This window comes from Bos mutus, chromosome 28 (genome assembly GCF_027580195.1).
Source record: "Bos mutus isolate GX-2022 chromosome 28, NWIPB_WYAK_1.1, whole genome shotgun sequence".
NCBI classification, from domain to species: Eukaryota; Metazoa; Chordata; class Mammalia; order Artiodactyla; family Bovidae; genus Bos; species Bos mutus.
Window position 1 is genome coordinate 28348312 of NC_091644.1, and position 144179 is coordinate 28492490.

A 144179-nucleotide genomic window follows, 5' to 3' on the forward strand; every position below is an offset into this window, starting at 1 on the left:
GTGATTTTTGAGCCCAGAAAAATAAAGTCTGACACTGTTTCCACTGTTTCCCCATCAATTTGCCATGAAGTGATAGGACCGGATGCCATGATCTTCGTTTTCTGAACGTTGAGCTTTAAGCCAACTTTTTCACTCTCCTTTTTCACTTGCATCAAAAGGCTCTTTAGTTCTTCTTCACTTTCTGCCATAAGGGTGGTGTCATCTTCATATCTGAGGTTATTGATATTTCTCCCAGAAATCTTGATTCCAGCCTGTGCTTCCTCCAGCCCAGTGTTTCTCATGATGTACTCTGCATATAAGTTAAATAAGCAGGGTGACAATATACAGCCTTGCCCTACTTCTTTCCCTATTTGGAACCAGTCTGTTGTTCCATGTCCAGCTCTAAGTGTTACTTCCTGACCTGCATACAGGTTTCTCAAGAGGCAGGTCAGGTGCCTCCCATCTCTTTCAGAATTTTCCACAGTTTATTGTGATCCACACAATCAAAGGCTTTGGCATAGTCAATAAAGCAGAAACAGATGGTTTTCTGGAACTCTCTTGCTTTTTTCCATGATCCAGCAGATGCTGGCAATTTTATCTCTGGTTCCTCTGTCATTTCTAAATCCAGCTTGAACATCTGGAAGTTCACAGTTCACGTATTGCTGAAGCCTGGCTTGGAGAATTTTGAGCATTACTTTACTAGGGTGTGAGATGAGTGCAATTGTGTGGTAGTTTGAGCATTCTTTAGCATTTCCTTTCTTTGGGATTGGAATGAAAGCTGACCTTTTCCAGTCCTGTGGCCACTGCTGAGTTTGCTAAATTTGCTGACATATTTAGTGCAGCACTTTCACAGCGTCATCTTTGAGGAATTGAAAGAGCTCCACTGGAATTCCATCATCTCCACTAGCTTTGCTCATAGTGATGCTCACTAAGGCCCACTTGACTTCACATTCCAGGATGTCTGGCTCTAGATGAGTGATCACACCATCATCATTAACTGGGTCATGAAGATCTTTTTCGTACAGTTCTTCTGTGTATTCTTGCACCTATTCTTAATATCTCTGCTTCTGTCAGGTCCATATCATTAAACAACTGAATTAACCAACCCTTGAACTTTTCTCTGTAATATACAGAATAGAAAACTAAGACAGTGTTGTGATAGCTATCATTATTGGAGAAATAGCACTGGATAGTTGATTAAATTTAATTCTGATGGACCAGGAGATATAGCTAGAATGAGTGTGGAATTTATATATATGTAAAGGTGTGTGTGTGTATATATATATATATATATCTTTTCATATATTGAACAGTCATTTCCCTTTATCAATTAGAACTAGTCATAATAATATGATAAAACAGTAATACCATCACCAATAAAAAATCAGTCAAACCTGAGTGATATTAATAATTTACATTCCAATAGTGCTTTATGTTTCAAAGCATAATTTTACTTGACTACTCTTAAAACCCTTTAAGGTGTCACTGTGTAGATACTATTACATCTGTTTTTCTATGGAAAGAATGAGGCTCAGCAAGCATAATGACTGCTCACATCATGGAGTTTAGTAAATGGTAGAGATGTAACTCACTCTCAGATTTCCTCAGTCAAAAAGTGGCAATTTCTAAAACTTTACAAATGTGCCATGTGCTCAGTCATGCCCAATTCTTTGCAACCCCATGGTCTGTATCCCGCCAGGCTCCTCTTTCCATGGGATTCTCCAGGGAAGAATTCTGGAGTGGAGGGGGATTCTCCACCAGGGGGATCTTCCCAACCCAGGGATCAAACTCATGCCCCCTGCATTGCATGCAGATTCTTTACCTACTGAGCCACTGGGGAAGCCCCAAAACTCTGTAAGTGTGAGGCTATTTTAAAAGTCTTATGTAATTAAATATAATTTTGTAATAGACCTGTTGACTGTGGTTCTGTTTCTTATTACTAGGAATCTTGTTCCTAGGGATGCCCATCATTAGCCACCCTCTTTCTCTCTTCCCCTGATAAATTAAAACTAGATTTCTTATAGCCTCTGCTGCTATATTTTTATGTCTGACACATGCTGTCTGTCCCCCCCTACAGCTGAAGATGCTTTACTTGCTATTAACTACCAAGATTATTACCCTGGCCCAGTATTCTATGGGGTCGACCTCTCAAATAAACAAAAACACAGCTAGAGATGGTTTCTCTTTCTTGATTAATGTGAATTTTCTTCACATTGTTTCTCTCCTTGATCAATGTGAATTTTCTTTTTTTCACTGAATGATCTGGTTTACTTCATGACTGAGCTGACAACTGTCTGGGAGCCTCCAGTTTTCTCCCGGTTAGTTGGAACATAATGAACTCTTACCTTTCTTTCCTTTGTATCAGATATGAAGGATTAGAACTGCTGCTCCAGTTACCCACTTGTCCTTAACTTCCTTCCTGGGTGGAGGTAAGTACTTCTGTAAGTACTTCTGCTAGTACTGAGCTAGCACTCAGTGAGTTCTCTTCAATCAATTAGGCAAGGCTAATCTGAGTTGTGGGATCTTTTGATCTAGTTCTGGTTGGTGCTTTATGTTTTTCATTTTAGTGCAAACATACTATTTCTCTAGTTCTTAAGTTGGAATTTTTAAGTCATCAGAACTTCAAACTTTGCAGGATTTGAAGTAGCTCACTATCTTGGGGTAGGAAAAAAAAAAAAAGGCTTCCCATCTCAAATATGCTTGATGCAGAGGTTCCTTTACCTCCTTACAGAGGTTACTTTTGAGCTAAGAAATTATACTCTACTGGTGATTTTGATATGTGTTATTTGGAGGTGACTCTAAATACCTAAAATTTTTAACTCCAGAAATGAAGGAAGAAAAAAAAAAGATACAGATTAAGTAAATGACTTTACAATTACTGCACTGTGGCTTGTGTGTTTCTTAATGTTCACTCTGATCTGCTGTTTTTTACTAACTGGTGCTTTATTTTACAGTAGCAATAACAAAAATAATAGTAAACCACTCTAATAGTTAATGAGAGTTTACTATAAATAAGGCATTATTTCTAAGCATTTCACATGTATTAACACCAGAACTTTGTCAACAGAGTACTACTGGTGTCCTCATTTTATATATTTGAAAACTGAGGCATAGAAAGGTTAAGTGATTGTCCAAAGTCACAGAGCTATACATGGTGAAGCCAAGATTGCCCCTCTGCCATTCTAGCTCCAGAAAAACACATGCTTAATCATTATGCTTTCATACATTTTTATTATTACTATTAATAATACCTGCATATTACCTTGGAATACGGAATGAAGCAGGGCAAAGACTAATAGAGTTTTGCCAAGAAAATGCACTGGTCATAACAAACACCCTCTTCCAACAACACAAGAGAAGACTCTATACATGGACATCACCAGATGGTCAACACCGAAATCAGATTGATTATATTCTTTGCAGCCAAAGATGGAGAAGCTCTATACAGTCAGCAAAAACAAGACCAGAAGCTGACTATGGCTCAGACCATGAACTCCTTATTGCCAAATTCAGACTTAAATTGAAGAAAGTAGGGAAAACCACTAGACCATTCAGGTATGACCTAAATCAAATCCCTTATGATTATACAGTGGAAGTGAGAAATAGATTTAAGGGCCTAGATCTGATAGATAGAGTGCCTGATGAACTATGGAATGAGGTTTGTGACATTGTACAGGAGACAGGGATCAAGACCATCCCCATGGAAAAGAAATGCAAAAAAGCAAAATGGCTGTCTGGGGAGGCCTTACAAATAGCTGTGAAAAGAAGAGAAGCGAAAAGCAAAGGAGAAAAGGAAAGATATAAACATCTGAATGCAGAGTTCCAAAGAATAGCAAGAAGAGATAAGAAAGCCTTCTTCAGCAATCAATGCAACGAAATAGAGGAAAACAACAGAATGGGAAAGACTAGGGATCTCTTCACGAAAATCAGAGATACCAAAGGAACATTTCATGCAAAGATGGGCTCGATAAAGGACAGAAGTGGTATGGACCTAACAGTACCAGAAGATATTAAGAAGAAATGGCAAGAATACACAGAAGAACTGTACAAAAAGATCTTCACGACCCAGATGATCACGATGGTGTGATCACTGACCTACAGCCAGACATCCTGGAATGTGAAGTCAAGTGGGCCTTAGAAAGCATCACTATGAACAAAGCTAGTGGAGGTGAAGGAATTCCACTGGAGCTCTTTCAACTCCTCAAAGATGATACTGTGAAAGTGCTGCACTCAATACGCCAGCAAGTTTGGAAAACTCAGCAGTGGCCACAGGACTGTAAAAGGTCAATTTTCATTCCAATCCCAAAGAAAGGCAATGCCAAAGAATGCTCAAACTACCGCACAATTGCACTCATCTCACACGCTAGTAAAGTAATGCTCAAAATTCTCCAAGCCAGGCTTCAGCAGTATGTGAACTGTGAACTTCCTGATGTTCAAGCTGGTTTTAGAGAAGGCAGAGGAACCAGAGATCAAATTGCCAACATCTGCTGGATCATGGAAAAAGCAAGAGAGTTCCAGAAAAACATCTATTTCTGCTTTACTGACTATGCCAAAGCCTTTGACTGTGTGGATCACAATAAACTGTGGAAAATTCTTCAAGAGATGGGAATACCAGACCACCTGATCTGCCTCTTGAGAAATCTGTATGCAGGTCAGGAAGCAACACTTAGAACTGGACATGGAAAAACAGACTGGTTCCAAATAGGAAAAGGAGTTCATCAAGGCTGTATATTGTCACCCTGTTTATTTAACTTATATGCAGAGTACATCATGAGAAACGTTGGACTGGAAGAAACACAAGCTGGAATCAAGATTGCCGGGAGAAATATCAATAACCTCAGATATGCAGATGACACCACCCTTATGGCAGAAAGTGAAGAGGAACTGAAAAGCCTCTTGATGAAAGTGAAAGTGGAGAGTGAAAAAGTTGGCTTAAAGCTCAACATTCAGAAAACGAAGATCATGGCATCCGGTCCCACTACTTCATGGGAAATAGATGGGGAAACGGTGGAAACAGTGTCAGACTTTATTTTTCTGGGCTCCAAAATCACTACAAATGGTGACTGCAGCCATGAAATTAAAAGACGCTTACTCCTTGGAAACCAACCTAGATAGCATGTTCAAAAGCAGAGACATTACTTTGCCAACAAAGGTCCGTCTAGTCAAGGCTATGGTTTTTCCTGTGGTCATGTATGGATGTGAGAGTTGGACTGTGAAGAAGGCTAAGCGCCGAAGAATTGATGCTTTTGAATTGTGGTGTTGGAGAAGACTCTTGAGAGTCCCTTGGACTGCAAGGAGATCCAACCAGTCCATTCTGAAGGAGATCAGCTCTGGGATTTCTTTGGAAGGAATGATGCTAAAGCTGAAACTCCAGTACTTTGGCCACCTCATGGGAAGAGTTGACTCATTGGAAAAGACTCTGATGCTGGGAGTGATTGGGGGCAAGAGGAGAAGGGGACGACAGAGGATGAGATGGCTGGATGGCATCACTGACTGGATGGACATGAGTCTCAGTGAACTCCGGGAGTTGGTGATGGATAGGGAGGCCTGGCGTGCTGCAATTTCTTTGGTTTCAAAGAGTCGGACACGATTGACCGACTGATCTGATCTGATCTGATGTTGGAATTTTAAGAGGTCTGGCAGGAAAACACAAAAGAAACTCGTTTCTTAGAATATATTAATGCATTTTTCATTCCTTTCCAACAAACTCCTGTTGTTTCAGCTTGCATGCTTATGCATTAGCCTACTTCAAATATTTCATTTTTATTAATTTCTACACTTTGCTTCCTACCTAAAGGGTGTGTGTGTGTGTGTGTCAGCTGGTAAAGAATCCTCCTATAATGTGTTAGAACTGGGTTTGATTCCTAGGTTCAGAAGATCCCCTGGAGAAGGGAAAGGCTACCTACTCCAGTATTCTGGCCTGGAGAATTCCATGGAATGTATAGTCCATGAGGTCATAAAGACTTGGAAACGACTGAGCGACTTTCACTTTCACTTGAAGTAGATATTCTTGCATAAGTCCTCTGTTTAGACCTATAAAATCTTTGAATCTAGAGACTGTACCTTGTGAATTTTCAGAAAGGCTGATCTGACCTGTCTTTGAAGGAAGCACAAACCAGAAAGTAAAAGCAAGGGAGAAGAACAAAACTAACCAGTGTAGTGATGGGCAGGGGTCTCAGTAGTTGTAAGGACTTTGAAAGCATGTGAATACAAGAGATAAGAGGTTACACAAGGACAAAAGGAAAAAGATAGTTCATTTAATACAAATATTCTTATCTAGGGAGAAAATATGGAGAAGGAAATGGCAATCTACTCCAGTATTCTTGCCTGGAGAAGTCCATGGACAGAGGAGCCTGGTGGGCTACAGTCCATGGGGTCACAAAGAGTCAGACATGACTGAGCGACTAACACACAGGGAGAAAACAATGGGAATGTTAGGAAATAAAAACTAGCCTGGGATTAGAAATTTAGGACTCATTTTTGTAAACTGGAGAAGAAAGAAAAGTTAAATTCTGATAAAGAGCTATAGGTATATTCAGCAAAGACATTGGAATCATTAGTACAAAGCTTCAGAAAAAATGAAGGAAAAAAGGAAGAAAAAGTCAAGGAGATGGATGGGGGGAAATGCAGCAAAGCAGTGAAAGAAAAATACTTAGGGTCCAGTATTTCCAAAGACATCCCTGTGGTTTTTAATGACTAAGAGTCACAGATACATAAAATGTAAGAGAAAGGCAGAGCTGACTCATTCCCACAGCTGGCTTCTGAAGGAAAGGCTGTTATGTTTCTTTATTATGACAATTGACTGGCCAGATAAATTATGATTCAGTAAGTTACAGGTGTGGGAAATGGAGTGGAAAAGTACAAGGACTGAGCAAACTGTAAAACTGCATTGGCCTTATCAGTGGCCTCAAGTTGAGTCCATCTACTTGATGAACATCCTTATCAGCCAGCAAATATAAATGACTTATGGGAATAATATTTCAAGGCATAATGACATGGCTATATCTAGTATTCTTCTAAGATCTGGGTTATTAAATATTAAATATCAAAGCTGTAAATTATAGTAGCAGCTTTATATAACTAAATTAAATTCAAACAAAACCTAATTTCCTTAATCATTGGCTCTAATCCTCTAGGAACATATGCTATTAACTCAACTACAAATGGCACAGAAATTGTATGACTTTAGTTAAGTTATTTGATATCAAATTCTAATCCAGGGCAGACTTCCTCTGTAAATCTCCTACAGGGATTTTAATACTTCTACAATCATATTGGCTTTTTTACAGAGTAACTAATCCTTTCATAGTCTTATTTCTCACTCCTTTATCCAATTTCTTTTTACCTTTTATCTCAGAGCATATTATAGGTCAATGTTGCAAAGCTAACTTCTGTGGAATTAAAAAAAAAAAATTATCCCAAATTATCACCATAGTTAACATAACCTAAGATTCTCCACCAAGAACTAATTAAACTTAACTGGGAGTATTTATAGATCCAATTAACTGTCTATGGCCATGCATGTCAGTGCAAACCCAAAATAGCAAAAAAAAAAAAAAAAAAAAAATCTGTATAATTTGGCTCATTGTCTTTATGGCCAAATGTTTATCTTGGAGTTCGCTCAGTGATGCAGTGCATTGTATCCATATGATTATGAACAGATAGCTTAAGTCAATTTAGTTTGTGCAGTTCTTGGACAAATCTTAGGACATTTTTTTGAATAGTCCATTATGTCATAGACTAAATCATATGTGATTAAGAATCTACAATTGCTTAAAGGAAGAGATTTTTGAGAGGGACAGAAGAATTAGTTCCTGTTACTGGGAGGTACAAAGCAGTAGAGATGAGAATTCTGGTAAAAGTAGATGCCTGGGAAGTTTAGGCCTCTGTTCGTAAGCAGTGATGGGAGGCATGGGGAGCCTGACACTTAGAAGAAGGAGAGTAATAAGCTCAGATTTTAACCCTAGATGTCAGGCTTTCTCATTGTGAGGATAGGGCAGTCCGGGACTGCGAATCCAACAAGATGGTAATTCAAGATTGTGGGCAGGTTAGCAAGAGGAGATGCTTGCTTTCCTGGAGAGCAAAAGGTCATAACTATTCCCTTCTGCATCTAAAGGCTGAAGACTAAATGTGATTTTCTCCAGCCCAGACTTTTCCAGCCTTAAGGTGTTTCCAGACTCACTTTTACTTGCCTATCTCTATCTTCACTTGGATGCCTAATAGGAAGATCAACATGAACTCAGCTCCTGTCACAATCCAGAGTTCATTATGGGTTATCTGGCATTCTCAAAGATTAACTTTTGTTTAAAGAGACATGTTTCATGAGAAATAGTTTATAGAGGTGTGGGTAGAATTAGTGGAGCCAATACGATGCTGAAACAGCCAGGGATCGGTAACATTGGGAAGCTGTCCTACATGTAGGGACAAGGGTAGAGAGATCAGAGAAAGCTTTGAGCCATGGAACAGGGTCCATCTGACTGAAGCAGTAATTCCAAGGCAGTAACTGGAAGAAAAATGATTAGATAGGAAGGAGTCAGAATAAATACATTCTGTTTTCCTTTTCTCTTATCTCCTGCTGTTACTGCAAATATAATCTATGAAATATACACATCTATCTATTTGGAGATACAGATCTTTTATCCATATAAATATAAAGAGAAATTCCTCATTCATATGTATTTATGTAAGTATGGGTTTCCCTGGTGGCTCAGATGATAAAGAATCTGCCTGTTAATGCAGGAGACTCGGGTTCCATCCCTGGGTCAGGAAGATCTCCTGGAGAATGGAATGGCTACCCACCCCAGTGTTCTTGCCTGGAGAAGTTCATGGATAGAGGAACTTGGCAGGCTACAGTCCATGGAGTCACAAAGAGTCAGACATGACTGAGTGGCTAACACTACACTATACGTATGTATAAGTCAACTTTGTCCTATATTTAAAGACCATAAGACTCAATGTCTGTACTAGGTACTATGGATATCTGGGCTGGTTGATCTTTACTTGGGGCAACTGACTTTGAACTCTTGCTTCTCCTAGGGTCCCTCCAATGCTTAACAGTGAAAATTCCCAAAGGCTGAGTCCTCAACCCTCAACGCCTTCTCCTGATGTTCTACTCTCAGAATTCAACTATTACCTTTATGCTATTGTGGGTTCAGACCGCAAGGCAAGTTATAATTCATAGGAACAGTATTTGATTAGGAGTGCAGAATTTAAAATGAAGACTCCCTTTTGCTATGAAAAGGTGTAGAATTAAAAATTAAATAGACCTGGGCTTCCATGGTGGCTCACTGATAAAGAATCTGCCTGCCAATGGAGGGGACACAGATTCAATCTCTGATCTGGGAAGATCCCATATGCTGCGGAGCAGCTAAGCCCATGTGCCACAACCACTGAGCCTGTGGTCTAGAGCCCAGGAGCTGCAATTACTGAAGCCTGTGTGAGCTGTGTAACAAGAGATGCCACCTCAATGAGATGCCCATGCAACACAACTATAGAGTCTTCCCCACTTATGGAAGTAGAGAAAAAGCTGTGTAGCAGTGAAGATCCAGTGCAGCCTAAAATAATAAATAAAAATTAAAAAAAAAAAAAACAGTAGAGGATGAGATGGTTGGATGGCATCACTGACTCAATGGACACGAGTTTGGGTAGACTCCGGGAGTTGGTAATGGATAGGGAGGCCTGGCATGCTGCAGTCCATGGGGTCGCAAAGAGTTGGACATGACTGAGTGACTAAAATGAACTGAACTGAGAGTGAGCAAAGATATTAAAATAATTAATAAAAAATTAAATAGACTCACTTTTGCCCTTTCTTGATTGAAAATGAAGCAATCCAAACAAAATGAACACACAAAAATAAAGGGAGCAGGTGGTCCATCAAGCTAGCAGCGAACGTCTAAATTACACGATTAACATTAGCTTTGGTTTGCTTTGTAATCATGAATTAGTCTTGACCAAATGTGGTTTTAAGTCATAGGTAACTCAAATGTTCCCAGGTCTGTCCAGCTTACAACAAAGTCACCAAAAGAGTCTTTTCTCAAGTCTGTGAGGGCGGATGTTTGGCATGCATGACTAATACTACCTCCATCCTGTTTGAAGATCACTGCCTTTGAGACAGAGGATCATCTCCAGAGGTGCCAGGGCTGCACATGGAGGTTTGGTGTTAATTGCCTTGGACTCTTTGGTTCTATTCTTTAAGATAGTAGGCAAACACCTTTCTTTTCTCACCCCAGTGCTCATAGGGGACATGCATGGTAGAGTGGCCTGGTTCCCTGGTTATAGTTGGTTGTAACTCTCACCCAAAGCATACAGGTGACTCAGGGCTGGAGGAGTTACAGAGCAGCCTCACTCAGCACACAGGACCTTTCCTTCCTCCCTTATTGGGTTGCTCACCTCAGACTGACTCACAAAGCCAGAATCCTTCATCCAGCTTGATAAGTAATTTCTCTCAGGGGCCCTCCTGTACTTTGTCTCCATTTTACATTCACTACCCCAACCCTGCATCAGGCCAGTTCCCTGCTCCAGATGAAATTCAAGTTCTTGGAGACTTATGGGTCCTACAGACACCTGGAGCATGGCTAGGTCTACAAGTCTGAAATGGTCACAGTTGGGGGTGATGGTAGAAAGGGACGAATAAACAGCTTCTTTCTCTCTCAAGTTCAGTCATTTCAGTCGCTTAGTCGTGTCCGACTCTTTGTGACCCCATGAATTGCAGCATGCCAGGCCTCCCTGTCCATCACCAACTCCCGGAGTGCACTCAAACTCACGTCCATCGAGTCGGTGATGCCATCCAGCCATCTCATCCTCTGTTGTCCCCTTCTCCTCCTGCCCTCAATCCCTCCTAGCGTCAGGGTCTTTTCCAATGAGTCAACTCTTCACATGAGGTGGCCAAAGTACTGGAGTTTCAGCTTTAGCATCATTCCTTCCAAAGAACACCCAGCACTGATCTCCTTTAGAATGGACTGGTTGGATCTCCTTGCAGTCCAAGGGACTCTCAAGAGTCTTCTCCAATACCACACTTCAAAAGCATCAATTCTTTGGTGCTCAGCTTTCTTCACAGTCCAACTCTCACATCCATACATGACTAGTAGAAAAACCATAGCCTTGACTAGATGGACTTTTGTTGGCAAAGTAATGTCTCTGCTCTTGAATATGCTGTCTAGGTTGGTCATAACTTTCCTTTCAAGGAGTAAGCGTCTTTTAATTTCATGGCTGCAATCACCGTCTGCAGTGATTTTTAAGCCCCCAAAAATAAATTCTGACACTGTTTCCACTGTTTCCCCATCTATTTCCCATGAAGTAATGGGACCAGATGCTATGATCTTCGTTTTCTGAACATTGAGCTTTAAGCCATCTTTTTCACTCTCCTCTTTCACTTGCATCAAGAGGCTTTTTAGTTCCTCTTCACTTTCTGCCATAAGGGTGGTGTCATCTGCATATCTGAGGTGATTGATATTTCTCCCGGCAATCATGTTTCCAGCTTGTGTTCTTCCAGCCCAGCGTTTCTCATGATGTACTCTGCATAGAAGTTAAATAAGCAGGGTGACAATATACAGCCTTGACGTACTCCTTTTCCTATTTGGAACCAGTCTGTTGTTCCATGTCCAGTTCTAACTGTTGCTTCCTAACCTGCATACAGGTTTCTCAAGAGGCAGATCAGGTGGTCTGGTATTCCCATCTCTTTAAGAATTTTCCACAGTTTACTGTGATCCACACAATCAAAGACTTTGGTATAGTCAATAAAGCAGAAATTGATGTTTTTCTGAAACTCTCTTGCTTTTTCGATGATTTAGCAGATGTTGGCAATTTGATCTCTGGTTCCTCTGCCTTTTCTAAAACCAGCTTGAACATCTGGAAGTTCACGGTTCACGTATTGCTGAAGCCTGGCTTGGAGAATTTTGAGCATTACTTTACTAGCGTGTGAGATGAGTGCAATTGTGCAGTAGTTTGAGCATTCTTTGGCATTGCCTTTATTTGGGATTGGAATGAAAACTGACCTTTTACAGTCCTGAGGCCACTGCTGAGTTTTCCAAGTTTGCTGGCATATTGAGTGTAGCACTTTCACAGCATCATCTTTCAGGATTTGAAATAGCTCAACTGGAATTCCATCACCTCCACTAGCTTTGTTCGTAGTGATGCTTTCTAAGGCCCACTTGACTTCACATTCCAGGATGTCTGGCTGTAGGTCAGTGATCACACCATCGTGATTATCTGGGTCATGAAGATCTTTTTTGTACAGTTCTTCTGTGTATTCTTGCCACCTCTTCTTAATATCTTCTGCTTCTGTTAGGTCCATACCATTTGTGTCCTTTATCGAGCCCATCTTTGCATGAAATGTTCCTTTGGTATCTCTGATTTTTGTGAAGAGATCCCTAGTCTTTCCCATTCTGTTGTTTTCCTCTATTTTTTGCATTGATCGCTGAGGAAGGCTATCTCAAGTTAGGAGAGCAAATTTCAATAGTTGCATGCAAGTGGGGCTGGGGTGTGAGGAGGAGAGGCAGTGGGGTGACGAGGCAGTTTGAGGTCATCTTTCTTCCATGCTAGCAAGTCTAAGGCTCAATATTCCTCTGCCCTCAATATTCCTTGATAGGTTTCTATGGTCAGGCACACCAGGGTTTCATTCCTTGTAATCAATTGTTAGCTTATTTGATTAAGAATATTTTCATCTGTGACTAAATTTTCAGCTCTTAATAGTTTCAGAAAATGGTAAAAATTGTCTTGAATGCCCTTGACTCAAAATTGAATTGGACTGATTCATAAGAGGCTATTTTTGAAGTTTCTTGAGTTTTGTAAGAAGTGCCACTGTCTATTAACCTACCCCCTACTGTTTCCTTTCATTATTCATCATGCAGCATACCATCACATCTTGGGGAATTTGTTGTTGTTGTTAGAAGCATACATTTGATAGAGGTTAGTGACTTAGCAGAAGCTGTGCTGAGAAGTGATTTTTCTTAAGGTTCTATGGGAAACAAAGAAAACATTGGTATAATCTTTGAATCATGGGCTTGTTAAAAAATTCTATTTTTTTTTATTACATCAATGTGAATGTACTTAGTGCCACTGACCTGTTCAGTTAAATATGGTTAAAATAGTATGTTTTATATTATGGGACTTTAACCACAATAAAAAAAATTAAAAATTTCATTTTTTTCCTACATTGGGGACTTAAAAAAAATACAACAGTAAGAACTACAGTCAATTTCATGCTCAAAACAAAACCTTATGAACCAAAAAGCTCTGGAGGCTTCAAAAAAATGTACATATGGCCCATTTTAAAGGCATAAAGCTTACCTATTCCATTAGGTAATTTGGAGAGTCCACATAGCTTCAGCCATTGCCGTGAAGTCTTTAAAACTTTCCGAAGACAGTTACTTTTCAAACCACAACTGCTGTCCAATAAAAAGAAAAGATGCTGTAGTCATGGTATTTGTGTAATATTTCTGCATTATCAACTTTTGACTCAGAGAGGTAAAAGTAAATAAATAAAACCCTTTAGTTTCCCCTAAGGAAAGTCTGTACCAATCTATTAAGTGAATCTATCATTGTGCCTAGCAGAGAATTTAGAAATAGTTTGAGAGAAAAATTGTACTGCTTTTATTTACAGCTTCAGTAGGTCATCTCCAAAATCTGTGAATGCAGTACAGTGAGAGACTGAAACAGCGTGTGCTGCTGGGGACCACGCTCTGCTTGGCTTTTCTTTAGAACTTACAGCATAAATGTGTTATATCAACACTGAAATTGTCTTTTCAAGAGCTCTCTTCAACTTCGTGAAAAAATCGTTTTGCACAAAGACTGAAAACCAACTCCTTACAGACATAGGGATCTTCATAAAAAGGAATGCATTTGAGTCAGTTCTAATGAGGTGGATGAACCTAGAGCCCATTAGACAGAGTGAAGTAAGTCAGAGAGAGAAAAACAAATATTGGACACAAACAATGTATATGGAATCTAGAAAGATGGTACAGATGGAGTCATTTGCAGAGCAGCAATGGGGACAGACATAGAGGACAAACCTAGGGACTCGGGGCAGGGGAGGAGGGTGAGGGTGGGACGTATGGAGAGAGCAACATGGAAACGTACATCACCATATGTAAAATAGCCGGTGGAAATTTGCTGTGTGACTCAGGAAACCCAAACCAGGGCTCTGTAACCATCTAGACAGGTGGGATGGGAGACAGGTGGGAGGAAGTTTTAAGAGGGAGGGGACCTAGGTATAGCTATGGCTGCCTCATGGTGATGTTTGGCAGAAACCAACAGACTACTGAAAAGCAATTATCCTTTAATTAAAAATAAATAAACTTAATTTAAAAGATAGAGGCCTTGCAACAAATTAGGACCCTAAAAGTTATGTGATTAAACACACACACAGCGCACACTATGATTAAGTTTAGTTTTTCATCTTGGCATGTGCTGATTGCAAACTCCTTAGACGTAAATCAAGTCTTCTATAATCCAGAGGCAGCACAATGTTAAGACATCAGTATAACCAGGTCACAGCATCAGCAGCCTAGCCAACAGCCAAAGACGATAAGAGAAAAAGTGTACACTCTCCCCAGTCATGGAAGAGTAACTTTCAGGTAAGCCTATATGAATAGTCGGGTTTCTGCTACAACCTCCAAATAAAGTTTATAAAATCAATTTTTGGGGTCATTTTTTGGTCAAATTTTTTACAACCCTAAATATTCAGAGGGAAAAATACTCTGCCCCCACCCTAGAACCCAGGTCACTCTCCAGAATACTGCCTGCATCTTTCCCCACTGTGTCACAAAGTCTCAGCATATGGTAAGCTTTCCATGAAACTGATTGACGACTTTTCTCTTCCCAGTCATCTTCCTACTCTTAGCAATTTTGCCATGCTGCCTTTGAAACAACATGGGAAGATTCAGCAGTTTATAATTTATAATCCAGACCTTGAAATACCAGGAAGGGTATTTTGGGTCTATGCCCAGCCTGGTACTTTAACAGAATGAATTGTTCATTTGTATCATTTGGGCTGATGCACTTTAAAGTCCCTCTTCTGTGATAGCAATAAATGTTCTCAGGTAAGGCTGTGGTCATTAGTCAGCTCAGGACAAGACATCACATACTGGTGGCTTAAACAACAGCCACTGATTTCCCCATAGTTTTAAAGGCTGAAAGTCTAAGATCCAGGTGTCTGCAGGATTGGTTTCTAGTGACACCTCTCTTTCTGGTTTGTGGATGCACACCCTCTCACTATGTCCTTACACGGGCTTTCCTCTGTGTGTGCACAGAGTGAGAGAGAGAGAGAGACCTCTGGTGTCTCTTCCTCTTCTTGTAAGGACACCTGTTCTATACAGTTAGGGCCCTACCCTTATGACCTTGTTTCACCCTAATTACCTCCTTAAAACCCTTATTTGCAAACATGGTTACATCTGACTTTAGGGCTTCAATATATGAATTTTGAGGCAACACAGTTCAGTCTGTAACATTCTACCCGCATAGTACTTAAGCTATGACATATAAACAAGAAGAGTAAATATTGATCAAGGGTTTTTCATCCTCTTCTGGAAGAAAGCTTAGCGTATTTTGGTTTTACACAGGATGGTTGTATCATGTTAGGTATAAGGATAACCTGTCATTTTCTTTATCTGGAGACTAAATATGGCTTAAGAAGAAGTATATGGATGACAAATTGACAAGGAGTGAACTTGAGATGATTCATTTTATGTGTCAACTTGACTGGGCCATGAGGTATTCAGATATTTGGTCAAACATTATTCTGGATTTTTCTGTGAGGGTGTTTGGGGATTGGGTTAACATTTAAATTGGCAGACTGAGTAGAGCAGATTGCCCTCCATAATGTGGATGAACCTCAAGTAATCAGTTGAAGACCTGCATAGAACAAAACTCTGAGATTTCTACAAACAAGTGAGAATTCTCTCTCCTGCCTTCAAAAGGGGACATCTGTTCTTTCTGGTTCTATGAGAAGCTGCCATTCTTCAGACTCCAACTGGGACACGGGCTCTGTAGATTTTGGACTTGCCAACCTCCATAAGCACATGACTCAGCCTTTATAATAAACAATCACATACATAAATACATTCTCTTTTCCTGGACAACTCAGACTAATAGTCATGCATTTCAAAGGCCAGCTGTCTCCCACTAGTTGTCACTTAATCATGTGTATACACATTTATTGTAAACATTTCATGTTTAGTTCTTGCTGCTGCAAAATTTAGGAAACAGAAAATCACAGTCAGAATTCTCAGTTCTATGACTCCTAATTTGAGTCAGAAATTGGAGTGATTACAAAATATTCAAAAGACTACAAAGTATTTCCTAAATTCTCTACTTACTGGTAGCATGACCTCGGATGAGTTATCTGCTGTGAAATCTAGTTCCTCATTCAGAAAGGGGGATAGAAACACATCTGCATTCTGTATTATAAGATCACTTTAGAATCTCATGAGATGACTTAAAAAAGCTCTTCTACAGATATAGAGTGTCATCAAATGATCTAATGTATTACTATTACTGCATGACATGCATGTGCATGTGTGACTGTGGGTTTAATTTGAATTAAAAATGCCCAAACCTTATGAAACAGATCTTATCATGACAAACACCATAGGTTAAAGCAAGGATGGTTACTAAGTGGCTCATGGGCTGCTACCCTTCCTGCCCACTGCCCTGGCCAACATCCAAAGTCTACCAGGAATGCACTTTCCCACTGAGCTTGGGAAGAGCCTGGAAAATCCCATGGACGGAGGAGCCTGGAAGGCTGCAGTCCATGGGGTCGCTGAGGGTCAGACACGACTGAGCGACTTCACTTTCACTTTCCACTTTCATGCATTGGAGAAGGAAATGGCAACCCACTCCAGTGTTCTTGCCTGGAGAATCCCAGGGACGGGGCAGCCTGGTGGGCTGCCGTCTATTGGTCGCACAGAGTCGGACACGACTGCAGCGACTTAGCAGCAGCAGCATTCTTCGAATGCTTTGTATTCCTGGCAGCTACTATCACAGGACCTGAGTAGGCATACAAGTTGATACCTTGTTGTTTTCTCTGAATCAGTTATTAATTAATCAATTTTGTGGGCTTGACTCATCTGCCAAAGGGATGTCTAGACTTCTAATTTATATAATACAAGGTAGATCTATGGACTAGTGAGGAACATACGTCCAACCTTCCTTGCTGCATTTAGCAGCCACCAACTTTGCAGTTGCGTCCCTCAGCCTCTGTAACCTTTGTGGCTGGAAATACAGACATGTCTGCCCTCCTCTGTAAATTACTTGACAAATTCTCCAGTTTGTGGGAGCGGTCTTCGTAGAAGGGAGTTGCGTGAAAGGGAACAAGAAATCAGAGAGACTGTGCCAAGAAAACAAGATGGGCTAATTTATCCACCTTCCTCAACAATCCTTTCTTGCCTTCCTCCCTTGCTATAGGCACAGCTTGTCCTTCAGGGACTATTTTCTCATTTTTTCTTCAGGTTACACAGAAAAAAAAAAAATCCAGAGTTCTTTGATTAAAGTCAGCATAAGGTTTTATGTTTCTTTTTTCACTGAGTCATACAAAAGAAACAAGACAACACACATTCAGCCCCATCGAAATCTAACCAATCATATAGCGTTATTAAACATAGCATCGACAGAAAGAAAATACGAAGTGCTTGCCCAGGAAGGATGAATGCCAAGAACAGGGTAATTTTCTGGCTTTGTCTTTCGTATCTATAAATTTTATTTAATTTTTTGTGCAAGTCACTACGTTCCTGAATAGCTGTTGATATTAAACATTGGGGGAAACTTACAAATGGACAGTGAAAGGCATTAGGGATTACCAGATGTTAGCGAGCCATTCTCCGTGAGAACTTTATTCACATCTGTTTTTGACCTCCCGAGTACATAAAACACTTTCTTTTCTCTTCTATTATTCAATCTCCTCATTTTTGTGGCCAAGTCTATATTGGATGCAAAACTTTTTCAGACTAAAACTTGGCATGTGAACTCTTGATTTGGCTGCAGTTGGGTTACCACCAATTTGCAAAATAAAGTATGAATAATAATCCAAGCTGTGAGAGTGCAAAGTAAAATAAATCTTTACTTTACCATCTTATCAGGGAATATAAATCATTCTGGCATATATGTCAACCTTAATTTCTATGTAAAAGTTCCAGATGTAGTTATGATTCTATTTTATAAACATAACCAACTTGTTAGAAATAATGAGTGCAAAAGACCCTCTGGATCTCATGAATGGCTCTTCCTCATGAACACACAGAACCTGAGCCCAGAGCCACGGAATTCAGAATTTGGTTGAGTTCACTCGACAGTGTTGCCTCCATAAAGATTTTCCTTTGTCTCTGTGTTTGTGTTCCTTATTCAATTCAACACGCTTTCCCCCTACTTTCTGCCATGGGTAAGCCTCCTCTTCATCTACAAGCAAATAAGCCTTCTGGGGTGCTATCAGATCCAAAGAGAGAACTGATTTTAAAACACATAAAGGCAGTAATGATTTAGGATATCAATCTCCACCATTTTTTTCTTTTTAATTTCAAAGTAGGCTTCAATATTAAACTCTTGCTACGGGTTTTCAACCTGGAGGAGGGCAAGGCAACCCATTCTGGTGTTCTTGCCTGGAGAACCCCATGGACAGAGGAGCCTGGTGGGCTATAGTCCATAGGGTCACAAAGAGTCAGACATGACTGAGCAACTTAGCATGCATGCATGCATAAGTTTTCAAATCTAAGCTCTCGGTCATATTAGACCCCCAACTGCTGCTCTACCTGCCTGGTGCCTAGGCATCACCACCTCTCCGTATGCAGGTCTTACATAGACTAGCCAGACCACCCAGGATTCTCAGCCATAGCGCCAAAGTTGGCTCTTCTTTAGTAGGTACCACTTACTGTGGTCCAAGTGCATTATTCTCTTCAGTGCCACAATAGCCTGTTAGAGCAGAACTCGTACAATGAGGGAAGAGCCGCTTACATGAATGCACTTGCCTGTCATTACATAGTTATGGTCACTTGGTACCGAAGCCCTTCACCATGAGCTGTTTCTTTCCCAGTTATATTAGGAGCATCTATTCTGATCATTCTTCCCATTTTCTCTAACCCTTGGTCCACTCCATCTCCTAGCACTCCATCTCCTTTCTTTGCTGTGTTTTTATCCCTTGTGTGTTCTAAGTCACTTTAGTCGTGTCTGACTCTGTGTGACCCCATGGACTGTGGCCCACTAGGCTCCACTGTCCATGGGATCTCCAGGTAAGAATGCTGGAGTGGGTTGCCACACCCTCCTCCAGGGGATCTTCCAGACCCAGGGATCAAACCCACATCTCTTTCTTTTCCTGCATTGACACGTGGGTTCTTCACCGCTAATGGCACCTTACTGTTCTTCAATTCTGTATCCCCAACAATCCCAACACCCCAGATGCATTCTCCTGACACCCCACAGAGCTTCACCCTCCTTATTGAAGGCAATGGCACCTGGGTTTAACATCTTCTGCTTCTCTTAAACCCCCATACCCTTCTTTTTATTTACTCAGAAGCTAGACACATGGATTAGCTTTCTTTTCTAACATATTTAGTTTTAAGAGACATGGATGGACCTAGATGGTGTCAAACAGAGTGAAATAAGTCTAAAAGAGAAAAACAAATATGGTATATTAATGCATACATGTGAAATCTAGAAAAGTGGTTAAGGTGATCTTATTTGCAAACAGAAATAGAGACAGATGTAGAGAATAAATATATGGATACCAAGCAGGGAAGGGGTGGGATGAATTGGGAGACTGGGATGAACATATATACACTATTGATACTACATACAAAACGGGTAACTAACAAGAATCTACTCTATAGCACGGGCTTCCCTTATAGCTCAGTTGGTAAAGATCCGCCTGCAGTGCAAGACTCTACCTGCAATGCAGGAGACCTGGGTTCGATTCTTGGGTTGGGAAGATCCCCTGGAGAAGGAAATGGCAACCCACTCCAGTATTCTTGCCTGGGAAATCCCATGGACAGAGGAGCTTGGCAGGCTACAGTCCATGGGGGTCACAAGAGTCAGACTCGACTTAGCGACTAAACCACCACCACCATTATATAGCACACGGAACTCTACTCTATACTCTTTGGTGACCTAAATAAGAAGGACATCCAAAAAAGAAGGGATATCTATATATATCTATATACACACAGACACACACACATACATACATACATACATACATACATACCAGGGGGCTGGCTTCCCTGGTGTCTCAGACAGTAAACAATATGCCTGCAATGCAGTGTGCATGTATCAGTAGCTCAGTCATGTCTGACTCTGCAACTCTATGGACTGTAACTCACCGGGGGGCCTCTGTCCAAGGGATTCTCCAAGCAAGAGTACTGGAATGGGTTGCCATTTCCTTCTCCGGGGGATCCTCCTGACCCAGGAGGTCAAACCCACATTTCCTGCATTGCAGGTGGATTCTTTACCAGCTGAGCCACCAGGGAAGTCCCCTCAATTTTTAGATATTATAAAAAGTCAGTGTTGTTGGGAAGGAAACTGAGGCACATTGACCCCCCACCCCAGGCCTCTATTTGCCAGTCCAAGGTGAAGTGCACACGCCCCCGCTCTCCACCCGCAGCGGAATGAGCTGCACACAGGCAGCCTTTTGCCAGGGGGAGGGTCTCAGGAGCCCATCTGGTGACCTGGTTAGGGGGAGGCTGGCCAGGGTCCAGGGCTGTGGATGAGAAAGCAGGAGGAGGGGTGTGGTTGGAGGATCAGCTCCTGTGTATGTGCGTGGGGGGTGGTCAGCACTGAATAGGGGATCCCAGCTGGGGTTCCATAATGATATCAATGGGGGACAGGCAGAGCCCTCTGCTGTCCAGATGGGGAAACTGAAGCAGAGACTCCTCCAGTCTTTGAGAGCAGAGGGGCCTGCATCAGCTATGGAGGTTCATGCATCTTCCCCAGGAAGGCACCATGGCCCAGGAGCTGCAGTGCTTTGTCAGCAGTCACTCAATGAGACACGAGGAGGGACAGCAGCTGGGTCGCCTGGCCGAACAGACCCCCTCCGCTCGAGACCAGAGTTTGATCCCTGGGCTGGGAAGATCCTCTGGAGAAGGGAATGGCTACCCCTTCCAGTATTCTTACCTGGACAATTCCACGGTCAGAGCAGCCTGGCAGGCTACATCCATGGAATTGCAAAGAGTCGGACACAGCTGAGCGACTAAGTTTATAGCTAATTCACTTTGCTATATAGTAGAAATTAACACAACATTGTAAAGCAACTATATGCCGATAAAAATTAATTAAAAAAAAAAAAAGAGAGAGACTTTGACTTCCCCTTATCTTTACAGGAACATCAGCTTTCATGCTGCCTTTGTTTTCTTCCGGTCAGTTGACCTCCCCACTTTCCCTTTCTGCCCCGCCATGACATTTACAACTGAGGTCTGAACAGCAAATATTCCCCAACCTCGGTTCTCTTAGGCTCCTACACTCTGTTCACCCTGTCTGGGAAAACTGAGCCCAAGATGAATGCTACATCCCACTTGCTCTATGCTCTCTCTATAGCTGGACTGTTGAAGGCTGCAGAGGAAACTTCATGTTCCTCTACATTGGTGCTAATACTCGCTCAGAATTGTTCATACACCCTTTGCTTGCCTCTGCTTAGTCTACTCTCTTTGCCCTCAGATATGGGCCCAAGGCTTTACCATGTTCATCCAGATCTCCAGCCAGCACCCACCCCCACTGTCAGCGCTTGGGCTCATACCCTACTTCACTGTGAAGGCTGAAGTCCTTGGGCCTGATCTCTGTTGACTTCCTGTCTCCTTTCTGCCTCTGCCTTATCTAAGTCCACATGCTTCCTTCCTTCTTTGCAACCTCAGAGGACACGAAGTCCCTTTTCCTGCCTGGAGTCCCTTCCTCCTTCCTCTCCATTTGGCCAACTCTTCACTCCTCTTTTAAAGCATTTCAGGTGGTCATTCATTCTAGGAGGGCTCCATCAGGCTGGGCCCCTCGTTGGGTCAGGTGACTCCGAAGAGCTTTCTTGGCATAGCCATCTAACCCTTTGCTTCCGACAGGCTAGTATCAACTGCTTAGGTGTTTGCTGCCTGGACCAGGCTGGGAGGGCCTCAAGGTCAGACGCCTGATACTGCTCACTTTTAAATCCTCAGTCTAGTGCAGGCCTTTCACATAAGAGTGACACAGTTTCATTTATTGCTTTTTGTTATTAATTTACTTCCTAAACTCAGCCGGATGTGTTTCCTTAAGTCTAGACAAAATAAAACAATAACACTCAAAAAAAAAAAAAAAAAGACTCACTATAGAGACCATCCTATGCTTTCACATCTCATTTCTATCAAAAAGAAATATTTTCTAGATAATGCAGTATATGACATACGTGTGCATGTATTTCTTTATATATTTATTCATAATTTTTTGTGCAATAAAAGTATCTTTTGCTTCCCATTATCAATACTATTATAAACTTTAAATAGGTCACCTGCCCATTCTGGGCCTCGTTTGCAAAATGAGGAGACAGGACTTAGTAAACTCAGTGGACTCTTCAGTAATGAGATGATTTTTTTGATGACGATAACAAACCAGAGACTCTACGCATGAGTAATAGAGAAAAATAATTAACTCTGTTATCCTAAAAGTATTTTCAAATTATCACATAATAATTCCCTTGTCTGAAATATCTAAAGTGAGTTTTTGAATTTATAAGCTGCTTTCAAATAAAATGAAATAAATAAAATCTTATATTAGTATATCAATTTCCTTTTTGAAAATTACTTTTAAATTTTATAATTATAGCTTTACATAAAGTTTCCAAAAATAGTTCAGAGCTCCTGTATACCTCTCATCCAGCTTCCCTTTTGTTAATATCTTACATTACTATGAACCAAACTTTAGCCCTCATTAGGACTTCACTGCTGCTGCTGCTGCTAAGTTGCTTCAGCCGTGTCCGACTCTGTGCAACCCCATAGACCGCAGCCCACCAGGCTCTGCCATCCCTGGGATTCTCCAGGCAAGAACACTGGAGTGGGTTGCCATTTCCTTCTCCAATGCGTGAAAGTGAAAAGTGAAAGTGAAGTTGCTCAGTCACGTCCGACTCAGCGACCCCATGGACTGCAGTCTTCCAGGCTCCTCCATCCATGGGATTTTCCAGGCAAGAGTACTGGAGTGGCTTGCCATTGCCTTCTCCTTTTTCTGTTCTAGGATCCCGTCCAGGATACCACATTGAGTCACCATGTCTCCTTAATTTCCTCTGGGCTGTGAGAGTTTCTTTGTCTTTGCTTGTTTTTTATGACTATGGTGGTTTTGAGAAGTACTGGGAGGGTATCCTGCAGAATGTCCCTTGATTTAAGTTTGTCTGATATTTTTCTCATGGATAGATGAGGGTTATAGGTTTGGGGGAGGAAAACCACAGAGAAGTGCTATTCTCATCACATCATATCAAGGGAATGTATACCAACTTGGCTGATAACTGTAAAGTTAACCTTGATCTCAGAGTCCTTTAATGGAATAATTTCATATTCATTATGTCATGTGACTCTTTTAAGGATCATGGTGTATACAAGCCTGGTGTTCTCAGCCCCATTTTACAAAGGAAGACCCTGAGGTGGGGGCTAGAACTAAGGCATTGTAACTGCACTCGATCAATCTCTCCCTAACCCTCAACCACTTCTTCTAAATCACACTCAAAAGAAGCATTTATAAGAAGCTATGGTTTAGAATGCTTTCAAGTATATGTTCATTTCAGTGCTCTTGTGGTTAAGAATTCTCATGATTAAATGATACATGTTATCTTCATGGCTACAGCTATCATCGTAGGCTTATCGGAACAAATGCAAAAGGGATCAACAGGTCCAATCAACCAATCAGGTAACCACAAACTACATGGTACTTCCCTGGCGGTCTAGTGGTAAAGAATCTGCCTGCCAGTGCGGGGGACATGGATTTGATCCCTGGTCCAGGAAGATTCTACCTGCCGCAGGGCGACTAAGCCCACGCGGCACGACTACTGAAGCCCGGGCACTCTAGACCCATGCTCCACAAGAGAAGCCACCGCAGTGACAAGTCCGTGCACCACAACTATAGAGAAGCCCCCCACTCGCTGCAACCAGAGAAAGGCCTGTGCGAGGCAACAAGACCCCGTGCAGGCAAAAATAAATACGTTAAAAAAAACCCCACATGAACCAATCATAATTTAAATTCATATTTGGAGTGAACTTTCCCTTTTCAAACCAATTATTTTGTGTTTGATAGTCGTATGTGATTTTCTTAAAGACTCAAGCCTTTTTATTAGACCTCAAAAATCCTTAAAAGGAAGTTGTTTCCTCACCTGTAAAACAGGCTTGTGGTTTACATTTGGATGTGTAACAATGTTGCTCATTTTTCAATCAGATAGGAAGGGGGCCTGATAACGGTCCCTCTGGGGACATTAATAACACCAATAATAATCATCGATATAATGATAGCGATAATAATAATAGCTAATATCCCCTGGTGACTTACAGGGTACAGAATCTGAATGCAATACTGGAGACCTGGGTTTGATCTCTGGGTCAGGAAGATTCCCTGGAGAAGGGATTCCTCACTCCAATATCCCTGCCTGGAGAATTTCATGGATAGAGGAGGCTGGCGGGCTTCAACCCATGGCGTCGCAAAGAGACAGACACAACTGAGCGACTAACATTTTATAAGGTAAGGCAGGGTCTCTGCTAAACAATAATCTCACTTTATCCTCAAAATCTGTGGTTTAGGTGCTACTTAATATTCTCATTTTTCAAATGAGAAAACTGAGGCTTAGAGAGATAAAGAAACACCCAAGTTTACCCAGATCATATTCTTGAAGCATTTAGTTTGCTAGGGCTGCCATAATAAAATACATAGAATGAGTGGCTTCAAGAACAGATACTTACTTTCTCACAGTCCTAATTCACAGAGGGATCAAGATGTTGGCAGGTCTGTTTCTGTCTGAGGTCTCTCTCCTTGGCTTGCAGACGGCCACCTCCTCACTGAATTCTCACATGGTCTTTCCTCTGTGCATACGCGTCCCAGGTGTCTCTGTGCACCTAAATTTCCTCTTTTTATAAGGACACCAGTTAAACTGAATTAGAACCTGTCTGAATGGATATATTTTAATTTAATCATTGCTTTAAAGACCTTGTCTTGAAATCCAGGTACATTTTGAGTTATACTACAAAGGGATTGTATGGATGTGAGAGTTGGAACATAAGGAAGGCTGAGCGCCGAAGAATTGATGCTTTTGAACTGTGGTGTTGGAGAGGACTCTTGAGAGTCCCTTGGACTGCAAAGAGATCTAACCAGTCAATCCTAAAGGAAATCAATCCTGAATATTCATTGGAAGGACAGATGTTGAAGCTAAAACTCCAATACTTTGGCCATCTGATGCAAAGAACTGACTCATTAGAAAAGACCCTGAAGTTGGGAAAGATTGAAGGCAGGAGAAGAAGGGGATGACAGAAAATGAGACGGCTGCATGGCATCACTGACTCAATGGACATGAGTTTGAGCAAACTCCAGGAGATGGTGAAGAACAGAGAAGACTGGCATGCTGTAGCCCATGGGGTTGCAAAGAGACAGACATGGCTGAGTGACTGAACAACAACTAGGGATTGGGACTTTAACATGGATATTGGGAGGACATAATTCAGCCCCTGACAGGAATGGTGACTCAAACCCAAGCTGCATGACTCCCAAGCCAAAATCTTAATTATTTAGCTATCCTAAAGGATGAGTCTCACACTATTCAGGGTAGTAAAACCACCAGCATTTTTAGACTTACTTATCATCAATCATGCCATGTTTCCATGGATCTGATCTCCTTTCATGTGACAGAATGAAGCATTGAGCTCATACCAGTGACACTGACTACTTTGGTGTTTACCCCAGCATTTACAACCAGCTGGCCTTAGGAGATGACTCAGCTATGATACCAGATGGGGAATAATATGTTTCTGTTTTGGGGTGTTGTTTATTCAGCCCTCATTCATATTTTAATTGATTTATTCAACAAATATTTACTGAGTGCCTGATATATTTGGGGCATTTTTCTTAGCACTTTAGAAATATCAATCAATTTAACCCTCTTAATAGATGAAGGTATTATCATTATTCTTATCTTATAAATGAAAAAACAAGGCTCAAAGAGAATAGATAACTTACCAACAATCACTTAAGAGATGGTGCCAAGGCTTGAAGACTGCAACTTGAAGGCAGCCTCATTCCAGACCCTTTTCCTACACTTCAGATTCTTCTTTCCTGCTAGCTTTTAAAGTGTCTGAAGATCGACAATTACCAGTGACTTTTACTTTTTTTAAGAAGAGTAATTATTATGGTTATTACTAACTTAGCAAAGCTCTGTGTTTCCTCTACTATTATACATAATGTGCAATAGCTGCAAAGTTCCCATTTAATCTATACGTTTCAGAAGAGCAAATAAATTGGTGAGTTTCCTAGTTAAAGTTCATGAAGTAAGAGCTAGGACTTCACCTCTGAAATAATAGAAAATATTTTTAAAGCCAGAAAGGATGCAATTAAAACACTGCTAGAAAGCATTATGGACTGGACATTTTGAGGAGTTTCAGGATAGAATACAGTTGGAGGGGGTCAATGGAGATACCAGAGCAAAAGAAAACAGTCTAAGAGAACAGAGGTGAGCACGGTTCTTTCTATGAGAACACGTAAGAAGTTTAAGTCACATCAGCAAGTACAAAGAACTGTTATGTGTGAGATATTTATTCAGTAACTATATTCAGACTTTCTATATTGGGGACCATCTCTACTCCTTACCTAGGGTCATCAATGATCCCCAGCTAAAATCTGAGAAATGTTCTTTAAAGAAAGATGGGGGTGGGCTGAGGGAGACTCCCAGTAAGGGTGTAAAGGAATCAGAGCATCCTTGGAAGTGGATGTGGATCTTTGCATTAACCAGGGCTGGGAGATGGGGTAAAGACAGCTCTATCAAGGCCTGAATGAGATACGTTAAGCACCAGTTCTCAGAGGCTCAGGGAAACCCTCCTTACTCTGACATCACTGCTACTGTGTGCATTAAAGTGCTGTCTGAATAGGATCAAAATGGGGCTAAGGGAGAAATGAATATTAAAAGGAGGTTGTGACTTGTGAGACCAGCCTGCAACTTTGGTGGCTCTGGGTGTAGACATGACTTTGGTATGCATCGCTATTGACAGGCCATAAGTGGGTCCATAATTGCATGATATTTGGATAGTATCAGGCAGGGACAACTCTACACTGCAGGTGTAGGGTTTTTATGGGTCATCCCCAGAGCTAGATGGTACTAGGTGTGCCAGTCAACATGCCTGCCATGCCTCCTTCATCTCCTGTTCAAACTGCCTTGCCCAGAAAGAAGCAAGAAGGATGCTTTTTTAAAGGATAAAAAAATAAGAACTAAACTGGTTCCAAATTGGGAAAGGATTATGTCAGGGCTGTATATTGTCACCCTGCTTATTTAACTTATATGCAAAGTGCTGCTGCTAAGTCATTTCAGTCGTGTCCGACTCTGTGCGACCCCATAGACGGCAGCCCACCAGGCTCCCCCGTCCCTAGGATTCTCCAGGCAAGAACACTGAAGTGGGTTGCCATTTCCTTCTCCAGTGCAGGAAAGTGAAAAGTAAAAGTGAAGTCACTCAGTCGTGTCCGACTCTTAGCGACCCCATGGACTGCAGCCTACCAGGCTCCTCCGTCCATGGGATTTTCCAGGCAAGAGTACTGGAGTGGGGTGCCATTGCCTTCTCCGTATATGCAAAGTACATCATGTGAAATTCTGGGCTGGATGAAGCACAGGCTGGAATCAAGATTGCTGGGAGAAAAAAAAAGATTTCTGGGAAAAATATCAATAACCTCAGATATGCAGATGATACCACCCTTATGGCGAAGAGGAGCTAAAGAGCCTCTTAATGAAGGTGAAAGAGGAGAGTGAAAAAGTTGGCTTAAAACTCAACATTCAAAAAACTAAGATCATAGCATCCAGTCCCATCATTTCATGGCAAATAGATGGGGAAACAATGGAAATAGTGCGAAACTTTATTTTGGGGGGCTCCAACATCACTGCGGATGGTGACTTGCAGCCATGAAATTAAAAGACACTTGCTCCTTGGAAGAAAAGTTATGACCAACCTAGATGGCATATTAAAAAGCCGAGACATTACTTTGCCAACAAAGGTCCCTCTAGTCAAAGCTATGGTTTTTCTGGTAGTCATGTATGCATGTGAGAGTTGTACTATAAAGAAAGCTGAGTGCCGAAGAAATGATGCTTTTGGACTGTCGTGTTGGAGAAGACTCTTGAGAGTCCCTTGGACTGCAAAGAGATTCAACCAGTCAATCCTGAAAGAAATCAGTCCTGAATATTCATTAGAAGGACTGATGCTAAAGCTGAAACTCTAATACTTTGGTCACCTGATGTGAAGAACTGACTCATTGGAAAAGACCCTGATACAAGGAAAGATTAAAAGCAGGAGAAGGGGATGACAGAAGATGAGATGGTCGGATGGCATCACCTAGGAGGCCTGAGAAAGAGAAAAGCAGCTTCCAAAAGGAGGCAACCAGTCTGTCACTGTAGTCAGGCCTTGGTGTCCTCCTGGTGAACAAACATTTCACAGAATATCAAGCGAGATCTCTGTGAGCATGATGGATGAGACAAAAAGTGGATCACTCTGCAATCGTGTCTGAACACAGACAAAACATTAACATTGTTCAAACCACACACACAAAAAAACCAAACATTCCCCACTGATGTAAATTAGCTTTATTAAGATACCCAACCTTAGAATTATTAATCAAACTTCCTGATAGCATCCGATTTAGAGTAAAGCCGTGCCTTTTTCAGCCCTCTTTAAAATCACCTAACACAAGACCAATCCTTTCTAGTAAGTCTTTTCCAACCTCTCTAACAACTTCTTAGTGAGATGCCCCACAGTTCTCCATGGAGTGTGTACTCCCTCCCTAAAATAGTAATAAAACCAATTTGTTCAGCAACAGATGTGTTCCTGGTGGTGTTGGACTAGAGGATTTTCACAGGTCTTAGGAATGTCACATTTTTCTCTCCACGTTTATTATTACTTGTCACAGATCTTCAAAGAGCAGTTCCCCTGGACTAACTATCCTGATCCAGGCAGTAACTCCCAAGGTTGACCAGGCTCTTACGATGTGCCAGGTGCTTTACGTGAATTAATTCCGTGGTCCCCAAACTTTTTAGCACCGGGGACTGGTTTCATGGAGACGATTTTTCCACAGACCAGGTGGGAGGGAGGGTGGTTTCAGGATGATTCAAGTGCACCGCATTTGTTGTGCACTTTATTTCTATTATTATGACATCAGCTCAACCTCAGATCAACAGGCATTAGATTCTGGAGTCTGGGGACCCCTGTATTAACTCATTGTATACCCACAATGGCCCCATGAGTCAAGAGGCTTCATACCCCATTTACAGGTGAGGAAACTGAGGCACAAAGATTACAGTGCAACTAAGTGGCTGAGCCAGGAGTCCAGCTGACTTTCTTTAGGGTTAGGGTTAGGGTTAGCTGACAGCCAGCTGACTCAGGGCTAGGGCTCCTGTGTCCTTACCCTGCTACCTCCCACTGTATGCTCTATGTGCTCTCATCATCACTCCTGTACAGTTGCTGGTCACAGTGCCATCAGCCTACACTGAAGGGCACATAAGAAACAGCTCCAGGATATCACTACTGGGTTTCCTCTAAGATTTGCGAGAGTGTAGACCCGCAGGAACAAAAGAAATCTCCCTAATCATATTACCAGAAATAAGTGAACTTCTTTTAAGCAGTTGGATCTTTTTCTCACCTAATGAAGACAGTAATCACATACTTCAGAAATTTCAACCTAATTTTAAGAAAGCTATGGGGTGACTTTCAGTTGAATAAACCTAACCAAGAAATATTCTCTTTGAGTTATACTTTTTAATTTTACTAATGTGGGCAAGAGAGTATTCCTGCTTGGTAGTAACAGGACTCAGTTCAGTTCAGTTGCTCAGTCATGTCCGACTCTTTGCGACCCCGTGAACTGCAGCACGCCAGGCCTCCCTGTCCATCGCCAACTTCTGGAATTTACTCAAACTCATGTCCATTGAGTCAGTGATGCCATCCAGCCATCTCATCCTCTGTCGTCCCCTTCTCCTCCTGCCTTCAATCTTTCTCGGCATTTAGCAGCAGCAGCAGCATGTCTTTATTTTCCCAGAAGGAGGGAAGCTGAGGCACAGAGCCTTGGAAGGTAATAGTTAATGTCTAGCAAGATCTCAGTAAGTTAGCTTCATTTTATCTTATTTATTTTTGCAATTACCTCCCATTTGTAGCCTACTACACTGATTTTCCATTTACAAGTGATAGAAACTTTCCTTTAAACATTATTTCAGTAAAAATTTGAGTTCATTTAAGGAAAAAATGTTAGTAAATAGTGGTACAGGTGGTAGGAGACCAAACAAGGAAACAAAAATCATGGAAGTGTTTTGGAAAACCCTGACTCCAGTTTCCTCTTTGCCTTGGATGCTGGAAAGGCAGTGTACCTCATTAGTCATTGATGTCAAGGGTACAGTTCCCCACTCCATGAATTTCTCCTTCCACTCTAAGCCTGGCTTTATCTTTTATCTCCTCTGCACTGTCCCCCTGCCTTCCTGTTTTGCCACTCTATTTCCTTTAGGAAATAAATAGGGTAGTGGGTGAGGGTTGGGGAGACATAATAAGGAATATCCCTTGGCTTTAATAATACCTGTCCCAAAAGTAGAGCTAACCCCAGCTACCTATCTTGCTAAGTGAGGTACTGAGAGCTCTGTGAAAAATCCTAGTCCACCTCATTTCCTCTAGCCCAGGGAAGTTTTAATTCTTCAAATTGGGCTGGATCTGTATGTCTGCCTGGACAGCAGATTCTCTGGCTCTCCTGCATCCCATCTTAGAATCATCAGGAGACCCGGTTCCTATACAACATGTGAGTGAATGAAAGTACTTCAGTGGAAAAGTAAGGGATATTCCCCGTGTGCGCCCCTTCCCCTTTCCTGGTGTGCAGCCCCACGCCCTTTTGTGCACCTCCCTCCTCTTTCCAATGGGGGAAGTTCTCGGTGACCCCACGGAAGCCTGAAGGGTGGAGGGTCAAGGCAGGGATGGAAAGAGGACCCTCAGGGATTGGGAGGGGAGATGGACAAAAGCAGAACAATGCGTGGGAGCCGGAGCAGGGCAGCCCCATACTCCCCAGAAAGCCTGGAAAGCTGGGGCTAGCGTCTCCTCTCTTTGGAGAGTTCTCAGGAAGTTTGGGGGAGGGGCGCGGCTCTCTCCTGTTCTGGGAGGGTGAGAGGACTGCAGCCGCCGCAGGTCTCGGAGCTGTCACGTTCCGCCCCCGGCTCCGGCTCCGGCTCCTCCGGGCCGGGTCGGCGGGGCGCGGGCAGAGCGCACGCAGCCGGGAGGCATGGAGGGACTGGTCCTGCTCAACGCTCTGGCCACCCGGCTCCTCTTCGTGCTGCACTCGCTGGTTGGAGTCTGGCGAGTGACCGTGGTGAAGAAGGGGCCGTGGTACTGGTTGCTGGCGCTGCTTAATCTCTTGCTCTTTCTGGAAACGGCGCTGACCCTCAAATTCAAGCGCGGCAGAGGCTACAAATGGTGAGCGCACCCCGGGAGAGGGAGGGCGCTCCGAGTCCCTGGGACGCTCCCCGGGGGCACTCTCGGCCGGCCCTGGGGCCCCTCTCCTTGCAGGCTGCCGATTCTTTACTGGGATGCGGACCCCCTTTGTCCTCTTTGGGAACGTCGAGGCAGCGCGGGTTGTTTGGGCTTCTCTTGGGCACGCGGGAGTGCCCCCAGGGTCCCAGGGCAACACGGGGAAGGCTCGAGTCGCACCCACGTGCCACCCAGTCCCAGGGTTGGCAACTTGGAAGACGGGAAAAAGAAGGGAAGCGCTTGCTTGCTCTGCGGAAAGCGCATCAGGGGTGTCAGACCCTCTGCGTTCTGATTTTGGGGTGTGAGTGTGCACAGTTTAGCCTGGGTGCGTGCAGCTATGGGAATGCCCTTCTCTGGGCAGACTTGTGTGAGAGCTTGTGCGCATCGGGCAGCGTCCAGGGGCGAGAAGTCACTCGCAGCACGTCTGTGGTTTTAGCCGCTTCGCTTGGCGCCCAGGGCGCCCTGGCTTGGCATCAGCTTCAGGTATCCTCCGGGCTTGCTTCACAGCCTTGGTTAATGGTCAGTCCATCTTGTCAAAGAGGGGTTGTGATGCTGGGGAAGGGACTAGCAGGCAGTGATTCAGCCTTAAACTCAACGTGCCATACTACGGGTTCTGTCTGATGCTTTATTTCCTCCCCAAAGACTTGGATGGCAATCAAAGAATTGAGAGAAAGATTTCCTGCCATTTACAAGACCATCTATCTCTATCGCTCTACTCCAAGATTTTCATCCCAAACTTATCTGAGTTAGTCCTCTTCCTGTATTATTTTTTTAAAAAAACAATGTCTGTGTTTTCATGTATGTCCATATTAAAAAAAAAAAAAAACCTACTGCTATGAGAAAGAGGAAAATACTATTACCCAATTCAAGAATTATATACATGGTGGCATATTAAGTAAAAAAAAAAATCCTTTTGACGATTTTACATATTAAACTATAACAGGCTGTGTATTTCACGACCATCCAAGGGAGAGAATGTGTTGTCTCTTAAAATAAAGAAACCCTTCCTTAAATTCTCCACTGGTGAAAAATTTCTAGAATTATCAGTGAAGAAGTTATTCAAGTAGAACCTTAATTTAATACAATAAGGACTAGAACCACATCACTAACCCTCCCCTCATTAACAGCTTATTAAATAGGAGAGATCTGAGGTACTTTTCAGTGTGTCTTTTGGAAGTCTCAAAGATAAATGGTATTAGTTTCCCAGATACGCCTTAGGGTTAAAGAAACAAAAGGGAGAAAAGTGTTCATCTAGCAAGCATTTCACATGAGACTGATTTAGTGTTTACTGAGTAGCTTTAACATGCTGGGGTAGAAAAGATCTTCAGTAACAGGAGGATGAAGACTGAGGCTGATATATGTTCCATGGAAAGTAGTCCTACCAGCAGCCATCATCTGGGAAAAATGTCAGCCTCAGAAGGATGAGCTTAACTGGCCCTGAAACATCCTCTTTCTTCTCCAAGAGTGGACAAGAGGGCTCAGTTCATTAAGTCAAAATTGCATGCCAGTTATGTAGAAATACTCTAGTCGATGGCACCTTCACCATTGACCACTGGCTGCTAAGATGGACGTGTAACTTAAAACTAAGAAAAGAAAAAAGGTTGGGACCGAAACAGGTGATGGTCAATGTGTCAAGTTAAACAGGAAACTAGGGGCATGTTTGTGTAAAGAGGATGGACTCAAAATCAGACAGATAATGGAGTAAAATCTGGGTTTTGCTACTTACTTGCTGTGAGGCATTGAACAAGTTACTTAACCTTTTCCAGTCTCAGTTCCCTTATCTATAAATACATATCTTATAGGTTATTATGAATTAGATGAAATGATACATGTTGATGATCAGTGAATACAAAAGAGATGGTCTTTTCGAGATCCTAGACTTTTTCTTATTAAAAATTATTCTATGTCAAGCGGACACATTTTCAAGTTAAAAAACTCTGAGAAGTTAGCCAATAAACCATTGGTTCAGAGCCAAAAAGTAGAAAACAATTCTCACCTTTATTTCAGAATAGGCCCACGATGTATATTTTATATTATAGCAAAAGTGCATAAAGTGAAAGTGTTTGTCACTCAGTCATGTTCAACTCTTTGCCACCCCATGGACTAGAGCCCACCAGGCTCCTCTGGCCATGGGATTCTCCAGGCAAGAATACTGGAGTGGGTTGCCATTTCCTTCTCCAGGGATCTTCCCAAACCAGGGATCAAACCCTGGTCTCCTGAATTACAGGAGGGTTCTTTACCATCTGAGCCACCTTGTATATAGCACTTAAAAAAAAAAAAAATGCGGACTCAATATCTAGACTATATTTGAGAATAAGCAAAAAAAAAAAAAAAAAAACACCTTGATAGACTTGGTTTATTATACAAATTCAGGAACAAAGGAATCTTTGTAAAATGATCTAAATACAAATGTGATTAGTAAAACTTTGTTCTACTGATGCTATCAACTACAACTGAGTCTATAAATATGATCATTTGCATGGTGGACAAAGCTCACACAATGTTCTTTCATGAATTTCAGGGAAAAAATCAGAAAATGGAATGTTAAAATGATATTTTAAAAGACAAAGTTATGGCAGTATCTCTACCTCTATGAAAATGTTACTATAGAGATCTATATAAATATATATGTTATCTTTTAATCCATTTGTCTTACATTTTTTATTCTACCCTATAGAACCAAAAGTACCTGAATATAAAGACATACATTAAAAAATACTAAATTTCATCTTGATAGTGGAAAATAAAGCTGAAAGCGACCTGACCATTCATCTAGAGATTGGTTGAAAAATTGTGCCTACCCATACTATAGAATATTTTGCTGGTATTGAAAATAATGTGGTAGGTTTTAGTATTGACTTTGAGGAATGTCCATGATACACTGTCAGGATAAAGTAACAGCGTTGTATATATTATTGCCTCAGTTTCTTTAAAAACAAACTTATCAAAGAATTATCCTTTGTATCAATTGAATACATTATCTATTTACTAGTCAAGAAGAGGGAGGTGGAGGGGAGGGAGGCTGGCAGGGAGAAGGAGGGAGAGAATGAGAGGAGAAAAAAAGGAGAAGAGAAAGGAGGAGGAGGAAGAGGGAAAACCCTCTCATATTAAAAATCAATCCATCAATCGAGGTCTGAATGGTTGACTAAACTCCGAGCATACATGAAATGAAAGTGTCTTTTCTGGAACATTAGATCTATAAGCCTCCTTTAGACTGCTCTGGGCTGGTCTGAACTTTTTTCTTTTTATTAAAATTTGCACCTGGCCCCAAATAAATCAAATCGATAGAAATAATGGGGCAATAAACAGAGCTATAGAGGAAAATGTGAACAAAATTTCTTGTAACGTAGCAAACATATTACACTTATCCAAAGAATGTTTCTTTAGCTATTCTTTGGAAAGGAAAAATGGAACTAGAGCTGCTGAGCTCAGCTGTCCAGGGACAGGCAACATTACATCAGCAGTAAGAACTTGCCAGTTGGAAAAGCTTAATTTGTTGGGATCATATAGGATAAAGAAGGGAAGCCAGTGACACATTCCTCATGAAGTCCAAGAAATGTGTGCTGGTGGAATTTGGTTCTTTTCCCCTAGTATTTATTAATTTCATCTGCTATTCACTTACATTCATTTAAGATAAAAATTAGTATCAATGCTTTATTTTTTAAAAACTTTTCATTTTATATTGTAGTATAACCAATTAACAATGTTGTGACAGCTTCAGGTGGACAGCAAAGGGACTCAGCCTTACATATACATGTATCCATTTTCCCCCAAACTCCCCTCCCATCCAGACTGCCACATAACTCTGAGCAGAGTTCCCTGTTTCGGTTATCCATTTTAAATATAGCAGTGTGTGCATGTCCATCCCAAACTCCTGAACTATTCCTTCCTCCTCATTCTTCCCCCATCTCCCCCACAACCATAAGTTCATTCTCTAAGTTTGATTATTGCTTAATTTTTTTCTTGATTTTATTTTCTATTGTTTGGACAACAATCAAAAGGATCTGTGAATTACCATTTGCATGCCTGTGTGCTAAGTCGCTTTAGTGGTGTCTGACTCTTTGCAACGCTATGGACAGTAGCCTGCCAGGCTCCTCTGTCCATGGGATTCTCCAGGCAAGAATACTGGAGTGACATGCCATGCCCTCCACCAGGGGATCTTCCTGACCCAGGGATCGAACTGCATCTCTCATATCGCCTGCATTGGCAGGCGGGTTCTTCACCATGAGTGCGACCTAGGAAGCCCCATGAATTATCATTTAGGATAGAGTCCAATAGAAGACAAGATTTCCAGTTCCTTTCCAGCTAATACTGATAAAACATTGCTCATGAGAGAAAAGAAGTGACCAAGACTTTGACAAATATGAAGCCTGTTCACTTTCAAGCAGACAGTATCTGAGAATATGTCAAAATCTAAGTTTAATTTCTTGCTGAAAGTACAGAATTTAAGCACCGATCTTTCTTCATCAAAATTTCAAGAATACAAGGTACATATCTTTGAGTGAACAAAATATCTTACTGACTTGGTTACTTCATTATTTCTGTTTCCCTTTATTAAGTTGAATCAGACAACCACTTTTGTTCACTTGCTTAATAAGTGGGCATGACACGCTAGATACTATGTGAAGAAACAGAAAGCAAACACATTTGAGGTTTTAGAATAAAAGGTAGCAGTTCAATGATGCATTCAAATATGTGGGGATAAGAATTATTATGAATATTTAGCATTTAGTGATGTTCAGGCTTTTTCGAGTGTTTTACAGAATTTCCCACGTGATCTTGACAGTGGCTATAGTTATTTTCTGTTTCTGTTTTCTCCCATTTTGAGATGAGGAAGCTGAGACACAAAGCTGTTAAATCATTTTACTTGAGATCACTGAGTTGGCGATTGGAAGAGCAAGGATATTAATACACTAACAAATTCGCAGAGATAGGATGTGAGGAGGCGTGATAGCAGGGGTGGCGGTTGGCGTGGGGGAAGGAGGCGGGGTGGGGGTTGTGGTGTGTAGGGAGGGGGAGGGGACTTCACAGCATTTGAACTGGAGCAGGAAAAACGGGTGAGAGAGAAGTGGCAAGGCTGGGTAGGTAATGAACATCCTGAGGGAAGTGAGGATGGGGAAAGAGCACTTTTCTCTGGAGGAAGCACAGAGCCTTCTTATTCTTCACTCAGCAAAAATGCCTGGTACATCTCAAACGTGTTAGATATTCTTTTTAGTGACACGAAAGTGGAGGTGAATAAAACAGGTAAAATCCTGCCCTAAAAGAACTCATGTTTTAGTCAGAGGACTCAGAAAATAAAGAAATAAATAATAAACAGGTGTGCTGAGGGGGAATTGGATGAAGATGGTCAAAAGGTGCAAACTTTCAGTTATGAGACAAATAAGTATGGGGGTGTGATGTACAACATGACTGAAACAGTTAACACTGCTGTATGTTACATATGAAACTGCACGCACGTGTGCTACTGTGCATGAGTGATAATTGTTTCTCTTGTGTCTGACTCTGTGTGCCCCTATGAATTATAGCCTGCCAGGCTCCCCTGTCCATGGCATTCTCCAGGCAAGAATACTGGAGTGGGTTGCCATGGCCTCCCCTCTGCCAAGGGATCTTCCTGACTCAGGGACTGAACTTGAACTCGTGTCTCTTACGGCCCCTGCATTGGCCAGCAGGTTCTTAGCCACTAGCACTACGTAGCAAGCCCCAGGTGGACGTGGCTGAGAGTAAATCTTAAAGAGTTCTCATCGTAAGGAAAAATATTTTTTTCCTGTTGCTTTTATTTTGTATCTATATGAGATGATGGATGTTCACTAAACTTACTGTGGTCATTATTTCATGATGTATATAAGTCAAATAATTAGGCTGTATACCTTAAACTCATACAGTGCTGTGTGTCAACTATACCTAGAGAAATGGGAAGAAAAAAAGCAGATGTGCTGGTAAATAGCAATAAGCAAGTAAACAGGTGAGTGAGCAGAACAGTGAAGGGCTAAATGGGCTGGGTTATAGATGGATGGAGGACTTGGGGAGGTTGTACTGAGTGGGAAGTGAGATGTCTTGCTGGGAGGCGATCTGGGAGCCGAGTCTGTTAGAGAGAGGAGTCAGGCGTGGGAAGAGCCAGGGAGGCAAAAAAAGGACTGAGAGAAGGAAGAGCTAAGCGTGTCCTGGGTCACTTCTGACACCCTCCCAGAAGACAGAGAAGTACTGACTTTCTCTTTAACTCTTCATTGTCTCTTCTCACCATGTCCCATTCATCTAGGTGAAAAATTCCTTCTAAATTTTATATTTTACCATATCTCATTTTATTAAAAAATGGAAGCATAGTTGATTTATAATGTTTTAGGTGTACAACACATAATTCAGTTATATATATGTATAACTGAATCACTACAGAAAGACTATATATATATATATATAGAAGGATCATATATATGTATATATATATATATGACTATATATAGTCTTTTCAGATTCTTTCCCAGTATAGGTTATTACAAGATATTGAATATAGTTCCCTGCGCTATATAATAGGCCCTTATAGTTTACCTATTTTATACACACTAGTGTGTAACTGTTACCATATCTCATTTGAAACATCATATGTTAGAAAATCTCTGGGTGGCCTCCAACTAAACACAGGAAAGATAAATTAGGAATCAAAAGAGATTCTGTCCTAATTTCATTGCAAATTCAATTCAATTCTGTAAAAAAAACCTCAATGAAATGTTTTGATTACTCAACTGTACAATATTTAGAGGGTTCAAAGGGAGAAATGAAAAACCTAGATGTGACAGATATCGTATGAAGTCTGATCATGAACAAGTTCTGAGTAGCAGAGAAGAGCTTTGTCAGATGTAATTCTGTAGTACTTGATAGTATGTATCTCCCTCTACCAAGAGCGCTTACAAAATGCCACAGAGAAAGCTGGGGAATACAAGTGCTCTTCCACCATCTCACGGGGTGTCAGAGACGATGAAATGCAGGTGTAAAGAAGGAGACCCTATGATTTCCATGTGGCCAACATGGGCACTAGAAATTCTCCCAGGAGATAAACTATTTCTTTGCTTACATTTGCTGCCCAAATAGCGAATTCATACGGACTGCCTAATAGGTCTCCTTAACTTTTTTAGTTAATGATACTAACAGTTTCCACTGTGCCCTGGATTTATCAGCATATGGAGTTTTACAGTACTCATTATCTTCGTGTTTATGTGGTTTGTGTGTAGGCATTTTCTATCCTGAGCCTTGCTGTTGTTGTTCAGTCACTCAGTCCTGTCTGACTCTTTGCAACCCCATGGACTGCAGAATGCCAGGCTTGCCTGTCCTTCACCATCTCCTGGAGTTTGCTCAAACTCACGTCCATTGAGTAGGTGATGCCAACCAAACAACTCATCATCTGTCACCCTCTTCTCCTCCTGCTCTCAACCTTTCCCAGCATCAGGGATTTTTCCAATGCAAAAGAGTGACTTAAAATTGCATCATTTTTGTAGGCATGTACTGAATGCTACCAGTAAATGACTTTGTTTTCAGGGATCTGAGTCATGGTTTAGGAAGAAGACTCTTATGCTCTCTTGACTTAGCACTATGCTATATTTTCAAGAAAAAGTCATATTTTCTTATTTAGTTTCACAAGGGACTTGTTCAGTTCAGTTCAGTCACTCAGTCATGTCCGACTCTTTGTGACTCCATGGACTGTAGCACACCAGGCCTCCCTGTCTATCACCAACTCCCAGAGTTTACTCAAACTCATGTCCATTGAGTTGGTGATGCCATTCAACCATCCCATCCTCTGTCATCCTCTTATCCTCCCTCCATCAATCTTTCCCAGCATCAGGGTCTTCTCAAATGAGTCAGTTCTTCTCATAAGGTGGCCAAAGTACTGGAGTTTCAGCTTCAGCATCAGTCCTTCCAATGAATATTCAGGACTGATTTCCTTTAGGATGGACTGGTTGGATCTCCTTGCAGTCCATGGGACTCTCAAGAGTCTTCTCCAACACCACAGTTCAAAAGCATCAATTCTTTGGTGCTCAGCTTTCTTCATAGTCCAACTCTCATATCCATACATGACTACTGGAAAAACCATAGCCTTGACTACATGGACCTTTGTCGGCAAAGTAATGTCTCTGCTTTTTAATATGCTGTCTTGGTTGGTCATAACTTTTCTTCCAAGGAGCAAGTGTCTTTTAATTTCATGGCTTCAGTCACCATCTGCAGTGATTTTGGAGCTCAGAAAAATAAAGTCTGACACTGTTTCCACTGTTTCCCCATCTATTTGCCATGAATGATGGGACGAGATGCCATTATCTTAGTTTTCTGAATGTTGAGCTTTAAGCCAACTTTTCACTCTCCTCTTTCACTTGCATCAAGAGGGTCTTTAGTTCTTCTTCACTTTCTGCCATAAGGGTGGTGTCATCTGCATATCTGAGATTATTGATATTTCTCCCGGCAATCTTGATTCCAGTTTGTGCTTCATCCAGCCCAGCGTTTCTCATGATGTACTCTGTATATAAGTTAAACAAGCAGGGTGACAATACACAGCCTTGATATACTCCTTTCCCTATTTGGAACCAATCTGTTGTTCCATGTCCAGTTCTAACTGTTGCTTCCTGAGCTGCATTTAGGTTTCTCAAGAGGCAGGTCAGGTGATCTTGTATTCCCACCTATTTCAGAATTTTCCACAGTTCACACAGCAAAAGCTTTGGTATAGTCAATAAGCAGAAGTAGATGTTTTCTGGAACTCTCTTGCTTTTTTGATGATCCAAAGGAAGTTGGCAATTTAATCTCTGGTTCCTCTACCATTTCTAAATCCAGCTTGAACATCTGGAAGTTCATGGTTCATGTACAGTTGAAGACTGGCTTGAAGAATTTTGAGTATTACTTTGCTAGCCTGTGAGATGAGTGCAATTGTGCGGTAGTTTGAGCATTCTTTGGCATTGCCTTTCTTTGGGATTGGAATGAAAACTGAAATTTTTCCATTCCTGTGGCCACTGCTGAGTATTCCAAATTTGCTGGCATATTGAGTGCAGCACTTTAACAGCATCATCTTTTAAGTTTTGAAATAGCTCAACTGAAATTCTATCACCTCCACTAGCTTTGTTCATAGTTATACTTCCTAAGGCCCAATTGACTTTGTAATCCAGGGTGTCTGACACTAGGTGAGTGATCATACCACCATGATTATCTGGGTACTGAAGATCTTTTTGGTACAGTTCTTCGTGTATTCTTGCCACCTTTTCTTAAAATTTTCTGCTTCTGTTAGGTCCATACCATTTCTGTCTTTTATTGTGCCCATCTTTGCATGAAATGTTCCCTTGGTATCTCTAATTTTCTTGAAGAGATCTCTAGTCTTTCCCATTCTGTTCTTTCCCTCTATTTCTTTGCATTGATTGCTGAGGAGGGCTTTCTTATCTCTTCTTGCTATGCTTTGGAACTCTGCATTCAGATGCTTATATCTTTCCTTTCCTCCTTTGCTTTTTGCTTCTCTTCTTTTCACAGCTATTTGTAAGGCCTCCTCAGACAACCATTTTGCCTTTTTGCATTTCTTTTTCTTGAGGATGGTCTTGATCCCTGCCTCCTGTACAATGTCACGAACTTCCGTCCATAGTTCTTCAGGCACTCTGTTTATTAGATCTAATCCCTTGAATCTATTTGTCACTTCCACTGTGTAATCATAAGAGTTATGTTTTAGGTCATACCTGAATGGTCTAATGGTTTTCCCTACTTTCTTCAATTTAAGTCTGAATTTGGCAATAAGGAGTTCATGATCTGAGCCATAGTCAGCTCCTGGTCTTGTTTTTGCTATAGAGCTTTTCCATCTTTGGCCGCACAGAATATAATCAGTCTGATTTGGGTGTTGACCATCTGGTGATGCCCATGTGTATAGTCTTCTCTTGTGTTGTTGGAAGATGGTGTTTGCTATGACCAGTGTGTTCCCTTGGCAAAACTCTATTAGCCTTTGCCCTGTTTCACTGTGCACTCCAAGGCCAAATTTGCCTGTTACTCCAGGTATTTCTTGACTTCCTACTTTTGCATTCCAGTCCCCTGTAATGAAAAGGTCATATTTTTGGGGTGTTAATTCCAGGTCTTGTAGGTTTTCATAAACTCATTCAACTTCAGCTTCTTCAGCATTACTGGTTGGGGCATAGTCTTGGCTTACTATGATATTGAATGGTTTGCCTTGGAAACAAACAGAGAACATTCTGTAATTTTTGAGATTTCATCCAAGTACTGCATTTCAGACTCTTTTGTTAACTATGATAGCTACTTCATTTCTTCATTTCTTCTAAGGGATTTTATTATTAGGAAAAGCCTGTTAATAAATTGGCTGTGCCATTTTCTGACAGTCTGTTAATAATGGGGATGAGGAGGATGATGAAAATAATGGTGATGCTGATCGTGGAGATGGTAACAGTTACTGAGATACGGAGAACTGATGCTGCTCCAAGCCTGCTTTCTATCCATTATCTCATGTAATCCTCACAATGACCTGATGAATTCATTTTCATCTTTATTACCATTTTAAGATGAAGATGCTGCTGCATAGCAAGGCTAGATCACTCATCAAAGGTCACAACTAGCAATGAATGAGTGAAGTCGTCAGTCGTGTCTGACTCTTTGCGACCCCATGGACTGTAGTCTATCAGGCTCCTCCATCCACGGGATTTTCCAGGCAACAGCACTGGAGTGGGTTGCCATTTCCTTCTCCAGGGGATCAAGCAACAATGAGTCATAAAGACAATCCTAGCATCTGTGAACCCTCACTTTTCTTGAGCCAGACTTTTGCATTGAATGGATTCCCTCATTCACTCCTCACAAAAGCCCTGGTGCTAGTTTCTGCTTGCAAATGAGGAAGCCAAACTCAGAGAAGTACTCCCATGCCAGAATTGAACTCCATCACCTAGTTGCTGTACTCTACATTCAGCAACCAAACTGGGTTTTGCTGTAGACAGTACAACTATAGACATTTTTGGGGTCAAGGATTCTCTTTGGTACAGAAAGGGTCAAAGTATTTTCTGTGTTCCAAAATTGGGTAAGTAAATCCCAGGTGATTTGGTAAATGAACACTAGAATGGTTTTGCTTAGAAGAGAATGTAGAAAATTTAAGCGACTTTTACTCTTCTGTGCTCCCAATGTAGGGGGCCTGTGTTTAATCACTGGTCAGGGAACTAGATTCCTAAGAAGAGTTTGCATGCTCTAACTAAAGATCCCACATGCTGCAACTAAAAAAGAAAGAAAGAAAAAAAAAAAGATCCTGCATGCCACAAGTAAGACCCATACATGTGGGTCTTACTTGTGGCATGCAGGATCTTTTTTTTTTTTTTTTTTAAGTATTTTTTAAAAAGAATAAAATTTTAGACTAGACATGGCCACAGCTCAGAGACACTCTTGCACAAGCAGACATCCCTCTAAAATCAAAGCATATGTAAAAGAAGATAGAAAAGGGGAAAAATTCTAGACTGTCTTCATGGGTCCTAAAGTGAACAACCAAACTCTTCCACAGAACAGAAATAAATACCACTGTCTTTTATAGAGTGAAATAAATTAAAGTTCACATAAATAACATCCATAATCCATTGAATCCCCTGAGAGACCATTAACATTCCTTTGGTCATTAGCACTTAAGTTCACTTGTTCATTAAACATTCATTTATTATACTAGGCTCTATGATGGTGTTCTTGAAGGAACATAAAACATATGCAGTTATATGAGGACAAGACAAAACAATACTCTGAGTACCAAATAATTTTCGACAAATTAAGTCCAAAAGAGCAGAAAGGCTGCAGAATAAAGATACAGTCTGTGCAATAGGCTTGTTAGACAAGGAAATTTTCTCAGGTATGTGCTTTAGGTCCTGGCCTTTGAAGTGGCTGGTGGTTTTACAAGAGTGAAGAGAAGAAAAGAGAGAAGGGCTTTTTAGGTTGAGGGAATGGTGGCGATAGTTAGGGTTTCAGCTGGAACCAGTTCATTTAGGAAGAGGTCATGATGTTCTCGGGATCAGAATTTTTATGAGAAAAAATAGTAATGTAGATCGTAAATGCATATGCATATTTTGTCCCTATAGCTCATTTAGTCAGAGAAGGCAATGGCACCCCACTCCAGTACTCTAACTTGGAAAATCCCATAGACAGGGAAGCCTGGTGGGCTGCCGTCTATGGGGTCGCACAGAGTCGGACACAACTGAAGTGACTTAGCAGCAGCAGCTCATTTAGTCATTGTGAGGCATTTTCCGAGCTTTGAATGTGAGCAACTTCAATTTTAATAGAGTTTGTTCTTGCCTTAGATATCCACTTGGAAATTTTTAAGTGAAGTATATAATATTAATTTTGCTGGTGGTTGATATTATAGTTTAAGAATATTCCCTTATGAAAGAAAACATTCATGGTCTTCCCTGGTGGTCCAGTGGCTAAGCCTCCTCACTTCCAACGCAGGGAGGCTGAGTTTGATCCCTGGGTAAGGAACTAGATCCCCCGCGGCTCAACTAAGAGTTCCCATGGCGCAACTAAAGATCCCGTGTGCCACAACTAAAGATTTCACATGCCTCAATGAAGATGGAAGACCTCACATGCCACAACTAAGACTCAGCACAGCCAAATAAACTTAAAAAAAAAATTAAAAAACAAAAGTCAGCAACAACAAATCACAAAAGCTCTAATTAAGAGTGCTAGTATTCACCTTCACAAGTATTCTCCTTTTTATAAAACCTAAATGTGGGCATTTTTCAAACGCTTAAAAATTCCATTACAATAGGTATTCCTGACTTATTTGAAATCCTGTCTTTTTTGTTCTCATTATTAGTCTGTTGTTTTCTTGCTCAGTTGCGTCTCTTTGCAACCCTATGGACTATAGCCTACCAGGTTCTTCTGTCCATGAGATTCTCCAGGCAAGAAAACTGGAGCGGGTTGTCATTCCCTTCTCCAAGGGGATGACCTGGGGATTGAACCCGCGTCTCCTGCATTCCAAGCAGATTTTTGACCGTTTGAGCCACCTCCCCGCTAAAGATCATGGACAAAACAAACCCATCACGTGGTCTTGGTACCTATTGAAACATACACATTTCGTATTCAGATCTCCATTTGTGGGGCATTCTCACCAGCTTATGGCCATTTGGTTGTGGCCTCTCCTCCTCCCCCCAACTCCTTCCTCTCATGGGCAGACACAGGCAAAGGGCTCTAGGTGGGAGGTGCAGATAAGAGGCTTCCTAGGCATCCGGGGGCTGTGTGTTCTGCAGGAGCACTCAGTGCATTCTGAGGGGTGGCAGAGAGACAGATGGTAGCTAGAGGCCATCCTATCGGTTGCCCTCTCCCTCTGTGCTAACAGGGAGGCCTCCTGAGCAGCCCAGATGCAAACCCTGGATGTTAAGGCCCACTTCAAGAAACCAGTTTACATGTAAGGAGGACAGTCCTTAAGTTGTTAGATAGGATTTAGGGGTGCATGAAAGGATATCTTGACCTAGTTTTTTAATTTCCTTGAAAATAAACGTTTTATTAAAAAGTGCTCCAGAAATTTTGAGGACCCTTGAGGCAGTTTAACATGAGATTTTGAAACTTGGGTCTAGTATATCCTGACAATTCCACTCTGCCTTTGTAGAGTAGGAAATACTGAGAACTGAAATACAAAATAAATCGCAGTTCACCTCAGAGTAATTTGGAACATTATTTTTGCTTCATTTAAATATTATCTATCTTCAGATTTATGCATATAATTTGAAGATTAGAATCCTTATTGTATGCAGAGAGAAAAGCTATTCAGGGTATTAGGTGATATTATGGTTAATTTTCTTCCATTTACTTATTTCTATTGTTATACATTTCTAAAATGAACAAATGTTACTTTTTCAATAAGAAAACAATAATACATATCATTTTGGGGAAGAGGAAAATGGAATCTTACTTTTAGACTAATGGTGAATTGAAATAAATATAATCCACTGCAGAGCTAAATTGCTAAATGTCATGACACAATCATTTTGTGAAAAACATTATGTCATGTTGAAATGACAACTTTGTAAGGTAAATAATATTTTATTTTTGGAAGAAGTGAACTGAAAATAAAACAATGAGTATAGTTCTTTAAGAGCTCAGAGTAGTGTCTAGCATGTAGCAAGACCTGCAAACATATTAGTCAACAAGTAAGTACATAACAAATAAAGGAAAATAAGGATGGTGTTCCTGCTGTATATTTAGGGAGAACTGGCATACTGGCTAAGGGCTGTGAATAAACAAACAAACGAAAATTTCTGTGGAGAAAAATTATCTTTAGGAAGGTAAATTTAGAAAAAATAGCTGACCAAAAGGAAAGCAATTTGGCATTAAAGTATTAATGTTGGGCATATTCTGTATTGTGATAAGGTAATGATAATTAGAATTGTAATAAATCTGAGTTTCCAAAGGCAGATGGCTCATTAGTAATAGGGTAATAGCAATTTTGTAAAAATATCCCACTTGGATGTATCTTAATCATTTACTCATATATTTATCAGTTTTTGTCAGTCTATGATTGGTGTAACTTATTTTTTATAAACAATCATCAAGAAACCTGATTTCATTTATTTCTGAGATGGCTAGACCCGTCTCTGATATTAGGGCTTATGGTTGGCTTCTACTTACTTTCAATACAATTAAGACATGAAAACTAGAGTAAAATGATCTGAAGCCCCTAAGAAAGGGTATGCAGTTTGGTTCATTATACAGAAAAAGGTAGGATCAGGCTTAGTTTTTAATTTTTAGGATTCACATTCTCCTTGGTTCCAGAAATGAACTGCTCTGATAATGCACTATCAGGAATATGGTAAACCTTCAAAATAATATGTCATGGCTAAATGTCACCTTGAAATACTAAATCCTGCACAGTAGAAAAAATATCAAATTCATCCAGGCACAGAATAATGTTTCCTTCAGGAAAACTTTTGATAAGAATCAATTTATGCTATTTCAAAAGGAGATTTCCAGTCAGACCAGCAACAGAGTGTCAAGAAAGTCAGAACTGTAAATCAACTGGACCTTATGAGATCACTCTTAATACTTGGGATGGACCATCACGCACCAGGTACTGTGGAAGGAGCTGAGGGCATGATGCGCAGATAGACACAGTCAGGTACAGGTCTTATGCTTATGTCACTTAGAATTGCTGGGAGACAACTGACCACAAGACACACACCGACACACACATGTATGCACACATATAATTATAAATGTTGAAACTCTTTTAACACCCATGGAGCACAAGTGAAGAGTGCTCTAGGATAAGCAGGAGACCCAATTGCACAAGGAGACCCAATTGAAGCTTGGAAGGACAAGGAAAGTTCTTCTGTGCAGTCCTATAGAGCTGATATGAACCTTGAAAAGGAGATGATACGGTGAAAAGTGAGGGAGAGAGGTATTTCAAGGGGGAGAAATACATATGTGAAGGTTTGAGTTAGAACCCACTTAGTTTTTTCTCTTTTTTTAAGTACAATATCAAGCCCATAACATTGTCTTCTCTACTTCTCATAACCACCCTATGAGGTTGATATAACCTATTTCATAGACAAGGATCTTGAGTTTCAGAAAAAGTAATGAATTTCCAAAGATGAATGAATGGGAGAGGCAAGATTCAAATTTGGGTCTCTCAAGTTTCTGAAATTGCTATGGCAGTGTAACAATTCCTCAAGTGACACAACTAAGAAACTGTACCTGTTACCAGGCCTGCTGAAATATGAATATAAAAGGTCCTTGTAGATGCCAGCAGCCATCACTTGTTTTGCTTTCTCAGTATTCCCTTTATTTATAAATTTAGTCATTCAAACATTTAAGCATTTGCTTAATAAGTATTACCTCTAAGCATTCATAAATAAGCATTAATTCTTAAAGAGATGGGAATATCTGTCTCCTGAGAAACCTGTATGCAAGTCAAGAAGCAACAGTTAGAACTTTACATGGAAAAAAATGACTGGTTCAAAATTGGGAAAGGAGTACAACAGGCTGTATATTGTCATTCTGCTTATTTAACTTATATGCAGAGTATATCATCCAAAATGCTGAGCTGCATGAGTTATAAGCTGGATTCAAGATTGTGGGGAGATTATTAACAACCACAGATATGCAGACGACACCACTCTAATGGCAGAAAACAAAGAGGAACTAAAGAGCCCCTTGATGAAGATGAAAGAGGAGAGTGAAAAAAGCTGGCTTAAAATTCAACATTGAAAAACTAAGGCCATGGCATCCGGTCCCATCACTTCACGGCAAATAGAAGGGGAAAAAGTTGAAGCAGTGACCTATTTTCTCTTCTGTGGGCTCGAAAATCACTGTGGAGGGTGACTGCAGCCATGAAATTATAAGACACTTGTTTCTTGGAAGGAAAGCTGTGACAAGCCTAGACAGCATATTAAAAAGCAAAGACATCACTTTGCTAACAAAGTGTGCATATAGTTAAAGCTATTGTCTTCCCAGTAGTAATGTACGGATGTGACAGTTAGACCATAAAGAAGTCTGAGTGTGAAAAATTGATGCTTTCGAACTGTGGTGCTGGAGAAGACTCTTGAGAGTCCCTTGGATAGTAAGGAGGTCAAACCAGTCAATCCTATAGAAAATCAACCCTGAATATTCACTGGAAGGACTGATGCTGAAGCTGAAGCTCCAATACTTTGGCTACCTGATGTTAAGAGCCACGTCATTACAAAAGACCCTGATGCTGGGAAAGATTAAAGGCAAAAGGAGAAGAGGGCAGCAGAGGATGAGATGGTTGGAAAGCATCATCGATTCAATGGACATGAACTTGGGCAAACTCTGGGAGACAGTGAGGGATAGGGAAGTATGGCGTGCTGCAGTCCATGGGTTCACAAAGAGTCAGACGTGACTTAGCGACTGAACAACAACAACAGAGATTTAAAAAGACAGCTGAGACTACTGAAGAGAGGAAAAGATGAAGGAGATGGAAGCGGGAAAGGACATAAATTAGAGACTCAGGATCTGCCGAATCGTATTATAAATACACACAACAGAAAACAGTGGAGAATGTGCTGGGTCACAAGAGAAGTACAAGTTAAAGTTAATTATTGCAGTGAATTCCTGTATTTCAAAATATAGGAAGGGTACTGATAGATAGAGATATAAGAGCAGGGCTTTCTGAAACAAGTAATCATAATTTGAAGGACATCTGCTCCAAAATCCACATCAGAACCTCTCTTCTCAGATGGACCAACCTTGAAGGGACGATAGAGTCCTTTGCTCTTAACAGGGACCCATGGTCCAATAAAACATAGAGCTGAAATGTACCCTTCATGTAAAAAATGCAATGTATCTATACCTTTCAATACTTTTCTATATAACAGACTTTTATTTTCTCTGTAATTAAAAAAAACCAGTTGAACAACTAGCATAGCCTGCTACTGAGAGAGAGAGAGAGAGAGAGAGAGAGAGGAGCTAGAGGAGGAAGTTCCTAATTCTGAATTGCTATTGATCACTTTGTGGACTAGGCATTTCCTTGGTAATTCTCCTGGAAGCCTTTGGGAATTCCAGCAAATCCTCTTAGGTATAGGGTTAAGAGGGTCAGGAACAGGGGTGGAGGAGGAGGAAGACAATGGACTCACATGCTCTTGACTTGAATATGATTAATTCTCAGGTGCTTAATGGGATTCCCACTCCCTTTCACAGATGTCAAATAGGTCTGACAAAGAGGGATGGAACAAGGGAAAGTTTCCAAAACATTTTGTTTTGTTTCATTTTAAATACACAGCAAGTTGAAACTCCTGAGTTGCTCAGCTTGATAGGATGTGGTAGAGGAAAGGGAAGTAGAGATAAGATGGGGAATGGAGGAGGCTTTGAATATGTATCTGATTGGGGAATTTATAGTCTTTGTAATAGGCAACAGAGAAAATCCTGGATTTTGAATGTTTTTTAAAATATATAACTAGATTCCTAATTAGAGGAAACATGTTGAAACAGGATAGTCTTTTTTCCAATTGTAGAAATAAATGTTATGCACAGAAGATATTAAGGGTGATTGATTGTTTATTTTATTCTTGAACTCTTCCAAGAACTATGATATGTTCAGTATATAGCTTCCCTAGATTATTATTTTAACAGTATTGCCAGGCCAGTTAATCCTAAAATTAATCCTGAGAGAGTCAACAAAATTGCAGTCCAGCCAACATTCGACATATAAAAAAAAGATTTACATATTCCAACTGTCCTTCCAACCAGAATTCATATCCTTCCCCAATTTCACAAAGGAAATATTCTCTCCTGATGTTTCCGTTGATATGGGAGGTCAAAGAATTAAGTGTTCCTTTTCTTTCTAAAAACATGTTTGACATGGGGGCCTTGGATATCTTTCTGCAGCCCAACCATTGTCTAAGTCAAATTCTAATAATATCATGACCCATAACCCTTTATTTCAAATTAATTTCTGCAGGAAATTGATGGTAGGGTAATATCTATTTAAATACTGATTTTCTTAAGAATTGCTTTCACTTGCCCTTTCTCTTTCTCTTCCCAGAAGTTGAAAGGAGATATTAGTGAAAAGGTTAACAGCCTTTAAACAGTCCATTCTAAATGTTTTCCTCCATTTAGGTTTATTCACTCCCTTTCTCCTCCCCCGGATTATAACCATACGATTTTAGTAGATTTTCATCTCAAATTCTGTTTTTGAACAATTAACATTTCTATTTTTCAGGTCATCTTAAACCATCGCATGAATGTACTAAAAGTATTTTAATAAAATTATACTGATTTACAGTTTTAAGATGATTTATAAAACAAGAGTCCAATCTAAAATAAAATGCAATTGGAAGAAATAAATTTGTAAAGTATGTAATTTTTATCTTAGTTCAAATTTTGAAGGATGTGTTTTCATTGCATGACATCCCATAATTATGTAACAGCTACTTGTTACAGAATGTACAACTCTGCCAGACACTGCTTTATAGAAAGTTCCAACATGGGTTGGAACTGTGCAAATCCACTTATATGCATCTTATTTTCAATAAATACATACTACAGTACCTCATGACCCACGGTTGGTTGAATCTGTGGATGTGGAACTGTGCATATAGAGGGTCGATCTCAGAGTTATATGTGGATTTTCAACTACACAGAGAGTCCTAATCTCCATGTTGTTCTAGGGTCAACTAAATAATAAAAATTCCTGAGAGATAAATGTGACTGCTGTGGACTGAACTGTGTTGCCTCAAAATTCATATGTTGAAGCCCTAAGTCCCAGAGTAAATATATTTAGAGACAGAGCTTTTAGGAAGTCGGTAGAGTTAATTGAGGTCATAAGGATGGGGTCCTAATTCACTAAGACTGGTGGCTTCATAAGAAGAGAAGAGAGAAAACTTTCTTTTCTTGTGAAGTGTATGCACTCAGGAAAGGCCATGTGAGTTCACAGTGGGAGGTGGCTGTCTAAAAACCAGGAAGAGAGCTCTTACTAAATCCCAACCATTCTGGAAGCCTGATTTTGAACTTCCAACCTCTAGAACTGTGAGAAAATACATTTCTGTTGTTTAATCCACCCAGTCTATGGTTTTTGTTATGGGGCTGTTCCCATTTTGTCGATTAGGAAGCAAACTGAGAGGTCAGTGGCAAAACTAACATTTAAATTTGATGTGTCCAAGTACAAATGAGAGTCCTCTCTATGGACTGCCCTCTGAATTTGAGTCTGAAAATAATTACTATAGATAGCCCTCAAAGAAATACCAAACCCTTCATCTGTGGTTTGTTTGTATACGCATACCTTGGAGATGGACGTTCATTTCCATACCACTGAAATACAGAGTCACGTGAATTTTCTGGTTTCCCAGTGCATTTAAAAGTATACTTACAATAGGCCATAGTCTATTAAGTGCACATTATGTCTTAAAAAACAATGAACAAAGCTTAATTAAACAATGCTTTATTGTTAAAAATAGCCAGCTATATCTGAGTCTTCAGTGAATCTTAGAAATAACATCCAAGATTAATGATCACAGAACAATAATAATAAGAAAATTTGAAATATGTGACACAAAGTGAGCAAATGCTGTTGGAGAAATGGTACTGGCAAACTTGCTTCACGCAAGGTTGCTACCAACCTTCAATTTGTAAAGAAAAACACAGTATCTATGAATCTCAGTAAAGCAAAGCACAATAAAATGAGGTGTGCCTGTATTTTTATTTTTCCTGGGTGTAGCAGAAACACACAAAGCCAGTTGATTTTGTTTAGTCCTGTTCCTTATCAACTGATTTTTGTCTTCTAGCAGAATGTTATTTTTTGAGCTCTCAGAATTTCCGGTTAATGTTAAAAAATGTAGGCAACCTTCCTGAAATTACAGTATTCAAAAATCAAGATTTACTGTTGCTGTATTTGCTTTCGTATTAAACACAAAATACCCCGTTTTGTGCCTGAGACTAATTGGCAGTGTCCCATTAAACCGTATTAAAATTAACATCTATTAATTGGATTAGAAATTCAGTGAGAATGACAGCTGCTAGTGCCTTTTACAGTTGCTCCATTTCTCTGTAATCCATATGGCAGGAATCACATAATGCATTTTCCCCTTTCAAATAAATACTGGAGATTAAAAGGTTTGACTCAGTGTGGTCAGGGTATGTGCACTTGTTTTCTTTCTTTTAAAAAAAATTATAAAAGCTGAACTATTTTTTCCCCTCATTCACAGGTTTTCACCAGCCATATTTTTATATCTGATTAGCATTGTTCCATCATTATGGCTTCTTGAAATGCACCATGAAACCCAGGTATGTACTTTTGGAAAGTTGAATACTCAGCAATAAACTACATTCCTATTATAATCCAATTTCTGTCAGAAATGCACTTTTCTAAGGAGCTGGAGGTATCAAGAATTGACTAAATAAGAGCCCTCAGCAAAAAGGAAATGAATCCATGATCTGTCTAAACTAATAAAAGTGTTGCTTTCATTTAAGATTTAAGAGTATTCATTAGTAATCTGGGTTAGAGGTCTTGTTCCTAACACTTCCCCTCCAATATGCTACAGTTTACATAAGGGTATACAATTCTGGTTTTATCCCTTGCAGCTTCAGTGAGTTACTGTACTAAAAATGGGCAGGGCTCTGTATGACAGACTGTGATTCTTAGTCGCTCAGTCATGTTGGACTCTTTGACCCCATGGATCCTAGCCTGCCAGGCTCCTCTGTCTATGGAATTTTTCAGGCAAGAATACTGCAGTGAGTTGCCATTTCCAACTCTAGGGAATCTTCTGGACCCAGGGATTGAACCCATGTCTCTTGCATCTCCTGCACTGACAGGTGGATTCTTTACCACCGAGCCACCTGGGAAGCCCCATGACAGTATCTTAGAGTGAAGTGAATCAGAAATAGAGGAAAAATATCATATATTAATGCATATATGTGGAATTTGAAAAAAAACATTAGTATAGATGATCTTATTTACAAAGCAGAAATAGAGACACAGACAGAGAGAACAAACATATGGATACCAAGGGAACGGAGGGTGGGTGGGATGAACTGGGGAATTGAGATTGTTGTATATATACTATTGATACTATGTACAAAATAGATAACTAATGGGTCACTAATGAGAACTTACTGTATAACTCAGGGAACCCTACTCGGTGCTCTATGGTAACCTACATGGGAAAGGAATTCAAAAGGGCTGTATATATATGTATACATATAGCTGATTCACTTTGCTGTACAGTAGTAGAAACTAATAAAATATTGTAAAGCAACTATACTCCAATAAAAATTTAAAAAAAAAGAATGGGCAAGGCCCAATCATCTAGCATCTTATAAAATGACGTTTTCCCCTTTGGCTCAGGGGTAAAGAATCCGTCTGCCATGCAGGAGCTGCAGGAGATATAGGTTCGATCCCTGGGTTGGGAAGACCCTTGGAGGAAGGTATGACAATCCACCGCAGTATTCTTGCCCGGAGAATCCCATGGACAGAGTAGCCAGGTGGGCAACAGTTCATAGGATCACAAAGAGTCAAACAGGACTGAAGCAACTTAGCATACATGTACAGGAACAACAAAAACAGAACTCCATCATCTGTACTCTGCTGTACAAATACTGTCAACCTTGGAAGGGATATTTGAAATAGTCTGTTTTAAAATACAGGCTTTGCAGGTTATAGCAGATTCACTTCTGAAGTCCTAAGAGCTGTCTTAGTAAAATATGAACTTCATTCAAGTGCCCCAAAATAAGTGTAAAGGAGAGGAACCAGGGAACCCACAATCAGGAAGGATAGGCTATATATATTAAGACCACACTGACCTAGAAAAGAAACAGTGGCTTCCAGTATGAGTCCCTAATTATAAATAGAGGCAGTGATTTAATTTTTTAAATTTCTTTAATTGGAGGATAATTGCTTTACAATGTTGTGCTAGTTTATGTTGTACAACAACATGAATAATCTCTAAGTAGACTTATATCCGGAGAAGGCAATGGCACCCCACTCCAGTACTCTTGCCTGGAAAATCCCATGGACGGAGGAGCCTGGAAGGCTGTAGTCCGTGGGGTCACTGAGGGTCAGACACGACTGAGCGACTTCACTTTCACTTTTCACTTTCCTGCATTGGAGAAGGAAATAGCAACCCACTCCAGTGTTCTTGCCTGGAGAATCCCAGGGACGGAGGAGCCTGGTGTGCTGCCATCTATGGGGTCGCACAGAGTCAGACACAACTGAAGCGATTTAGCAGCAGCAGCAGCAGCAGCAGCAGACTTATATCCCCTCCCTCCTGAACCTCCCTCCCATGCCTCGCCCCATCCCGCTCTAGAGACAGGTGCTGATTTTTCACTGAATTACTTCTTACGTGGGCAACCCCAGGTAGCAGGATCTAGGCTGGATTCAGCCGCTGATGGTCATCAATGCTCCTGTATGACACTGGAGGGGGGGCAGTTAGTCCAGTCCATTAAACTGCAGCCTGGACTTCACATCCTCAGGGCTCAGGTTACAGGATTATGTGTTATAGATGAACTGTAGTTATGATATAATAATAGTGTAGTATCTTTACTGGTAAAATCTGTGAGACTATCACAGATTACTTTGCTACAGAAGGTCACTTTATAGCAAAGTTAAGCCTCTGATACATGTTTCAGATATTCAAACCTTATCTGGAAAATGCTTGCTCAACATTTTAGGCACACAGAGGGGAGTTTAGTTCTGTGGACTAGTTTTGCGGAACTCCACATGCATGTACCAATAATGTAGGCATGAAGAAGACATCTGTCTGCCTAAATCTCCTGTCTAAAGAATATTAATGTAAAAAGCTGTCTCTATGTTTATACAAAAGAAGTTTTGTCACAGTAGATTGGTTCGTTCGAGTTACTATAGCTTTTAGGATATGAAGAGACTTTTAATTTCCTTACTACTTACTACTTTCAGGGGTATGGGTATAAACTCTGGTGACTTGAATCGCTTTTTTTTTTTCACATCCAATTCTATGACATGGTTATCATCCACAATAACAATTCACTTACCCAAATGCTTTTATAGTATAAAGGTTTGCACAGTTAATTGATATACAGGTCAAATCCCATTACAACAAATAGCACGCAACCAAAAACTCTCTTTTTAATAATAATAATAAAAAAAGAGATGTTTGGGCCCTGGGCAGTACCTCTCTAATTTTCACACTACAAAAGAAATTGGACCTTTAGCAGTAATGGATCTGACTCATTTTGACACTGAGAATTACAATGAATGCCCAGATTGTGAATTGGGCAGGGTGGGCAGAGTTGGAAGTAGAAAAAAGTGAGAGACAAAAAAGTATTGGAATTGCATTTAAAGAAATAAAAAATGGCAGAATAAAGGAAGGTACAGAAATTCTTAGTCTATTCATGTAGGAAATCTTGGTTATGATAATAATCATATCATACATTTTCATATAGTTCTTTATTTCAAACTATTTTCAGATACTTTTCTCATTTTCTCATTCGTATACCCAGCAACTCCTTAAGTTAGACATGGTATGTAGACTTCTATGTTAGAGAATAGGAACCTGAAATTCAGCAAGGTTAAGTAATCTTCCCAAGGCCACACAGCTAATCAACAGCAGTTCTGGGGTTCAGAACCTGGGTCTTAACCCCTAGTTCATTAAATCATACTGCCTTTTTCAATAATGTGTTTTATGTTTTACAGCAATTTACATCAAAATCATCTGAATGTTTCATGATGGAAAAGGATAATTTAATTTGCTTTCACATTTTCCATTTACTCTACACCCTAAACATTCTAACCTATGACTTGGCATTCAAAAAACATCCTGACCTATTTCATGACAACATTTCCCTTAGATGATCAATTCTGTACCTTCACTTCTGAATCTGACTGGGTCTACACGAATGGAAAGAAAATGTTTGTGACAACAATTATGACCTTAACTCTTCAGATCAGATCAGATCAGTCGCTCAGTCGTGTCTGACTCTTTGCGACCCCATGAATCGCAGCACGCCAGGCCTCCCTGTCCATCACCAACTCCCGGAGTTCACCCAGAGTCACGTCCATCGAGTCAGTGATGGCATCCAGCCATCTCATCCTCTGTCGTCCCTTTCTCCTCTTGCCCCCAATCCCTCCCAGCAAGTCTATTTATGAATTGGCACAATTAAAGCAATGGAAATATTCTGGTCTTGAAGATGTGTGGTTTGAACCAAAGGAATGCTTTTAAAGCTTTTCAGACATAGGCCATGAAAAAGTGACTTTTTGGCACCCCGATCATCCATGTAACTCACTTATATAATGCTGATTGTAAACAGTATTACCATAAAACCAATATAAGTCAGGTTAAATCTTAGGAGTTTGTTCTGTGCAATCCAACACAACTGCCACTTAAAATAAAGTTGCATCAATTTATAACAAACAGAATTCTAAGAATGAACAGGGACTCGGGTCTTTATACCATAATATGAGCTACAAAGCCATTTGCCATCATGTTATCTTATGCTGCAGTACAGATGACTATTTTTAAAAAATAACAAGATGTCTATGGATTTTTAGTGATAAGAATGTGAAAAACATATCAAGGTCACCACTTTTAATATACAATCTGCTTTCATGCCTGCCAAGAAGTGTTCAAATATGTTTCCTATTGAACATTAGGTTCTTAGAGTCACAGAACTCCTGCAATGAGGATTTGTTGCTTGGTTCAAAGATTTAATTTGTTATCTTCATTATCTTTTCTTGGAGCCTTAGCTATATAGAAACCAGTGTGCAAACAACTACAGTTTTGCTCTTAGAGATATGGCACATGGCCATTTTTCTTAATTATTCTTGTCATTTCACCCATAACACTAGTTTTTTTTTTTTTTTCCCATCCATAACACTAGTTGTCCTGATGGAAGGGAAAAAAAATAGCTTCTTGACAGACTTTCCTTTCTACTTTTCCAAGTAGCTCATAGAATGATCAATGAAATATCCAGAATTAATTAAGAAAAATATACTTCTCAGTGATAGCATTAAAAAAAAATTCTCTCTAAATCCAAGTGTGTGATCACGGATGTGCAGTGGTGGTTGTGTTTGTGTGTGTGTGGGTGTGTTTGTGTGCACTTCAAATGTATGTTAGCTCTGCAGTTTTTTTTTTTTTTAATCAGTTTGTTTTTTTCTTAATGAGTTTTTGAAATAATCATTGGCTACACTTACATTTTCAAGTACAACACCTTTCCTCTCTTATGTACTTTTCTCTTTTCTTTCTCTACCTCAGATTCTCAGCTTCTGGTTGGATTAAAAATCACACATAGTTCATATAAAGAAATTTACATGCAAAATGAAAGAATAAGGAGGGGGAAATGCCATTTATTTTAGGTCTATTGTTAACTTTTCTATAAATCTAAATTGGCTTCTAGAGTGATGTAAAATGTATATGTTGATGGGTAGATATGTTATTTTATTATTATCATTTTGGGGGGATTGTTACAGTGCCCAACAGACATGATTGAAAGTAACTGAATTACCTACACTAGCAAAATGGTATTTTAGATAAAGAGGCTCTGAACAAGTAATAAAATCATAGAATGAATGCTTTGACCAAGATCATACATGCTTTCATTGGTTGTTGGTTTGTTTTATAATTGTTTCATGATTTAAGAAAGGGACCCCAGAGATCAATTCATAAATTCTATAGCTCTCCACAATGAACTTAGAGCATCTACAGCCTCATAGACTTGTGGGAAAATGAGACATGTATAGTTGATTCTTTCCTCATATTAACTGAAAATGGTTTCTATCTCAAGGCTATATTCTGATTTTTGAAAATGTTTATGCTTTACTACAGAAACTTCACATCTTTGCTCATAATCTCTTAGATACACTGAAGCCATCTTAAATGTTGCCTACTGTGATATTTTCTGACACATTGCTTTTTTACAAATACTTCTTAGTATTGCAGTAGCCAATTTGGAGGATTGTCACAGAATACCAGCAGAAAAGAAAACTTCAATCAAACTCTGTTGTCAGCTGAACATACCAACAGAGCAGATGATCTCATTGCGACGGTGAGAGCTTTCTCATTGTATGTTAAGGGATCTAACAAATCACCTTTTCATTTGGTGAGAATACCACTTTCTATACTTTTCAGCTCATTCTTCCCTAGGGAAATTCACCAATTGTTTGGCTCAGAAAGTCACAAGAAAATTGTATTTTGCACTATTATTGAATATATTTAACAAGCCTAATGGGCATATATATCTTATATGCATTAATAAATATATTTAACTTGCAGTATTAAGGAACCTTTAACACTTGGATCAGACGACCTATGTACAAAGAGAGATACAGACAATTCTGAAGGAATGATATAATGAAAAGATTGGGATCTGCCCTATATATATTTTTAAAATTAATTTAGTTTTTAATGAAGGATAATTGCTTTACAGAATTTTGTTGTTTTCTGCCAAATCTCAACATGAATCAGCCAGAGGAATACATATATACCCTCCCTTCTGAAACTCCCTCCCATCTTCCTCCCCATCCCACCCCTCTAGATTGATACAGAGGCCCTGACTGAGTTTCCTGAGCCATTCAGTAAATTCTCCTTGGCCATCTATTTTACATATGATAATGTAAGTTTCTATGTTACTCTTTCCATACATCTCACTCTCACCTCCCCTCTCCCTATGTCCATAACTCTATTCTCTATATCTGTTTCTCCATTGCTATCCTGTAAATAAATTCTTTAGTACCATTTTTCTAGATTCCATATATATGCATTAGAATACTGTGGTGTTGGAGAAGACTCTTGAGAGTCCCTTGGACTGCAAGGAGATCCAGCCAGTCCATTCTGAAGGAGATCAGCCTTGGGATTTCTTTGGAAGGAATGATGCTAAAGCTGAAACTCCAGTACTTTGGCCACCTCATGCGAAGAGTTGACTCATTGGAAAAGACTCTGATGCTGGGAGGGATTGGGGGCAGGAGGAGAAGGGGACGACAGAGGATGAGATGGCTGGATGGCATCACTGACTCGATGGACGTGAGTCTGAGTGAACTCTGGGAGTTGGTGATGGACAAGGAGGCCTGGCGTGCTGTGATTCATGGGGTCGCAGAGTCGGACACGACTGAGCGACTGAACTGAACTGAACAATATTTATCTTTCTCTTTCTGACTTACTTTACTCCGTATAATAGGTTCCAGGTTCATCTGCCTCATAACTGACTCAAATGTGTTCCTTTTATGGCTGAGTAATATTCCACAGTGTATATGTACCACAACTTCTTTATCTGTCCGTGGACATCTTGGTTGCTTCCATGTTCTAGCTACTGTAAACAGTGCTGCAATGAACATGTGTCTTTTTCAGTTTTGGCCTCCTCAGGGTATATGCCTAGGAGTGAGATTGCTGGGTCATATGGTGGCTTTATTCTTAGTTTTTTAAAGAATCTCCATACCATCTTCCATAGTGGCTGTATCAATTTACATTCCCACCGACAGTGCAAGAGTGTTCCTTTTTCTCCACACCCTCTCCAGCATTTATTGTTTGTAGACTTTTTGATGATGGCCATTCTGACCGGTGTGAGGTGGTACTTCATAATAGTTTTGATTTGCATTTCTCTAATAATGAGGGATGCTGAGCATCTTTTCGTGTGTTTGTTAGCTATCTGTATGTCTTCTTTGGAGAAATGTCTGTTTAGGTCTTTTTCCCACTTTTTGCTTGGGTTGTTTGTTTTTCTGGGATTGAGTTGTATATTTTGGAAATTAATCCTTTCTCAGTTGTTTAATTTGCTATTATTTACTCCCATTCTGAGGGTTGTCTTTTCACCTTGCTTAGTTTCCTCTGCTGTGCAAAAGCTTTCAAGTTTAATCAGGTCCCACTTCTCTACTTTAGTTTTTATTTCCGTTACTCTAGGAGGTGGGTCATAGAGGATCTTCATTTGATTTATGTCATCGAGTGTTCTGTCTATGTTTTCCTCTAAGAGTTTTTATAGTTTTATAGTTTTTATAGTTTCTGGTCTCACGTTTAGATCTTTAATCCCTTTTAAGTTTATCTTTGTGGATGGTGTTAGAAAGTGTTCAAATTTCATTCTTTTATATGCAGCTGTCCAGTTTTCCCAGCACCATTTATTGTGCTAAAAAAAAGACCTAAACAGCACCGTTTATTGAAGAGGCTATCTTTGCCCCATTGTATATTCTTGCCTCCTTTGTCAAAAATAAGGTACCCATAGGTGCATGGGTTTATTTATGGGCTTTCTTTCTTATCCCATTGGTCTATATTTCTGTTTTTGTGCCAAGACCATACTGTCTTGATGACTGTAGCTTTGTAGTATAACCTGAAGTCAGGAAGGTTGATTCCTCCAGCTCCATTATTCTTTCTCAAGACTACTTTGGCTATTTGGGGTCTTTTATGTTTCCATATGAATTGTGAAATTTTTGTTCTAGTTCTGTGAAAAACACCATTGGTAATTTAGTAGGGATCACATTGAATCTGTAGATTGCATTTGGTAGTATAGTCATTTTCACAATATTGATTCTTCCTACCCAGGAACATGGAGTATCTCTCCATCTGTTTATGTCATCTTTGATATCTTTCATTAGTGTTTTATAATTTTCTGTGTACAGTTATTTTGTGTCCTTAGATAAGTTTATTCCTAGATATTTAATTCTTTTTGTTGCAATGGTGAATGGGATTGATTCCTTCATTTCTCTTTCTGATTTTTCATTGTTAGCATATAGAAATGCAAGTAATTTCTGTGTATTGATTTTGTATCCTGAAACTTTGCTAAATGCACTGATTAGCTCTAGTAATTTTCTGATACTATCTTTAGGGTTTTCTATGTACAGTATCATGTCATTTACAAACAGTGAGAGCTTTACTTCTTTTCCAATCTGGATTCCTTTTATTTCTTTTTTCTTCTCTGGTTGCTGTAGCTAGCTTCCCAGAACTATGTTGAATAATAGTGGCGAAAGTGGACACCCTTGTCTTGTTCCTGATCTTAGGGAGAATACTTTCAGGTTTTCACCATTGAGAATAATGTTTGCTATAGGCTTATCATATATGGTCTTTACTATGTTGAGGTAGGTTCCTTCTATGCCCATTTTTTGAAGAGTTTTAATCATAAATGGGTGCTGAATTTTGTCAAAGGCTTTTTCTGCATCTATTGAGATGATCATATGGTTTTTATCTTTCAATTTGTTAATATGGTATATCACATTGATTGACTTCTGTATATTGAAGAATCCTTGCATCCCTGGAATAAACCCAATTTGATCATAGTGTATGAGCCTTCTGATGTGTTGCTGAATTCTGTTTGCTAAAATTTTGTTAAGGATTTTTGCATCTATGTTCATCAGTGATATTGGCCTGTAGTTTTCTTTTTTTGTGCTGTCTTTATCTGGTTTTGGTATCAGGGTGATGGTGGCCTCATAGAATGAGTTTGGAAGTGTTCTTTCCTCTGCATTTTTTTGAACAAGTTTTAGAAGTATAGGCATTAGCTCTTTTCTAAATATTTGATAGAATTCTCCTGTGAAGCCCTCTGGTCCTGGGCTTTTGTTTTTTTTGGCAGATTTTTTATCAAAGCTTCCATTGCAGTGCTTGCAATTGGGTTGTTCATAATTTCTATTTCTTCCTGGTTCAGTCTTGGAAGATTGAACTTTTCTAACACTCTGTCCATTTCTTCCAGGTTATCCATTTTATTGCCATATAGTTGTTCATAAGTCTTTTATAATCCTTTGGATTTCTGCATTATCTGTTGTAACCTCTCCTTTTTCATTTCTAATTTTGTTGATTTGATTCTTCTCTCTTCTCTTCTTGATGAGTCTGGCTAAAGATTTGTCAATTGTGTTTATCTTCTCAAAGAACCATCTTTAAGTTTTATTAACCTTTAATAGTGTTTCATTCTTTATTTTTCATTTAGTTCTGCTCAGATCTTTATCATTTCTTTCCTTCTACTAATTTTGTGTTTTTGTTTTTTTTGTTGTTCTTCTTTTTCCAGTTGTTTTAGGTGTAAAGTTAGGTTGTCTATTCAATGTTTTTCTTGTTTATTGAGGTAGGATTATGTTGCTATAAACTTCGTCTTAGAACTGATTTTGCTGCATCCCATAGGTTTTGAGTTGTCATGTTTTATTGTAATTTGTTTCTAGAAATTTTTTGATTTCCCTTTTGATTTCTTCTGTAACCTGTTCATTATTTTTTAATGTGTTGTTTAATCTCCATGTGTTTGTGTTTCTTCCAGCTTTTTTCTTGTAATTGACATCTAGCTTCATAGCACTGTGGTTGGAGAAGATGCTTGATACGATTTCAATGTTTTTAAATAACTGAGGTTTAATTTGTGACTCAAGATGTGGTCTATCCTGGAGAATGTTCCATGTGCACTTGAGAAGGTATTCTGCATTTTGATGGAACGTCTTGAAGATATCAATGAGATCCATCTCATCTAATGTATCATTTAAGACTTTTGTTTCCTTATTAATTTTCTGTTTTGATGATCTGTCCATTGGTGTGAGTGGGATGTTAAAATCTCCTACTATTATTGTGTTACTGTCAATTTCTCCTTTTATGTCTGTTAGTGTTTGTCTTATGTATTAAGGTGCTCCTATGTTGAGTGTATAGATATTTACAAATGTTCTGTCTTCCTCTTGGATTGATCCTTTGATCACTATGTAGTGTCCTTCCTTGTAGCTTGTAATCTTTATTTTAAGGTCTATTTTGTCTGATATGAGGATTGCTACTCCAGCTTTCCTTTGCCTCCCGTTTGCATGGAATATATTTTTCCATCCTCTCACTTTCAGTCTATATGTGTCTTTAGGTCTGATGTGGGTTTCTTGTAGACAGAATATATATGGGTCTTGTTTTTGTATCCATTCAGCCAGTCTGTGTCTTTTGCTTGGAGCATTTAATCCATTTATATTTAAAGTAGTTATTGATATATATGTTCCTATTGCCATTTTCTTAATTCTTTGGGATTGATTTTGTAGATCTTTTTTCTTTTGTATTTCTTGACTATATAATTCCATTTAACATTTGTTGTAAAGCTGGTTTTCTGGTACTGAATTCTCTTAACTTTTGCTTATCTGAAAAGCTTTTTATTTCTCCATCAATTTTGAATGAGATCCTTGCTGGGTAGTTATCTTGGTTGGAGATTTTTCCCTTTCAGTGCTTTAAACATATCCTGCCATTCCCTTCTGGCTTGCAGAGTCTGCTGAAAGATTAGCTGTTAAGCATATGGGGTTTCCCTTGTATGTTACTGGTTGCTTCTCCCTTGCTGTTTTTAATATACTTTCTTTGTGTTTAGTCTTTGTTAGTTTGATTAGTATGTGTCTTGGCGTGTTTCTCCTTGGGTTTATCCTGTATGGGACTCTGTGCCTCTTGGCTATTTCCTTTTCCATGTTGGGGAAAATTTCAACTATAATCTCTTCAAAAAATTTCTCAAACCCTTTCTTTTTCTCTTCTTCTGCTGCTGCTGCTAAGTCACTTCAGTCGTGTCTGACTCTGTGCAACCCCATAGACGGCAGCCTACCAGGCTCCCCCATCCCTGGGATTCTCCAGGCAAGAACGCTGGAGTGGGTTGCCATTTCCTTCTCCAATGCAGGAAAGTGAAAAGTGAAAGTGAAGTCGCTCAGTCGTGTCCGACCCTCAGCGACCCCATGGACTGCAGTCTACCAGGCTCCTCCGTCCATGGGATTTTCCAGGCAAGAGTTCTTCTTCTGGGAACCCTATAATTCGAATGTTGGTGTGTTTGGTATTGTCCCAGAGGTCTGAGACTATCCTCAGTTCTTTCCATTCCTTTTACTTTGTTCTGCATTTCAGACGTTATTTCCACCATTTTATCTTCCAGCTTTTGTTTCAGATATTCTGCTAGTGATTCCTTCTAGAGTATTTTTAATTTCAGTTATTGTGTTGTTTGTCTCTTATGTTTTTTCTTTAATTCTTCTAGGTCTTTGTTAATTGGTACTTCCATTTTCTCCATTTCGTTTTAAGGGTTTTGATCATCTTTATTTTCATTATTCTTGATCATCTTTATTTGCATTATTCTGAATTCTTTTAAAGGTAGTTTTCCTGTTTCCTCTTCATTTATTTGGACTTTGTATTTGGACATTTATTGGACTTTTTCCTTCATTTGTGTAGTATTTCTCTGCCTTCTCATTATTTATTATTTTAACTTATTGTGTTTGAGGTCTCCTTTTCCCAGGCTTCCAGGAAAGTTGAATTCCTTCCTTGAAGAAAGTTGGATTCTATCTTCCTTTTGGTTTCTGCTCTCCTAACATTGGTCCAGTGGTTTGTGTAAGCTTCATATAGGGTGAGATTTGTGTTGAGTTTTTGTTTGTTTTTCTCTGATGGGCAAGGCTGAGTGAGGTGGTACTCCTGTCTGCTGATGATTGGGTTTGTATTTTTGGTTTTTTCATTATTTAGATGAGGCATTCTGCACAGGGTGCTACTGGTGGTTGGGTGATGCTGGGTCTGGTATTCAAGTGGTTTCATTTGTGTGAGTTCTCACTATCTGATACTCCCTAAGGTTAGTTCTCTGGTAGTCTAGGGTCTTGGAGTCAGTTCTCCCACTCCAAAGGCTCAGAGCTTGATCTCTGGTCAGGAATGAAGACTCCACAAGTGGTTTGTTATGGCATTAAGTAAGATTAAAACAAATATCCAAAGATAAGAAACCAGAGATGAACCCCAGACAAATGGTAGTTACAAAATCAGGCAAATAATAATTAAAATAATGGAATATACATATACACCCATGAGAAAAGTCAAAACAGTCCAACAAAAATAAACTACATTAGATTGACCCAACAAACAAAGAAAATCAAAAATTATATTTACTACTTAAGAAAAAAACTAACTAAAGCACAAACTGGAAAGCAAAACTAAAGCAAGGTACCAAGTGGGGAATAAAGCAATGAAAGCAAAACTAACAAATATGTTGAGAGGAAAGGAATGAAAGAAAAAAAAGAAAGAATAGATATGCAAATTTAAATAGACGTAGGTGCAGAAGATTTATATACATTAAAGATTAACTGCAAGGGGAAGAGAATAGTAGGAAAGGCAAACAAAGGAATATATAGAAAAAATTTAGTTTAAAAAAATTAAAAATTGCAATTATAAAAAAGAGAAAAGGAAAAAAAGAAGAGAGAAAATAGAGAAAATAAAAGGAAATGCCTCAAAACTGCAAAAGCCCCATGTAGAAGGAGAGGTTTATAACAACAATAAAAGGTGTGACTGAATATACATATATACATATATACCCATAAGCAAAATCAAAACAGCCCAGCAAAAATAAAGTACAATAGATTGACCTGGCAAACTAAGGAAACCAAAAATTATATCTACCAGAACAAAACTAACTAAAGCACAAACAGGAAAACAAAACTAAAGCAAGATGCAAACTGTGCAATAAAGCAATGAAAATAAAACTAACAAATATGTTGAGAGGAAAGGAGAGAAAGAAAAGAATAAAAGAATATATATGCAAAGTTAGACAGAGGTAGATAAGGAAGATTTATATTTGTTAAAGATTAACTGCAAGGGGAAAAGAACAGTAGGAAAAGCCAATAAAGGAATAAATGTAGAAATAATAATAAGTTTAAAAAACTAAAAATTAAAATTAAAAAAAAGAGAAACGAAAAATAAAAAAGGAAAACTCCACAAAACTGCAAAAGCCCTACAGAGAGGCAGAAGTTTATAACAACAATAAAAAATGTGACTGAGGAAAAAAAAAAGAAAAGCTCTAAAGCCTAATTGGATTTCATAGTGCCAATAATATTGACAACTACAACAGAGGGGGGAAAAGGGGGGAAAATCTAAAAGAATCTACAGAACAAGTCAAAAAATAAGAATAATAAATGTTTTTCCTGAGTCACTGCAGTCAGAGTCCTTTCCCTCACTGGGAGACACAGTCCACCTTACCTCCCTAGGATGCCCTCCAACACTGTGCTTGCGGATCTCTGGACCTGCTGTGGGGGCAGCTCAGATTCTAATCTGATCCTATTCCAGTGGGTTCTTGTCTCCAATGTCCACAGCTATCAGAACTAGTGCGTTTTCTTTTGTGGGAGCTCTCAATGGCCTTTTATATATTCCATAGACATACAGTCTACCTAGTTGATCATGGATTTAATCTGCAACTTGTACAGCTGGTGGGAAGGTTTTTGGGTCTTCTTCCTTAGCCACACTGCCCCTGGGTTTCGACTGTGGTTTTATTTCCACCTCTACATGTGGGCCATCCACTGGGGTTTGCTCCTGAGGCTGCCCTGGAGGACCCAGGTTTGCCCCTTTGAGGGCCAGGTGTGGAGGTGGCAGCTGCTTGAGTTAGAGGGGTTCTGGCAGCACCAGGTACTCAGGGGAGTTGGTGGCTATGGCAGCAGGAAATACAGTACTCTAGAAGAGTATGGCAACCAGTATTGGCCAATATGCTCCAGTATTCTTGCCTGGAGAGCCCCCCTCTCTGACAAAGAAGCCTGGCAGGCCACAGTCTACAGGGTTGCAAAGAGTCGGACACAACTAAAGTGAACCTGTGTGCATAGACACAAGACTTTTTTTGCCTGTGGCAGCTTTGCCCCAGTGAGAGTTGAGCATGAAGGTGGCACCACTGCTTGTCTTGTGGGGACCCTGGCAGTGCCAAGCGTGCAGGAACACGGACTGCCTCAGCCACAGGAGTTATGGCCCTATCAGAGTCTTTTTCAAGCCTCTTGTAGATGGCGATCAGGCCTCATTGGCCAGTCTTTCTCTGTAGCTCCACTTGTTGAGGTACTTAGAAAGCTCCCTTGCCTGGGGTCCTATTCTGTAGTTCAGTGCATCAGGCACATAGAGGGGGGCCCCCTGGCTGGAGTCCTACTCTGTAGACTGGTGCATCAGTCATTTAAAGGAGCACCCTCAGTGGGGTCCTACTCTGTAGTTCAGTGCATTAGGCTTTAGAATGGGCCAGCATCTCTATTGTTCAGCTGCGGATGCTGGCTTGTGGGGAGAGAGAGGCTACGATGATGGCTCCACCCACCATGCATGACTCGGCAGCATCCCCTTGCTTACATGGCTGCCTGGCTTTCCTCTACCGGCATTTCCCATCACAGTCTCCTACCTCACATCCCCTCACTCCATCTTTCTCAGTCAACAGCAGTCCTTGTCCTGGGATTGCTCCACAGTCCCTAAACTCCAGCTCCCAGCTGCTGCACATTTGGAGGGACCAGCATTCCTGTCTGGGGTATGTAGGCTGCAACAAGGACTGTCTGATTCTCTTTCCATTTAGGCTGCCACAGATCAGCTATTTCACTCTCAGCCTTAAATGTTTCTCCTCTGTCTCAGACGATTGCCCCAATGTGGGGATTGGGTGACCCCTGCTTCAGTTCCCCAACCCGCTGAGGGCAGGTCCTGTCCTATTAACACTCCTGTTTCTCCCCCTAGTTCCTTCATCCTACTGAGTTTTGCGTGGTTCTGTATATTCTTTTCCACTGGTCACATACTCCTGTCCGCTCTCAGCTGGTGTTCTGCATGCACTTCTGTGTCTGAAAGTGTATTCCTGATGTAGCCGTGGAGAAAGATGTACTGTCCACTTACTCCTCTGCCTTCTTGATGTCCTCTGCCCTTTATATTTTTAGGTGCTTATATTAACAATAGGGAAGGTTTTCAGCCAAAATAGAATCTGTTCTTTGTTCTTCCCATGTTTGATATTTGGCAAACTAACTATGGCCCATGAGACTCTCAAGACTAAGGCCCCTTTCACTGAACCATGTTTTCAATAGTAAGATAGGCTATTGATTCTATTGAGCTTAACAGAACTAGTTTTGGGTTCTAATTCAACCTTCAGTCACAGCTTACTCATGTCACTTTGAACAAATCAACCTCACTGTCTCTCAGTTTATCATCTGGTAATTGAAAACATTCATATTTACCCTGCTAGCATACATTCCTATATCCTAGGTGGCTCAGTGGTAGAGAGGAGTGCCAAGCAGGAGACACAGGTTCAATCCCTGGGTCAGGAAGATCCCCTGGAGAAGGAAATGGTAACCCACTCCAGTGTTCTTGCTTCGGAAATCCCATGGACAGACGAACCTGGTGGTCTACATTCCATGGGGTTGTAAGAGTCAGACATGATTTAGCAACTCAACAGCAACTACTACAACACGCATCCTGTAAGAATCAAATAAGATGTTTGGAAAGACTCATCAGTGTTTCCCTGGTGGCGCAGTGGTCAAGAGTCCTCCTGCCAATGCAGGAGCCATGGGTTTGATCTCTGGGTGGGGAAGATGCCCTGGAGGAGAAAATGGTAACCCACTCCGGTATTCTTGCCTGGAAAATCCCATGGATCAAGGAGGCTGGAGGACTAGAGCCCATGGAGTCGCAAGAGCGTCAGACATGACTTAGTGACTAACAACAGCCAATGGGAAGAGTCGTAGAAGACATATAATGCAATGTGCAAATGAAAGGTTATTGATCTTCTTGCATGGTTTCAATCAGGTTAGCATACTGATGTATCTTTCTCTCCCATCACCTTTACATTGACCTCAGCATGTGATCAAGAGGGGTAAATAAATTTGTAGAAATATAGTTAAGTCACTTGTATAAATCAGTTGGAATCACTGTCCATCCACTGGAGATCTACACCCCTGTATTCTTTAGAAGATCATAACCTATAAGGCCAATAAGATATTGAACACTAGATGTTAAGTGGGCAAGAGATAGTATTTGGAATACATTAATGGGATGGAAATTTTCTCCAGAGTCCAAGAATAAGGGCAGAAGAAATTTGGTTGCTTGCTTATAGATTTTTTAATAATAAATGTTCAGAATAAAAATAACCTTATAATTATTCTGTTTCTTTTAGGTAATAAACATTATACATGTTTTCTCCTTTGATAGTATTTTAAAGCAATAAAAATCAAAGGAGAAGATCTTTACCATGCTGAAAATATTACCAGATTAGTAAATTCAAATTTGAAATCTATAAAAATATAGGAATTAAAAAATTTTAATATGGAATTTAAAAAATGTTGCTATGTGTTATACTTATTACAGAGACTAATGAAATAATATGAGAAACTGTCTGTGAAAAGTTGCAAAATTAGCATTTAAAATATAAGTACAACCTCACTACTAAGTAAAACATTTAAATTACTTTCAGTTATAAGGCCGCCCCATTTTAAAGAGACATTAGCATTTTTTCTTTTTTATAAGATTATTCAGCTAAAAAGAGTTTGACTTTCCTTAATAAATGAAGAATCATTTTCTGGAAATGCTCTTCCACAAAAGCTGACTCTTCATTGAAAACCATGGTGAAAAAGGCCTTTATAAGGTTCTAGTTCATAATTCCTCTGTCTGTATAACATTTCTGTTAAACAGGCCAAAGTTTTTGTAAATAACTTATCTACAGTATGTGAGAAAGTCTGGACTTTGGGACTCCATCAGACATTCCTTCTAATGCTAATAATTGGAAGATGGCTTCTCCCCATTGGAAGTGGGATCACTCGGGATCAACTCTCTCAACTTCTCCTTATGTTTGTGGGGACAGCTGCTGACATATTGGAATTCACAAGTGAGACCCTGGAAGAAGAAAATGTGAGGTAAGTAGGCCCTGCGATGAAAAGACCTACTTTTCAAGGTCAGGCCCACACACCTGTTTTTTTGTTCTATTATTTATATTTTGCATTAATAAAGCTTTTTCCGTATATCATATGTCCAGTGGTAGAATAATAGAACTTGTTGCTGTTCAGGTATATATTAGGTACCAGTACCCCAACGTGCACACACACACACACACACACACACATATACATGTGCACATATCTGGGTTTCCTATATGGCTCCAGTGGTAAAGAAGCCACCTACCAATGCAGGAGACATAACAGATGTCCGTTTGATCCTTTGGTGGGGAAGATCCCCTGGAGAAGGACACAGCAATCCACTCCAGTCTTCTTGCCTGGAGAATCCCATGGACAGAGGAGCATGGCAGGCTGTAGTCCATCGGGTTGTAAAGAGTTGTACATGACTGAAGGGATCCAGCATGCACACATGCATATACATATACATATATATATGTGTATGTATGTGCCATATATATGTGCTATATATATATATAGTACTTGTATATGAATATGTAAAGAAAGTTGTGTGTGTGTGTGTTAGTCACTCAGTCATGTCTGACTGAATCTGTAAAGGACATTGTTGCTACAGAAAAAAGGCAGATAATATTTTCCATGGGTAAGAACAGAGATGCTTTGCCTATTTGCATGACCACAGGTTAGGTGAAGCCATGGTTACCTGAAAACTGTCCCTGGCTCCTCTTTCACATTCTCAAGTGTCCAGGAATGCAGGCAATCTTAAGTGTCTCTTGCAGAGCAGAGCTGCTATTCCAGGAAAGTACTTCGAGGAGGCATGGAGGACTCTCTCCCCTAGCTGACTGAGGAATTTATATTCCCTGGTGTGAATGGAGAAATGGGGCAGATTAGGTTTTATTTTCCTAAATTTTATTTTTAATCAGTTTTGTTCGAAGTGCCCAAAGGCTATCTGGTGTAGATGCCTATAAATTAAAACTTATTGAGTTGGTACTTTTATTTTTGCCACAAGCAAATAAACCCAGAATCCATGATCACATCTGTTTATGGAACTACTTACCTTTAGGGATTTAAGTCTCAGTGCCTGAATGTACTTTCAGCTCAGGTTGTTATGCAGTATGCTATAAAAATAAATTGCAATGAGTCTGGCTTTTAATGCTACCGTTTACTTTATGCTATGTTTCTCAAATAACGAAACATAAAGCTGAGCAAAATACACTAACCTACTGAGTAAACTTAATATCCCAATTATAGTACAAAGGGTATCATTATCATAGGTTACCTTTATACGATCATTTCCTGTTCCATTTATACTGCTTTCTCATATCTTAAGTAGATATAGAATTTTAAAAAGAATCCAGTCTAAGTTGATCCATTGTCCTCACAATGCCAACTTTATTTTTTAAAGAATATTTACTTAATTTGCTGTGCAGGGTGTTAGTTGCAGCATATGGGATCTAGTTCCCTGACTAGTGATTGAAGCAGGCCCCCTGCATTGTGAGCAAGGTGTCTTACCCACTGGACCACCAGAGAAGTCCCCAGAATGTTGATTTTAGCTTTGTGGCTTTAATACCTTACATGTGGCCAGTGCTTTACATTGTGTAACATATTTTCAGATACATTAGAATACTTATAATACAGTGAGGTTACAAGAAAAACATTTAAAAATCATGACCAAGCATATAAAAACAAATAACTACAGGCACCACACAGCTGACTATACCTATGGGGCTTCCCAGGTGGCACAGTGGGAAAGAATCCACCTGCCAGTGCAGGAGATGCAAGAGACACAGGTTCGATCTCTGGGTTGGGAAGATCCCCTGCAGGAAGAAGGGGCAACCCACTCCAGTATTCCTGCCTGGAAAATCCCATGGGCAGAGGAACCTGGCGGGCTACAGTCCATGAGGTTGCAAAGAGTCAAACACGACTGAGCATGCACGTACACACACACACACACACACACACCTATAACTATATAGAAATAAACACATAAATGGCCAAATATCTAGTGAGATCCAAGGGATATAAGGTAGAAGGCGGGGGTGGGGCTTTAGGGAGGAATACGTTCTGAGGGACTCATCTGATCTTTCTCACATCTTTATGGTTTTATGGCTATCTTAATGCTCAATGTTTTAGGCCCATCCACAAGTGATGGCAAGAGGCATTTTATAGATCAGTTTGCCAATAGATGTTGAATATTAAGTAAGTTAATGACTAAAATGTCAATCGTCCAAGGCAATTTAAAAAACACTCTGAAAGTCATGAGAGATCATTCATTCACCAACTCTTGACTGATTATGTAGTGTGGGCCAAAAGAGTGCTACTGGAGATTGGGGAGCTAATAGGGAGCAAGTGATGAGCGAAAGGATACACAGTCCTGTCCTCACCCAGGTAATTTCAATCCAGCATTTTCTTCTCCCCCCTGCACATTCATCTGAGTGTTTTATAAATCTTTTTACTCATTCTAAACGTATACCAGTCCTGAGAATAGAACTGAATCAACTCTGCTTGGGTTATTATTTTTCAATTTCTTTTTGGGTTTCATGATCTCAAATGAAATCATTTTATTTTTAATGTAATTGCATTGTGTCAGAGACCGTCTGTAGTTTCCACTGAACTCCTGCATATCTCCATCACAACCTAAGGCCTCCAAAATCAAGGCTTAGAAAGAACTGAGTGTTTTTATTTCCACCTAAGGCCCACCTCCCAAGTTCTGACTTCATCTCAGGTTCCATACTGTAAGCATAAACACTGCAGATTGCCATGTTTTCAAAGGAAAGACTTAAACTCTCTCAGCATAGCTTTCCCTTTTGGCCTCAAAAAGACAATCATAAAGCATAAATTTAATATACATGTAAAGGATGTTCCCATGTAATATAGAAAAGAGGGTTACTTCATTATAACCTACTTAGCATCACTTATTATTACAACAGTTTCTTTTCTTTTTTATTTTATTCTGTAATTTGAGCTGACAGGTTTATGAGAAAACCTGCGATGATGTTACATCACAGTGATGTCTATCTCTCTTTCCTGCATCCTGGGTAATACTTCAAATCCAGTTTGTTTGTTTTTTTTAACCTAAATCAGTTCCCTTCCACATACCTACACAAAGTTCATCTTTCTGATTCTTATGAATTTGCATGGACTCATGAGATATTGCAAGTTTTTCATAACAACTCCACTTGATACAACACAAATGCATCTATTGTAATTCTATGGTTCAGTGATATTTTGAAATTTATAGACTTGTGTAACTATCACCAGAATCCATATTCCTTGTGTCTGTTTGCGGTCAATTCTCACTCCCACTGTCAACTCTAGGCAACCACTGATATGCTTTATATCACTATAGAAATTCCTTTTCTAGAAATTTCATGTAAATGGGATCATAAAGTGTATGGTCTTTGTGTCTGGCTTTTTCACATAGCATAATGTTTCAGTGGTTCATTCCCATTGTTCACTGTATGGGTTGTCTAGCTCTGTTTTAATAGCTGACTAGTATCCTATGCATATACCACATTTTATGTATCCATTCTGTAGTCAGTTTTCTTGCTATTGAAAATGATATTGCTAGGAACATTCAGTTACAAGCCTTTGTACGCATCTGTTTTCATTTCTCTTGTATAGATACGTGGGAGTAGAATGACTCAATTTTATGTTAAGTACATGTTTAACTTTTTAAGAAACTGCCAAACTGTTTGCAAAATGGCTATTTGTTACTGCTGTTGTTGCTGTTTAGTTGCTAAGTCGTGTCCAGCTCTTTGCGATCCCCTGGAACTAGCCCACCAGGATCCTCTGTCCATGGGATTTCCCAGACAAGAAATCTGGAATGAGTTGCCATTTCCTTCTCTAGGGGATCTTCCCAATCCAGGGATCGGACTCATATCTCCTGCATTGGCAGATGGATTCTTTTCCACTGAGCCACCAGGGGTGCCCCCCAAAGTGGCTATACCTGTGTAAAAACACTCCCACTAGCAAGGTGTGAGAGTTCCATTTTCTCAACATCTTCACCAACACATTTTTTTCAGTGTTAATGATTATAACCATTCTAGTGGGCTCATAGTAGTATTGTATTGTGTTTTTAATTTGCATTTTCTTAATGATTAATGAAGTGGAATATCTTTCACGTGCTGATTAGCTTTTTATATATCTTCCTTGGTGAAGTATCTGTTCAAATTTTTGCCCATGTTTCACTGGATTAAATTTTTATTAAGTTGTCTATATATTCTGGTTACAAGTCTGTTATTAGATACATAAATGTAAATATTTTTCCCAGTATATAATCTTTTATTTTTTAATGATTTCATTTGAAGAACAGTTTTTTTTTTTAAATTTTGATAAAATCCTATTTATCATTTTTTCTTCTATGTAGGGCTTTGGTGTAAAGTAAAAAAAAAATAATAATAATAATAAATTTTTTTAAATAAAAGGAAAAAATATTTTCCTCACCAAAAATTAGAAATATTTTTCTCTAATATTTTGACTTAATTTTTGTGTACCTTGAGGTAAGAGTCTAAGTTCATATTTTGTCTTATTTCATTTTGTGTTTTGGCATTGTCCCCGATCTAATTTTTGTCCCAGCTTGGGCCAACTGTCTCGGCACCATTTGTTGAAAACATTATCCCTTCCCTATTAAAATGACTTGGCACTCCTTGTCAAAAATCAATTGACCACATATGTAAGGAGTTTTCCAGGACTTTCTATTGTGTGTCTATCTGCTCTGTGTGTCTGTCCTTATGCCAGTACCACATTACCGTGATTACTGACATTTTATGATCAGTTTTGAAACTAGATATTCTTAAGTTCTCTAGCATTATTCTTTAAAAAAATTGTTCTGATTTTTCTAGATGCTTTGCAATTTCATATACGTTTTATTATTAGCTTGTCAAATTCTAAAAAAAAAACACAAAAAATCCTGCTGGAGTTTTCGTAAGGATTGTATTAAATCTAAGCCTCAGGCTTCCCTGGTAGCTCCAACAGTAAAGAATCTGCCTGCAATACAAGAGACCCAGGTTCAATCCCTGGATTGGGAAGACCCCTTGGAGAATAGAGTGGCTACCTACACCAGTATTCTGGCCTGGAGAATTCCATGAACAGAGGAGCCTGATAAGCTACAGTCTGAGGCGTCACAGAGTTGGACTTGACAGAGCAACTAACACCATGACTACTATCAGTTTATGAAGAAGCAGCATCTTTATAATATTAAGTCTTCCAACCCATGAATGTTAACTATGTCATCATTTATTCAGTTTTTCCTTGATTTCTCTTAGAAATGTTTCATAATTTTCAACATATAGGTCTTACACCACTTTTCCTAAATTTATTCCTAAATATTTTTTCTTTTTGATAGAAATGTTTTCTTAATATCATTTTCATGGTTTTATTACCACTACATAGAAATACAGCTGACTTCTCTTGTACCCATTGATCATGCTTATTAGTCTTGTAGACTCCTTAGGGCTTTTTACATACAGGAGAATATCATTTGAAAGCAAAGATAGTTTTGATTCTTACTAATCTATATGCCTTTTATTTCTTTTTCTTGCCTTACTGCTCCAGCTAAAATTTCTCATACAGTGTTGAACAGAAGTATGAGTGGGGACTTTCCTGGCAGTCCAGTTCTTAAGACTCCATGCCTCCACTGCAGGGGGTGCAGGTTTCATCCCTGGCTAGGGAACTAAGATTCCACATGCCATGAGGCATGGCCAAAATAAATAAATATGAGTGAACTTTTAAATCTCAAAGGATAAGCATTCTGTCTTTCACTTAAGGATGTTGCTAGCTGTAGGTTTTGCACAGATATTTTTATTAGATGCCCTTGATCATTTAGAGGAAATCCCTATCTAGGTTACTGAGAGTTCTTTATTTCTTCCGTTCTCTCTCTTTCTTTCTCTCTCCTTTCTATGGACATTTAATTTTGTCAAATATGTTCCTGTTTTTCTTATGATCGTTATGTAGTGGCTGTTCTTTATTCTATTAATATAGTATATTGCATTAACTAATTTTCAGATGGTAAATCCTAGGATAAATATCACTTGGTTATGGTGTATAATCCTTTCTGTATGCTGTTGAATTTGGTTTGCTAACACTTTGTTAATCATTTTACATCTATATTCACAAAACACACTGTCTTTTAGTAATATTTTCAAATGGCATTTTTCCTGGCTTTGCTATCAGGGTAATATTCCCTCAGTGAATATCTCAGGAATCATTCCCTCTTTATTTTCTGAAAGACTCTGTATAAGACTGGTGGTATTTCTTCTTTAAATATTTTATAGAATTCACTTAAGAAGCTGTCTAAGCCTATGCTTTTCTTTGTGGGATGATATTTATTACCAACTCAAGATCATTATTTCTTATAAGTCTACTCTGTTATTCTGTTTCCTCTTGGGTCAAGTTTTATTATATTTTACATTTTAGGATTTCTTCCATTTTATCTAAGTTTATTTTTCATATGAAGCTGAACATTCTGTTATTCCTTTATACTTGTGTCAGTTCCTGTAGAGTCACTTATTATGACCCTGCCCTTTTCGTTCTGAGTTGGTCATTTGTGTCTTCTCCGTTTTTCCTTAGACTTCTCAGTTTCCTCAGTCTTTTAAAATAACTAATTTTTGGTTTCACTGATTTTTTTCTATTATTATTCTGTTTTCTATTTAATTGGTTTGTGTTCTGATATTTAATTTTTCCTTCCTTCTGTTTGCTTTGGATTTAATTTGCACTTCTGTTTTCTAGTTTCTTAAGATGGAAGCTTATTGATTTGAACTCTTTCCCCTTTTCTAGTATGGTATTCAAAGTTATAAATTTCCCTCTAAGCACTGGCTTATCTGCATCTCATAAGCTTTGATATGTTATCTTTTTTTGTTTAATACAATTCAAATTATTTTCCAATTTCTCCTGTGAATTCTCCTTTGACCTCTGAATTGTTTAGAAGCAAAGCTATTTAATTTCCGTATGGGAATTGCCCGAATTTCTTCCTGTATTTTTTTTATCTTAATTCTGCTGTAGTCTGAGAATATACAAAATTAACTCTTTTAAGATATTGAGACTTATCTTGTGGCCTAACATACAGTCTATCCTGGAGAATATTCCATATGTGCTTGAAAAGAACACGTTGCTTGATTGTTTTATAAATTTAAGTAATGTCAAATTGGCTGATACATTTCTTCAGGTCTTCTATATCCTTACTGAATTTCTGCCTAGTTGTTCTATTAATTATTGAGTGGGGCACCGAAATCTTCAACTCTAATTGTTGAATTGTCTGTTTCTTTTTTCAGTATTGTCAGTTTTGCTTCATGTATTTTGAGGTCCTGTTTTAAGATGTGCAGTTTTTAACAGTTCTTCCTGATGTAGTAGTTGTTTTTCATAATGACATGTCACTCTTTTTCTCTAGTAATATTTCTTGTCTGAAAGTCTATTTTGTCTCTCATGAATCTAGGCGCTCTATTTTATGACTATTGACATGGATTTTTTTTTCAAACTCTGTATGTTTACATCTAAACTGTGTTCTTTATATACCATGTATACTCGGAGTAGGCGACGGCACCCACTCCAGTGCTCTTGCCTGGAAAATCCCATGGATGGAGGAGCCTGGTGGGCTGCAGTCCATGGGGTCACTAAGAGTCAGACACGACTGAGTGACTTCACTTTCACTTTTCACTTTCATGCATTGGAGAAGGAAAAGGCAACCCACTCCAGTGTTCTTGCCTGGAGAATCCCAGGGACGGAGGAGCCTGGCAGGCTGCCGTCTGTGGGGTCGCAGAGTCGGACACGACTGAAGTAACTTAGCAGCAGCAGCCGCAGCATACTCGAATCTTATATTTTCTTCTCAGTTAGACAATCTTTGTTCTCTAATTGGAGTGTATATTAATTTCCAAGGCTGCCATAACAAAATACCACAAACTCAGAGGCTTAATCTAACAGAAACTTGTATTCTGGCCTCTGTCTTCACATGGCTTTCTTTCCAGTGTGTCTGTCTGTGTCTCCAATTGTTCCTCTTTTTTTCTAGGGAAACCAGTCATTGGATTAGGACCCATGCTAATCTAATATGACCTCATCTTATTTTCATTACATCTGCAAAATCCCTACCGCCAATTAAGATCACATTCTGAAGTCTAGGTAGACACGAATTTGGGTGGACACTTTCTAAGTTTTTAAAAGGTGTTCAATCCATTAATATTTAATGTAATTACTGATGTGGTTGAATTTATATCTGCTATTTTGCAATTCATTTTTCTCTACATCTCATTTCCTTTTTGTTCTTATGTTATTTACTACTTTAAAAATATATTTAATGAACAATTTCAGTTCCTCTATTGATTTTCTATTGATGTAAGTAGGGAAGACAATGTATATATTTAAATCTTCACATTCTAATAGTTCCATTTCCTCCCCTTCTTTTTTACTATTATTGTTATATATGAGTCACATCTTTATATGTTATAAACCAAAGAGTACAGTTTTATCATTACTGTTATATAGATTAATTTTTAAAGAAATTAAGATAGAATTATATATGTTCACTTATATTTACCCACATATTTGAAGGTGTTCTCCATTCTGTCTTGTGGAGTTGAGTTACTTTCAGTGTCATTGTTCTTTCAACCTGAAAGACTTCCTTTATTGTTTCATCTAAGGCAAATCTGTTAGCAACACATTCTTCTCATCTTTGGCAGAAATGTATGTATTTTTCCTTCATGTTGGAAAAATAGTTTCGTTGTATACAGAATTCTTGGTCAATAGTTTTTACTTTAGCATTTTACATGTGTCATTCCACTTTCTGCTGACCTTCATTATTTCTGTTTTCTAATGAGATGTTAGCCATTGTTTTGTTGTTACCCTGCACAAATGATCTTTTATTTATTTATTTATGTTGCTGTTTTCAAGAGTTGCTTTTTCTCTTTGACTTTTGAAAGTTTCACTGTGATGTGTCTAGGTCTGAATATCTTTGTCTTTAATCTTATTATGACTCTGTTGATGTCAGTTCAGTTCGGTTCAGTCGCTCAGTCGTGTCCGACTCTTTGCAACCCCATTAACCGCAACACACCAGGCCTCCCTGTCCATCACCAACTCCTGGAGTTTACCCAAACTCAAGTCCATTGATTCGGTGATGCCATCCAACCATCTCATCCTCTGTCATCCCATTCTCCTCCTGCCCTCAATCTTTCCCAGCATCAGGGTCTTTTCCAATGAGTCAGCTCTTCGCATCAGGTGGCCAAAGTATTGGAGTTTCAGCTTCAACATCAGTCCTTCCAATGAGCACCCAGGTCTGATCTCCTTTAGGATGGACTGGTTGGATCTCCTTGCTGTCCAAGGGACTCTCAAGAGTCTTCTCCAACACCACAGTTCAAAAGCATCAATTCTTCTGTGCTCAACTTTCTTTATAGTCCAACTCTCACATCCATACACGATTACTGGAAAAACGATAGCCTTGACTAGATGGACCTTAGTAATGTCTCTGCTTTTTAATATGCTGTCTAGGTTGGTCATAACTTTCCTCCCAAGGAGTAAGTGTCTTTTAATTTCATGGCTTCAGTCACCATCTGCAGTGATTTTGGAGCCCCCAAAAATAATGTCAGCCACTGTTTCCCCATCTATTTGCCATGAAGTGATGGGACTGGATGCCATGATCTTACTTTTCTGAATGTTGAGCTTTAAGCCAACTTTTTCACTCTCCTCTTTCACTTTCATCAAGAGACTTTTTAGTTCCTCTTCACTTTCTGCCATAGGGGTGGTGTCATCTGCATATCTGAAGTTATTGATATTTCTCCCGGCAATCTTGATTCCAGCTTGTGCTTCCTCCAGCCCAGCGTTTCTCATGATGTACTCTGCATATAAGTTAAATAAGCAGGGTGACAATATACAGGCTTGACGTACTCCTTTTCCTATTTGGAACCAGTCTGTTGCCCCATGTCCAGTTCTAACTGTTGCTTCCTGAGCTGCATACAGGTTTCTCAAGAGGTAGGTCAGGTGGTCTGGTATTCCCATCTCTTTCAGAATTTTCCAGTTTATTGTGATCTGTTGATCTAGTATATGTAAACTAATATTTTTCCTCAGAGGAATTTTCAGCTGTGATTTCTTCACGTTTTCTCCTCCATTGTCTCTTCTTCTTTCTGGGACTTCTATCACAAACAGATACGCTTAGTTGCATTCTGTAGGCCTCTGAGACTCTTTTTCTCCTATCTGTTTTATTCTCTAGTCTTTAGACTGGATAGTTTTCATGGATTTATCTTTCAGGTCACTGATTTGTCTACCATGTTCAATATATATGTAGAGTCAAATTGCAGAGTTCACCTAGTGAAATTTTCATTTCAGTTCCCATATCTTCAACTCCAGAATTTCTATTTAAGTCTCTTTTTAGTTTATATTTCATAGTTCAGTTATTTATTTGTTGAATCATTGTCATCATACTTTTCTTTAGTTTATGGAACATAGTTTTCTTTCATTGTTTGAAGTTATTTATTTAGTCGCTCTGATGTCTTTATCTGCTAAACCCAACATTTGGACCCCATTAGAGTTAGTTTCTAGTGATTGATTGATTGATTGTTGTTGTTTTCTCCTGAGCTGAACCACACATTCCTGTTTCTTTGCATGTCTCATACTTTTTTGGCTAAAAACTAGACATTTTATATTGTGTTGCAATATATTATCCTCAGGCTTCCCCATATGCCTCAGGCATCTTCTTGTTTTTGTTGTCTCAATAAACTGCCTGAATGTATTCTGAGGATTCTATCTTCCCTTGGATTCCAGTCACTGATGTCTCTGGTTGATCTTGTTTTGTTTCTTTTTATTTCTTATTTTTGTCTTTAGCGTGGCTATTAGAGTCACACCTATAATTGCACAGTTTATGATCAGTCAATGATTTGAGCAGCGATTGTGATCAAACACCTTGAGCCTTTTTTATTTCTACCTTCCATGAACAAATGGATCTTTGTATGAACTGGAAAGTACATCAAAGTTTTCATATTTATCCAGTTTCAAATCTTTACTGACCCTTCTTGGATCATCTCTGCATATGTCTGGCATACATGGAGATGTTACCTAGCCCTTCTCTGGCTCTCTTGTTTTCGGAGTTTCTCCATTAAATTTCAAGTTTAGTCAACCACTCACCACCACTGGGATTGCAACCTCAAAGTAGCAAAGTTTTGGACTTCCCCATTCATTTCCAACCAAATTTGTTACCTGACCACACATTTAACCATGGGATTTCACACTCTACTCCAAATCAAGTCCGAATACTCTGATTACAAGGAGCTTCTGGTTTTCATTGTCAAGCTCTACCTGTTGTAAAAACCACTACTCCGATTGACCAAGACAATCTTAACATTTCCCTCATCTTGACTAAACTTTAAAAAGGTTTATTCCTGCATATAGGCCTCTGATTTTCCTTTCCTTAAAGCATTTATTTTAAAAAACTTGGGGCTAAAAATTCTTCCTCCATCCCTTTGAGATGCAAGTCTTTTCTCAGCCTCTTTCCAGTTTTATAATATAACCCAGGAATATCTTTCTTAAGGATGTAAGAGCTATCCCTTTGAAATTTGATCATCAAGAAAGATAGCACTTCTGTCTTCTAGACTCTTGGGATGATAGGAACCTAACTTAGATCAGTGCCAATAAGCAATACAGATGGCCTAATCACATTGACCAACTTCCCTCTTTAATGTCCTCTAGTAAGGCAATGGCACGCCACTCCAGTACTCTTGCCTGGAAAATCCCATGGATGGAGGAGCCTGGTAGGCTGCAATCCATGGGCTCGCTATGAGTCAGACATGACTGAGCAACTTCACTTTGACTTTTCACTTTCATGCATTGTAGAAGGAAATGGCAACGCACTCCGGTATTCTTGCCTAGAGAATCCCAAGGATGGGGAAGCCTGGTGGGCTGCCGTCTATGGGGTCGCACAGGGTCAGACATGACTGAAGTGACTTAGCAGCAGCAGCAGCAGCAGCAGTACTTTCCCACTAGTTTATGCCCCTGTTTAAAAACTCTTCTGCCTTTTTCTTTCAATGGGGGTGAATTCAGTCTTTCTCCCTTACTGCAATGGCCTTCAATGAAGTCTTCATTTCTTATTTAATTTCCTTTACATACAAAGCTTACTGCAATGGCCTTCAATGAAGTCTTCATTCTTATTTAATTTCCTTTACATACAAAGCTGGAGGAATAAGGGAATATCCCACGGGCAAGAATGTCTTAGATACTCACTCTTCTTAACTAAAGTTCTACCAGCTTTTCATGAATAAATTACTCAATTTATTATTTGCCTTTGGTTTATTTCCAGAGATAGGAAGTGGTTGTTTTTGATCATTTTTCCATTGTTATGTATGTTTGCTGGGGACGGGGTTTGCTGACCATTTCATTCTGCTACAGCCACCCTCCAACATTTTAACAAGTCTAAATTTCCATATAGTTGCCAGCACTGGTTAAGTGGTTATTTACACCTTTGGAGATCACTCTGCAGTCTTTTTTTGAACATAGATCATTTGTTGAAAAGAAGAAACACATTTGGTAAAATGTTCCTGTAGCCTTATTGCAACTTCACTGTGAATATCTGACCAAACAAAGGAGTTTTTCTATGTTCACACTGTGTGTTCTTTTAATTTAGCTCTTTTTGCTTGGTGAAACATTTCTTCCAGGTTAGATTAATACTTCATTTCCTTTCATTCCTTCTCTCTCTCCCCTTAATTTTTCCCCTCCTCTGAAAAGCTTGTTGGATGCTTTTTAAAAAGCTAGAGCAAGTCTATCCACTGATTATCTGTTATTTATGGATGAATTTACACTTCCAAAAAGACATAGTTAAGCAAATTAGCAATGCATGAAAACACACCCTTACATGTGCATAAAAAATGAACTCAAAATGCCATAAAGACAACTATAAGACAAGACACAATAGAACTTCTAGAAGAGAACATAGGCAAAATGCTCTGCAACATAAACCATACCAGTGTTTTCTTAGGTCAATCTCCAAGTCAATAGAAATAAAGACAAAAACAAACAAATGGGAGCTAATCAAGCTTACAAGCTTTTTTATAGCAAAGGAAGCCATAAACAAAATGAAATGACAACCTATGGAATGGGAGAAAATATCTGCAAACAATGTGACCAATCAGGTTTAATTTCCAAAGTATACAAATGGCTCACACAACTCAACAACATAAAAAAATAAATTAATTAATTAAAAAATGAGCAGAAGAACCTAAATAAACATTTCTCCAAAGACATACAGATGGCAAATAGGCACATGTAAAGATGCTCAGCATCACTAATTATTAGAGAGTGCAAATCAAAACTACAATGAAGTATCATCTCTCAGTGGTCAGAATAGCCATCATTAAAAAGTCTAAAATAACAAATGCTGGAGAGGATATGGAGAAAAGGGAACCTTCCTACACTGTGATGGGAATGTAAATTGGTACAGCCACTATGGAAAACAGTATAGAGGAGCCTCAGAAAATTAAAAATAGGATTGCCCTATGAACCAGCAACCTGGAGGAAGGCATGGCAACCCACTCCAGTATTCCTGCCTGGAGAATACCCATGGACAGAGGAGCCTTGTGGGCTACAGTCCATGGGATCACAAAGAATCAGACATGACTGAGTGACTAAGCACAGCACAGCACAGGATGATCCAGCAATCTCACTCCTGGGCATATATCCAGACAAAATTATAATTCAAAAAGATACAATGCACTCCTACATTCATAGCAGCATTATTTACAATAGACAAGACAGGGAAATGATACCTAAATATCTATTGACAGTTGAATGAATAAAAAAGATGTGGTACATGTATACAATGGATATTACTCAGTCATTAAAGATGAATGAAATAATGCCATTTTCAGCAACATGGATGCAACTAGAGATTATCATACTAAATGAAGTAAGTCGGAAAAAGGCATATCATATGACACCACTTATATGTGGAATCTAAAGAAAGACACAAATGAACCTACCTACAAAGCAGAAACAGACTCACGAACATAGAGAACAAACATCGTTGCCAAGAAGTGGGGTGGAGAAATGATGGAAGTTGGAGTTTGGGGTGAGTAGATGCAAACTATTACATATAGAATGGAGAGACAACTGGTCCTACTGTATAGCATGGGGAACTAAATTCAGTGTCCTAGGATAAACCATATGGAAAGGAGTATAAAAAAGAATATATATATATATGTATAACTGAGTCATTTTGCTGTCCAGCAGAAATTAACACAACATTGTAAATCAATAAACTTAAAAAAACTAGCAGTGCATGACTTTATTTTTAGTTTTTCACTCAATACTTTTGGTGCACTGATCTACCAAATGTCAGGCTTTTATGCTCCTAAGTTTTCCAAGTAGAGAAGTGATACTCACATCTATAATTATACTTCAAAAGATCTTTTGTCTGTCTATGAATAGAGTCCATTGTCTGCTTACATGCTTCTCAGCTGACATTTATGAAGATAGATTGCACATGAGAAAATGGGGCAAGACAAGTGGGGGAGACAATTACACAATAGAGACAATGTTGGATAAATTCATTCCAAAATTCCTTCATAAATTTGGAGTGTTTGCCATTTAAGCTTAGTGATTTAATTATATTCCAGCGTTTAACCTTCTTGAGTAAATTTTACTGCCTGAATTCATAATGCAAATTTGTTCCAAAGATTTTCTGATCATCTTTTCAAAATTTATGTTTGATAACTTTACTAATACATTTGTCAATACCCATATTCTCCCATATTGCATGTGCTCAGAGAATACTTGCAAAAAATACATATTCAGTATCATAGAGTTAGAATCTTATTTAGGGTCAAGGTCAGCTTATTATTTATCCCTATTTTGTATAATAATGAAGTTAAAACACAAAGTGTTTAAGAAGTATGTTCCCATAATAAAAATACTATTACTACTACTAATAGTAGTCTTGGATAATATTTATCTCTTGCTGTGTTCCAAGCACTGCTTTAAGGGTTTTAGTTGTGATATGTTATTTAGTCTTTACAATAATACCATTAAGTAGAGACTATCAATATCACAATTTTATAAGTTTAACAGTGGTAGTCAAGAGAAGTTGTGACAGTCTCAAGGTTACCTAGTAATATATATATAACTTGTAGGACTCAACTATGCTTAGTCTGTATCATGTGCTGTTTTGAGAGCTGATTTTATATGTTTAACATATTTAAACAACATGTAATACAACTATGAAATAAAATCCAGTAGCTATTATTATTGTCATTGAAAGTAGGTGAACTGAAGCAGGAGAAGATCCCTTGAAGAAAATGGCAACCCGGTCCAGTATTCTGGCCTGGAGAATCTCAAGGACAGAGGAGCCTGGCAGGTTACAGTCCATGGGGTCACAAATAGTCAGACATGACTTGACTTAGCAACTAAAACACCAAACTAAAGCACATAGGTATTAAATTATTTGTCCATATTCATGTAGCTGGTAAATGATTAGTCTGGGATTGGAGGCCCACGCCCTGTCTTTCTGGTGAGGGTTAGAGCTGATGTTTGAATTCTGGCAACCCAGCACCAGAGTTCATGCCTTACCATTTCTTTCTGCTGCCTTGCAGACAAAATTGCACATGAGGTTTTTGGTAGAATTATTGAAGTCTGAGATGAGAAGAAACTTCAAAAGTGACCATCTATGGAGAAATCTATTTTACATCTCTTGCAAAATCCTCTCCAAAATGTTCTCAATAAGTTTTTGTCCAGACTTTCTTTGAACATTTTCACTAATAGAGAATATACTAACCCCAGGGGCAACTCATTCTATTTTGAGTTAATATTATAAGAAAGTACTTTCCTCTATTGTGATGAAATTTGGATTCTTATAGGTGCAGCTAAAATCCTTTGAACCTGAATTGGTTCTCTGAAGTCACAAGAAATAAGTTTAATTCATTTTCCAGATGATAACCCTTTCAGTTTTTAAGGAATCATCTCTGGTTTTTAGTTTCATGAACTATGCCGTCTCTAACATGGCTCTGAGGTCTTTCTCCATCCTAGACTCTCTCCTTTGGACCAAAGACATTTTAAATGTTCCTCCTAAAACATGAAGGCAGCACATAATATTTCAGATATACTCTGAACACTGTAGAACAGAGCAGGGCTAAAACTTTCCATTTTCTTCATGGAAATACTATCATGTAAAGGTTAAAAGGGTGGATGCTGAAATCACTGGCCAAATAGGGATCATAAGTGTACCCATTTGTTGAGCCGGTATGAGGATTAAGTGTGACTGCAGGGCTAAATACTTAGAAAACTCCCTGGCACATAGTATGAGCTCAGAAACTGCAGGTAAGATTATTTAAAAATCCAGGCACTTATTGAAGGTGTGCTAAATATAGACATTGAAACTGCAAAGGGAAAATTATAGACCACATCCCCCCGGCATTTTCATTTAAAATTCTTGACTTATACTTCTTGGGAAGTGATCTATGATTGCATTTGATTTTGGAAAATCAAAAATTATGTCACACCGTGGACTCATAATTAGATAATAGGAAGGGAAAATCCTTGAGCCTTTTGAATGGCTGCCATGAAGTGCCACCTCTTCTATCCTATTAAGGTCATCCAGTTACACCCTGTCAAGATCTCTGGGGATCCTGATTGTGTCTTCTGAGGTATTGGTTTCCGATCCAAACTCCAGTGTCATATGTGCATAGGAGAAGCCTTCCATCAGCATCAGCAACCAACTCAGGGATGAAATGTGAAGTGCAACAGAATCAAAAGCAGAGCCTGCAGCGACCCGGTAGAGAGCTTCCTTTGGGGAGTCATTTACGCAGTTAGGAACCCACCTAACTGTACTCACACCCAGAACATTTCTTCATCTTGCTAATAAGAACACCATGGGAGGCTTTTTCATGAGCCTTGTTTAAATCCAAATGTCTATTATTAATTTATATATCATTACCTGCTTAGTAATCCTAACTCTATTTTTAAAGAAAAGGAAAGAGAGAGAGAAAATAATCTTAGATGAGTGCTTTTGTTCTCAGGAAACCTGTGATGATTCCTAGTAATTACTGTTCTCTTCAATACAGGCTCTCAGAAATCTTTCAAATAACCAGTTTTATAATCTAGCCAGGGATTAAGAGTAAATGCGCCTTTATAGTTCAAGATATACTTTTGCTTCGTTTTGAAAGTTAAGACCTCATTTTTTTGTCACCAACCTTGTCTGCACCATCAACTGCCAGGATAGATAATGATGGCTTAGAAATCTCATTTACAAATTCTCTGAGTTTTGAGATCTAATTTTTCAGGACTTCAATACTTGGAACATTTAAAAACATCCCTTACAATCACCTCATTGAATTTGGTTTCAATTACTCTTCCCTGATGTTTTTCTATCCCTTTCCATTCTGGAAATCCCTCTTGACAGAGAAGTTGGCAACAAAATCTGTTATTACACCACTAACCTCAAATTGATAACTTCCTTTGGGTTTTTGCTGTAAAAGAGTGACTTTGATTCTTCTTTCATATCCTTTATATTTTTGTAACCTCTATTCTTTCTGACTTTAGTCTTTGAGACCATTCTCCTCCGTCTATGACATCTGTACGTTTTCCAGGTATGGATCCTTTTGTACATGCAACAATTCCTTCCATAAATATTTCTGAGTGACTGTTATTTCCCAAGCACTGTTGTAGGCACTGGGAATCCAGTGGTGAATAAAACAATCTTATTCCTTGATTCACAACTGAAACAGCTTCAATTGTGAATGAAATAGTTTACCTCCTAGTGTCCACTGTAAATCTTTGATTATTGGATTTATCTTCCCACTTTTTCTCCAGCTGAGGATGGAGTTTCTTTTACATGCTAAGCTCTTAGTTGTTGAGCCTTATCCAGCCCTTTTGAGAGGGATTTTTAAGTCAGAGTCTTGGGAACTTGGGACAATTTTCACTTTCTGTCCTTGAAATTTCTTGAAATAACCCCTCCGAATTTTCAGGTTAATATCTAACTTTTGTCCTATAATGCTTCTGTAATTTTGTAAAATGAAATACAGCAATATAGGACCAACAGGTCTTGCCATGATTCACATAGATGTTGCTACATGTGGAAGTTGGATTTTAAGTTTCATATTTTTTAAAACTTCTTTTTCATTATTTCATTTTAATCATGCATGGATTTTTCACAAATATCTTGGTGATATTTTGACAACTCTCGTTTATTAGGGTATAGTCAAAAAGGAGAAAAAAGAGGAACTATTTTTCTGCATGTGATCATATTTTTCATCGCTAATTTAAAATCTTTTCTACATTCCAGGAATAGCCCTGCCCTGGTTTATTCCATCCTTGTTATATGGACCTGGAGCATGCTACAATTTCCACTTGACCTGGCAGGTAAGTATCTGATGTTTGCTCAGAGAAACAGGAAATAACAACTCTTGATTATGAAACTGTAATGAAGCTAAGGAGTCATTTGAGAGGACTATCTTTTTTTTTTTTATCACTTTGATATCTCAGTGTTAGTTCCAGGTCAGTTTAGAAGAAAAGTGGGTTGAAACTCGGGAGAGCCACAAGAAGGTTCCTTTCAAGTACCTGGTGAACCTGAGATAGTTGACAGGATAAGAGCACAATCTTATGTCCATTTCATACAGTGGTTCCCTCACTTCTGCAAATTAGTTAGGAGCCTCAGTTTTTCATCCATGAAATAGGGTTGATAATTGTTGTAGTGAGGGTTGAGTGTTCTTGTGGTGACAAAAATAAGAAGTAGTTTGTAACGATTGTGCTTATTAGCATAGTTACTGGCATATACATGCTATCTCTTGATATTTTGGGGGCTTCCCTGGTAGCTCAGAGGTTAAAGCGTCCACCTGCAATGCAGGAGACCTGGGTTGGATCCCTGGGTCGGGAAGATTCCCTGGAGAAAGAAATGGCAACCCACTCCAGTACTCTTGCCTGGAAAATCCCATGGACAGAGGAGCCTGGTGGACTGTAGTCCATGAGGTCGCAAAGAGTCAGATGCGACTTCACTTTCACTTTCACTTTTTCATTCTTTTGTCAGACCTTTGTATTAGAACTTCGAAAGGAATAAGAGCAGTTTCAGGGCCACATGGAAAACTGGATTTTTTTCTTCAGTAGAGGGTCTTATACTCCCACTGGGCTTATTTTAATAAAAACATAAACCTCCTAAGACTTTGCCAGAAGTAAACTGTTTCTCAGGCATTTCATACTGATGATCTAGTGCTATGTTATCCAGTACAGTACCCACTGGCCGCATGTGGCTATTTAAAGTTATTAAAATAAAGTCAAATTAAAAGTTCAGTTCCTCAGTCACACTAGCCTGCTCAGTGGTCATACATGGCTGTGTTGTCAGCACAGATATAGAATGTATATTTTTTTTATTAATACAGATGGTTTTATTGTACTGCATTGACCTGGAGTGAGCCTATAAATTCTAGGAGCCCTAGAATTTTGATGTGGCAATTCTCCTGGATACCATTTCACTCTGAATAAGTTCTTGGATTGAATAGTTATATTTTCCTCAAGTCTGATTCCTCTCTTATGGAACCCTACCTGATGACCTCAGGGGTAGAATGAATCTTTGTACAAAGATATTTAATTTTTCTGCATCCTTTTCCGGTCCACTCCGATAAGCACAGAAGTTTCAGAGGCCATTTTAGACTTTAGCATCCACTTTTGCAAAACAAAATTGTCAACAGAATAGATGGAAAGCATGGCTGTGGCTTTTTGGAAATGCTCAGAACCTAATTACGAGTTAATAACTGCAAACAAATGTGTACAAATAAGTACACACACACACACACACACACACACACACACACGTGCTCTATCCCCATAGATCAGCTGGTGTCCTCTGCCAGAATATTAGGCATCATCAATTTAGATGTTGAAAGATACCCTTAGGAGATCCTCTGGGAGACATTTCCTGACCCTAACATCTTAGGAAAGGCTATTATTGATCTTATCTTGGTTTTTCTTTTGTCATTCCCTCTGCTCATCCTTACCCTCCCATATCTTGTGGTTTATAGCCTCACTTGGAAAATTTTTATTTAAGAAAGAAATTTTGTAAACTTTCATGGGTGGTAATGTTATGCAGCTGTTTGAAAAACAAAGACCAAATGTTACTTCTGACTAAATCACGATTGTATTTTCCAACAAACAGTACATTATGTGCACCCATATCAAAGCGGCTTCATAGTATTTGCAGGCTCCAATAGACGAAGGCATTCTTTGTTTGAAAACTCCACGTGGAAGGCTGTATTATTATAAAAGGACTATTTTCTGCCCTTGACCCTGAATTAAATTTACATTTTAAAAATTAAAACAAATAAGGTTCCATTGTTGATTGGACCTCCTTTTGTTCAACTGGAAAATCAGTAATTATATCCAGTCTTTCTTGTAAACTGTGAAACAAAACCATAAGGAATTAGACAAAATATAATAACAATGGCAGTTATTTGGGCTTTTTTCCCACTACCATTAGAGAAATATGTTTAACATGACTTAAGTTTGAATTTGAAGAAGCACTTTGAGTTTTCACAACACAATTTACATAGAGGCCTGAGTGAGTCAGCCAGTAAATAGGTAGGTACCAAAGAAAGGATGCAGAAGGATCTTGGCCATGTATACTCCGATTTATCTTCCAAATTTAGCAGCCAGGTAAGTCATACATTATCTTAAGGGAAAGACGGACAGGGAGAAAGGAGAGTTGCCAGGGTGTTAGTCTAATGGAAACAAAAAGAGTCAGGGAACAGAGGCCCCTCTCCTCAAAGGTATCATTGTTCTGCAGTTTTCAAAGGAAGAAACTGAGGCCCAGGCAGCCTAAGTAACGTGGCCAGCATCTTGCTGTTAGAAAGTAAGGAAGCCAGAAGCAGCAGCCAGACTCCCTGACTTGAGGCCCAGAGTACCCTGCCGCCCTGCTGCCTCCCTATGCTGCAGACTTCAAAGACAGGGCAGTTTCTTCTGTTCTTTATCTAGCTAGTTAATGGTGCTTTCCTCAGTGTGAGGACTTGAAGGTGAGCTGAATTTTTTTTACATGGATAGAAAGTAGAGGCTGGTTTTCTTTCATGTGTTTGATTGGACTTAAAACAGATGATGCATTTTGAATATAAAGTGATGAAGGATGTCCAATGGCAGGGTGGTTTCAGCTGTTTCTATGCCCCTGCCCCGCAGAATGAAATTACAGGCTCACTCCCAATCGTGAACTAGTGTAGCCCCAGTGTTTGATGGCTTTTACCCCCTCCATTCTTTTATGCATTTCAGAGACCTGCGTTAATTGGCCTGTCTTGTGTTTTCAGTACAGAATGTCGTGTGCCCCGTGTCCATGACAACGAGGGGGTTCTCCAGCCGGTTCTTCTGCCAATACAGTGCCGACCTATGGAACATTGGAATCAGTATCTTCATACAAGATGGTCCCTTCCTTGTTGTGCGGCTCATACTCATGACCTATTTCGAAGTGATCAACCAGATGCTAGTGTTCTTTGCTGCCAAGAATTTCCTGGTGGTGGTGTTACAGTTCTACCGCCTGGTGGTGTTGGCCTTGGATGTACGCGCTTCCTTGCGAAGTCAGCGGGAACGCTGGAAAGGAGAGCACAGATGCCCGGATGTACCTGCTGAGCGTGGGGTCTCACCTGAGGCCTGGCCAGGCAGTTCCATGGAGGCCTTGGCTATTCCTTTACAGGCCTCGCCGGTCACCTCCGATGACTCCCACCCCACACCATAGTTAGTCGCTGACAGCAGCGTGCAGCTAGACAGCTTGACTTTCTGGTTCGTCTTTCAGACAGAATCTTCTTTTTTTGGCTTTGGCATATAATAATTTTCAAAAGAACAACATAAAAAGTGATCTTAAACCAAAGCTGAAAAATTTTCTTTTTTGAACGGAATGAAAAGAACTTTGATTAGTGGCTATCGCTACAACTTCTGTGTGATGGTATCAGATGTTCGAGTTGTTCAGTGACTAAGTGATTTGTTTGTTTTGAACTGTTTGAAAAGCTGTGGACAGGGTTAGAGTGACATGCCCTCGAGAGATTTAATGCAGACAAGCTGTCGCGGCTGTTACCTGAAAATAGAGCATCTTTGAACTTTGGCTCTATTGTCAGACTATCTTATCTGATCTTTTCTGCAGTGTGCCTCTGACATCAAAAAATGTACATTCAGTGAATGTAGAACAAATGAAGGGAAAAGTGCCTTTAAAATTACCTCACTGTGGGCTGGAAACAGTGAAAATCTCTGCCCAGCTGCCATAGCATCAAGAGCCCTATTCATCACTGCATGGACCTTCCCAGGAAAATCATTTTTCTGGGCTGCTGCGGTCTTCTGTCATGGTGCATATGCTTTTCTGGAAATGTTATTGCTTTGGCTTGGGTGCTGCAAAATTCACAGCAAGCCATTTTGGTTACAGATCTACTGGTTGTGGGGCAGGAAATACTGGTAATGCTGACAGTCACAGTTTCCACTCTGAACATGATTTGCAGTCTTCGTCAGGATTTTCCTTAACTCCACTTTACCATTTTCTATATTGCCAAGTCGAATTATGTGGGTTGATGCAAGAAAGCACTGAAACAGTGAATAAAGGTATTTCAGGCCCTTTAAGTGTTACCACAATCGCTGGTGTCCGCCTGCAGTCCTGGGAGCGCCTCTGAACTGCCACAGCTGGAGCCAGCCTTTGGTCTCGGGAAGATGGTGGTGATGGAGGCTTGCATTAGCCCTTCTCACCACCGACAGCCCTTGATGAGTGACGGGGGTCAGAAAATGCCACAGCATTGTGGAAATCAGGAAATTTGCTTTTCTTCCCTGCATTAGGACTGCATTTCCCCAGTACTGAAAAAGCTGTATTTTCCTTTCATATGCCTCTGTACGTTCCAGTTGGAGGCAATTCAGAACCTTTTAAAATGATTTTTGCTTTTAAAGATACAGTGTGAAAACTTACCTGGCTTTATAGCAGTAATTATACAAGGCAAACAACTCCAAAACTGTTCCTTTAGGGTTCAAAGCATAATTCCACCTTGTTATTATGCTCAGGAATTGAAAGGGACATTAAAGATAAGGCAGGGTGTGAACTTAAATTGGATATGACCTAGAGACACCCAATTGGGACAAATTTTATCTATAAATCTGTGTGACATGATATCTGTTCAAACTATTTAATAGTTGCATAGACAAACCGTTTTTATACAGAAAAATTAATATTTTTCAGTTAATAGTTTCTTTGGTGCTTGATAATGTTTCTGTTTCTTTTCTTCCTCATGTTTCTAATTTTAACAATATGATGATTGCAAAATTACACATGAAAATAATAGACTACATTTATAATTTTCCATAATAATTTTATGAAAAGTTAACATCAGGAAATTGTATTTATATAAAGAACTTGATAACTTTTAAGGGCATGTTATTTAAAACATTTAGCAATTGAACACAAAATAATAACTTCTATTTATAAAGATACTCAGCTGAATCTGTTTTTAGGTTGACTGTCTTATGTTGAATGTTTTCCTCTACAACATGTATGTGCCGCTTATTATTGCAGATTTGCTCATGGGCATGCTTTTTATGTTTTAATTTTTCTTTTCCAGCAAAACAAATATTGGGCCTCTAAAAATAGATGAAGTATGAAGAAGTATGGCTGTTGTGCAGATATTTTTAAAATGCTTTTGACTCTGAGACTTGGCTTGGCTCAGTGAATGAGTTTCTAGTACTTAAGTATTTTGTAATTAGCAGTCCTCCAAAGGCCTGGGAAAAAGAAAGTCCAGAGTCTAGCTTTACTCCACTGCCAGGAAGGCAGAGAGCAACCAAGACAATCTTAGCAAGTACGTGCATGCTAAGTTACTTCAGTCATATCTGACTTCATGCGACCCTATGGACTGTAGCCCGCCAGGCTCCTCTGTCTGTGGGATTCTCCAGGCAAGGATACTGGAGTGGGTTGCCATTTCCTTCTCGAGGGGATCTTCCTGACCCAGAGATTGAATCCATATCTCCTGTCTCCTGCATTGGCAGGCAGGTTCTTTACCACTAGCGCCGCCTGGGAAGCTGTCTCAACAAGTAGCGGTGGCAAAAGAGACACATGCTCTGCAAGAGTTTCCAGGAAAGACTATTAAGGGAAACATCTGTTAACCTGACTGCCAGAATGGCCACTCTCTCGGACCGTTTTCCATAGTCAAGAAAATCTATATTCATTTAGTTTATTGAAAAATAAAACCTAAGTTCAGGTTCTATGCTTAGGACCCTTGTTGAAAACTTAAAACTTGACTTAGTTAATTGCATGTTTTTATTGTAGTTTGCTAAATATTGTAATGTTTGAAAACATCCATTTATAGTATTATGGATGTTTTTTAAACTATTAAAACATTTATAGTATTTGCTGTAAAGTGCCCTGAATAGCAGTTACTTCCCAGAGGCTGACATTCTGGGACTGGCTTCTGCTTTATCTGTGCAGCATAACTGACTTATACCATTCATACAACGCAAAACAGGCCATATCTCTCTACCAACCCCTCACAGACACAGAACATCCATATCCTCGCCACTGAACAAAGTGGCTTATTTGTGGTTGTTGGTGCTGCTGTTATTACTACTGTTGCTGCTATTTAATTGCTGATGAACTCAACTGAATGTCCTTCCTAAAATCCTGCCATTTCATTTGTGAGAAAACAGAGTGGCGCTGTGTAGAAACACACCTAACAATCATCTTCTGGCCTTTCTTTACTTCCTAGAGGACATGACTTGCCACTGCAAGATTAGTGAACTGTCTTTCTCTTCTGACTACTCTGTTAATTTTGATCTAAACTGGAACAGATAACATGAGGAAATGGAAATTTTTCTTGGCCAATAATATTCTTTCTAATCTTCCAAAGTGAAGACAGTTTCACAAATGCATCAGTTAGCTCTGTTGTAGTTCCACTAACAAAGTGAAGGGTAGGAGCACTTCAGGCTTTTGAAGACTAAAAGGATGTAGCTGAGAACTATCAGGATTCAGGATCATAATAGTAATTGTCAACTTGTTATTTCACAGATCTTTCAAAGCCTTGGGAAGGCATGCATTTTAGTGCACATATTTTGGTATTTCCACCAAGAATTCAGAGTTCACACTGACTCTTGTTATCTTCGGCAGTTGATCTCGATGACTCTTAATTAACTCTTCTGTTAAAAGAGAAAAAGGATTGCACAGAACCACTGTTCCACCTTCACTCTACATATATGTACGACATACACACTGACATACATCTAGAGCCTTAGATATGTCAATGAAAAGCCAAACCATCTAGAAATATTAAAACAGAAGAGACCATTACTTTTCCCCCCCTAATTTTAGGCTTTTTTTACTTAATGTACATTCTGATCCTCTCTCAGTAATATCTGATTTGGAGTTAAACTAGGCAGCTTGAGGATGTTTATAGTTTTGAGGCTTTAAATAACAATCCACATGATGGGAGTAACTGTAAACAATGTTTAAATAACTCCTGCACACTTATATTTCATGGGTGTCCATCCTCTGAATCTTTCTTACTAGAATATTTTATAAGAATGTTTGCTCTGAATTATTTATATTTTTACTATTTTGCTATGAATGACATTTGTATTGTATTATATACATTAAATAGTTTGTGTAGAACTCTATCAATGTCTGTTTTTTTGCCTCCATTTCCTATCTTTGTTCTCTACTGTAATTCATTTCATTTAGTTTTTAAGCTCTGGCTTAAAAAGAAAACTGACTTATTTAGAATGTGATGAAAGTGGCATTTCAAACTAGTGAGGAAAGATTGACCAATTTTATAAATGATGTTGGGAAATCCTGCAAACCATCTGGAAAAAATAAAGTTAATTTTTTATCTCATGCAATATATAGAAATAAATTCCAGATGGACTAAAGATCTAAGTGTAAAAGTGAAAACTCTAAAATATTAGAAGAAAATATGGAATGTATCTTTAGCATTTGGGGAGTGGGAAATACCTTCCAAGGCAAGTTAGAAACCCCCGAAGCTATGAAAGAAAAGAATGACAGATTTTCCTATGCAAAGATTTAAAATTTCTAAATGGCAAAAGGTATCATCAATACATCACTAATACCTTCTTTTATGGAGAAGGGTATCATTGTACTCAAAGGAGAGAAATGACAGGTGGAGAAATCAGAACGGAAGAGCCAAATTGATCATTTACTTATAGATGATTGTGTCCTGAATAGCCAGGAAAAGCACACAAAAAACTAAAGAAACTATTATAAATAATCTGAAATTATACAATAATCAATAACTTTTTTATATACAAACCTCACATAGAACATAAATTTGAAGATGAGATTTCCATTATAATATGATCTAGAACCATGAACTACATAGGAATAAACTGAATAAGAAATGTACCAGATTCATGTGAAGAAAATTTTAAAATGACTTTGAGGACCTTCAACAAATAATTTAACAAATAGAAAGATATATTCTATTGGGGAATGGTAAGAAGTCTTGATATTTTAGAAAGTATCAATTTCTCCTAAATTGATCTATAAATTTAATATAATCTCCAGAATAAATCAAGATTTTAATTCTAATGACTACCCAAATTGATTCTAAAATATTATGATTAAACAAGCATGAAATAATAGCTGGGAAATACTAAAAGGGAGAAAAAAATTAGAGAGTGTGCTTTCATTAGACTTATTAAAGAGCTACAGTAAGCAAGATAATCTGATTCTGTCAAGAAGAAAAATGAAACAGAACAAGTTCAAGAAATAAACTGAAATACACAAGGACTTTAATAAAAGATAAATAGTGAATGACTCTTATAGAGGTTTAAGATATGAATAATATTAAAGTGGATTCCTACCTCAATCCTTATATCTAAAACATTTCCAGATGGATCAAAGAATTAAACATTAAAAATCGAAAACAGAGAACTATGTTTTTACAATTGTAATGATGAGGATGTTTTCAAAGCAAGATATAAAACTAAGTAAGCATAGATGATACAAAAATTTCAACTTGTAAAACTAAACATTTTATATCATAAATATACCATAAGTGAGTTTAAAGGTTAAACAAAAAACTGGGTAAATATTTTTGCAACAATTGTAACAAAGCATTAGTTTTCTTAATGAGTAAACAGCTCTCACAAATAAGCAAAAGAAAAAGAACACCATTGGAAAAATGAACAAAAGATGTTAAGTACATGGTTCACTGCAAAAGATACTATTACGAAAATGCAAATCAGGCTTCCCTGGTGGCTCGGTGGTAAAGAATCTGCCTGCCAATGCAGGAGATGCAAGTTGGATCCCTGGTCCAAGATCCCACAGGCCATGGAGCAACAAAGTCCACACGCCACAAGTATTGAGTCTGCGCTCTAGAACCTGCGAGCTGCAACTGCTGAGCCCACGTGCCACACAAGTGAAGCTCGCATCCTAAAGCCTGTGCTTTGCAACAGGAGAAGTCACTGCAACCAGAAGCCCGCACATGGCAACTGGAGAGGAGGCCCCGCTCCCCACAACTAGAGAAAAGTCTGAGTAGCAATGGAGAGTCAGCACAGCCAAAAAATACATACATGTAATTTAAAAAAAAAGAAAGTGCAAATCAAACCACAGTGAAATACCATTTTTGAAATGCAGACTAAACTATAAGATACCATTTTACAGTGAGCGGTTTGGTGAAGATTCAAAAAAAAGAATTATCAAATGCTCTATTAGAAGGGATTAAGAGAAGAGGCATCTTTTTCATTGCTGGTGAGGACGCAAATTGGTACAACTCCTTTGGAAGACAATTTGGCAGGATCAGTCAGAATTTAAAATACATTTATCATTTGACCAGCAAAGTCAACTTCTAAGAATGTATCCTGCAGATAAATGTGTGCAAAAACATATACACAAGCCTGTTCAGAGTAGGATTTTCTATAACAGCAGCAGGTGCCCATTAATAGGGTTATTATTAAATTAGGGAACATATATACTACATAACGGGCTTCCCAAGTGGGAATGACTCATGTCTCCCAATGCAGGAGACATGAGTTCGATCTCTGGGTAGGGAAGATCGCCTGGGGAAGGGAATGGCAACCCACTGCAATATTCAAGCCTGGAAAATTCTGTGGGTGGAGGAATCTGGTGGGCTACAACCCATGGGGTTGCAAAGAGTCAAACACGACCCAGCACACAGATATACACACAACGATACCTATATAGAAATAAACACCTAAATGCCAAATACCTAACGACTGCAGAGTTCAAAGAGTTGGACACGACTGAGGGAGTGACACTTTTACTTTCCCACTACATACTACTATGTAGGTTTTAAAGAGAATGGAGTAGATCCATAAATGCTAATTAGGAACAATCACTTAGATATTTTATTACATAAACGTAACGGAGAAAACCATGAGCAAACTCTTTATAAACGTTATCCAAGCCTTTACTGGTAGCTAGTACATGGATGAAATGATGCTCAAGCCTCCAATGCTCATGGGCAGCCCCTCATTTTTTTTTAACCTTAATGCTTTCTATAGTTTGAACACCTTAATTATGCATTACTTTCACAATTTTAAAGGCTATTATTCACAAAAAATAAATCTTACCAACTGCGCCTGCTGCCAATATTATTTTGCAGTTAAAAGGAAAGCACACTGATCATCTTCACCCAACAAAGGATTATTTTAGATGCATTAGATAAATCGAAGGTTTAAGACACGTCAAATTCTGCTTGCTTTATGAAGTGTTAAACCTTGGGAAATGAAGGAATGAATATATCTAAAAGAAGTCAGAAAAATCAAACTGACCAAGATAACTCATTGGGTCTTGATGAACACTTTGCAAGGGCCAGTCTGACACTTTTGCACTCCCTGACATTCATACAGGCAAGACAAACCATAGAGGAATTTCACATTGAATTAGAAAGTCAAGCTGATTTCCCCAGGAGAGAGAGAATCAACTGAAGGAACCCTAAAAGAGAAAACTTCAGAAGGAATCTATGCATCTGTTTCCAAGTTCATATTCATAGCCCATCTAATTTGTTTATATAAACTTCTTTAGATTTTGGTTAAATATTAACTAAATTTACAGTGGATGGTGGTGAAGTGATTGTATGCAAGTCTGATCAAATCACTGTGGAAAACAAAAATCCCTAAACCAACCATATGTCAGGTATCATACAGTCTTTGTATCTAAACTAAGATATTTCAGGCAAGGAAAATTGGATTTATGAGACAAAATATGTTTTCTCCGTGGAGGCAGTTGTTCAGTTTCTGCCAAGTATATGGCTGGAGAATTTGGATGGTTGTGGTTCTGGGATCTTGGGGGTTGTTTCTACCTTCTGGCAAAGAGTGTTCTTTCTAGTATTCAAGTGTTCCCATATGACCCGAGTGACAGCTAACAGCTGGGTCAAAAGCTGTAATTATTTCATCAGGTCTCTTGGTTTCAACTAACTCCTATCAATACCTAGCTATCCGTCTCTAACTTCAACCTGTTTCCTGGACTCTGTGCCTAGACTTGCATCTCCTCCCCCGACGCCAGATATTCTGCAAGCATCACACACTCAGTATACATAGAATACATACCGTACCACACTCAAATTGCATTATACCCCCTCCCTGTGTTCCACTTAATGGCCTGTAGCCACTAGCCCCTCAGGTACCCATGCTAAAACTGGAGATACCCTTGACCCTTGGCTCTTCTTTCTTATCCTTCCTACATAAGTGATCTCCAAATTCTTCCAGTTTTATTGCTTATCATTCCTTTCAATGTATAACCTGCCTCTCTAGTCCAATTGCTACCATCCTAATTTAGTGTCTCATCACTTCTTACCTCACTGACCACAGTCGTTTCTCAAATGGTCATTCAACTTCCTGCTTTAATCCCCCATAAAAATATTCCAAACTGCATTCAGAACCATCCTAAAAGGCACAATTTATCACATGTCTCTTCTATTTAACACTTTGATGATGTCCCGCTTTCAACAAGATCAAGTATAAAGTCTGAAGGAAATCATTTAAGACCTATCACAAGTTGGCCCCATACTGACTTTTCAATCTTGTTTTCCATCACTGTTTTTTTTTTTCTCTCTCTCTCACACACACACACACACGCAAACACATACACACTTAGACATGCAGCTGCCACCATAACACGCTACTCATGATCTCCTAAATTTGCTATTATCCTTTACTTTGTTGGGGCTTCTTAGGTGGTGCAGAGGTGGTGAATACACCTGCCAAAGCAGGAGCTGCAGTTTCGATCCCTGGGTCGGGAAGATCCCCTGGAGGAAGAAATGGCAACCTACTCCAGTATTCTTGCCTGGAGAATTCCATGGACAGAGGAGCCTGGAGGGCTACAGTCCATGGGGTCACAAAGAGTCTGACACAACTGAGCGAGCTTTTTTACGTTGCTATGTGTTTGTGTACTTTGCTATTTCTTTCTTCAATGTAACTATGCTATTGCAACCACTCCATTATTAATTCCTTGTCTACTCACCCCTCAGCTCTTGTGGGTGGTCTATTTTCCCACCCAGAGTTGATTTTTAGGGGAGGAAGAACAACCCCATCAGCAAAGATTATTCTGCATCCTAAGGGCACCCAAGAAAGTGAGCACAGGCATCTTCTAGAAGCAGAGACATCCTCCAGTCTGGGGTCCCTGGTTTCTAGGGTTTCCTTTGAAGCAGCAGTGCTGATGAAAATTTCGGGTAAGACAACGTGAATGTAGAGCTGTGGGCTTTGTCACTTATCATGGTCATGGAAAAGAATCTACAGGAGAAGAGACAGGTCAGTGGTCCCCAGAAGTCTTCTGCTCTTCTCAGATCTGGCTGAACGAGGCAGTTTCTCCTGTATCACAGGTAGCTGTAATCTTACAGCTTCCCTTTAAACTGTCTTAGTGACGTTTTCCCCTGCTTATTATGAAGTGTCCCCCTTTTAGCAATACCTCTCACCCAGCAATGATCTCCAGCTCTGGTAGAAACCACCACAAAAGCTTCAGAGGCTTAGCGCAAAGACCACATCTGCCTGCTTCCTGGACCAAGCCACTCGCCTTCACTTGTCTCTTTTCCAGTGGTTATCATGATATATGTAATGACTTGTTTATGTCTCTGGGAGCTGTCCGAGGCCATGGGCCATGTCTTAGACTCTATTATAACCACTTCGCTGCTGCAGACACACTGAAAGTTTGCCTGTTTACAGAATTCACCAAGCTTCTTTCTATTTGGGAGTCTTTGTTCTATTGGTGCTTTTACCCGGGACAGCTCCCACCCCTTCTCCCATTCCCCCAGAGCTGGCTCCTTCTTTTCATTTGGATTCCAGCTTAAGTGCAGGGTCCTCAGAGAGACCATCACGTTTTCCCTTTCTGAATAATCTCCATCACCTCTATCTTTATTTTATTCCTAGATTTTATCACTAGGGGAAATTATCTCTGCTTTATAAATTTATTTGTTTATTGTCTATCCTACCTATAATGAAAACCTAAAGGTCAAGAGTACCTATCTTGTTCATCTCTGGATCCCCAGTGGGTGGCACATAATAGCTGCTAAAAAAACTACTTGTGAGTACATTACTTCTCTGTGCTTATTTACATCTATAGTTTTTTATAAAATTGAAATATGTTTTTACATAAAACATATTTATGTATATACTCTGCTTTGTTCATTTATCATTTTTGAGCTTTTCCTAATGTTAATTATTCTTTGATAATATAATGCCAAGAAACTCTTCTGCATGAATGTAGAAAAAGACCTAATTACCATTTTTTTAAGATTCCACATATAAGCAATATCATATGATATTTGTGTTTCACACAGGGAATTCTACTCAATATTCTCTAATGACATATAGGGATAGAATCTAAAAAACTGGATATATGTATAACTGATTCACTCAACTGTACACCTGAAACTAACACATTGTAAATCAACTATACTCCAATAAAATTAATTAAAAAGGAGACCTCCTCACCAAACACCACAGGCTTTTCCAGCCATCCTCCTCCTCAGCACTAGGCCTTGGGTTCCTGGAACGCCTTTTCTTTGTGGCCACTCCCCTGGTGATTTGAGAATCCTTACCTCCCATTTCTCATTTTTTTTCATTACTGGTTCCTTCTTTCCATGGGTCTGTCTACTCCTTCACTTTCTAAATGTGGAAGTTCCAACTCGTCCATCTGGCTAATCTCTCCCTTTGCAATCCCACTCCCATCAGCGACCCCTTAGGTCTACAGCACCAGTTGCTTCCCAAGCATCTTTATCATGTTTCCATGGCAATGATCTCCTGGTGCTCCCAGCCCACCATGTCCACAGCTGGATTCAAAACGTGTCCTCTCCCAATGTATGTATGCATGTATGTATGTATGCATGCTCAGTTGATTCTGACTCTTTGTAACCCCTTGGACCGCAGCCTGCCAGTCTCCTCTGTCCATTTTCAGGTAAGAATACTAGAGTGGGTTGCCATTTCCTCCTCCAGGATAGCTTCCCAATCCAAGGGTAGAACCCATGTTTCCTGCATTGCAGACAGATTCTTAACCCACTGAACCATCAGGGAAATCAACCCTTTTCTTGAACCCACAATGTTTGTTAACAAAACCACCGACCTTCCATTTATTTTGGCTCAGTCTTAGTTGTCATCTTTGACTCGCCTCATTCACATATTTGCTGAATCCTATTTCTTTTTTTGCATAATGAATATAATTTTGCTGCTTTTCTCTGATTATACAAGCCATACGTGTTCAATGCAATGATTTCAAACATGGAAATGTAAGAGGGCAAAAATCACATGGGATCCCTCTTTACTGCAATGTTCATCATTAATCATTAAAAATAATAATCATTCTTTCATGAATATTTTATTTCAGATGAAAAATGATAGATGGATCAGATCAGATCAGATCAGTCACTCAGTTATGTCCGACTCTTTGCGACCCCATGAATTGTAGCACGCCAGGCCTCCCTGTCCATCACCAACTCCCAGAGTTCACTCAGACTCACGTCCATCGAGTCAGTGATGCCATCTAGCCATCTCATCCTCTGTCGTCCCCTTCTCCTCTTGCCCTCAATCCCTCCTAGCATCAGAGTCTTTTCCAATGAGTCAACTCTTCCATGAGGTGGCCAAAGTACTGGAGTTTCAGCTTTAGCATCATTCCTTCCAAAGAAATCCCAGGGCTGATCTCCTTCACAATGTACTGGTTGGATCTCCTTGCAGTCCAAGGGACTCTCAAGAGTCTTCTCCAACACCACAGTTCAAAAGCATCAGTTCTTCGGCGCTCAGCCTTCTTCACAGTCCAACTCTCACATCCATACACGACCACAGGAAAAACCATAGCCTGGACTAGACAAATCTTTGTTGGCAAAGTAATGTCTCTGCTTTTCAATATGCTGTCTAGGTTGGTCATAACTTTCCTTCCAAGGAGTAAGCGTCTTTTAATTTCATGGCTGCAGTCACCATCTGTAGTGATTTTGGAGCCCAGAAAAATAAAGTCTGACACTGTTTCCACTGTTTCCCCATCTATTTCCCATGAAGTGGTGGGACCGGATGCCATGGTCTTACTTTTCTGAATGTTGAGCTTTAAGCCCACTTTTTCACTCTCCACTTTCACTTTCATCAAGAGGCTTTTGAGTTCCTCTTCACTTTCTGCCATAAGGGTGGTGTCATCTGCATATCTGAGGTTATTGATATTTCTCCCGGCAATCTTGATTCCAGCTTGTGTTTCTTCCAGTTCAGTGTTTCTCATGATGTACTCTGCATATAAGTTAAATAAGCAGGGTGACAATATACAGCCTTGACAAACTCCTTTTCCTATTTGGAACCAGTCTGTTTTTCCATGTCCAGTTCTAACTGTTGCTTCCTGACCTGCATACAAATTTCTCAAGAGGCAGATCAGGTGGTCGGTATTCCCAGATAGATGGATAGATAGATGGATAGACATAGATTACAACTAGCTAGCTAGCAAGATGAGTTCATATAAATGGGATAATATACTAATTAAGTCTTTAAAGATAAAATACCAAAGAGTTGTAAAAACTGGGTTAATTTATATTTTTATGATGAACAACTTCAGCTCTCAATCTTGTCAGTATTACTTCTATGAAGGAACACAAAACCTCATGTGGAGAAATGAAGAGTACCTGTTTTAGGGTTTTGGGGAATTTGAAGCCTGGAGCCTAACCCTGTGGAAACTCTGGAATTGGACCTTGCTTTCTTCATTTGTCTATGTTCCATGTTGACTCTTACGGTATCTGTAGAATAATATTTTGCCCTATGACTGATCAATGGCCTCAACAAATCTCTTTTAAAGTCTATCCCATATAAGCCATTGCCAGCTATGTGAGGGACACACAAATGAATAAGTCATCACCCTTGCTTTTGAGGAAATTTATATCTATGGCTTTTACACACACACACACACACACACACACACACACAAATGGTACTATACCTTGCCAAAAATTCATGCCCTACCACCTGTCTTCATGCCTGTGAAGGGTTCATTTTAGTTCTCTCTGGGTTTTGTGTAGGACCTACGTTTCCAGCCAAGCTACCAGCTCCCAACATATACTTGGAAATACAAGAGGGGATGCAAAAAAAGAAAGAAGATCTGAGAGGGCCGATTGAAAAGAAATGAAAGTTGTTTATTTTTTAAAACATGTTTTGTAGGTGATGGCTCTTAATCACTGTGAGACAGTCATTGTAGGACCCCTCAAACATTGCAAGAGCTCATTGTGGACCTGGAATGATTTTGGAGATTATCTTTTCTCTTCTTTTCAAAGGATGCAGCTGTTCTGGAGGGGTTTTGTCTGAACTCAGCCGTATTTCCAGGCTCAAAGTAGTGGGACACTGAAAAGCACCATGGAAGACTCGAAAGCACTATTCGGACCTTCAGAATCATCTAAAGCATTTCTTAGTACATGTCCAGGACAAAAGATGCTCATTTGTCACATGTGAGGGAGCAGTGACATTTATTTTTACAGATTCTGTGAGCTGAAAGGAGGACTTAGTGGGCACATCACATTCTAGCAATCTCCATCACAGCAAAAACAATCTCAGAAAAGGAAGACACACAGGGTCTGTACTTGCAGATTACAACCTCTTTCATTAACTCTGCAAAAAGTTTAAGATTAAACTTCAGCAATCTAAGACACAAAAACTTTAGAGAAAACGCTAGCTGGGGAAAATGTCAGTCATATTTAAGAGCAGATGTCCATCACTTCTCTCAGGGGAAGCAGTCCATTAAGTTGCATGCTGCTGAATCAGATGTGACAAAAAAGTTCATTCAGCCCGGTTTATTTTGGCTTGAGAGTTAGCAGCCTGAGTTGCTGTGGCTGGTATTTCTGGATCTGCTGTTGCTTCTACTCTCAAGGCTGTTGAGTCAGACCTGACTGAGCTCTCAGACATCCCTGGATCTGCGGCATGCACACACCTCTTCATAGCCTGAGTGCCAGTGATCTACAGCATGCTGGTAATTCATATTTGAAAACTGCACACCTACCAGCCCAGATGTAAACTCAGCACCAAGCAAAATCAGCTTCCCCTCGAATCTGTGTATTCTGTGTTCTTCCATAGAAGATTGAACATCCCAGTGCTGAGCCATTTATTATCCTGTGCATGACACCTCTGGGGGTGACAGCCACATTCATCAAAGCTCCAGTCCCTTAAAGGGAGAATGTTCAGGAACTATCTGAGCAGCTATCAGAGAATTCAACCTTGCCTCATGACTTTTCTAAAACTTAATAAAAATCTTCTTTTCAATCAAAATCTTCCAAAGGATACAGACCTCATTTCTCTAATTTCATGGAGAAGCCAAAGCAAATATCAACCAGTTTCTATGTTTTAGCTTCAGTTGCCTTAACAATGCTCTTTTACTCATGTCATGCTGTTGATTTCCTTTCCGATGGGCTCACACAAGGATTTTACTCGAGACGGATTCTGGTCTGTGTTTGTACTTTGAGTAACATACCTTTGGAGCCTTTGAGCTTGAAGGGATGTTAGATCTCCTTACCTCTTTGAAGGCGAAGAAATGAAAGCTGGAAGAAGGGAAGGGGCATCCTAGCTTTACTCTCATGAATGGCACATTCAAGATCAAATGAGCTGTGCACAAAAGCAAAATGCAACAAAAAATTAAACAGGTTTAGTTTTCAGCTAATAACATAGCATCTATAACACCCTGAAGACAATCTTCTTTGCTCAACATTTCAGAGTTTACCCAAAGCTTTCACACAAATTATTTTAATCCTCACAACCATTCTGGATGCAAGGTTTGTTTTTTTGTTTGTTTTCTTAAACAACTGAGGAAATGAACACTCAGGGTGGCCAAAAGGCTAGCAAAGGTCATATCTTTGGGTCTGAATGACAGCTGAGTCCAAAGGTTCAGCTCCACAGGCAGGAACACATTACAAATGATTCTATCCATCAGTGAGCAGCAGTGAGCACAAACTTACTTCACAATCTAAATAGATTCTCTTTTCCCATTGGCCTGAAATTTTCCGAACTTAGTTTTGACCAGCAAAATTGTCCTGCTGTCCCTGGAAGTGGGTCCAAGCCTCTTCCATAAGATGACAAGAACACCTGTCAGCATCATCAGAATGGGACAAAATTACCACTTTGGTTCTTTGGGCCCTAAACTGATTTGCTCCCAAGAACTCTGATCCTCAGGAATATTAAAGTATTGGGTTGGCCAAAAAGTTTGTTTAGCCAAGATGCTGTGGAAAAACCCAGATTAGCTTTTTAGACAACCCCATAATTTGCCTGCTTCTTCCCAAAGAGAGTTTTGTGTTGTCCACATTTGTTCAAAGGAAATTGCTGCTGTTGTTTCTGTGGTCCTGGGATTAATTATGCCATATAGTGTTTTCTTTTTATTGTCTCCTTTTCTGTATTTAATGGCATTAGAAAAAATAAAACTCATTTTTCTTCCTTCCCATACTGAAACCCCTACCATATTTCCTTAGACGAATTAATAAAAGACATTGACAGGGAAGACGTGGGATTGTTTTCCAGAGGGCCTTTTGAGTTTCCCTGACACAGAATTTTTTCCCTCCTTCTCCCTTCCAAGCTCCTCCTCTTTTGTAGAAGCACTTTAGGTCACAGGGCCATGAGTCTGCAGCAGGTGAAACTGAAAGAAAATCACTAAGTCTTCCTTTTTATTCTTTCTCTGACTTCTTCATTTACATAAATTAAAACCTATTCTAAACTGGCTTCTTCCTTGGCATGAAAATAAGCTCTTCAAGTGCTCAGGAAATGCCCAGTCACCTCATCCTGGGACTTTGGCTTCCTCAACTTTTTGTTCCTCAACTTCTCATGCATGTCTCTTGAAGACTGGTAATAATTTTTTTTCTGTAAAATATGAATTGGTAACCTTGGAAAGTCTGAACTGCATCCAAAAGGAATTCATTACTGAGTGGGGGTGACTTTGACTTTCATGAAAATGAGTGCTCCGAAATCATCAGCTTTAGAAAATAATTCATTACACTTTTTTTTTTTTTTGGTGGTGGTGCGGTGGATAAAGTGCCTTTCATAAAAGCACCTCTTGTATGAGTATCCCGTGTGACCTACCTCCTATGAAAGGAAATGTTAGGACAGTCAGCTATTTGGAAACATTGTACGTGCAAGCTTTTATGCTGACTTTCACTGAGAACGAGATGAATCATGAATACTTAAAAATTTTTCCCCACGGTTCTGCTGAAATCCTAGTTAATTGTTTCAGAGTATCCACCTGGGGGAAGCCATATGCAATATGGGTTTGGGGGTTGGCGCTTCCAAGGACTGACCAGCTCTGTAACCAGTGAGGATGCTGCTCCCTCCAATTTTTATCCCAGTCCTCACTTGTCTCATTATCTGGGGAGATTCACTCATGTCTGTCTTTCTCTTGAGACAAAAGAATACACACCACCACCCCAAGTAATTTGCAGGTTAACAAAAGTTATGAGATTTTCCCTTAACTTAGAAAACTTACATAATAGAACAGAGTATACATTTCATATATTAAAGATGTAGATTTTTAAATTTTAATATTCTATCATATCTGCTTCAGAAATCTTTCATATTAAACACATAAATAAAATAGGAATGAAGGGAAAATCCACTTTGTATGCCTACTCAAGGGGATTCTCTGTCCCTCCCTAGAGGCACACACTCTCATAAATCTGGGATATATTCTCCCAGCCCATGTTTTTATATCTTCACTACCCATCTGCAGATGATTCTGTTTGTCCACCTAATCATCGTCATTCCCCTCTTCCCTTCTATCAGGACCTTGGTCTTGCAGGGTCCAAGAAGGCCATTCATCATCCCCTCCTGGCTCTTGTGCAGTTAGAGGGGAGGGGAAGGAAGCAGAGGAGAGGATGTGACCTAGTTTTGGTCAAGGAGGTGGAAGCAGAATTTCAGAAGATGAAGCTTCTGGAAAAAAACCATCATTTTCTTGGTAAGAGTGCATATATTCAGATTCAGATTCAGAGTCACCTTCTACCCTCCCTCTCTGTGGACCTGATGCATGAATGCACAGTGTGGCATGGGAGCTCTCACCATTTTGAAGATGAAAGAAAGATAGAATGAGCTTTCGGGAAGGAACTCTGGTTGCAGCTTTGAGGACCCCAGAAAACTATTGTCAAGCTGTCCATCAGAAGTGGACTGATTAAACATATTTACAAGTGATCATCATATACACTGGCCCCTTTCTGGGCCACCAGACCTGATTAACTGCATAAGCATCCCATCCCTGCACTTTGTGGGACCTGACTGATGGCTTCTTGGAACTACCTTCATCTGAATCTCCTTCAGTTGAACTCTTACAAGATAAAATCGTAAACTTTGATTTGGTTAAGCCACTGCCACTAAATTTCTGCAAACATAGCTAAACACAGTCCTAGCTGCTGGTATTTGTTTTTTTTTGTTTTGTTTTTTTCTTTTTTTCTCTAATTTTATTTTATTTTTAAACTTTACATAATTGTATTAGTTTTGCCAAATATCAAAATGAATCCGCCACAGGTATACATGTGTTCCCCATCCCGAACCCTCCTCCCTCCTCCCTCCCCATACCATCCCTCTGGGCCGTCCCAGTGCACCAGCCCCAAGCATCCAGCATCATGCATCGAACCTGGACTGGCAACTCGTTTCCTACATGATATTTTACATGTTTCATTGCCATTCTCCCAAATCTTCCCACCCTCTCCCTCTCCCACAGAGTCCATAAGACTGTTCTATACATCAGTGTCTCTTTTGCTGTCTCGCACACCGGGTTATTGTTACCATCTTTCTAAATTCCATATATATGCGTTAGTATACTGTATTTATGTTTTTCCTTCTGGCTTACTTCACTCTGTATAATAGGCTCCAGTTTCATCCACCTCATTAGAACTGATTCAAATGTATTCTTTTTAATGGCTGAGTAATACTCCATTGTGTATATGTACCACAGCTTTCTTATCCATTCATCTGCTGATGGACATCTAGGCTGCTTCCATGTCTTGGCTATTATAAACAGTGCTGCGATGAACATTGGGGTACACGTGTCTCTTTCCCTTCTGGTTTCCTCAGTGTGTATGCCCAGCAGTGGGGTTGCTGGATCATAAGGCAGTTCTATTTCCAGTTTTTTAAGGAATCTCCACACTGTTCTCCATAGTGGCTGTACTAGTTTGCATTCCCCACCAACAGTGTAAAAGGGTTCCCTTTTCTCCACACCCTCTCCAGCATTTATTATTTGTAGACTTTTGGATCGCAGCCATTCTGACTGGTGTGAAATGGTACCTCATAGTGGTTTTGATTTGCATTTCTCTGATAATGAGTGATGTTGAGCATCTTTTCATGTGTTTGTTAGCCATCTGTATGTCTTTTTTGGAGAAATGTCTATTTAGTTCTTTGGCCCATTTTTTGATTGGGTCGTTTATTTTTCTGGAGTTGAGCTGTAGGAGTTGCTTGTATATTTTTGAGATTAGTTGTTTGTCGGTTGCTTCATTTGCTATTATTTTCTCCCATTCTGAAGGCTGTCTTTTCACCTTGCTAATAGTTTCCTTTGATGTGCAGAAGCTTTTAAGGTTAATTAGGTCCCATTTGTTTATTTTTGCTTTTATTTCCAATATTCTGGGAGGTGGGTCATAGAGGATCCTGCTGTGATGTATGTCGGAGAGTGTTTTGCCTATGTTCTCCTCTAGGAGTTTTATAGTTTCTGGTCTTACGTTTAGATCTTTAATCCATTTTGAGTTTATTTTTGTGTATGGTGTTAGAAAGTGGTCCAGTTTCATTCTTTTACAAGTGGTTGACCAGATTTCCCAGCACCACTTGTTAAAGAGATTGTCTTTAATCCATTGTATATTCTTGCCTCCTTTGTCGAAGATAAGGTGTCCATATGTGCAACTAGAAAAGGAAGAAATGAAGAACCCCAGGGTTAGTAGAAGGAAAGAAATCTTAAAAATTAGAGCAGAAATAAATGCAAAAGAAACAAAAGAGACCATAGCAAAAATCAACAAAACCAAAAGCTGGTTCTTTGAAAGGATAAATAAAATTGACAAACCATTAGCCAGACTCATCAAGAAACAAAGGGAGAAAAATCAAATCAACAAAATTAGAAACGAAAATGGAAAGATCACAACAGACAACACAGAAATACAAAGGATCATAAGAGACTACTATCAACAATTATATGCCAATAAAATGGACAACGTGGAAGAAATGGACAAATTCTTAGAAAAGTACAACTTTCCAAAACTGGACCAGGAAGAAATAGAAAATCTTAACAGACCCATCACAAGCATGGAAATTGAAACTGTAATCAAAAATCTTCCAGCAAACAAAAGCCCAGGTCCAGACGGCTTCACAGCTGAATTCTACCAAAAATTTAGAGAAGAGCTGACACCTATCCTGCTCAAACTCTTTCAGAAAATTGCAGAGGAAGGTAAACTTCCAAACTCATTCTATGAGGCCACCATCACCCTAATACCAAAACCTGACAAAGATCCCACAAAAAAAGAAAACTACAGGCCAATATCACTGATGAACATAGATGCAAAAATCCTTAACAAAATTCTAGCAATCAGAATCCAACAACACATTAAAAAGATCATACACCATGATCAAGTGGGCTTTATCCCGGGGATGCAAGGATTCTTCAATATCCGCAAATCAATCAATGTAATACACCACATTAACAAATTGAAAAATAAAAACCATATGATTATCTCAATAGATGCAGAGAAAGCCTTTGACAAAATTCAACATCCATTTATGTTTTTTTCTTTTAAGACTCTTGGACTTCCCTGGTGCTCTAGTGGCTAAGACTCTGCACTTCTGATGCAGGAGGCACGGATTCTATCCCTGGTCAGGTAAGTTCCATGGCCTTCCTCACTCCCCACCAAAAAAGATTCTGATAGAAATGGTGGTACCCTAACAAGCTGTTGTATAACTTGCTTTTTTCACTCAGATCATGGTTGACCTCTATCCATTTTGAAACATATCTAGTTCACTTATTTTTAAATTTATTTTTTCTATTCATTTCCTTTTTACGGGCCTTTAGAAACTTTTCACCATTACCAAAATATTGTTCTGCAGAGCCCCATGGACTCACATGCATGAGAGTTGCTCTAGGATGTGTGCTAGAGGCAGACACTGACAGCTCTTTCTGAGATTCTTCATTTGGGTCTAAGTGACTTTTTGAAGATAGAACTGTTTGTATATTTAGAGGCAAGTGGGTAATGACAGTTGTCAGAATTTTTTAAACTATACCATGCTACATTTCCTAATTTTCTTACTGTATTTGTTAAGCTTGTGATTAAACTAGTTAGTTAGTTAAGTCGCTCAGTCGTGTCTGATTCTTTGCGACCCCATGGACTGTAGCCCACCAGGCTCCTCCATCCATGGGATTCTCCAGGCAAGAATACTGGAGTGGGTTGCCATTTCCTTCTCCGGGGGATCTTCCTGACCCAGGGATCGAACCCAGGTCTCCCGCATTAGAGGCAGATGCTTTAACCTCTGAGCCAACTAAACTGAAAACCAAAATCTGGGTGGAAATGCAGAAACAGCAGTGACTGAATGAGAAAGATTTTAATTTCTGCCAGTTTTCTAACAGTTCCTTCTGTTACTCACCTTTTGGCCAAAAAAAAAAATCTACACTGGGATTTTTCAACCATGGCGCTGTCAACAGTCAGGGCTAGATCACTTTTTGGTGTCAGGCCAATCCTGTGTATTCTGGGATGTTCAGCTGCCTCTCTGGTCTCTACTCACTGGATGCCATGAGCATACCCTCTCCAGGTATGACAATCAAAAATGACTCCAGGCATTGTCAAATGTACCCTGAACACGGTACAAATTAAAGTTGATATTTACAATCAAAGTTATTTGGTATTAGGGAGTGGGTGGGGAGGGGTCAAAATCACCCAGCTGACAACTACAGTTCCACAGTAGCTGAACTTGTGTTATTTAGGATCAATGTAAAAAGAGAAGTCCAAGAAGGCACTGGTAGACTAAGTGACTTTTAAAACCTGGACATTTTAAGACCATTTAAGAAGCCTACTATGGATTATTTCAGTAAACCTCTATTTCCAACCTTTAAGTTTGAGCAATTAATTTTGGGTATTTATAAATTTTTTATAAAATAAAAATATGAGAAATAATAAGAATAGCAGTTATACTCAATTGGAAATTTTCCTAAGTTTGTTACTATGCCTTCTTATTTAATCTTCGCAAACCTACTTGTGACATAGGTACTATTTTATACCCATTTCACAGATTAGAACATTTAGGGACAAGAAGGTTAAGATTTGTTCTTCATAGAGATTATCTTTAATGTTCACAAGCCTTCAAGGTACATGCAATTACTGCCATTTTATAGAGGAATAAATTGGAACAGAGGCAAGAAACCTATTAAGAAACTATCCCACAGTATTAAACCCCACAGTAATATTCAATGTGGATTAATACGGTTATATCCATGAACATGATACAAGCTAAAACTGATATTTACTATCAGAGGTATTTAGCATTAAGGATATGAATCCCTTAAGGGGAATTTAGTTACCTCTTTTGTAAATACAGGAAAAATAGATTTTATAATTTGTAATAGAAAATTATATTTATGTCAAAATCTAAAATGTTCAAATTTCTCCTCTTTTCTCTTCCTCCCGAACTCCCACATTCATTCCAGAAATGACTTAAGTAAGGCATTTAACCAGATGTATAAAGCTAACTAAACATAATAAAAACATGTTAGAGGAACATAAAGTGATTTCAGAAATGACAACGACAATCCATTACTATATGGATCTATACACTGCTTTGGGAAGGATGTAAATGAGAATTTTTCTCTCTTATTACCAGTATGAAAAGGGAAATGTGATCAATTAGATAGTTCCCTGAGACCATTAAATACTAAATGAACCCATTACTCAGAAGTTCTACTGTTGCTGGTACTAAGATTAGACAGAAATTCCTCCCATTGCACTTGACAAAGTTATACCATACACAGTGTTCTGGACAGCAAAGCTACAATGAGGTATCACCTCACACCAGTCAGAATGGCCATCATCAGAAAAAAAAAAATCTACAAATAATAAATGGTGGAGAGGGTGTGGAGAAAAGCAAACCCTCTTGCACTGTTGGTAGGAATGTAAATTGATACTGCCTACAGAGAACAGTATGGAAGTTCCTTAAAAACTACACATAGAACTACCATATGACCCAGCAACCCCACTCCTGGGAAAACTGTAATTCAAAAGGAGACATGTACCCCAATGTTCATTGCAGCACTACTTATTGTAGCCAGGACATGGAAACAATCTAAATATCTATCAACAGATGAATGGATAAAGAAGATGTGGTACATAAAGATAATGGAATATTATTCAGCCATAAAAAGGGGGAAAAGTGGGTCATTTGTAGACATGCAGTTGGACCTAGAGTCTGTCATACCGAGTGAAGTAAGTCAGAAAGAGAAAAATAAATATTGTCTATTAATGCATACATGTAGAATCTAGAAAAATGGTACAAAGGAACCTATTTCCAAGGCTGGAATAGAGACACAGACATAGAGAATGAACATGTGACACACAGGGGAGGAAGCAGAGGGTGGGAAGAACGGGGATATACACTGCCACGTGTGAAATAGCTAGCTAGTGGGAAGCTGCTGTGAAGCACAGAAAGCTCAACTGGGAGCTCTGTCTCGACCTAGCGTGGTGGGGTCGGGGAAGGTGGCGGGCCAAGGTGGAGGGGATATATGTATACGTATAGCTGATTCATGCTGTTGTACAGCAGAAATGAACACAATATTGTTAAGCAATTATATTCCAATAAAAACAACCAAACAAATAAATGCAGTGATGAGTTTCATAAGTCTGGGTGGGCTGCAAGCCCAATTCAAGGAAAGCATGATTATCACTTGTGATTTGTCCTTGTTATCCTGATTGCAATTTGATCACTCATAACACTTCTGAAGTCCTCAAAATATCAAATCATATAAGAATTTTAAGCATTATCCTGATTTTATTGGTTTTTGTTGATTCTTTGGGTTCTCCATTAATCCCCATTTTTAACTGTTTTTATAAATTATGATACAAATCTACATATTTTAAAATATACTTCTTTTTTAGATTTTTGAAACTTTCTGGTTGTGCCTATTCTCCAAAACTACTGTATTGAGCCATCGTAGGGTCACTGTGGTTTATGCTACTAACTTCATAGTGATTTATGTAACTTTATTCCCTCAGCCTGCTCAGTTGCTTATATTCCGTAAGGCTCAGGGCACTTTATAAATTAATAATTTTTAAAAAGGCTACAATAAGAGTTGCAAAACCAGAAAAACCCACAGTGGGCAGATTTCACTTTCTGTTCCAAATTGCTAGCACAGGTCTATTAGCAACCAGAACAATGGTGAGGATTATAATGGTGTTTCTTGCATCACATCTTTAAAAAGAAGATACAGCAGAGTAGGTCAAGGTGAAAACAGCTGAAACTTCTAGTTCCTATTGTAATTCAGAAAGTACTTATATTTATTATTATTATTGTTAATATTATTATCATCATTATCATTACAAATAGTGAAGGTAGGGATGCATAAATAAAGTCTGCCCTAGGGGCAGCCTGAAGCTATATTCCAGCAAGTTACTGTGCTTCAGTATTATGAGAATTTTTATCCATCATCAATAAAAAATGAGCAGAGCAGTTATTATGGCAGTTTCCACAGTCAAGACTCTTTCTGCTATTACATCTCTTAGTAAAAGGGCGATACACTCTCCATTCTAAGATGTCAACTCATCCACCTTTCTGACATTAAAGTATAATGTACAGTCTTTATGTGGATTCTTCCCTAGTGAAGTCACATTCCCATGAACTTGGGGCAAGGATACAATGGGGCTAAATTAACTCTGGGCAGAAAGAAAAGTAAATTACATTTTTTATAAAGCAATAGTAGCACTGAGCTGCCTCCATTGCTTTCTCAGAAAGGAATGAAGTTGAAATAAATTTGATAAAATAAATATTTTACAGAGCAGGATTATGCTCACCAGTGCTGGAATTATGCCAGACCAATGCCCTTGATGCTCCACTGGGCACACTCTCTGGAAATACAAAAGAAGCAAGTACTTCTCTACCCCCACACTCTACAGCACCCTGGATATGAAGAGCAGCCTGAGCAAACGGTCTGACTGCTGCAGTCATCTTTCCAGCAGCACGGTCATTGGTGTTGGGGCCTCAGAATATCAAAGTTCCCCTTCCTATATGCTATTTTTTTTCTCCTCCTTAAATTTTAATTTTAATTTAAATGTTAAATTAGGCCCTTTTTATTTTGTCTTTTTAACTAGCCAATCTTGCTAATGGTCATTGAAGGCATATAGAAGTTTCACAGGTAACTCACTAAAGAGTACATATGGAGAAGTCTGAAAAGCATGAGATTAGGAAGAGAAGACCCCACTTCACGTCCAGCCTCTACCCTCCTTCAATGTGTTACTTTGGGGATATGCTTTTTACACTTCTAAACAGGTATTTTTAGGGGCATATGACCAATTTGAAATGATTCCCATTCTTCTGAGAAGCAATGTCTGTCTCATCTGCATACTCTTTACCCACAGCAAATTAGACCTTATTCATCAGATTTTCTCCCCCAACAGGGTTGATAAAAGGTAAGCTATGGAAAGTATCATACTGTCATATGGACAAAGTAACAGAAAAAGCTAATTTGCAGGGAAAAAATAATGTAGAAAGAAGAGAGGAGGCAATATCGGAAAAGGAGACTGAGTGTCGTGTATTCTTATGCCTTCCTAAGAAAGAAGCCAGAATCACCTTGACAGTGTTCCCACCTCCAGCCTATACTGAGACCCTATTGACATGTTGCTGCATTCAGGTTTTGTGAGACACCCTATGTCATAGTCTTGGGAGTGCTCTCTATTGTTTTTCTAGATTTTTGTGGGTCTTTGTCAAGAATTCTAAAGACAATCTTGAAGTCTTTTTTTTTTTTTTCTAATTTTTCCACCACAGAAGTAAGAATTCCTGACCCATTATTATCACGGGCTCCTTGCGAGGGGCAAATGAATCAATGGACAAGGACATTCTTTGTTAATCATTTTCAAGCAAATTCATTTTGTCAATGAATGTTTACTTGGCGTTCGCTATGTCCAATGCTCAGAATGTGAGGACAAAGCACAGAGGAAAAGAAATTATTACCAAATGGAATTTATGCTCTAATGAAGAGAAACAGAAGGTAAAACAAATACAGCAAGTAAATATGTTGTATGACAGATAATAAAGGGAATAAAAAAGCAGTGTAATGGAGGGAGTCATGGAGTGATGGATATGAGGGGGTCATTATTTTAGGTAGACAGGTTTAAAAAAAAGCCTCAATAATGCAATAACATCTGGACAGGATGGAGATCAGGGAGTGGGATAGGAGGACATCTGGAGAACAGCGTTCTAGCAGAGGGAGGCCAATGCAAAAGTCCTGAGAAAGGAGGGGATGTGATGTGCTTGAAGAAGACCAGAGAGACAGCACAGAAAATGAGATCCTCCAGTGGCTGGTCTCCTATAGGACAGACTTTGAATTTTACTCTGGAAGAGATAGGAAGCTCTTGGAGGCTTCTGAGCAGAGACAAGACATAACTTGGCTTAAACTTGAAAAGGATTATTGAGATGCCATTAAAAATAGGTGACAAAGGTAAAATAAGCAAATCTGTTGGTCAGCTAGTGTGTGGTCCAGGTGAGGGATTTGGGTTGCTTAGATTAGAATGGTGGCTGTAGACGGACAAGGAAATGTCAGATTCTCATTTAAATTGAAGGCAAAAGCTATTGAGGTTGCAGATGGTTTAGAGATGGATTTGAGAGAAGGTAGCAGTAAAGAAAGAGTAAAGATTGGAGGTCAGAGAGGAAGATTAAGCTTGTGCTGATGAGATAGTGGGAAATGGCAGGATCAGAAGTCATTGGAGTGGAGAAAATGAAAAATTTCACTTTTAGATATGATAAATTTTGAACAACAATTAGACATCCAAAGAGAAAAGTCAAGTAGGAATTCATATCTGAAAGTTTTGACAGATCTGGTTTCTATTCCTGCCTTTTTCCTTCCCTTCCCCTGACCCCCTTTCACCTCCACAGAAAGATCCCACTTGAGCCTGCTAGAATATTGATATTTCCAGTCAGTGGGATTAAGAAGTAAGGAGATTACAGACAGCATGATACTTTAAGATCAAAGTGTCTGTAAGGGAAGCAAGATAATTTTTTAAAGCCCCAATTGACATTCTTGGCTTTCTGTAGTTAATTTAGGTCAACATATCTTTTATCTTTGAACAAAATACTATCAGCAGCAAAGCATCTCATATCTATATTTATGGGAAACACTGGGGATTCTGAGTCAGAAAACAAATATAGAGATCACTGTAATAATAATTAACAAATTATTCTTTGATGCACAAATTGTTGGATGAGCATGTCAGGCATTGAACATTTATTGAGCATGGACTTTGTGCTGCTGAGAACATCCTAAACTGTTCTAAACAGCCTAACAGCTAATGCTAATAAAACCCAGTCACTGTCTTCAGGGGCTGAGAGCAGAGAGCCTGAAATCTCATATAATCCCAAGGTCAACTCACAGCAAATGGTAAATTTGAAAAATCTCTTAGGTCCTTTTCTACCACCACATTCAGAATTTAACTTATCCTATAGCAAATCCTTGGAAGAAAAAGTATGACCAACCTAGACAGCATATTAAAAAGCAGAGACATCACTTTGCCAATAAAGGTCCAAATAGTCAAAGCCATGGTTTTTCCAGTAGTCACACATGGATGTGAGAATTGGACCATAAAAAAGGCTGAGAGCAGAAGAATTGATGCTTTTGAACTGTGGTGCTGGAGAAAACTCTTGAGAATCCCTTGGACTGCAAGGAGATCCAACCAGTCAATCCTAAAGGCAATCAACCCTGAATATTCATTAGAAGGACTGATGATGAAGCTGAAGCTCCAATAATTTAGCCACCTGATGTGAAAAGCCAACTCACTAGAAAAGATCCGGATGCTGGAAAATACTGAGGACAAAAGGAGAAGCGGGCAACAGAGCATGAGATTGTTGGATGGCATCATTGACTCAGTGGACATGAATTTGAGCACACTCAGGGACACAGTGAAAGACAGCAAAGCCTGGCATGCTGCAGTCCAGGGATCGCAAACACGAATGAGTGACTCAACAACAGCAATAGCAAATCCACTTTTCAAGCCAGTCTGTAAGTTAGAGAGATTGTACTGTGCCATGTACTCTGAAAATACATCCAAAGAAAAAGAACCTATTTTGAGTTGTGGAATAGAGCAGAGAACCATGAAGGCAGTGCAGTTTGGTGTAGGAATAGAGTCAATTTCAGGGCCAGGATAGAGTCAGCTTCTAAATCCTACTCAGCATGTCACTTACTCACTGGGGCACATACAATAAATTCATTTATACTGAACATCAATACCTCAGTGATACAAGAGAGAAATTATCCTCCACTAAAGTCTTCAGAAATTTCTATCTCCAATCTTTTGAATCTTCTTCATTGTTTAAAAAGCTTTGTTTTTTAATCTTCATTTTAGTGGAGTTTACCTACCTAACTCCAAAATATTTTATTGTGCAATTACACCACATGGCACTCATGAGCCCAGTAAACATGACCTGGGCACCTACTGTGCTATACACTGGTGAGATGAAGAATGAGATGTATCTGTTCTTTTCAAGCAAGGAGGAACAAAACACACAAACATAATACATTACAGAATGTGCCAAGGTAGGCCTTTGCATGAGATATTATGAGAGTTCAGAAAAGGGCACTTATCAACCCAAGAGTTTCAGCAAGACCTCACTTAGGCAATTTTATTTTCATTGTATACTTATTTTTTGGCCTCATGGCATGTAGGATCTTAGTTTCCCCAACCTGGGATTGAACCCATGCCCCCTGTAGTGGAAGCATGGAGTTGTAACCACTGGACCATCAGGGAAATCCCCAGTCGTGCTTAGGGAGCTTTAGAGAACAAGTGGGAGTTCACCAGGCTAAGAGACAAGCTGGCCATGGGTAGGAAGAGAGACCACTCCTGCAGATGGAGAAATCAGACTCAACCGTGACTCAGTTGCGTGAGATTAAGTGCTGATAGAATATAAACTTCAAGACAGAGTCATAAGAGCTGCAACTGGAGGGCTAAGTTAGAGTCAGATCACGAGGGCATTTGATGTCTCAACTTAGTTCTGCTTTTGCTAGGGAGCTATTCTTCCCTAAGCCAACTCAAATCCTTCTTTTTTTGGAGACAAGGGAGGTGAGAGTGGGCAGAGCACATTAAGCAACTAAGAATGAAATAAATGACTTTATTCAACTATAGAAGTTTTTTCTTTTATGTTCTTATGATGCCTGGGGATAAATGAGGCAAAGGTAAGAAAAGAAATATTATGGAAATTAATTAATTAGGGTATTGCTTGCTATATTTAAGAGTCATCAGAAATAATGATACAGGCTACAAGCATCTTTTAAATGATTATTACAGATTACCATCAGAAAGCAGCAATATTAAGTCAATGACCTCTGGGTTCCCTTAAAATGACTCTAAAATTCCAAAATTATAACCTCACTTTTTTTTGCTCTTGTCTGAGGAATTGCCAGAGGGGAAGTATCTCTAAAAAAGGAATTAAGAACTCAGTCTCAGCTTGTGTTGCAATCTCTCTTTGTTCTCACATCTCGATTCACTGCAAACAATGAGGATATTTACCAAGGGTTTCTCAGAAATGATTTCAAATTTCAAGAAAGTACAATATAAGAACTCAAGAGAGTAGCCAGACAGAAGCTGATAAGAAAGATACAAATGTATAAAAATATTAATTCCAATAATAGAGCAAATTAAGCTTACTATAGGTATATAGGGATATAGATGTAAATATACAAACTAGGACGAGATGGCTGGATGGCATCACTGACTCAATGGACGTGAGTCTCAGTGAACTCCGGGAGTTGGTGATGGACAGGGAGGCCTGGCATGCTGCGATTCATGGGGTCGCAAAGAGTCGGACACAACTGAGCGACTGATCTGATCTGATATCTAAATATTGCTTTTTATGACATATGCTTGACTCAATGACTAAAAATATAGCTACTAATACATATATTTTAGATCTAGTACACTTTCATTTTAAAAATCATCCCCCAAATCCTATAATTACTGAAATTGCTGACCAGTGCTATTTGAAAACTCTTTGTAGTCCAGGTTACTTATCATCATGTTGGATAAAAACAGGCAAATGACATCTGCTCCCTTTTAAGAAACAGAAGTCCTGGCTTCATCTAACCTAATTAAGTGGTTAGAGTAGCCATCCATAAGAACAGAAGCTAGCACTTGAGGGCCCATTAGTATAGCCCCATGACATTGTTCTCCTTAACTGGCTGATTTCTCTCTTTCCAAATATAAGATCCTGACCCTGAATTTGTGGTAGGTCCCATTCAAGTCTCCTTTTACCTTTAATTCTGTACGTGGTTAGAGTAGGATGCTAATAAGGTTAAATAGTGGGCTGAAGACCTAGGCAGATTTTTGTTGTTGTTATTATTATTGTTCTTTGAGTTTATACCTCGACCCTGTTACTTCCATCAAAATTAAGATGACAATCAGTTGTAGTTTATACCAATATGTTATCTTCTAGAAAGTACATTCTAACTAAAAAAATCAAACACTGAATTTTAAACATTTGCTTTGTAGAACACAAACTCAAAAAAAAAAATTCCTTAAAAATCAAATGAAGGGAGGCTCCAAGTCTAACCTGTTCCATGCAGGTTCCAACATGAAACCTGCTTGTTTCATATTGACCTTGTAAAATGTTGCATGGATGGCTCATTCAGGAAGACTCCCAGTCATGAGTACATTAAAGGTTCTGGGATTCTAGCAGTAAATAAATCTGTTTTCCTTCATTTAAACAGAATTATCAAGCTTATCTGATCAAGGAAGGTTGTTTTTCTTATAAAATATGGTATTACTCCATGGAATTCTACAATGTTGTAAGTGATACCTATTAGATCAGAATTTTGGAGGCCACAGTTGTTCAAAATTTATTCCTTTTATATATCTATAACAAATCCCATTTGACAGATAACTAGAGGGACACAAATATCATTCCAGGGTTGCATGACTCCTGCATGCAGAACTGTAAGTGGCAAATAAGGTTTCCTTATTTCCATTCCAGATCATCTCATTGTTACCAAGAATTCTTGGTTACTTGCCTGAATTTTTTCCCTACTAATTTATCTGGAGGAATAACACACATCATACCAGTAGCATTATATTTATAATTTTCAATCTAATAACAAATTTACAAGCACACACAAAATGGAGCAGAACTCACATTTTTACCACATGCACAGCAATAATAGGTAAAATATAATATTATGCATTATATCTGTCAATGAGGCTAATCAAGATAAACTCTTGGACAAATGAGAGATAGAATAGAAAACAGTAAGCCAGACTGAATCCATGAGTCCAGATTCAGGCTGTAGCAGCTACTGATGAGCAATTAAGAGTACTAGATGATATTAGGACCACAGCTAGAGTCACTGCCTGGAAACAGGCGACAAGGTGTTCTCCCGCTCATGAAAAAAATAAAGCTGAGGACAAACAAAACAAAACTACTGCCATCTTGCTACCTAGAGCTAGGGCACTGCAGGGATGGGGGAAGGCAACGGCAGTCTCAAACGAAAGAATAATTCCTATTTACCAAGAGCAAGAGTCTATGACTTGGGACTTCCCTGGTGGTCCAGTGGCTAAGCTTCCATGCTCCCCATACACGAGGCCCGACTTTGAGCCCTGGTCAGGAAACTAGATCCCACACGTCGCAAATAAAGATACCACACACAGCAAGAGGATCAAAGAGCCTTTGGCCACAACTAATATCTGGTACAGCCAAATAAATAAATTAAAAACAAAATAATCCATAAAATGTAAACAAAACATAAATACAATGTTAATAAAATATAGGTATGTTAATACATACATAGATTAAATAAGCCCAGGGGAAGATGAAACAGACTGAATCACAGGCTCTGTAAGTGAAAAATTGCTATTGCTAAGTCACTTCAGTTGTGTCTGACTCTGTGCGACCCCATAGACGGCAGCCCACCAGGCTCCCCCGTCCCTGGGATTCTCCAGGCAAGAACACTGGAGTGGGTTGCCATTTCCTTCTCCAATGCATGAAAGCAAAAAGTGAAAGTGAAGTCGCTCAGTCGTGTCCGACCCTCAGCGACCCCATGGACTGCAGTCTTCCAGGCTCCTCCATCCATGGGATTTTTCAGGCAAGAGTACTGGAGTGGGGTGCCATTGCCTTCTCCAAAGTGAAAAATACAGTCACTGAAATGAAAGAAAAAATAAAACACCCATTAGGTGAAACAATTCTGAAGATGAAGCAACATGATAGAAAAGAGAGAATTAATGAATTATATGACTGTACTGAGGAAGTGACAAAGAATTCATCACAAAGAGCAAAATAAATTTCTAAGGGATAAGGAAACACATCAAAGAAATATTGATGACTGATCTGAGAGGCTCCAGAATCAGAGAGTAGAAGAAATGGTGAAGAAACAATATCTGAACAGATATAGCTATAAATTTCCTAAAAGTGAAGAAAGATAAAAATGTTCATAACTAATTACTGAATTCTGAGAAGTGTGCAAGATAAACCATAAAGTTAGAACTAAAGCACTGAAGATATTAAACATAATCCTAAAGCTGGAGGCAAAACACTATTTGCAGAAAATGACATTTAAACTGTCAGGAGATTTCTCTTTAGCAATAAGAAATCCCAGAAGACAGTGGTGTTATTTAAGATGCTGAGGTCAATACCTGTGACCTAGAATTTTATACCCAGTTAAACTAAAAGAATGAAAATGAGATTTTCAAATATATAGATATTAAAACCGTTAACTACCACTCTCAACTTAAAAAAATTAAAGACTATCATCATTCAGAGGGGTGAACTCAGAAGTCAACAAAATGTGTCAATGATGATGGCAAAAACAATTTATATATTTTAAAATATGAAATGTAACTCTAATTAACAATAATGAGATGACAGACTAAAACAATTAGTGTACAGTTTTAATATGAGAGGTTCTGTACTATGTATGAGAACAGGGAAAAAATGTTGCATAACTACAGAATTTGTTAGAAAATAAAATTAACTTTATATGTGTTAAAATATTCCAGAATTCCTAGTGAAATAATCATATAACTGAGCCTCTAAGCCTGTAAAGAAAAACAAAATAGATTAAAATTTTTTATTAATTCAAAAGAAAATAGGAGGAAAAAGGAACAAAGGAAAAGATTGTGAACAGAAAACATAAAATGAGATGATGGGAATAAGACTAAACAGATGAAAAAGAAAATAAATGTAATAGATTTACATGTAACAAAGCTAACAATTAACAAAAGATCATGATTTATTAAATTAGGTCTAAAAAACAAAATCCATCTAAGACAAAACTACCCTGAGAAATTTAAAATATGAATATGAATGTTTCATAAATTATAAACCATATTGTATCATTCTACCCTTTTTTAAAACTTAACCTTATGTTTTTGGCATTTATTAACCTTGATATGTACAGCTATAGTTCATTTCTCTATAAATTTTTATAATAAATTCAAATTTTCACATTTTAAAACTTTTCCCTATAGTGTCTTCTTATGATTTTATAAAGTGATGTATCTGTGATTTTGTTTAGTTCATAATATTTTAAACTATTTTTGTTTTTCTTGATCACTCATTCGAAGTGTGACTATTTTTCTAGTTCACTAAATAATCATATTTAGTTTTGTTGTTCTTTAGTTTCTTTGACTCATTTTACATTAATTTCTTATTTTACTTTTGCAATGTTCTTCTCCCTAATTAAGAGTTTGTTTTTTGTTACATTTCTAGCTTCTTGAAAGAGCTAAACTCATTTTCTTTTTTTCAAATATTCTGTTATTTTTACTAAAGGCATTTAGGCTTATGCCTATAAATTTATTCCACTTATAATCTTAGATATGATACATTTTATTATTTAATACTTATATTTGTAACTCAAAATATTTTAAAACTTCTATTAGAAATTTAGAGGAGCCTTCTTAAATGTATTAATTTTCTAATTTTCATTATCAATTTATTGTTGAATCATTAATTCAATTTTTTATTAAAGAATGTTAAATGTATGAGCTCAATTTTAATAAATGTTTACTGTGTACTTGAAATGAAGGTATGGTTGCTATTTCTTTGGTATAAAGTTCTTTCTGTCTGTTTACCCACGCAGCCCCTGCCCTCTTATTTGTAAGTGTCTCATTCAAAACATCTATATCCCAACTACCTTCCTTTTAGCTGTTTGACTTAGAGTGTCTTACAGACATGAGTTGAAATATCTCATCATGATTGTTCGTGACGGTTTGTGAACAATCTGTCAGTTTTTGCTTTATACACCATGACATTTTTAGTAGTACACAAACATGATTTCTATGTATTCCTTGTGAATTATTTTTTTATTTTTTGTTCATATTCAGCCTATATTGCCTTAAGTTCTGTTTTATTTGATACTAATAATTCCCTGCCTGTTATCTTTTGATCAATGTTTATCTGACATCTTATATAAATATAAACAGTATATACAAATATATATTTGAAAGTCCACAGAAAAATCATATATTATTTATGGATCCATCCATACATAGAATAGTCAAAAATAGTCATAGAGAATGCTTGAGTTGATAGTTGCAGAATAGCAATTTACATAAACACACTCATAAGGAAAATCTGTAGATATGTTTGCATGTATTCTGGAAGAGGCTGTTGAGAAGCTGTGGGTCAAAGAAAATTATCAAAAGTAAAAGTAGAACTTTTAATGCATTTTGAATTGATAATAAGAAGACTACATATCATAACTTGTTGGCTGCAGCTAAAGTCATGTCAGAAGGATATTTTTAATATTAAGTATGTTTATTAGAAAAGGAGAAAAACTAAACAACCATGGCTAAGCACTCATCTCAAGAATTTAGGAAAATAAATTCACAGAAAGCACAGCCAAAGAACATAACAAAGATAAAAGTAGAAACTTTAATGAAAATAGATAAAAGGAAAACACTTTTCAAATCATTATCTGAGGCCAAGAAAACCGATTTAAAAAAAAAACTGAGACAAAAAGAGAAAAATTACATAAGAAGATAGATGCGAAAATGCTGAGTAAAAAATCAGCAAATAAAATTTGCTGCTTCTGTTTAGTCACTCAGTCGTGCCTGACTCTTTGCAACCCTATAGACTGTAGCCCATGTAATCCTCTGTCCATGGCATTTCCCAGGAAAGAATATTGGAGCAGGTTGCCATTTCCTTCTGCAGGGGATCTTTCTAACCCAGGGGTTGAACCTGTGTCTCGGGAAACTCCAAATAAAATTTAAAGATTTGTAAATGGAGTAGCTCATCACAAAGAAACTCAGTTATTCTAGGAATGAAATTTGTTTAACAAGAGGACTTAGAAATGAAATCACCACAGTTCCATTCAGTTCAGTCGCTCAGTCGTGTCCGACTCTTTGCGACCCCATGGACTGCCCACGCCAGGCCTCCCTGTCCATCACCAACTCAGAGTCAACCAAAACTCATATCCATTGAGTCAGTGATGCCATCCAACCATCTCATCCTCTGAAGTCCACTTCTCCTCCTGCCCTCAATCTTTCCCAGCATCAGGGTCTTTTCAGATGAGTCAGCTCTTCACATCCGGTGGCTAAAGTACTGGAGTGTCAGCTTCAACATCAGTCCTTCCAATGAACACCCAGGACTGATCTCCTTTAGGATAGACTGGGTGGATCTCCTTGCAGTTCAAGGGAGTCTCAAGAGTCTTCTCCAACACCACAGTTCAAAAGCATCAATTCTTCAGCACTCAGCTTTCTTTATAGTCCAACGCTCAGATCCATACATGACTACTGGAAAAACCATGGCTTTGACTAGATGGACCTTTGTTGGCAAAGTAACGTCTCTGTCTTTTAACATGCTGTCTCGGTTGGTCATAACTTTCCTTCCAAGGAGTAAGTGTCTTTTAATTTCATGGCTGCAATCACCATCTGCAGTGATTTTGGAGCCCAAGAAAATAAAGTCAGCCACTGTTTCCACTGTTTCCCCATCTATTTCTCATGAAGTAATAGGACCAGATGCCATGATCTTAGTTTTCTGAATGTTGTGTTTTAAGCCAACTTTTTCACTCTCCTCTTTAACTTTCATGAAGAGTCTCTTAATCTTCTTCACTTTCTGCCATAAGGGTGGTGTCATCTGCATATCTGAGATTATTGATATTTCTCCCAGCAATCTTGATTCCAACTTATACTTCATCCAGCTCCATCTTTCTCATGATGTATTCTGCATAGAAGTTAAATAAGCAGGGTGACAATATACAACCTTGACATACTCCTTTTCCTATTTGGAACCAGTCTGTTTTTCCATGTCCAGTTCTAACTGTTGCTTCCTGACCTGCATACAGATTTCTCAAGAGGCAGGTCAGGTGGTCTAGTATTCCCATCTCTTTCAATATTTTCGACAGTTTGTTGTGATCCACATAGTCAAAGACTTTGGCATAGTCAATAAAGCAGAAATAGATGTTTTTCTGGAACTCTCTTGCTTTTTTGATGATCCAGCGGATGTTGGCAATTTGATCTCTGGTTCCTCTGCCTTTTCTAAATCCAGATTGAACATCTGGAAGTTCACAGTTCACATATTGTTTGGCCTGGCTTGGAGAATTTTGAGCATTACTTTACTAGTGTGTGAGATGAGTGCAATTATGCAGTAGTTTGAACATTCTTTGGCATTGCCCTACATTGGGATTAGAATGAAAACTGACCTTTTACAGTCGTGTGGCCACTGCTGAGTTTTCCAAATTTGCTGACATACTGAGTGCAGCACTTTCACAGCATCATCTTTTAGGATTTGAAATAGCTCAACTGGGATTCCATTACCTCCACTAGCTTTGTTTGTAGTGATGCTTCCTAAGGCCCACTTGACTTCACATTCCAGGATGTGTGGCTCTAGGTGAGTGATCACACCATAATGACCATCGGGGTCATGAAGATCTTTTTTGTACAGTTCTTCTGTGTATTCTTGCCACCTCTTCTTAGTATCTTCTGCTTCTGTTCAGTCCATACCATTTCTGTCATTTATTGTGCCCATCTTTGCATGAAATGTTCCCTTGGTATCTCTAATTTTAAAGATATCTCTAGTCTTACCCATTCTATTGTTTTCCTCTGTTTCTTTGCACTGATCATTGAGGTCAAAGAAATGACTTCTTATCTCTCCTTGCTATTCTTTGGAACTCTGCATTCAAACGGTATATCTTTCCTTTTCTCCTTTGCTTTTCGCTTCTCTTATTTTCAAAGCTATTTGTAAGGCCTCCTCAGATAGCCATTTTGCTTTTTCGCATTTCCTTTTATTGGGGATGGTCTTGATCCTTGTCTCCTTTACAATGTCACAAGCCTCCATCTGTAGCTCATCAGGCAATCTGTCTATCAGAAGTAGTCCCTTAAATCTGTTTCCCACTTCCCACTGTATAATCATAAGGGATTTGATTTAAGTCATACCTGAATGGTCTAATGTTTTTCCCCACTTTCTTCAATTTAAGTCTAAATTTGGCAATAAGGAGTTCATGATCTGAGCCACAATCAGCTCCTGGTCTCATTATTGCTGACTGTATAGAGTTTCTCCATTCTGGCTGCAGAGAGTATAATCAATCTGTTCGGTGTTGACCATCTGGTGATGTCCATGTTTAATGTCTTCTGCTGTTTTCTTGGAAGAGGGTATTTGCTATGATCAGTGTGTTCTGTCAAAACTCTACGAACCTTTGCCCTGCTTCATTCTGTACTCCAAGGCCAAATTTGCCTGTTACTCCAAGTATCTCTTGACTTCCTACTTTTTATTCCAGTCCCCTATAATGAAAAGGATATCTTTTTTTGGGGTGTTAGTTCTAAAAGGTCTTGTCGGTCTTTATAGAACCATTTAACTTCAGCTTTTTCAGAATTACTGATTGGGGCATAGATTTGGATTACCATGATATTGAATATTTTGCCTTGGAAATGAACAGAGACAATTCTTCGTTTTTGAGATTGCATCCAAGTACTGCATTTCAGACTCTTTTGTAGACTATGATGGCTACTTCATTTTTTCTAAGGGATTCTTTCCCACAATAGTAGATATGATGGCCATCTGAGTAAATTCACACATTTCAGTCCATTTTAGTTAGCTGATCCTAAAATGTTGACGATCACTCTTGCCATCTCCTGTTTGACCACTTCCAATTTGCCTTGATTCATGGACCTAACATTCCAGGTTCCTATGCAACATTGCTCTTTACAATATCGGACCTTGCTTCCATCACCCATCACATCCACAACTGGGTGTTGTTTTTGCTTTAATTCCGTCTCTTCATTCTTTCTGGAGTTATTTCTCCAATGATCTCCAGTAGCATGTTGGGCACCTACCGACCTGGGGGTTCATCTTTCAGTGTCCTATCTTTTTGCCTTTTCATACTGTTCATGGGGTTCTCAAGGCAAGAATTCTGAAGCAGTTTGCCATTCCCTTCTTCAGTGGACCACATTCTGTCAGAACTCTCCACCATGACACATCTGTCTTGGTTGTCGTACATGGCATGGCTCATAGTTTCATTGAATTAGACAAGGCTGTGGTCTATTTGATCAGATTGGTTAGTTTTCTGTGATGTGGTTTCTGTTTGTCAGGCTTATGATGCCCTCTCTCAGCGCTGACCATCTTCCTGGGGTTTCTCTGACGTTGGACTTGGGGTATTTCCTCCTGACCCCCTCTCCTCACCTTGGACATAGGTATCCCTTCACAGCCCCCACTCCTAACCTTGGACGTGGGGTATCTTCTCTCAGAGGCTCACAGTTCCAGCGCCATGCAGCCACCGCACCACATATATAGCATAAAGGAGAAGATAGTATGATCATCTCAACTGATGCAGAAAATTCATTTAATAATATTATTTATGGTAGTCTGAATGTACATATCTTTAATCCCTGGAAACCATGAATACGATGCCTTAAATTGTAAAAGGGACTTTCAATTAATAAAGATTTTGATATGGTTATATTATCATCCTGGATTATTGTGACTGGGCCATGTAATCACAAGAGTTCTTACAAAACAGGGCAGGGAGGTCAGTATCAGAGAAATGGGTGTAACAACAAAAATAGAAGTTGGGGACTTCCTCAGTGGTTCAGAGGCTAAGACTCCATGCTCCCAATGCCAGGGACCTAAGTTCAACTCCTGGTCAGGGAACTAGGTCCCACAAGTCACAATTAAATAATTCATTGTGTTGTAACTAAAGAGCCCACATGCCACAACTAAAAAGCCTCCCCATGCCACAACTACAAGATCCCGCATGCTGCAACAACAACAACAAAAAGATCCCAGCAGCCTCAATGAAGACTGAAGACCATGAGATTACACATGCTGCAACAAAGACGTGTTGCAGCCAAATAAATAAATCAGCAGAAGCTGGCATGATGCAAGGCAATGAACAAAGGAGTGTGAGACCTCTAGAACCTGAGAAAGGCAAGGAAACATATTCTCTCAAAGAGCCTTGAAAAGCAGTGCAGTCCTGCTGACCCATTTTGGGACTTCTGACCTCTAGCACTATAAGATAATACATCTGTCTCTTTAGTTCTTCTTCGCTTTCTGCCATAAGGGTAGTGTCATCTGCATATCTGAGGTTATTGATATTTCTCCCAGCAATCTTTGTCATCAGGCAAATGCAAATTAAAAACAGGATAACGCTTTATATCAATACTTATCAAAATGGCTAAAATTAAAAGTCTAATAATGCCAAGTACTGCAAACATGCAGAGTAATGGCAACTCTCAAACACTGCTAGTGGCAGTGTGATCATTAGAATTACTTGGGAAACTATTTGGTTTCATTCATTAATTCTATAATTTCCTTATTTGATATAAACCAATAAAAATCTAGTTGAAGAATGCCCATAGCAATATTTATTAATATTTGGAGCACAATCTAAATGGTATGAAGAATAGAATGATTTGATCAATTCTGGTATATTAATACAATTGAATACTATACATCAATGAAAATGAACAATTAAAGTCACATGCAACAAGATGAATCTCACACACACCATTTTGAGCAAAAGAAACCAAGTAAAAAAAGATATACAATTTGATTCCTAATATACCAAGTTCAAAAACAGGAAAAGTTGATCTGTGGTGGTAGAAGAAAAAATAGCAATTAATTTTTGAGAAGAGTATGGGAACAGTGATTGCTACTAGGATGTACAAATTTGGGTGGGAAGGGCTCCTTGGGACCCAATAATGTTCTAGTTTCTACACTAAACAGTGTTTGAATGAGCCTTTTTACTTTATGAAAATTAAACTGCACAATTTATATACTTTTTTACATGTATTTAAAGTTGAACGAGTGAATGTTGTTTTAATACATAGGAATAACAAATATCAAAATCATAACAGTGGTTATTTCAAGTGAAAGAGGGTGGTAATTGAGATTTGGCAAGGGTTGGTGGTGGGGGTGATAAGAGTTCAACCCTATGTTTTATATCATTTTAAAGGAATATATAATGCAAATACAGGAGAGAATTAAGATGAAATTAAGCAGAGAGCACAAGCTGGAATCAAGATTGCCAGGAGAAATATCAATAACCTCAGATTGCAGATGACACCATCCTTATGGCAGAAAGTGAAGAGGAACTAAAAAACCTCTTGATGAAAGTGAAAGAGGAGAGTGAAAAGGTTGGCTTAAAGCTCAACATTCAGAAAACTAAGGTCATGGCATCTGGTCCATCACTTCATGGCAAATAGATGGGGAAACCGTGTCAGAATTTATTTTCTTGGGCTCCAAAATCACTGCAGATGGTGATTGCTGCCATGAAATTAAAAGACGCTTACTCCTTGGAAGGAAAGTTATGACCAACCTAGATAGTATATTGAAAAGCAGAGATATTACTTTGCCAACAAAGATCTGTCTAGTCAAGGCTATGGTTTTTCCAGTAGTCACGTATGGATGTGAGAGTTGGAGTGTGAAGAAAGTTGAGCACCAAAGAACTGATGCTTTTGAACTGTGGTGTTGGAGAAGACTCTTGTGAGTCCCTTGGACTGCAAGGAGATCCAACCAGTCCATTCTAAAGGAGATTAGTCCTGGGTATTCATTGGAAGGATTGATTTTGAAGCTGAAACTCCAATACTTTGGCCACCTCATGTGAAGAGTTGACTCATTGGAAAAGACTCTGATGCTGGGAGGGATTGGCAGGAGGAGAAGGGGACAACAGATAATGAGATGGCTGGATGGCATCACCGACTCAATAGACTAGAGTTTGGGCAAACTCCAGGAAATGGTGATGGACAGGGAGGCCTGGCGTGCTGCGATAGTCTGACATGACTGAGCGACTAAACTGAACTGAACTGAAGCAGAGGGTTTGTTACATAGCATTTGTTTGTTGTATTACTGATCTGTATTCATTACTGTAAATTCAAAATCTTTCCTACATAAACAAAATCCAGTGATGTTTTCCCAAGTAGTATGTAGGTCAAAGCAAGAGACACTTGCAGGATCACATCATCATGATCTCCAAAGTGCTCTCAGAGACCGGAATTGTAGCAAACGAACTGTTGTTGAAGGCTGTGTTCATTAAGCTTCACGATACACTTTTTAAGCCTGAGAGAAACTTCTCCCTGGCCTAAGTACTGGGAATATTTGAGTTTTCCTTCCTTTGAAGGAAATATTAATAATAGACATTCTGAATTATCATCTAATTGGTCTATTTTTACTTTTGTTTTATTAATTAGAAACCTCAAAATGAAATTTGTGGTTCGTTCCTTATAGAATGAGTTTTTAGTAATAACCTAAATTCTGTTTAATTTTACATTTTTAAACATTAATTACTGTTTACCCTATCTTTTTCTAGATTTTAAAGCTTCCCTGGTGGCTCAGATGGTAAAGAACCTGCCTACACTGTGGGAGACCTGGGTTCGATTGCTGGGTTGGGAAGATCCCCTGGAGAAGGGAATGGCAATCCACTCCAGTTTTCTTGCCTGGAGAATCCTATGGATTCTCTTGAATTTTAAATTTTAATCTTGAATCACTTCTTAAAGCCCTCTTGGAATATGGAAATTTACAAATTATTAAATGCATGATTAGATCTGATCCAATAATTTTTCAAATGTCCTTTTCATCATTTATCTTCTGTGTCTGTATCCATGAAGAGATTAGCAGGACAGAAGAACTAGTTGAAGAACAAGTGGCAATGAGCTCCTTTTCCAGTCACAAATAACACACTATTCTGTAGCTTAATATATTATTCTGTTCTCTGCAGGGAAATGTGAGGTCATGGTTACTTTTCTTTTCTTTTTTTTAAATTTTATTTTATTTTTTAACTTTACAATATTGTATTGGTTTTGCCATATATCAAAATGAATCCACATCTGTTCCCCATCCTGGACCCTCCTCCCTCCTCCCTCCCCATACCATCCCTCTGGGTCGTCCCAGCGCACCAGCCCCAAGCATCCAGTTTCATGCATCGAACCTGGACTGGCGACTCGTTTCATATATGATATTATACATGTTTCAATGCCATTCTCCCAAATCATCCCACCCTCTCCCTCTCCCACAGAGTCCACAAGACTGTTCTGTACATCAGTGTCTCTTTTGCTGTCTCGTATACAGGGTTATTGTTACCATCTTTGATTACTTTTCCTAGCAGAAACATCTTTCTGAACTTTTCATGGGACCCACAAACCCTTTCACAGGGAGAAAATTTATATATTTATATATAGTTTATATGGAAGGCAAAAAAATAGCTTTTTTAATCAGAAGAATTAGTTTTCTGATTTTTTTCTAAATATCTTTTATTGATATCATATTTACAATTATATTACATTTGTATTATTTTACTTTGTTAGATTACTTCATTTTATTGATTTCCTACAATTAAGTTATAATCAGTGGACTTCTCCTGTCTCCCCTATATTCCTTTCATCTGTACAGACATACACACACACACAAACACCTTTCAAATCATCATGGATAATCTGCAAACTACTTCTTATTGTGTTTTCCATTTCAGTCTCATTAAAATTTCCAAAGTCTATCCTTGAGTTCAATCTTTCTCAAAGATCAATGCAGACTAAACTTATCATTGGGTTTTGCTGATCCATCTCTCAGGAAGCTAATTTAAATTTCTCCCTACTAGGTAATATGGTTAAGTCACTACCCTATGTCAATATTTGCTTTAAGTTCTTTTCCACTTGATGGGAGTTCATGAGATGTGTAAAACATTTTCTTGGCTCTTCAAGAGTGGGTTATGTATGTGTATAAAAATAGAAATGAAACGAGTGCAAACTTTTCCAAAAGGCCTTTCTGAAATGAATGATCATTTTATTATTTTCTCCAATAAAATTAACTCAGTCACTTGAAAGAAATACAACACTCATATTTAATGCAAAGTATTGAGATGAGAGAATGAAATATATCTGTATTTATAATTCATCATAACATTTTATATTCAATTTTCACTTTGCCAAAATGCATCCATCATAGTATTTTAGAAAAATAGGGCAATTCTTACTACTTCATGAATATAAGTCTTGAAAGGGAAGAATTCCCTCTGGTTGCAGTTTTATTTCAGTACAAGTTATATCTTCAATTCTATGATGCAGGTGAATACTCCAAAGAAAAAGTTTATATGCTGTAAAATCCTCTTACTATTTAAAATATAAGAGAAGCAACTTCCTAGACTTAGAAAATACAGCTACAATAGCAACCTCCCACCTCTGAGCCCATCAACTTTAGGTCCTGATCGTAGGATGACAGGATTTGGCCAGTGAAATGATAACATTTCTGAGAGTTCATTTTATTCCTGAGTCACTTTTACATGAAATGATAGCATCTCATTTGGGGCCTGGCCTCAATGCATCTCTCTGTAAATTACTTACCATATATCAGTCTTGATTCGATAGATGATAATATATAGGTGCTTTTTATTGGAAAGAGTTTGGAGCATTTTTACAATGGAAAAAAATGCTCCCCAGCAGGAAAACTTAAAATAATTAAGAGTTATGGGACTACAAGGAGAAACTGACTACCTCATCTCTTGAAGAATCCCTTCCCATATCTTCTTTTCTAGATCTCCCTAACCTTCTAATTCTTCTGCTAAAGAAGACTAAAGTTGTAAAAAATAATTTCAGCTCAAACTTCTTTGATTCAATTCACATAATTAATTTAACAGTAGCTCAAGGTTCCTTTTTTCTTAAACCACTCTTTTCCCTAATTACCTGATTTTCTAATAGGAACTGAAACCTTCCATTTCAGTCCTCTCAGAGCCTAATTTAATCTACATCATAATATTGGGAGACTAGAAAACTGGATTGCATATTAAGCTTATTCTATTCTATTTCAAAGCTTCTTGAATTTGGCTCCTGTTGGATATTAGATTTCTTTAGTAGCTAAGAAACCATGGAGATGACAGTACAGAATGCTTTGATATAAATCAAGAAGAATTTGTGTCTCCATCCTTAACCACTATAAAGCACTTCTCTCTGAAATAAAACTGTCTTTCTGGAGCATAATCCTGAGTTTTTAAAAAATTTAATTGCTGTGTTTAGTTTAGATGTTGTTTAAAGCATTCAAAATAAAAAGTGGGCTTAAGCTTTAAGAAACTGTGGCATAAACACAGGTACACTCATGTATACACACACACACACACACACACACACACACACACACACGCACACCGGTAAATCCAAACATAGGTTCAACAAAGACCCATTTAGTGCAAATAAGTTCTTAATAAGGTATAAATACGCATTCAGTTTGGAAATAAAAAACAGTAGTGTGGTTCCCAGACGAAAATCTTCAGTATTGGAAAAAGATCGTCATGTAAGAGTCACATTGCTACCCAAGGTATTTAGCTTGCCTATTTTCCTTTTTTCTCCTCTTGCCAGGAAGGGAGAAAGAAAGCAAGCAGAAACAAAATAAGAAAGAAATAAGGCTGAAGAACATAAAATCGTGGAGAAATAAAGAAAGATAGAATCCCCAACACTGGAAAATGAGACAAGATGTTAAGGCAAATATGAGCTACTCAATATTCCATTCTAGAAAGCTCAACTCGCAATAAATTGCCTGGAGCTATGAATAAAATGTGTGACTCTAAAGAAGATAAAGTTAAAACTTTTCATTTCATACATGAAAAGCAAGGCTGAATTTACTAAAAAGGCACCAATGACAGAAAAATCTTGCGCAGATTCAATCAGTCTATTAGAAGAAAAAAAACTGGGAATCAGAGGAATTTAATGACATGTCCAAGTTTATACATCTTGCTAATGAAGGGCCCAAGATGAGAATGAACATCACCTGGAACTTTCCCTGGCACCCTCAATACCTAAAAGGTTGTGCTGTCTTTGAAATTTTCATTAATTTGCATTCATCCCACATTTATGTGCTCAGCATTTTCTATGTGCCAGGAACTATGTTCAGTCCTAATGACACAAAATATGAAAGCATTATACAAAAAGATACAGTCTTATCATGGGGCTGATAGGTTTGGAAGGAAAGTCACATCAAACTATTATTTACAAAATGAATTAGAGCTGAAATGATTACTACAAAGAAATGAAGGGTAATACAAAAATTTTAGAAGTATTGGCTATTTATTTAGGGCTTCTAGCTCTACCGTTGTGCTGAAATTTCTCTCATGAAAGTCATTAAGACACACTTCTTTCCTCATTTTACCTGAACTCTCTTCAGTTTTTGAGATTACTAACAGTTTCTTCCTTCTTTAAGCTCCCTACTCCCTTGATAGAACTATTTGACGGTGGTGGTTTTTTTTTGGGGGGGGGGAGGGCGGGATGCTGTTTCATCCACCAGCAAAGTAATACAAGGCGTTTGAGGATTCAGGCCAAGTTAGAGAATTACTGCAGGACAGGCTTGTGGCTGCAAACCTTGGACAACACAGAAGCCAAAACACAACTCTGGGGGCTCAGGCTTCAGTGGAGCCAAATGGTTGGTAGTAAAAGTTACTGACAGCGACTGAAGGAGTCATTAAGAATGAAGCCATGGGAAGCATAAACAACTTGGAGAACATGAGTACAGGCCAGGTAGACACAGTGGAAATTTTCCCAAAGAGCTTCGTTTTTCTAGAAATGCCTAAAAATGCACACAATTTTTATTATAGTATAAGAATTCCCCAAGTGAATGTAAATAACCAATTAATTAAGGAATATAATTTGCATTACATAGACTGCTATTAGATGTGAAGTGAAGTGAAAGTCACTCTGTCATGCCCAACTCTTTGTGATCCATGTACTATACAGTTCATGGAATTCTCCAGGCCAGAATACTGGAGCAGGTAGCCTTTGTCTTCTCCAGCAGATCTTCCTAAGCCAGGAATTGAACCCAGGTCTCCCACATTGCTGGCAGATTCTTTACCAGCTGAGCTACAAGGGAAGCCCATTAGACATGAAAACAGGACAATCTGATACTAAAACTATTAAACATATATATTTCCATTTCCCCCTAAATCAGATTGTCCTGCAGCCCTTCTGCTCCAAAAAAGAAGGGTAAATAATACCTAATGAAAGAGTAAGAAGTGATGTAATGGAAATCCCTCCTGTTAAAGAAGGAGAAAGAGATGGAAAGGAAGGATAACAAGTCTAAGGGAAACATCTTCTTCAGAGTTGAAACAACCTACCAGATGAGAAGAGCAGAAATACCAGACAGGTTACGTGTGTGTATTTTCTTGTAGGGTGGATAGGAATGTAGTAAGACAAGAAAAATATGTTTGAATCTTCAGAGAAATGGAGGAAGAACACGAGAATATTCAAGTAGAAGTTTTATTTTCCCAGCACATCCAACAAGGCTCAGGGATGTCAAAAGGTCACTGAAGGAGGGAGATGAGGAATGGGCTACAGGATATTCTACTGGCTTTGTATCCCTACAAGTGGTACATTAGAGATTCAGAGATTTCTGAGTGCCTCTCCTTATCCAGAAAGTTAAGGTGAACACTTGCAGGTCCTCCAGCAAGCTTTCTGTATTGAAAACTTAAGTGCCCCCAGCATGGTAACCATGGGTGGACATCATTCATTAGGAATGAAGTGAATGGAAGTGACTGAGAATGAGAAGATCTGCATGCAAACATAGGTAGAACTGGGTAAATACAAAATGAACATGTGACTGAACAATTCCATTCCTAGGTATAGACCCAAAAGAATGAAAAACAAGTCTTCAAATAGAAACATAGACTTGCTTATTCATAGCAGCTCTATTCACAATAGCCAAAGGTAGAAATGACCCAAATTTCCATTAAGAGATGAATGGATAAACAAAAAGCAATATATCCATAAAATGGACTATTATTCAGCCTTTAACAAGGAATGAAGTTTTGATAATGTAAAAGATACGGATGAACTTTGAAAACATTAGGTTAAATAGAAAGGAAAGAAAGAAAGTGAAGTTGCTCAGTCATGTCCAACTCTTTGCAACCCCATGGACTGTAGCCTACCAGGCTCCTCAGACCATGGAATTTTCCAGGCAAGAGTACTGGAGTGGGTTGCCATTTCGTTCTCCAGGGGAGCTTCCCAACCCAGGGATTGATCCCGGGTCTCCCGCATTGCAGGCAGATGCTTTACTGTCTGAGCCACCACAAAAGGTCACATGTTGTATGTTTCCATTCATACCAAATATACAGAATAAACAAATTCAGTGACAGAAAGTACATTGGTGGTTGTCAGGAGCTGGGGGTAGGACAGAATGGGGAGTGACTGCTTATTAAGTGTGTGGATTCCATTTGGAGTGACAAAAAATTTCAGGAACTTCAGTGGCTTCACAGTCTTGTAAATAGACTGATACTTAATTGTATAATGGCTAAAATGATAAGTTTTATGATATTTATATTTTACAATAATAATAATATTGTATTGGCCAAAAAGTTCATTCAAATTTTTCCAGAAGATGTACTGGAAAACCCCCAAATGAAATTTCTGGCCAACCTAATAAAAATAACAGTAGAAGTAGGGCCTTGTCAGCAGGGAGTAACGTCTAACTGCCCAGTGGAACATTCAACAAGCATTAAGCATGCTGAAGAATACGAATTTCACTGAGATTATGACTTTAATAAGTGAGCTCTTCCTTTTTGGACAGCAGAGGTAGATACCCACAGGTTGTTAGTTGAGTCCCAGAAAAAACTATGAGGACCTCAGGTCCCAACTATCTTACCATCAGGATAGAAAAGTAGCCCTTGAAACCAGAAGCTAACTTAGGGAGGGAGAGGAAAGAGATTAGGTAGGAACTGAGCTTCAAATTGCTTTAATAATTTCTGAAATGATAATATTCTAACCAAAAGAAATTATTTGAAACTGGAAGGGCCCGAGGTACTGTAATTTGCAAGTTTTGAATTTTCTTTTTAAATATCTTTTCCTGCCATCAGCTGACATGGGCATCTCAGCATAAGATGAGAATAGTTTCAGAAAATTAAAAGAACACTTTCTTTTGCTGCATTTGAGAACAATATGTATATTTCAGGTTTTAATAAGATGGAAATTAGAAGCAACCACGGAGAAGGCAATGGCACCCCACTCCAGTACTCTTGCCTGGAAAATCCCATGGATGGAGGAGCCTGGTGGGCTACAGTCCATGGGGTCGCTGAGAGTCGGACATGACTGAGCGACTTCACTTTCACTTTTCACTCTTATGCACTGGAGAAGGAAATGGCAACCCACTCCAGTGTTCTTGCCTTGAGAATCCCAGGGACAGGGGAGCCTGGTGGGCTGCCATCTATGGGGTCGCACAGAGTCGGACACAACTGAAGCGACTTAGCAGTAGCAGCAGCAGAAGTAACCAATGTATAGATATAATACAGTTGTGTTTATAACCCATCTCTTATTTGAATGAATTTATGATTTGTGATGAGAGAGATGGAAAGTGGAAAATCGGTGATGGTGCTTGTGGTGAGAGATGCTGCTGCTCTTGGGCAAAAGACTATGTGATGTCAACACGCTGTGATGCTGAAGCATTACAGCTCCAACAAAAACTTACATGATGATAAAAATCACTATTGTGAATATCCTACAGGATGAAGACTCGTGTTGTAGAGAGTCTGAAACTCTCAAGCATAGATTCTTCATTTTCCTATGGAAACAACTGTTCTCAGAAGGAATTTCTTGATAAAGTGAGATTTTCAGTAGCTCAGATATCATGCCCTAGCACAGAGGTCTTTCTCAGAGTTCTCAACATAGGTTAATTAATTACTATTTTTAAAAACTGGGAGTGAAGTAAGCCAGAAAGAAAAACACCAATACAGTATACTAATGCATATATATGGAATTTAGAAAGATGGTAACAATAACCCTGTATACGAAACAGCAAAAGAGACACTGATGTATAGAACAGTCTTTTGGACTCTGTGGGAGAGGAAGAGGGTGGGGAGATTTGGGAGAATGGCGTTGAAATACGTATAATATCATATATGGAAGGAGTCTCCAGTCCAGGTTCGATGCACGATACTAGATGCTTGGGGCTGGTGCACTGGGATGACCCAGAGGGATGGTATGGGGAGGGAGGAGGGAGGAGGGTTCAGGATGGGGAACACATGTATACCTGTGGTGGATACATTTCAATATTCTGCAAAACCAATACAATATTGTAAAGTTTAAAAATAAAATAAAATTTAAAAAAAATAAAATAAATGCAAAAAAAAAAAACTGGGGTATTTTATTTATATGTGTGTGTGTACAGATTTTGTTTCTCTTAAAATGTTTGTAGAACTTGTTATTGGGCTGAGTCACCACGTGGCAACAATGAGAACCAAGTCTCTAGCTGTGCTTACTGCCCCGACAACACATTTCCCTTCACTTGCTTTACATAACTTGACTTGTGAACAATGGCGGTCATACTCCTTGCTGCAGCTCTATGTGTGTGATTCTATCCAATGAAGATAAGTATGCTGCTGAATCACATCGTTTGGCTTAAGAGGCAAAATCTCAGAAATTTTCCATCTCTAGATAACAAAACACCAGTGCCCTAGCTCTCTAAAGGACTGAAGTCATAGCAAGTGTACAATTACCCTTAAAGTAGAATTGTTTACCAGCCAAGAAAGCATTATGTATGTTAGACTGTAAAGTGTAAAGCGGCCTGCATATATAAGGTACTGTTATAGTATGGTCATTAATAAGTATCTTGGAATTTAGCCAATGTAGCTAGAAGTCTATGTGATGATAAAGATAACTTTGGTGCAGTAAATGCAGCCCATAAGATCCTAGCTTAGCTAAAAATGAACTAGGAAAACTGTACAAGCCTGAAGACATTTATGTAAGAAAAAGTAGCGTTTGTATTAGAAAGCATGCAAGCTTCCTAGCACATGGATAAGTTAAAGCATTCATTGTGAAATAAAGATTTTTCATTTTAGCACATGAATCTGTATTTTGCAATAGATGTAGATACTTCTAGGAACAAGATGTCTTTAGTCTTTCTGGCAAATTTGCTGATATTTCAGTTCAACTCTTATTTTCACACGAGGTAAAAATGAAACAGAGAGATAACGTTATTAGTTGAAGGTCACACAGTGACTCAATGCAGAGAAAAAATGAACTGTGTCTCTTGATTCCCCTATCAGTTTTATATTGTGACTTAAATTTTCCTAGGTCCCAAGACTCAGTTAAATATGCTTTTCATTTTTTTGTTTAATAGAAATTGATTAAATAATGGTTTAACACTGTCATTGAACTTTTATTATTTTAATGGCATAGCTATCAATAGTTATGTAGAGATTCATCAAAAATTGTTCTTGATGTGATGTAAGAATTGATTTTCTTTCAGACAACTGATCATTCAGAATTTTGAATGTGGAATTCTTTTAGAACTGTTCTTTGATTTCTTAATAGGATTATGGCTAATCTCTTGATGAATGGTAATGCTTTCCTTTATTCTTAGTTTTATGTTTGTTAATAGTTCATTTTGTTACACTCTCTGATTACATGTTTTCTTTGGCTCTGTCAATAAGTACAAATATTGAATAGCCTAAGGATCTCTCTTACTGCCCTGCTCTCACCCTGAAAAGAATTAGAAATAAAAAGAGAAGATAAAAACCATTTGCTATTTGGTATAAAATAAGCTCACCATGGGAGATAAAAAGAGACAATCTGCAAGATTTACTTGGGAAAAAATCTACTTTTCAGGACATTTTTGTCCAGGGATAGGTAGGCAATCATTTGTGATCTCTGTGTCCTGTATGTTATTTACAAATTCCTGATAAGAAACAAAAATAGGACAGTGGGAAACACTGTAATTGAGACAACGATAAAAACTGAAATTTGGAGCTGTGGCTTGCCTTTGTTTCAGCTGAGACACAGCTGAGGTTTTTCTGCTAAGTGTAGTGGAAAATAAGGGAAAGGAATTATTGCCAAAAAAGTAAATACAATGATGGCTGAATATATATATTAGATTTTTTTCCCAAGGAGCTTTTGTGTGAGAGCCTGTCTGATAATGCACTTCAGTACATTAACATCTTGGAATTTTAAAGCGTCTGTCTATCAGTGTGCTTTCTGAATGGGTTTTCAATTGCACAAATGGTCTCTATCACATGAAAAGCAATACTGTTTTTTGAAAGGCAATGTACTTATTGTGCTACTCACACGGGACTATCAGTGCCTATTGGCTACCAACAATTACCTTTGAAATGAAAAATATTGTTTGTATCAAAGAACTGTTTGAGTCTAAAGAAAAAGCTTTGTAGCCTGCCAATCATCCCTATATCCTGAGGATTATATTGTTGGGAGTTTTATACAATTTACATGCAGAACCTGAAAATGACTCCAGTGAGTTATATAACCCCATGGGGTGTTTTCACTCTGGTTAGGTTACATTTCCTGACACTGCTGACATCAGATTCTTTTTGTGGCAGTAGGAACTAATGCTCTTCTATTTTTAGATATCTGAAGTCTGTTTGGCAATTGTTATCATCTGTGATTACTTGGAATGCCTCTTACCTCCTGATTTCAGAAAATCACCTTTATCAGTTCAGCTGGGGATTAAGGAAAACAGTTATTATAAACATTTCCTTGGATTACTGGTTTGGAAAAGCAGCAAATAGAATAGGGTGTCATCTAGATTACCAGAATAATTTACCAAAGTTACTAAATTTCCAGTAGCCAAACAAGGGCAGGAATCTTTGTAAATCAGTATTTTAGGATTATTTTTTAACTTAGTTTTTTTTTTTTTAAAAAAAGATTTATCGTTAATTTTCATCATGGAGCAGAGCCAGGCTGTCATTTCAAAATTCACTCCTTGCTCCAAAAATGCCTTTATAATGTTTTTATAGTGTATGGATGCCATGGCAGGAAACTTCTCTGGAGACATAAGACATGCCAATGTCATTAAAAAATCCATATGTCTACCTAATGCATGAGAGCAAGTTATTGTAAAGCTTGATATAAACAGATATGTTATTTGATAAATATATAATAGGATATTTAGTGAAGGTTTAAGTGTTACCAGACACTCATGGAGTCTACCTAGGCCTATTTCCAAAGGAATTTTAGCCTTAGCCTTGTCTGAAATTAATTCTGATTATTAACAGAAAGAGACTTTTTATTTTAATTAAAAACACACACTCAAAAAGAGGTAAAGGGGAAAAGAATTAAGGAGATGTAGAGAGTATCATCCCTTGATACTTGAGCTTCCCTTGTGGCTCAGCTGGTAAAGAATCTGCCTGCAATGCAGGAGACCTGGGTTCGATCCCTGGGTTGGAAAGATCTCCTGGAGAAGGCAAAGGCTACCCACTCCAGTATTCTGGCCTAGAGAATTCTTCTATACAGTCCATGGGGTCGCAAAGAGTTGGACACGACTGAGCGACATTCACTTACTCAGAGAGTGTAATGGACCACACGGAACTCTGGAAAATTCTGAAAGAGATGGGAATACCATCCATCCTGACCTGCCTCTTGAGAAATCTGTAGGCAGTTCAGGAAGCAACAGTTAGAACTGGACATGGAACAACAGAAAACAGACTGGCTCCAAATAGGAAAAGGAGTACATCAAGGCTGTATATTGTCACCCTGCTTATTTAACTTCTATGCAGAGTACATCATGAGAAACACTGGGCTGAATGAAGCACAAGCTGGAATCAAGATTGCTGGGAGAAATATCAATAACCTCAGATATGCAGATGACACCACCCTTATGGCAGAAAGCGAAGAACTAAAGAGCCTCTTGAAGAAAGTGAAAGAGTAGAGTGAAAAAGTTGGCTTAAAACTCAGCATTCAGAAAACTAAGATCATGGCATCCAGTCCCACCACTTCATGGCAAATAGAGGGGGAATCAGTGGAAACAGAGACAGACTTTATTTTTCTGCACTCCAAAATCACTGAAGATGGTGATTTGCAGCCATGAAATTAAAAGACACTTGCTCCTTGGAAAAAAAGCTATGACCAACCTAGACAGCATATTAGAAAGCAGAGACATTACTTTGCCAGCCAAGGTCCATCAAGTCAAAGCTATGGTTTTTCCAGTAGTCATGTATGGATGTGAGATTTGGACTATAAAGAAAGCTAAGCACCAAAGAATTGGTGTTTTTTGAACTGTGGTGTTGGAGAAGACTCTTGAAATCTGCAAGGAGATCCAGCCAGTCCACTCTAAAGGAAATCAGTCCTGAATATTCACTGGAAGTACTTATGTTGAAGCTCCAATTCTTTGGCCACCTGATGCGATGAGCATACTCATTAGAAAATACCCTGATATTCGGAAAGATCAAAGGCAGAAAGAGAATGAAATGATAGAGGATGAGATGGCTGGATGGCATCCCTGACTCAATGGACATGAGTTTGAGCAAACTCTGGGAGATGCGAAGGATAGGCAAGCCTGGTGTGCTGCAGTCCATGGGGTCACAGAGTGGGATACGACTAAGCACCTGAACAAGAAGAAAAGAAGAAGAAGACAGTACCATTGCTCTCATTTATAAATTAAATCATAATGGAGTTATAAGAAGAAAACAGAAGAAAACAGGCCAAGTGTGATATTCCTCTGTGTTTGTGAATGAGTGTGGATATGTGTGTGAGCTCAGTCATTCAGTCATGTCCAACTCTGACCACATGGACTATAGCCCACCAGTCTCCTCTATTCATGGGAATTTTCAGTCAAGAATACTGGCATGAATTGCCAATTCCTCTGCCAGGGGACCTTTCCAACCCAGGGATTGAATGCATACCTCCTGCACTGGCAGCTAGATTCTTTACCACTGAGCTACCTGGAAAGCCTCATATGTACATGCAGAGGCACTTATTTAT

General features: G+C 38.9%; 1 protein-coding gene across 2 annotated transcripts; it reads left to right on the forward strand.

The window, feature by feature from the left end:
- The first annotated feature begins 31110 nt into the window (after positions 1–31110).
- Positions 31111–95088, forward strand: TMEM26 (transmembrane protein 26). 2 transcript variants are annotated; one of them, XM_070364574.1, is made up of 7 exons: positions 31111–31565; positions 52253–52331; positions 57948–58061; positions 58551–58628; positions 69323–69543; positions 87779–87855; positions 90777–95088. In XM_070364574.1, exons 1-7 carry the CDS (start codon positions 31375–31377, stop codon positions 91199–91201), a joined length of 1185 nt encoding a protein of 394 aa, XP_070220675.1. In that variant the 5' UTR covers positions 31111–31374; the 3' UTR covers positions 91202–95088. The 2 variants fall into 2 exon arrangements, with proteins under 2 accessions (XP_070220675.1, XP_005897865.1); XM_005897803.2 differs by lacking the exon at positions 58551–58628 and having other exon boundaries at positions 31120–31565.
- Positions 95089–144179: the final 49091 nt, after the last annotated feature.

Bases quoted from the DNA above. Each gene is read 5' to 3' on its own strand.
- TMEM26 (XM_070364574.1), top strand. From the start codon at position 31,375: ATGGAGGGACTGGTCCTGCTCAACGCTCTGGCCACCCGGCTCCTCTTC. The intron at 58,629-69,322 runs GTAAGTTTCTAT...TCTGTTAAACAG, and splicing joins TCTATTTTACATATGATAAT to GCCAAAGTTTTTGTAAATAA. The intron at 69,544-87,778 runs GTAAGTAGGCCC...TCTACATTCCAG, and splicing joins CTGGAAGAAGAAAATGTGAG to GAATAGCCCTGCCCTGGTTT.